This window comes from Lissotriton vulgaris, chromosome 1_1 (genome assembly GCF_964263255.1).
Source record: "Lissotriton vulgaris chromosome 1_1, aLisVul1.2, whole genome shotgun sequence".
Taxonomy (NCBI): Eukaryota; Metazoa; Chordata; class Amphibia; order Caudata; family Salamandridae; genus Lissotriton; species Lissotriton vulgaris.
The window spans coordinates 105632418-105776596 of NC_141685.1; the positions used below are offsets into that span (position 1 = coordinate 105632418).

General features: G+C 48.5%; 1 protein-coding gene across 4 annotated transcripts; it reads right to left on the reverse strand.

Moving 5' to 3' along the window:
• Window positions 1–10315: 10315 nt before the first annotated feature.
• On the reverse strand, window positions 10316–107125 carry LOC147737619 (uncharacterized). 4 transcript variants are annotated; one of them, XM_086937674.1, is made up of 7 exons: window positions 106992–107125; window positions 101795–101913; window positions 78186–78255; window positions 34080–34149; window positions 30961–31331; window positions 17255–20156; window positions 10316–17170 (listed from the first exon to the last, which is right to left on the reverse strand). In XM_086937674.1, the coding sequence occupies exons 6-7, from the start codon at window positions 18744–18746 to the stop codon at window positions 17031–17033; spliced, it is 1632 nt and encodes a 543-aa protein (XP_086793800.1). In that variant the 5' UTR covers window positions 18747–20156; window positions 30961–31331; window positions 34080–34149; window positions 78186–78255; window positions 101795–101913; window positions 106992–107125; the 3' UTR covers window positions 10316–17030. The 4 variants fall into 4 exon arrangements, with proteins under 4 accessions (XP_086793800.1, XP_086793724.1, XP_086793956.1 ...); XM_086937598.1 differs by having other exon boundaries at window positions 10316–20156; XM_086937830.1 differs by lacking the exons at window positions 30961–31331; window positions 34080–34149; window positions 78186–78255; window positions 101795–101913; window positions 106992–107125 and having other exon boundaries at window positions 10316–18399; window positions 18652–19257.
• Window positions 107126–144179: the final 37054 nt, after the last annotated feature.

The following is a 144179-nucleotide window of genomic DNA, read 5'->3' on the forward strand; positions in this document are numbered from 1 at the left end:
GGAAAGTACTCTTTGCCTTTTGATGGGGTGATTAAATCCCTTCACATTCCATGAAACAACTTTGAAGGTGAAAGCTTAATAAACTGTTCTAAATCAAGAATTGCAAAAGCATACTGTACAAGAAATAATGCGAACTGTATAGAAGTATTAACCATAAAAATCTTCAAAAAGGAAGAAGGAAGAACAGGTAGAAAAGGGAGAAGAAAAAAGAAAAGGGGATAGGAGAGGGATGGGAAAAAGGAAGGAAGATCAGAGGGGAAGGTAGAAGAAAGAAAAGATAGAATGCATAGAAGACAGTACAAATCCAGAAGGATGACTGTATTAAACATACCTGAAAGGGAAAAAATACACAAAGGGAAGGTGGGGAGGTGGTGATGCTTTACAAGACGTACGGACCAGGATCAGGAGGAGAACCACATCGAGACCGCACAAAAGGAACATGGAATGGGACAAAGTGTTGAGGGGAGTATCCGATACATATCCGTCTGGGGAGGAAAGAAAAGGGAAAAAATGTTAAAACATACCGAACATACTAACGTAACAGTAGAGGCACAGAAAGTAGAAACAGAAAATAGAGGGAAATGTAGAAGATGCCAGATACAGATGATTGAAAAAGGAGATATGAGAAGAGAGTGTAGAGAATGAGATGAGAAGTAAGGAGAATACATGAAGTCAAAGACAAGCCATTAGGAGGACAAACAGGTCAAATAATAAAAGTCCAATTTCAGCCACTAGTCGAGGCAGGAGAAGAGGCATCCATCCCTTCTTCACTGTGTAGAAGCAGAAAGTTCCGTAATTCTCCAGGTTCCTGAAACGACCAAGTCTTTTCTCTATAGGTGACTCTGAGAGTACAAGGGTGAAACAAGCCATATCGTGCTCCCAGGGCTCGCAAAGATGGACGCATAGACAGAAATTCTTTACGTCTAGAGGCAGTGACGTTCGATACATCCTGAGATAAATAGACTCGTTGACCTTGCCAAGAAACTTGTTTTATATTCCTCGCAGCTGAGAGAATCAATAGAAGATCTGTGTATTTTAGGAATAAAATAATGACTCCACGAGGTTTTGAGGAGGAGCCCGTTCTGGCGCCTAGTCTATGGGCTCGTTGGATACTGATGGAGGTGGAAGGTGGTAGGTCCAGAAGTTTCGGCAAGAAAGTGGTGAAGAAAGTCACTGGGTTGTCCCCCTCAAGATTTTCCGGCAGATTGTAAATACGGAGGTTATTCCTCCTATTTCTGTTTTCCAAATCCTCTGTATGCTTTTGGAGTGAGAGGACCGTTTTTTCTAATGAGTCAATGCGTTGTGAATTGGACTGAACGTCAGGAAGGTGTTGTTCAACTGTAGAAAGACGGGCGTCCATATTTTCCCATTTATCCTTTAAGAGCTGCATATCTGTACTCGTTTTTTCAATAAATGGGCGCAGCGCACGTAGTTCCTCGAGGATTTGGTCAGTGGAAGAATGCGAAGGATTGTCTTCTGGCGTAGGAGAGTTTTGTTTGAGGCGCTTGCCCGCCGGTGCGGGTGGGGAAGACTTACTGGTGTTAGTATGAGCCAATGATGATTTTGGAGTCGTCATTTTCGCAGATGCGGTGGCTCTATCTGTACCAGATGAAGAAGCAGCGCCAGAAGTATTCCCCGCTGGTGTGAAGACAAATTTAGGTTTACGTAAGTTGACCATAGAAAGAAATGAACGTGCGATAAACAGTCTCAAATCCCTGTGAGATAACTAAAGGCGCATGTGAAATGTTCCAGATAGATGACGAGCGAAGCACCTTGACGTAGCTCAACTGAAAAGGCAACAAGGAATATGAGCAGGATAGATAACGAGTACAGAAATGAAAGGATGACTAAAATGGAAGCACATGAAGGAGCATCCTGAAGTAGTTGAGGCGCAGGAGAACAGGTAGAAAGTCTCAAAGAACGTTGTTGTCAAAGCGCCATGAGGAGAAAAATTGAGGAGAAAAAATATTTCAGAGCACTGAGCATGGTTAGGGCGGGAAACATTCAGGTGTCAGGGGTGAAAAGCCGCAAAAACTGAGTAATAGGGCATTTCCTCAAATGTGGAAGATGAGAGAAAAAATGCAGGAAAAGCGTCTTGCACAATATATATAATTCTCACCCCTGAAATAGAGTCGGTGTCTGAAAAGTCGTTGGTCTCCAGTGACACGTCGTGAAGTGACAGCTCCTGTCAGTAGAGGGTTCGATGGTCGGAAGAGCTTCAAAATGGCGGCTCCGTGAGGGGCAGAAAATTCATCTCGGAGAAGGGCAAAAACGGCTCCACAAGCGGTGAAAAGCTGCTCCGCTGATGCCGGTAATGTTCCGCCAGCCCAATTAGTCGACGGTATTCAGTAGCGTCCCGGTTACATCAGGAAAAAGACTCCGTGAGGTTATCGATGCGGCGGAGCTCCGTACCTAGCCGGCCATCTTGCGCGGCATCCAAGCCACGCCCACCTTAATGACACCTTTTAACATTGGCAGGGTTTGTACAGTCTTCAGTGACTGCTCAAAAGTGTCTGAATGCATTGAAACACCATGGTATGTAGCTGCCCTATTTACCAACTGACTAAAACCAATATTGTCATCTGGGGAGATGGCTTTGTTGGGTATGCCTGGGTATGCCTGTTGTGTATGCCTGGGGATCAGGGAGGTCTGGAGGGTCGACCGGGTCATCATGATCGTCCCAGTCGTCCTGTGGTACGTCTGTTGGTATCAGGGTCTGTAAAAGGGTCATTGTTGCCTCCCCCATCCTCTAAATAATCCTCGACCTGTGGTAATGGTGAGTTTGGTGGAAGTATAGGAGAGTGTGGAGGAGAGATAGGATTGGTAGGAAGAAAAGGAGAAGAGGGTTGTATAGGTTTAGTAGCACCGTTTTTTTCCTCAACAGGCACCTCAGGAATGTGGAGTGTTTTTATTATTCGGATCGATAGGATCCGGTCGAAAAAGTTCTTCCTCTTCGGTAGACGCTTTCGGTGCCGATCTTTTCGGGTACAAGCGAGGTTTGGATTTCTGCTCCGGAGCCTTGGAAGGTATTTTTGAATTCTTCGGCTTCGATGTGGAGGTGGAAATCTTTTTCGGTTCTGAATGTGTGCATTTCGGATCAAATGCCTTTTCTTTCGGCGTCGGGTTGTCGATGCTAATTTCTTTCTGGGAGTAGGCTGTGCTCCTGACTTCGGTGGCGATGGAGTCTGTGGGACACTAACATGTGGCTTGCTCGGTCACGAGCTGCCTGAAGACTTGTCCTTTGTCTTTGGAGCCAGCCCGGGGGCGGGGCTTCTGAATATTGTTTTCGGTCAACAGGCAAAGTCTTGACCAGGGCCTTCTTTTTTGCAGGTGGGGTTGGGGTTGCGGCAGTGGTACTCACTCGTTGATCTGGAGGGATGGGGTGGTCTGCGTTGGAGTCGTCTGCTTCGGACACGATTTCCAGTTCCTCCGAATCTTCCTCCGGGACATCGGGCCTTCATCAAAAATGTCCACTGGTACCAGAGCTGCTTGCTGGGCAATGATGTGTCATCGGGCCCGGCAATCACAGGTGGTCTTTTTGGGTCGAAAGGAGGCGCAGGTATGGCAATTATTCTCGTCGTGCTCTGTCGAGAGACCCAGATTACAGACCTTGTGGTGGTCACTGGGTGGGGTCCTTTCCATGAGCCATAGGCCCGAATGGCGTCGATAGGCCCAGCGGCACGTGTCGACGACCGGAATGGGATATTTGAGGAGCGCGTCGAAGGTCACACGATCGAGAAACAATACCGTCGAATTTTATGATGGTTTGCGCGTCGAAAAGGTTTGAAGATATGGTGCTGAACCGGAGAGCAGAAGTTACATCCGAACCCGATGGCGGAAAAAAAACATCTGAGGATGGAGTCGATGCCCATGCACAGTATCGTCCAAGGGAGGAGTCACCTATCTCGTGACTACAAAAGACTTCTTCAAAGTCAACAGGGTGCAAGCATCCAAATCAAACACCAGATGGCGATCTATGCACAAAGTGTGAATTCTGCAGCTCATATGCCTCGAACAGTGGGTTTCTGTTGCAGTAACTTGGTGCAGAATAAAGTGAGTCGACATGCCCACAAACCACTGCCCTGGCATACATCAGTCACCTCTCTAGCTGGGTGCCCTATGCCAGTGGTGAGTGTACAGGTGCATGAGCCCTATATCCCTACAGTGCCCAAGTCTATTCCTGGGCATTGTAAGTGCAGTGCTGCCATTAAGTATATATGGTGCTGGGAGCTTGTCATTACGAACTCCACAGCACCATAATGGCTACACTGAAGACTGGGAAGTTTGGTCTCAAACTTCTCAGCACATTAAACCCACACTGATGCCAGAGTGGTATTTAATGTAAAATGCACAACAGAGGGCATCTTAGAGATGCCCCCTGAAACTCGAACAACTCCTAGTGACCTGACTGAGTGGCTGCTTAGGCTGCCACCACCAGACATGTTTCTGGACGCCTGGGTCGAGAGCTTGCTGCTCTCGGGGGCCTGAAACAATGCACATCCTGGGAAGAGGTGCCAAGCTTCCTCCCCCAGGATAGGCAGGGTTCAAGAAGGGGAAGCTTCACCTTTCTGAGACTCTCCAGACAATTTGCCGCTTTCAGCAATGGGTCCCCAGTGGTTCTACCCCCCACTTTGGGCGGGAGAACCGGCGGAAAAAACAAGTGCGGAAGAGAGGTGTGCCCACCTCTGCCAATTCCACCCCTAAGGTGGGGGAGGCGAGGTGAAGCACAACCTCCAGTCCCTACCATCTTGAGGATGGAGGGGAGCCAGCCAACCAGGGACAGGCTCCTGCCCCCCTTCCACTGGAGAGTGACAGAATAAGGGGTGTACCCACTCCAGGGAAGGGACCCATTGGTCCCTGCCCTTCACCTACCTATAACACCCCTAGATATAGTATTTAGTGGCAGCCTGAACCTTCCTTCCTGAGATCCAGCAACAACAAGAAAAGAAGAGAAGAAGGATGAGAAGCCGTGCAGAGTTAACAAGAGGACGAAGTCCACTGACTTGGCCCCAGCCCTGTCTCCCCTTGAACCTGCTCCTGCGAAACCCCGGCCTTTCCAGCAGCCAGCACCCTCACAGACCCCAGAGGACCTGCCTGCCTTCACTTTCAAGACTGTTTCTCGTGTGAACACCTGACGTATTTAAACTGCAGCTTCTGGTGCCAGCCAAAAACCGAGAATCCAGCCCACTCCACACCCGCCGAACCCGACCCAAGCTCGAGTGGAAAAACACCACAAGGAGGTCCCCCCGGCGATCCTGACCAAGATCCGGTGACCCATGACTTGCCTCAAGCCTCCAGAAGACGTCTGTAGCCTCAATCCAGAGGACTCCCTCTACCGTGACCGGAGCGGGTAAGAAAATGCGACGTCCAAAGGCACCCCTACATCCAACGCCCCACGGCCTTGTGTGCCCAACCCAGCGGTGCCTAACCAACCTACAAGATCCCAACTTACCACTCGAAGTGGTGGTCGCTCCTGGAAGATCCTCGTCCACAAGCCTGCAGTGTTTCTTTGTCCCGGAGAATCTCCATTGAAATCAACAGGGCACCCGACCTCAAAACAGCCTTAGTGCCGCTGAGGGTGCACCTTTGGTCCCCAACTTGCCCTGAGCTAAACCCTAGGAGCTTTGCTCCCACAATCCTGTGGCCTGCTTGCCAGCCGCCACCAAACGAAGCCCCCCTATCCTCCATAGGATAACATTGGGCCTCAACACCTGTCTGTCCTAGTGCCGCTGAGGGTGCAACAACAGTGCATCACTGACCCTGGGAGGCCCCTGAGTCTAACCCCAGAAACTTAACTCCGACAGTCAATTACTTACCTTAGATCCGTTAACCTGATTTCCCACCGTTGGATAACATGGACACTTTTTCTCCAAAATGTTTCGAAGTGTGGAGTTTTGAAATCTAAAAATATTTTTTTTAATTGCACAAATAACCAAAACATGTTTACTTACCTGTTTCAAGGGAATGTCCCAGTGCTGAATCTAGGTATCCAAAGCGATACAAAAGGGGATGATGGACGGAGCATTTGAGCAAATCAAACACTCATCCCCAGTCAACTGATCTGGGTTTAATCCATCACCATTCTTTAGCTCACTCCACCACCCCAGTTCAGACATGGCCATATGCAAATCAGTCTGACTCTGTGCCTCATGGGAACAGTCCAGCCCGAACTGCCAAGCCATGTCTTTCCTGGACCGGAAACAAGCATCCTGGGACCGGTTTCGGGTTCATAACTCTCATCAACGAGGCTATCTTGAATCAAGTGGCAAAGTGAGCAAGGGACTCACGTCTGAGCATACCCTGCCAACTTAGGGCAAACAAAGCAATACAAAAGGGGATGATGGACGGAATCTAGGTATCCAGCACGGAGTTAGAAAAGTAACACGAAAAGTAACTTACCTTCATTTCAATGTACTGCTCCAAAAAGTTTCCAAGTGTGGAGTTTTGAAAACTGGAAATATTCTTTAAAAATCATGCGAATAACCAAAACGTAATTACTTAGCTGTTTCTAGGAAATGTACCAGTGCTGAATCCAGGTATCCAGCACTGAGTTAGAAAAGTAAAGCAAAAAGTTATTAACAGCAATTTAGTGAAAAAGCCTATTCATATCAATGTACTGTATTTGCTAAGTGTTGCATACTACTGCTCCCCTGTAAATCAAACAAAGTAAAATTTCTACTGCATACTTGAACTGTGTTCATACAAGTAAATGATTACCGCAAAGTATTTGTCTGCTTACCTGTGCCAGGCTTGCTTGGTTCTAGAAATAAAACAACAATATATTTTTTTAATACAAAAACAATTGGCCTAGAGTTCAGTTCTTGAGTGTATGAATTCATTTTCTGACTGAGTGTGTACATCAAATGCTTAACACTGTCCTCTTATACTGCCTTACTGCTCGACCAAGCTAACACTTTAGAGAGTAAGGTTCTATCTAACTTTAACCTCTGCCGACCTCTGGAGACCCTTGGACTCTATACACACTGTACCTCACTTTGGTGCAGTATACAGACCTCTGGAGACCCTTGAACTCTATACACACTGTACCTCACTTTGGTGCAGTATACAGAGCCAGTTTCTTACAATACCTCACTGTATGTCTCTCTCAATTTACATGTGATGTTGTTGCCCAGTGGAAGGAGCAAGCTGCTCTGGTAACTTTTTCAACGCTGGAGTTACACACCCGGATGAGGGAAATATAACTCTGCTGGGGTCTGTACTTCAGCATAGCATCTTGAAAGGTCAGAGTTATCACTACATTTTTTTAACAGGGGATTTTAACACATGTGTAGGGACATCATGTAAGGAGTGGAAGCTATGGGCTGTGCACGACAAGCAGGCTTACACATGGAACATACTCCCAAGGGTGTTGAGCTTAACTCCATCTTGCTTGAATTTGATCTAACATCTGTAATAAATAAACTGTCTCTGGGGAAAACAGATATTACTCCCACCTTTATTGGGAGAGGATGTGAGGCCGTTAATGATTTCACCTTTGTATATACCCCCTTTTACTCTCTGGTTACCGATTTTTCTGTGTAGGCGAGTGAATGCAGTGACCACAACCCCATTTGTGTCTCAATTGGCTGGACCCGAACACTCTGACACACCAAGGTGGGCGGGGGGCTAGTGTCCCTTTTAAAGAGGTGGAAGCAGGAAGGAGCTTAAAGTGGGGGTGGATTTTCCCAGAGCTACTCCACGAGTCCCTTTTAACTCTGTGTCGCAGCGAGTTTGCCACCTGTCTCGACGATGAGGCAAGTGTTCCGGACATCATGGGTGCATTTGGATCCATGTCTACTGTCATAAGGAACTTTCTACGGGCCTGTTAGCAACCAGGTCCACGATGGTTTGACTCGGCGTGCTCCCAGGCTTCCAGGAACCTGAGACAGGCCTTGGGTGTTAAACCCCGAGACCCGGAGGTGGTCAAACGACTAAGAAGAGCATATAAGGCTGCTCTAGCAACTCGCGAGTCTGTCCTGAAGGAGGAGGCCTGGATCAATTTAGTGGAGGCTAGTACACTGCATAATAGCTCAAAGTTCTGGGGCATTATTAACAGCCTATTTCTATCTTGAAATAATGCTAATTTACTGGATGCCCAAATCACAGAGGACGGTTGGGTACATCATTTTGAGGGTATCTACCAGTCGGATACCCCTCCAATTGAGGGGCAGGAAAGGGTAAAAGGAAAGTCAGAACTTATTTTCACCACGCAAGAGGTGAGTGCCGGTATTCTGGGTCTATCTAAAAACAAGGCCCCACGCCAGATGGGATCCCACCAGATCTCTACATCGCCCACTTAAAAACCTGGGTGCCTGTCCTCACAGCTGTCATCAATACTGCAGTCCAGATTGGCTTTATCTATTATAGTCTCTGCATTTAAAAAGGGATAACGGGACAGTACCTATTGTTATAGGCCCATTTTTCTGCTGGACTCTGTGGTGAAGGTGGTGGCCCGCATGGTACTTGACACACTTGTATCATGGATAGAGGAAAACAACATTTTATCCGATATCCAAAACGGCATTCGCCCAGGTCGTTCCACTGTGGTTGTCCGCTATTCAAAGGACCTGAACGTGTCGTGTCAGCTTGACATCAAGAGAGGGGTGCATCAGGGGTGCATTTTAGCACCCTTTCTTTTTAACCTATATATTAATTCCTTCGAGAAGGCCCTTTTGGCCAAAAATGCGGATTGTCCCCAGGTAGGCAAGCGTAGCCTGCCAGTCCTCCTATACGCTGACGATGCAGTCCTCTTGGCGAGGACAGCTAGGGGCCTACAACTTCTTCTGAATTCTTTTGCCCTTGTAATGGAGGACTTGGATCTGTTGTTTCATCATGCCAGGTCGTTCATTATGCAGGTGGGACCTCGTAAAGCTAAGCAGTTCACTTTTAAACTCTGACTTTCATCAATACCGAAGACCAATGTTTTCTCCTATTTGGGAGTTGTGATTGACGATTCCTTGAGTTGGTGCCCTTTGCTTACTTGGAAGAAAGGGGATCTAGTGAAAGCTTTTGCAGCTGTTTTTAACTTTGCCAGCAGAGTGGGAGGGAAGCCAATAGGGGCTCTTTTGAAGACATATAAAGACAAATATATCTCAAAGGTTATTTATGGGAGTGAGATTTTGGGCCACATTGGGGTAGGAGCAGTGCAAAGTACTGAAAACTCTTTCCTCCGAAGGGCTCTTTCTGTCCCACAAAGCACTTTGTTTTATGTTGTGCACAAAGAGTTGGGAATGCCTTTCCTCTCATATGTACTGGCTTTCCGTCCCCTGGCTTTGTGGCTTAATATTTGGGCTAAGCAAGAAAATACACTTAGCAAAGACATCCTAAGGGAATGCCTTTCACTTGACCATGTCTCACGCATCCGATGGCTCCAGTATATAAGAGTTGGTCTCTCCAGGGTAGGTAGGAACTATTCGCTAACCCTGAGCGCAGATGTAAGAGTGACTTTTCTCTGGTCAAAGAGTGTTTTTTAGGAATGAGCCACTGTGATAGAGAGGGAAATGAGCTGTGTAAGCCTAGTGTGCGTATGTACATCGTGTTAAAAACCGTACCAACCAGCGAACCTTATCTTCTAGGGCTTAAAAGCATCCATAATCATTTTCAATGACCCGGTTTCAGCTCAACCTCTTCCATTACCTCATGGCACACACTTGCGGCTTCCACAGAGGCCAGTGCCTCATACCCTGTAGCTGCAATTGTGAGTCTCGTCAGGACATGATGCACTTTATAATGTTTTGTAGTTTTTATGATGTCCATAGAAAGTTATTTATTATTCCCATTGTCAAAAAAACAGGTTTTAGGAGGGTGAGACCAGCTCTTATCTTTTTACAACTCCTCTCTAAAGACACTGTTTTGCATACGCTTTACTTTTTACGGTTCGCTGTTAGACTCAGGTCAAGCTGCGATTAACTTCTGTACTGTAATTCATGAATTTTTCTTTTGTGTTTTGATTAACTTGTACATATTATATTTGTCAATCTGTAACTTGGAAAATGTTTTATCCTTTTATGTATGACTTTTATGGTTTTCTTTTATAAAACCGAATAAAGTTTGTTGATATTAATCACTAGGGGATTCATTTACAGGGTAGCATGGTATCACTCACAATAACTCCAGGAGTCACAGTCCACACAATGTACATGCGTTGTTCCTCCTACTTCCAACTTTACATGTATCCCCAATCACCTGCCCAAACCTCTCCCTCCTGATGCCAATGTGGTCCTCCGTCAACCCGCAGACCATATTTTTTGCCCCTTTGAAAGTGCCCATACAATAAAAATGCTGCAGTTGTAAATACATATGAACTACCATTTGTTGTGTTTGAAACATTTTATTGAATAATAAAACCTAATAAACATAAGCTGATTATTAAAGCAAAACAGAACATCAGTTGTCATACACATGAGACGAAAGTTGTACATAAAAATCAACAAACTGTAACACAGCAAAGTTATGTACAGCACAATTCTTAATTTCAGGCAATCTTTAAAGTTGAACAATAGAAACATACATAAAGAACAAGAAAGGAAAGAAAGAAGGTGGGATACAGTGGTTTCATTAATGTAATGCTTCCTAGATATAGAAAAACAAATACTAATTATTGTCCTTAAGCAATAAAGTCCTCATATTAAAATACTGAGAGAACTACATTGAACAATGAAAATTTCATGTGCAATTAGAATTCCATTTGAATATTTTAACCTCCTCAGCATTATTTGACTCATGATTACAACCTGAATGCTTTCTGGAAAGGAACCGCCTCACGGGGTTCAAAATCAAATCTTTTCCAACAATAGGATTACAATTATAAACTTGAATTTCAATTTGATTTATTGATTTAGGCCTTTTTGGAGATCAACAATTTTAAATATATACAAAATACATACACCTTTGTAAAATTGTCACCTAAACTTGAATTCAATCCACCTTTTGATTAAACACTTCCCATTCAAGCAAGCATCACAGGACCACTTGTTGTTATCTTCCCAATTAGTGATAATGTTTCAGATGGCAACAACAATAAATATGTTTAGAATTTTACCTCCGAAAGCAAAAACATGCCATTTCTGAATCATGGTGCACAATCAAATGTAGGAACAGAAAGGCATCTTTAGGTATAGCATTCATTAAGGTTTGACCAGGCTTGAAACTAGAATTCCTGAACTTTTGGACATTTAAATGTCATATTTTAAAACAGTTCTAACAGACCCAGCATGAGCTCCGTGAAAAATTGAAGATGAGTGAATTGTACTTAGATAACATATGCTGATTAGTAATCTATTGATGTAAAATACAGTGGTCAGGCAATGCTTGTGGATCTAATCTATTTAGATTTTAACTCCATAGTTTATTGAACAAATTAACTGAGCATAATACTTGAAGGTCCATCTCTCAGATCAGTTCTGTTACAGTTTTATTTGCGATAACACTAAAAGAGATCAATGATAAATAGGTTTTAAAAGCCATGGGTGGATTTGATCCTTCGTCTAAATCTAGATTATTGTCTGCAATAGAAACCAGTACAAACAGATCAAATCTAAAAGCATTGAATATGTTTATTATAGTGGTTTAGAGTAAACATAGATGACACACATTGTTCCTGAAACTCAGAAATTGTATCTAAAGATTATGATTACATCCTTTATTATGTCCAGAAACCGGTTTAGATGATTTCCTGTTTAAGTGACAACATTTGCAAATATATTTAACAAAACATTAAAGCTGGATGTCAGAAATTCTGTCTTTAAGCATTGTGTAAGAGTTATGTGTGATGGGTTTTATTTGATCTGAAGCAACACTAACACTAAATAGGTATGTGCACCGGTTATCATTCAACTAACATTATTAGCAACCCTAATTTGTAGGGAATTGAGAAAAATTGATTCATGTAACAAGGGTTTTTATTTTTCAAAAATCCACTGGTTCGGTAATTCACAGAGTTTGCAAATGCTAAACCCCTTTTTGAAATGTACTAAGCCCATTTAACAATTAAGAATTTGGAAGGGGAATGTTAATAGTGCCCCTTCTAAATACGTAATACATCCTTAAGGTATGTAATAAGCTTTGAAACTATATGTGGGCTGAAAAACAAGGGGATATTTGTGAATCTGAAAGTAAAATGGGGTGCATTAAAAATGGCTTTATTTAAAAGCCATCACAGACACAGTAGTGTGCTGACTCCACAAGCAACCACTTTTACCAAATGGATTATTAATACATGAACCTCAGTATTTCCTATATATTGCGGAAATGTAGTCTCTAATATTTTTGTCATGTGGTGTAAATATTTGTTTCTATTATTTTATTTCCAATTTCAATATTGTCATGAAATGTACCTATTCTTTTTGTCAAACATACTGAAATATCTTTATCACAATTTTTGGGGCATTCTAAAAAGTGTTTTCACTCTCTAACTTAAAGCTTCCTAAGGAAATACTGACGCCAGTTCCTGGTTTCTCCTAGATCATTTAGTTTTCTCACTAAACCAAGCACAATATTGATTTGAGAGAGATGGTTATTGTAGTCGTACGCACTGGGGTTAGCTTACAAAAGTCAAATATAGAACTTCCTTTATCTTTAGAAATAATACTTGCAAAAGTTTATGTCCAATAATTTCAGATAATTTACTGATAAAGATATCAGATAAAGATCCCCTAATTTCTTATACCTTGTGGTATCAAAAATCTGCTAGAATTAACAGACTTCTCTTCTAGATAAATCCAGGTATGAGAAGGTATTAAATGCAATTATCAACTTTGTTATTTTAACACATTTTCTCAGTGCACAGATTATTTTTCCTATATTGATCACAACATTTCAAGCAATAGCCTGTGCTTAAACGTACAATGAAGGGGTAAAAATGTATTTCTACCACAATCAAGAAACCCTTGGATCTATGAGGATTACTGTTGCAAATGAAGATCTAGCTAAGATTAAATATCCCTTTAAAGGGAAGATTTCCCTCACCCACCATAGTTGGCATGCTTCCTCATTCGGAATCTTCTCCCACCGTTATACCTAGTTACAGTACAGGGTAGAGCCCCATCACTGAGAGGGAGGAGTTCAGGCATGTTTTGTTATAGAGAATGGTATACGAAATACCACAAAAATGAGCTCAGGGTAGCGGGGGCAGCAGAGTGAAAGTTAATAAGAGGTCAACATGTTTCAGCCTATTAACCCTCCAAAGAGGTGTTTGCGGCTTTCTTCAGGACCTAATCAAAAGTGCTGCTGCTGATTGTACTCAATCAATAACAAGCATTGGCATAGCCAATAGGTCTCGCCTTTGGGACCTTATAAGTGTTTAGCCATGCAGATCCAGTAAGAATGTGAAATAATTTCTCTTAAAAAAGAAGACTATAAACTAACTAAGCTAGACGTGACTTTATAACTGGTTAATCAAATGTTTCTGGAGGTTTAGTATATATGAAGAACTCCTTTTTTCTATGGCGTGTCATATAAAATTGATGCTCTAAATTTTGGTAGGAGTACACAATGTCAAAAAATTCAATACTGCTTTTATATCAATTTACTTTTGAAAGCTTGAAGTGAAAGAGAATTCTAAATGTCATTTGCTTATGAGTTGGCGCTTATGACTATTTCCATATGACAATGTAGTTAACATTTTTTTGTAAAAGATGTGTTCGAAGTATGGGTAGGGAAAATGGCTATTTTGGCCAAAGGCTCCCCTTTCTTTATGCATGCTAGTTTTAATTTGTACACAGAATCACCATTTTTTATGTGGTACACTGTAATGTTAGATGAATCTGTTTTACCCCTTTGATAAGCAAGAGATGACGATGAACCGTTTTTTCGTCCCTGGTTTCAAATGGATTCGGGTTGGAACAGACAAGGTGTTGGTTGACTGCCTCAGAAAATAGTTGTTTCCCGCATGCTGCTTACATGCGACCTAAATCTCTTCAGTCGAAGAGACGGCTGCATGCCTGCAGATATGGCCAGATCAGTACTTGGCTGGTTCAGTTCACCAGTGGGGCTAGAATAGAAGCTTTTAAGGGCAGGGGCTTAGCTTCCTATTGGTGCAGCAGGTGCAGTGGCACCAGGTCCCAGACGCCTTAAAGGCCCACTGAACCCTGATAACTGCTGTTTGTCACAGTTCAAACAAAGGCCGGAAGGGCCCACAAAACAATGATTATTGCTGTTTTCCACAGTCCAAACAGAGGGCAGGTGTCACATTTCCTTTCTTGCCTTAGGGCCCAGGGCACACTGGCTAGGCCACTGGTTAAGGATGCATTGGGGAAGAGGTGGGGAGACAGGTGGATTATCTAAACAGCTCGACAATGACTTCATGCCTGGGTATTAAAGTATTCATTGTAATTAAGGACTGAAGCAGGAATAGATCTCATAATATAGGGAGGCCTATGTACAAATGCAGCTCGATAAGCGGCTGCCTTTTAACATCTCACTTATCACCTCTCCTAATTTACAGTTTTATTTTAGATGCAGACTTAAATAGTGACCTATGAATATGTTTCATCTATCTTTAGGTTCCAAATGGCCCATCTTTTCCATATGCAAGTATTAGACAGGTCGGGAACACCCTATGGCGTTGAACTTCATAAAGCCACATTAATCACTGGTCTTGAAATGCAAATGGCAGCATTAAGCACGCAGAGGTGTAATCTACGTAATCTCATTATGTTCAGGGTACGGGAGGGTGTTTAGGGCATAAAGACTTTGACAAAAACATTGCTGCCACCGTAGAAATTCAATCTTCCTTGTCGTACCTTAGTATACAAGTAGTACCACATCCTTTGTATACCTGAATTAAATAGGCACACAAAATAGTACCGTATTTAAAGGCCCAGTTCAGAATTTCAGGGAAGGTGCACTGTCCCAGACTACACAACGGTGCAGTCTTTAGCAGGTGCTGTCATGTCACACAGGGGAGTACACCAGATTATGCTGGAAAAAGCATGTGGTGCTCCAACGTAGGGGCAGTTGTAAACCACCAGTCTGCTTACAAAGCAAACCGTCTGGCAGCTATTAAACGAGGTGGCATGTTTCCCCTGCAGGTGGTTGGGGTCTGTCACCATCCTGTCAGGTGGGGGTATACAATCAGTGCGCCTCTTAACTGCTTGTTTGCTATTTCGTCCGTGTCAATAATACAGTGCAGTCGCAAGACAAAAGGTTTTCCCACATTTGAATGTGGCCATGCCCAATACAAAGGAAAGCAAGCCCGTTGAGAATCTCTCCTACGTGATCCACACTACATAAAGGGCTATGGAAGTGTCTGCAGCCTCTTCTGTAGAACAAAAGCCAAAATGTCCATGGGACACAGAAAGAGGGTGCAGCTTCATTATGTACGAGGACGTTTGGCGTTCGTCTGTACTAAGCGAGTGACAGAGTTACTGTCATCTGTTCACCTACATTATGCTTAATATAAATAGTGCACAATTTCAGCGTCTGTGTCTGCCTACAACGTGGACCTGATACAAATAGCAGTACCTACAAGTTGGATGGTACAATTCAACAAGAGTCTAGGATACTCCAACACAGATGACTTTGCATCAACATTACGGGGCATCAGTCTTGATGGCAAGCCAACTTTGTATACATTATTATCAGAGACTATACTTGCCTCTTGGATACAACTTTACAACAGAATTTTATGAATTTTCGTACAGTTGTATTTATATAATAAAACAACCTACCCAGAATAATTGATCTATCTATTTATCTTTTTGGGTTCTGGAGTAGCATGCCACTCGCTGAAAAGCACTGCAATACTTAATCAGGGGTAGCAAGCGCTATATAAATGTAAAACCTTCCCTCTTCTATCCCTTCACTCTCTTTTTCAATCCAACTAACAGACCAATATGTCCAGCTCTCAAATACATTTTATATTTCCCTACACTAATTCACCACTAATCATTTTTGGATCCTGGAGTAGCGTGCTACTCGCCGAAAAAGCGCTTCAAATTGACCCTAACGCACTCCGCTGCTCGCAGAACTCTGCGTTGAGCTGTTGAGTTTTTTTGACACTTTGCGGAGTTCTTCATTGCGGAACACCACCTAGGCCTAATCTTATCATGAAAATCTAGATTTCAGTCATATGTTAAGAAACAAGTGCGAGTAGAAACCTTTTGGGTGGAGAAAATTTAAGACATTAATATTGTGATTTTTTTGTTAATTAGTTGATGTTTGCAAGTACGAACACTTCTCTGTGTCAAGTAAAGACCTTGAGAGTTTTGTAACTTTCAGATACTCAAATTGTGGATTTTGTTACAATTAAAACATTTTCAAGGCCTGAAATTTCTTTGGAGGTTACATGCGGGCAGCCTAAGTTATCCTGCAAGAATTTCTTGAATCCTATTGCAACTACAATATGTGCTCTCTCATGTAAAGTCAGGTTGTTAGAAGCTTTTCTGCAACTCAAGATACACCTTACTTTTCACCTGGTGTGGGTGCATTTCTCATGTTAAGTGAGATCTCCTTTCTGAGTATAACGTTTCTGGCTTTCCCCTCCTGTATAAGGCTTTAGTCCAGTGTGAATTCTCTCATGTGAAATGACATTGTATTCATGAATAAACTTTATCTGACATTCCGAACACACATACAGCTTTTTTCTCCTGACAAGTGAGAAGTAATTTGTGACCAAAACTTTGCTTGCATTTCGAGCACTCATAAGGTTTTTCCCCAGAGTGGGATCTCTCATGAAGCATAACTCTGTCTTTCAGATTCAAGCGTTTATGGCATAAGGATTTTCTCCAGTGTGGAGTTTCTCATGGTGAGATAGCGTTTTTCCCTGCAGCTTTTCTGGCATTCAGAGCACTCACAAGGTTTTCATCAGTATGGAGTTGATTATGGTTAGTGAGGCTGTACCTATCAAAAAATAGGAATTTCTGGCATTCACAGCATTGGTAATATTTTTTCCCTGTGTGCGTCTGCTCATGTAGAGTGAGATTGCATTTAAAATTGATGCTTTTCTGGCACTTGGAGAACTGAAGTATTTTTGATGGTGTGTTTTCTTATGGTGCATGTAACCATCACTACCTCTGAATCTTTTCTGACATTTAGAGCACTGATAATGTTTTTCCCCCAGTGTGGATTCTCACATGTGCAGTGAGATCAGATTTACAGCTGAAACATTTTTGGCATTCGGAGCACTGATAAGGGTTTTCCCCAGTGTGGGTTCTTATATGGTGAGTGAGATGTCTTTTTTCACTGAAACATTTCTGGCATTCGGAGCACTGATAAGGTTTCTCCCCAGTGTGGGTTCTTATATGGTGAGTGAGTATTCTTTTTTCACTGAAACATTTCTGACATTCAATGCACTGATAAGGTTTTTCCCCAGTGTGGGTTCTTGTATGCCGAGTGAGTATTCTTTTTTCACTGAAACATTTCTGACATTCAATGCACTGATAAGGTTTTTCCCCAGTGTGGGTTCTTGTATGTGCAGTGAGTATTCTTTTTTCACTGAAACATTTCTGGCATTCAATGCACTGATAAGGTTTTTCCCCAGTGTGGCTTCTTATGTGCCGTGTGAGACTATATTTTATACTGAAACATTTCTGGCATTCAGAGCACTGATAAGGATGTTCCACAGAATGGGTTATTGAATGTTGAGAAAGACTTTGTTGGTTACAGAACCTTTCCTGGCTTTCAGAGCACTGATAAGGTTTTTCCCCAGTGTGGGTCTGTATATGCTGAGCGAGACTGAGTTTGTTTTTGAAACATTTCTGGCATTCAGAGCACTGATAAGGTTTTTCCCCAGTATGGGTTCTTATGTGCTGTGTGAGACTACTGTTTAAACTGAAACATTTCTGGCATTCAGAGCACTGATAAGGTTTTTCCCCAGTGTGGGTTAATACATGTTGAGAAAGACTTTGTTTTTTACAAAACCTTTTCTGGCATTCAGAGCACTGATAAGGTTTTTCCCCAGTGTGGATTCTTGTATGTTCAGTGAGTCTGATTTTTACACTGAAACATTTCTGGCATTCAGAGCACTGAAAAGGTTTCTCCCCAGTGTGGGTTCTTATATGATGAGTGAGACTTTGTTTGTCAATGAAACATTTCTGGCATTCCGAGCATTGACAAGGTTTCTCTCCAGTGTGAGTTCTTCTATGCCGAGTGAGACTGGTTTTGTCACTGAAACATTTCTGGCAATCCGTGCACTGATGAGGTTTTTCCCGAGTGTGGGTTAATATATGTTGAGAAAGATTTTGTTTTGTCCAAAACCTTTTCTGGCATTCAGAGCACTGATAAGGTTTTTCCCCAGTGTGGGTTAATACATGTTGAGAAAGACTTTGTTTTTTACAAAACCTTTTCTGGCATTCAGAGCACTGATAAGGTTTTTCCCCAGTGTGGGTCCTTGTATGTACAGTAAGGTCTCTTTTTTCACTGAAATATTTCTGGCATTCAGAGCATTGGTAAGGTTTTTCCACAGAGTGGATTAATACATGTCGAGAAAGACTTTGTTTGTTACAACACCTTCTCTGGCATTCAGAGCACTGATAAGTTTTGTCCCCAGTGTGGATTCTCATGTGTTCAGTGAGATAAGATTTACAGCTGAAACTTTTTGGGCATTCAGAGCACTGGTAAGGTTTTTCCACAGAGTGGGTTAATGCATGTCGATAAAGTTGCGGTTTGATACTAAACCTTTTTTGGCATTCAGAGCACTGGTAAGGTTTTTCCCCAGTGTGGATTCTCATATGCTCAGTGAGGTAATATTTACTGCTCAAACTTTTTTGGCACACTGAACACTGAGAGAGGTTTTTCCCAGTGCGCATTCTCTCAAATTCAGTGAGATAAGATTTATGGCTGAATCTTTTTTGGCACAGGTAACTTTTTTCCCCAACTTGGGTTACTTTGCTTTGATTGAGGCGGGTTTTAACACTGAATTTGTTCTAACAGCCCGTGTTTTTATAAAATGTATCCCGAGAGTTAATATCTCTACATTTAGTTTTCTCTTGCTTATATGCCACTGTAAGAGTGTACCCGATTTTAGAGTCGGGCTTGTTTAGATAATGTTCAGCATTTATCTCTAAAAGAAATTGTGTGTAATCTTCTTAACACTTGAATTGAGCAAAATATGTCTGGAAGCAGCCCTGTAACACCTGTTGAAATGTTTCTAGCAGATAACAGTCTTTTGGTTATAGCCTCTCCAGCAGCAACTTATTTTGTGACTGAAGTTTTTCTCAAAACTATTTGTATAGGATATATTTGTATAGCAATGCAGTGATAAGGTGTTAGTCTGATATTTAATGATTAAACTGATAAGTACCTTTTTGCACTGGCGTAATGGCAGTAACTGAGAACATTAGAACATGCACATCAATATTGTTTCTCACCAATCGCAGAACAGCAGTTTCTTTTACCCTTTCTATGTTTGGTGTAAGGTTAAGGATTGTAGTTCTGAAGACGAGGATTTATTTACATTAGCTATAGTGCAACGGTGCTCATTTAATCCATTTTTATATTTACAGTTTTACATATCACTCCTGCACAACAGATAATGTTGAGGCAAATTTACATAGAATTACAGAACAGCACACAATAAAAAGAAAACAATCTGAGATGGTCATGAACACAATAAAGTGGTCATTTTTTAAGGTTTTCGCAAGAGTGAGCAGAGTGGGTTGGGGTGTTGCTTCCAGAGGCAGATAGTCTCAAACTTGCGTAACTGGTTAAACACAGTTGTTGAACAAAGGTGATTTTCCAATCTTTTGGTGGTTAGCGTGTCAGCTTCGGAGTCTTCTTTCAGTGTCTTTTCTTTGATGGTTTGCAGAAGAAACTTTTTGTTATATCTTTCTTTTATGCAGTGAGTGCTTCCTCTCTGGAATTACATGATGCTTTAGATCATGCGTGCTTTAGATGAACGTTATTCTGTCATGCTGAGGCAATTTGTCTTTCTGATAATATTTCAGATGAGGATGTTGTGATTGGTGTTTCTGGCATTATTTCTGATGCTTTGTGGACAGATATGACTTTGCTCTAGGTTAATGAAATGCAAAATTAGAGACTTCACTTACATATATAGTACTTTCCTCAGCTCCCACTTCCTCGCCACACCTAGATTTTGGAAATTGTTTAAACTTAGAAGGCTGGATGTCCTTCGGTTTTTCAAAATAATCCTTATGGCACTAACATTCAGTTGGCTGGTGCTAAATCTTGCTTTCTTCGTCCGTAATTTCAATCACCTATAGTATTAAAATTAAATAGTTAATACATGTAAATATCCCCAAAATTTATTTACAAGCCATATCAATGCAGAGTTGCAGAATTTATATGTTGAGCTGTTCTTCAGACAGAGCAGAGTGTAGAATGGTAGCCTGAGAGTACTTGGATCTAGGAGTGAGGAGTTGTAGAATTTCCAACATTTTATTAAGTTCAGAAAGGATACATGTACCCTATGGACTTATAACATAGAATCCCAAAAGCAGACATTAAAGTCATATGGACTGGCACCAAAAAGATATTTAAAATAGAATACTATTAATTAATTTTAATGTAGATTTCTAGGATGGGACTTTCCCCTCCACGGACAACAGGCGTTTCCCCCTGCCCTGAGTTACCACCTACTTGTATCTGGTATCTTGACTTTTGAGCTCTGGCCTCTGCCGCACGCAAATCTATTGTGTGTTGCGAGGACTATGCCTAGACCTATCCCTCAACTGTGGTCCAGAGTATGAATCAAGGGCAATGAAATTAAGGAGTACTTTCAAGTGTTCATTTTATTCCACCTGATTATTAGTTGTTAAGCTTTTCTGCACAATGGATTTACCGGGTGCAGAAAAACAGGACACGATTTTTTTCCAGACAGAATTAGACTGAAAAGACCCACAAGACTCTGTGTACAGCAGAAGCAGCCAAGACTCATGCTGTTTTTTACTAACTGGGGGAAACACACAATTCTTTCCTCTGTTAGAAAATGCTTTCCTCTTCACCCATCTCCCCCCAACCAACCAGATGCATATATCTACCACCTGCTTAAAACAAGTGGTAAATAAAAGCAGAAAAAACACTATGAAATAGTGAATGGCATTTGGTTTGACAGGCAGAAGAATCTGTTCCTCATGGCAACTCCCAAAGTGCATGGCGTCAAACTTGTAACTGCACGTTACTGGGATAAATCTACCACAAAACAATTACATGAGATTTTTCTGCCACCCCAGAACTGTGCAACTTCTAACAAGGGACTATAAGAGATCTTGGACCGGTCCTGTGACCTGGAGGGTCACACCAAGTGTGCCCTCATTTAAGGCAGAGGGCTGTCATGGGTTTAACAGCTAGAGCGGTGGTGGCAATGCACCCTGTAGTAAGGATCAATAGCCTGATGAGATCTTTGCATCATGGTCAGTGGAGTGGCTTTCTACTGACACACCCATGTAATGCTCCATTTCTATACCTGTGCCCAGACTTTGCGATAACATCAAGTGCATGTTTAGGGTGTTGGTGCGCGTAGCATAAATGCAATGTGAGAGTGCGACAGAGTAAACTGCATCTCCTGCCTGCCAGTTGTGTATGCAAGTGGGACCATCTATCCCTCATTTAAACCCTAGTTCAAAGTCCTCTGTTACCAAGGAATAATGTGCTCTACAAAGTACTCAGGTGCCTGCTGTGACACCAGGGATGGTGTCAGCCTGAAAGTTTATCTAAGTTGAAGGGACATCACCTGCAGGCTGAATTACTTAATGGAGAAGCTGTGTACCTGTCCTGAAGAGCCTAGAAGTCTGCCTAGAAGCCTGCCTGTCTGGTAAGAAAGGGAAGGGAGTTTGACTATCCAGCAGGAGGACAAGGCTGTCCTGGAAAAATGTCCTGGAAAAAGCAAGGTCCGACACATCCCCGTTATCTGTAGGGCGGGCCTGAAAGCCATCCAGCAGGACCAGCTAGTCTGAGGGATGCCAAGACTCTCCCAACAGTTCAAAGCAGAAAATAAAACTATACGACAACATGATTGTTGAGGCCCAGTAGGACGATTGTGTGCTGCCAACAGGCCCATTCAAGGTTGCATTTGCCAAATTCCTAACACAACAAAGTCTGACTCTACTGACTTCCTGGAGAGCCTGTGTTGGGTTTTTAGCTGCTGAATTTCTGATAGAGTGAGGGCGATAGATAGATAGACAGATAGAGTGAGGGCGAAAGATAGAGTGAGTGAGGGCGAAAGAGAGAGTGATGGAGGGCGAAAGATAGAGTGAGTGAGGGCTAAAGAGAGTGAGTGAGGGCGAAAGATAGAGTGAGTGAGGATAAAAGATAGAGTGATTGAGGGCGAAAGATAGATAGATAGAGTGAGGGCGATAGATAGATAGAGTGAGGGCGATAGATAGATAGAGTGAGGGCGATAGGGTGATAGATAGATAGAGTGAGGGTGATAGATAGATAGAGTGAGGGCGATAGATAGATAGAGTGAGGGCGATAGATAGATAGAGTGAGGGCGATAGATAGATAGAGTGAGGGCGATAGATAGATAGAGTGAGGGCGATAGATAGATAGAGTGAGGGCGATAGATAGATGGAGTGAGGGCGATAGATAGAGTGAGGGCGATAGATAGATAGAGTGAGGGGGATAGATAGAGTGAGGGCGATAGATAGAGTGAGGGCGATAGATAGATAGAGTGAGGGCGATAGATAGATAGAGTGAGGGCGATAGATAGAGTGAGGGCGATAGATAGATAGAGGGAGGGCGATAGAGGGAGTGCGATAGACAGACAGATAGAGTGAGGGTGATAGATAGATAGATAGATAGATAGATAGATAGATAGATAGATAGATAGATAGATAGATAGAGTGAGGGTGATAGATAGAGGGAGGGCGATAGATAGATAGAGGGAGGGCGATAGATAGATAGATAGATAGATGGATAGATAGATAGAGTCAGGGCGATAGATAGACAGATAGAGTGAGTACGATAGATAGACAGATAGAGTGATGGCGATAGATAGAGTGAGTGCGATAGAGTGAGGGCGATAGATAGATAGAGTGAGGTCGATAGATAGATAGACAGATAGAGTGAGGGTGATAGATAGAGTGAGGGCGATAGAGTGAGGGCGATAGATAGATAGATAGATTGAGGGCGATAGATAGATGGAGTGAGGGCGAAAGATAGAGTGAGGGCGATAGATAGATAGAGTGAGGGCGATAGATAGATAGAGTGAGGGCGATAGATAGATAGAGTGAGGGCGATAGATAGATGGAGTGAGGGCGATAGATAGAGTGAGGGCGATAGATAGATAGAGTGAGGGGGATAGATAGAGTGAGGGCGATAGATAGAGTGAGGGCGATAGATAGATAGAGTGAGGGCGATAGATAGATAGAGTGAGGGCGATAGATAGAGTGAGGGCGATAGATAGATAGAGGGAGGGCGATAGAGGGAGTGCGATAGACAGACAGATAGAGTGAGGGTGATAGATAGATAGATAGATAGATAGATAGATAGATAGAGTGAGGGTGATAGATAGAGGGAGGGCGATAGATAGATAGAGGGAGGGCGATAGATAGATAGATAGATAGATGGATAGATAGATAGAGTCAGGGCAATAGATAGACAGATAGAGTGAGTACGATAGATAGACAGATAGAGTGATGGCGATAGATAGAGTGAGTGCGATAGAGTGAGGGCGATAGATAGATAGAGTGAGGTCGATAGATAGATAGACAGATAGAGTGAGGGTGATAGATAGAGTGAGGGCGATAGAGTGAGGGCGATAGATAGATAGATAGAGTGAGGGCAATAGATAGAGTGAGGGCGATAGATAGAGTGAGGGTGATAGATAGAGTGAGGGCGATAGATGGAGTGAGGGTGATAGATAGATAGAGTGAGGGTGATAGATAGATAGAGTGAAGGCGATAGATAGATAGATAGATAGATAGATAGATAGATAGATAGATAGATAGATAGATAGATAGATAGAGTGAGGGCGATAGATAGGTAGAGTGAGGGCGATAGATAGATAGAGTGAGGGTGATAGATAGATAGATTGAGGGCGATAGATAGATGGAGTGAGGGCGAAAGATAGAGTGAGGGCGATAGATAGATAGAGTGAGGGCGAAAGATAGAGTGAGGGCGATAGATGGAGTGAGGGCGATAGATAGATAGATAGATAGATAGATAGATAGATAGATAGATAGAGTGAGGGCGATAGATAGAGTGAGGGCGAAAGATAGAGTGAGGGCGATAGATAGATAGAGTGAGGGCGATAGATAGATAGAGTGAGGGCGATAGATAGAGTGAGGGCGATAGATAGATTGAGGGCGATAGATAGATAAGAGTGAGGGCGAAAGATAGATAGATAGATAGATAGATAGATAGATAGATAGATAGATAGATAGAGTGAGGGCGATAGATAGATAGAGTGAGGGCGATAGATAGATAGAGTGAGGGCGATAGATAGAGTGAGGGCGTTGATGGAGTGAGGGCGATAGATGGAGTGAGGGCGATAGATAGAGTGTGGGCGATAGATAGATAGATAGATAGATAGATAGATAGATAGATAGATAGATATATAGATAGATAGATACATAGATAGAGTGAGGGCGATAGATAGATAGAGTGAGGGCGATAGATAGAGTGAGGGCGATAGATAGATTGAGGGCGATAGATAGATGGAGTGAGGGCAAAAGATAGAGTGAGGGCGATAGATAGATAGAGTGAGGGCGAAAGATAGAGTGAGGGCGATAGATAGATAGAGTGAGGGCGATAGATAGATAGATAGACAGATAGAGTGAGGGCGATAGATAGATAGAGTGAGGGCGATAGATAGGTAGACAGATAGAGTGAGGGCAATAGATAGATAGACAGATAGAGTGATGGCGATAGATTGATAGAGGGCGATAGATAGATAGAGTGAGGGCGATAGATAGATAGAGTGAGGGCGATAGATAGAGTGAGGGCGATAGATAGATAGAGTGAGGGCGATAGATAGATAGAGTGAGGGCGATAGATAGATAGACAGATAGAGTGAGGGCGATAGATAGATAGACAGATAGATAGAGTGAGGGTGATAGATAGATAGACAGATAGAGTGAGGGCGATAGATAGATAGACAGATAGAGTGAGGGCGAAAGATAGAGTGAGTGAGGGCAAAAGAGAGAGTGATGGAGGACGAAAGATAGAGTGAGGGAGGGCGAAAGATAGAGTGAGTGAGGGCGAAAGAGAGTGAGGGCAAAAGATAGATAGATAGAGTGAGGGCGATAGATAGAGTGAGGGCGATAGATAGAGTGAGGGCGATAGATAGAGGGCGATAGATAGATAGAGTGAGGGCGATAGATAGATAGAGTGAGGGCAATAGATAGAGTGAGGGCGATAGATAGAGTGAGGGCGATAGATAGATAGAGTGAGGGCGATAGATAGATGGAGTGAGGGCGATAGATAGATAGAGTGAGGGCGATAGATAGATAGAGTGAGGGCGATAGATAGAGTGAGGGCGACAGATAGATAGATAGAGTGAGGGCGATAGATAGAGTGAGGGCGATAGATAGATAGAGTGAGGGCGATAGATAGATAGAGGGCGATAGATAGATAGAGTGAGGGCGATAGATAGATAGAGTGAGGGCAATAGATAGAGTGAGGGCGATAGATAGAGTGAGGGCGATAGATAGATAGAGTGAGGGCGATAGATAGATAGAGTCAGGGCGTTCGATAGAGTCAGGGCGATAGATAGAGTGAGGGCGATAGATAGATAGAGTGAGGGCGATAGATAGATAGATAGATAGATAGATAGATAGATAGATAGAGTGAGGGTGATAGATAGAGGGAGGGCGATAGATAGATAGAGGGAGGGCGATAGATAGATAGACAGATAGAGTGAGTGCGATAGATAGAGTGATGGCGATAGATAGAGTGAGTGCGATAGAGTGAGGGCGATAGATAGATAGAGTGAGGTCGATAGATAGATAGACAGATAGAGTGAGGGTGATAGATAGAGTGAGGGCGATAGAGTGAGGGCAATAGATAGATAGAGTGACGGCGATAGATAGATAGAGGGCGATAGATAGAGTGTGGGCGATAGATAGATAGATAGATAGAGTGAGGGCGATAGATAGATAGAGTGAGGGCGATAGATAGATAGAGTGAGGGTGATAAATAGAGTGAGGGCGATAGATGGAGTGAGGGCGATAGATGGAGTGAGGGCGATAGATAGAGTGTGAGCAATAGATAGATAGATAGATAGATAGATAGATAGATAGATAGAGTGAGGGCGATAGATAGGTAGAGTGAGGACGATAGATAGATAGAGTGAGGGCGAAAGATAGAGTGAGGGCGATAGATAGATAGAGTGAGGGCGATAGATAGATAGAGGGCGATAGATAGATAGAGTGAGGGCGATAGATAGATAGAGTGAGGGCGAAAGATAGAGTGAGGGCGATAGATAGGTAGAGTGAGGGCGATAGATAGGTAGAGTGAGGGCGATAGATAGATAGAGTGAGGGCGAAAGATAGAGTGAGGGCGATAGATAGATAGAGTGAGGGCGAAAGATAGAGTGAGGGCGATAGATAGATAGATAGATAGATAGATAGATAGATAGATAGATAGATAGATAGATAGATAGATAGATAGATCGATAGATATAGTGAGGGCGATAGATAGAGTGAGGGCGATAGATAGATTGAGGGCGATAGATAGATGGAGTGAGGGCGAAAGATAGAGTGAGGGCGATAGATAGATTGAGTGAGGGCGAAAGATAGAGTGAGGGCGATAGATAGATGGAGTGAGGGCGATAGATAGATAGACAGATAGAGTGAGGGCGATAGATAGATAGAGTGAGGGCGATAGATAGGTAGACAGATAGAGTGAGGGCAATAGATAGATCGACAGATAGAGTGATGGCGATAGATTGATAGAGGGCGATAGATAGATAGAGTGAGGGCGATAGATAGATAGAGTGAGGGCGATGGATAGAGTGAGGGCGATAGATAGATAGAGTGAGGGCGATAGATAGATAGACAGATAGAGTGAGGGCGATAGATAGATAGAGGGCGATAGATAGATAGAGTGAGGGCGATAGATAGAGTGAGGGCGATAGATAGATAGAGTGAGGGCGATAGATAGAGGGCGATTGATAGAGTGAGGGCGAAAGATAGAGTGAGGGCGATAGATGGAGTGAGGGCGATAGATAGATAGATAGATAGATAGATAGATAGATAGATAGATAGATAGATAGATAGATAGATAGAGTGAGGGCGATAGATAGAGTGAGGGCGAAAGATAGAGTGAGGGCGATAGATAGATAGAGTGAGGGCGATAGATAGATAGAGTGAGGGCGATATAGATAGAGTGAGGGCGATAGATAGATAGAGTGAGGGCGATAGATAGATTGAGGGCGATAGATAGATAAGAGTGAGGGCGAAAGATAGATAGATAGATAGATAGATAGATAGATAGATAGATAGATAGATAGATAGATAGATAGATAGATAGATAGATAGATAGATAGATAGATAGATAGTTAGATAGATAGAGTGAGGGCGATAGATAGATAGAGTGAGGGCGATAGATAGATAGAGTGAGGGCGATAGATAGAGTGAGGGCGATAGATGGAGTGAGGGCGATAGATGGAGTGAGGGCGATAGATAGAGTGTGGGCGATAGATAGATAGATAGATAGATAGATAGATAGATAGATAGATAGATAGATAGATAGATATAGTGAGGGCGATAGATAGATAGAGTGAGGGCGATAGATAGAGTGAGGGCGATAGATAGATTGAGGGCGATATATAGATGGAGTGAGGGCAAAAGATAGAGTGAGGGCGATAGATAGATAGAGTGAGGGCGAAAGATAGAGTGAGGGCGATAGATAGATAGAGTGAGGGCGATAGATAGATAGATAGACAGATAGAGTGAGGGCGATAGATAGATAGAGTGAGGGCGATAGATAGGTAGACAGATAGAGTGAGGGCAATAGATAGATAGACAGATAGAGTGATGGCGATAGATTGATAGAGGGCGATAGATAGATAGAGTGAGGGCGATAGATAGATAGAGTGAGGGCGATAGATAGAGTGAGGGCGATAGATAGATAGAGTGAGGGCGATGGATAGATAGAGTGAGGGCGATAGATAGATAGAGTGAGGGCGATAGATAGATAGACAGATAGAGTGAGGGCGATAGATAGATAGACAGATAGATAGAGTGAGGGCGATAGATAGATAGACAGATAGAGTGAGGGCGATAGATAGATAGACAGATAGAGTGAGGGCGAAAGATAGAGTGAGTGAGGGCAAAAGATAGAGTGAGTGAGGGCAAAAGAGAGAGTGATGGAGGACGAAAGATAGAGTGAGGGAGGGCGAAAGATAGAGTGAGTGAGGGCGAAAGAGAGTGAGGGCGAAAGATAGATAGATAGAGTGAGGGCGATAGATAGAGTGAGGGCGATAGATAGATAGAGTGAGGGCGATAGATAGATGGCGATAGATAGATAGAGTGAGGGCGATAGATAGATAGAGTGAGGGCAATAGATAGAGTGAGGGCGATAGATAGAGTGAGGGCGATAGATAGATAGAGTGAGGGCGATAGATAGATGGAGTGAGGGCGATAGATAGATAGAGTGAGGGCGATAGATAGATAGAGTGAGGGCGATAGATAGAGTGAGGGCGACAGATAGATAGATAGAGTGAGGGCGATAGATAGAGTGAGGGCGATAGATAGAGTGAGGGCGATAGATAGATAGAGTGAGGGCGATAGATAGATAGAGGGCGATAGATAGATAGAGTGAGGGCAAGAGATAGATAGAGTGAGGGCAATAGATAGAGTGAGGGCGATAGATAGAGTGAGGGCGATAGATAGATAGAGTGAGGGCGATAGATAGATGGAGTGAGGGCGATAGATAGATAGAGTGAGGGCGATAGATAGATAGAGTGAGGGCGATAGATAGAGTCAGGGCGATAGATAGAGTCAGGGCGATAGATAGATAGAGTGAGGGCGATAGATAGATAGAGTGAGGGCGATAGATAGATAGAGTGAGGGCGATAGATAGATAGATAGATAGATAGATAGATAGATAGATAGATAGATAGTGTGAGGGTGATAGATAGAGGGAGGGCGATAGATAGATAGAGGGAGGGCGATAGATAGATAGATAGATAGATAGATAGATAGATAGATAGATAGATAGATAGATAGATAGATAGAGTCAGGGCGATAGATAGATAGACAGATAGAGTGATGGCGATAGATAGAGTGAGTGCGATAGACTGAGGGCGATAGATAGATAGAGTGAGGTCGATAGATAGATAGACAGATAGAGTGAGGGTGATAGATAGAGTGAGGGCGATAGAGTGAGGGCAATAGATAGATAGAGTGACGGCGATAGATAGATAGAGGGCAATAGATAGAGTGTGGGCGATAGATAGATAGATAGAGTGAGGGCGATAGATAGATAGAGTGAGGGCGATAGATAGATAGAGTGAGGGTGATAGATAGAGTGAGGGCGATAGATGGAGTGAGGGCGATAGATAGAGTGTGAGCAATAGATAGATAGATAGATAGATAGATAGATAGATAGATAGATAGATAGATAGATAGATAGAGTGAGGGCGATAGATAGGTAGAGTGAGGGCGATAGATAGATAGAGTGAGGGCGATAGATAGATAGATTGAGGGCGAAAGATAGAGTGAGGGCGATAGATGGAGTGAGGGCGATAGATAGAGTGTGGGCGATAGATAGATAGATAGATAGATAGATAGATAGATAGATAGATAGATAGATAGATAGATAGATATAGTGAGGGCGATAGATAGATAGAGTGAGGGCGATAGATAGAGTGAGGGCGATAGATAGATTGAGGGCGATAGATAGATGGAGTGAGGGCGAAAGATAGAGTGAGGGCGATAGATAGATTGAGTGAGGGCGAAAGATAGAGTGAGGGCGATAGATAGATAGAGTGAGGGCGAAAGATAGAGTGAGGGCGATAGATGGAGTGAGGGCGATAGATAGAGTGTGGGCGATAGATAGATAGATAGATAGATAGATAGATAGATAGATAGATATAGTGAGGGCGATAGATAGATAGAGTGAGGGCGATAGAGTGAGGGCGATAGATAGATAGAGTGAGGGCGATAGATAGATAGAGTGAGGGCGTTAGAGTGAGGGTGATAGATAGAGTGAGGGCGATAGATAGAGTGAGGGCGTTAGATAGAATGAGGGTGATAGATAGAGTGAGGGCGATAGATAGATAAGAGTGAGGGCGAAAGATAGAGTGAGGGTGATAGATAGATAGAGTGAGGGCGCTAGAGTGAGGGCGATAGATAGATAGAGTGAGGGCGATAGATAGATAGAGTGAGGGCGTTAGATAGAATGAGGGCGATAGATAGAGTGAGGGCGATAGATAGATAGAGTGAGGGCGATAGATAGAATGAGGGCGATAGATAGATAGAGTGAGGGCGATAGATAAAGTGAGGGCGATAGATAGAGTGAGGGCGATAGATAGATAGAGGGCGATAGATAGATAGAGTGAGGGCGATAGATAGATAGAATGAGGGCGATAGATAGATAGAGTGAGGGCGATAGATAGATAGAGGGGGATAGATAGATAGATAGATAGAGTGAGGGCGACAGTCATGTCCAGGTCATTAGATATGTTCCAAACTCCAGCCAATCAGGCGACAGCACCCTCTGGAACCTTCTCCTCAGAGGCTCAGGCTCTCTGATTTTTTAGCATAAGTGTGGCATAAGAGCCAAGGAGAAGAGCGGAGCCTCTGAGGGGAGGTGGGTGGGTCACACGTGAATCTATGAAAGATATCAATACTGGAGAAGCACAGTTTTCAGGTAAGTAACTTATGTTCTTCTCCAGTATTGGGGTATCTTTCATAGATTCACAAGCTTGAATCAGAGTAGATAGCAGTAATTCGAGAACTGTAAATAGTAAGCCATAAGTACATTGTAAACAGAGTACGAGAGAATACATATACATATATTACAGTATAGCAGCAAACATGGGCACATCTGCAAAAGCAGAAATATATACATATATACAATGTGTGCAGGAGGAGGTAAGAAACAGAGGCTCACCTTACTTAAAAAGATTACGGAGCACCGCTTGCCCCACACCTGTGTCAGCATTGTTGGCAGCTTCCAGACAGTAGTGCTTGGTCGCAGCTCTTCAAATCTGATGAAGAGGCACACCAGCAAAGAGAGAAGTAGAAGAGGAGACTGCTCTAGTAGAGTGCGCTTTAATCGTTGCATGAAGTGTCTTGCCTGCTTGCTGATGGCAAAAGGAAATTGCCCTAGATATCCAACGTGCAATAGTCTGTTTAGCAACTAGAAGTTCTTTACGCATCCTGCCGTAGGTTATGAAGAGCTGATCAGTTTTACGGATACTGATTGTTCTTTGCAAATAAAATGTCAAACATCTCAGAATGTAAAGTCTTTTCTGCTGGCAACTGTGGATTAAGGAAAAAAAGTATTGAAGATGACAGGCTCATTCAGGTGAAATCAGATGGAACTTTAGGAATTAAGGCTGGATTAGTGCGGAGCGCCACAGCGTCTTTGGTGAATTGAAGAAAAGGTGGTTTGATAGTAAAAGCTTGTATCTCGCTGACTCGAAGTAAGAGCTAAAAGCAGTGATGAATTTAAGATCAACCCTACGAATGGGCTCAAATGGGGACTTCATGAGTTGTGCCAACACAATGTTCAGACGCCAAGGAGGAGGCGGGCGTCGAATTGGAGGGAACATCTGAAATAAGCCTTTGAAAAATTGTTGAATAATTCTTGAAGAATAAAGAGAATTGGAGCCAACCTGACGGAATCTGGAAATTGCAGCCAGAAAAACCTTCAGGGTAGAGTGGGAGAGGCCTGATTTTGCTAATTGTAAGAAAAAAGGCAGAAGCTTCTCTGGCGTAGAGTGAACAGGGTGAACATTTATTTATTTATTTAATTTATCATTATTTGTAAAGCGCAACTGACACCCTACGGGTAACCTGGCGCTGTGATACAGGCGACTAGCTTAGGGCCGAGAGACAGTGTCCCCTGCCAGGAAGGAGATAGCAGGATGCCAAGGAGCATACTCGAGGGTAGAGCCAGGTTTTTAACCTTTTTCTAAAGTGCAGGATGTTGTCTAATTGTCTTGTATCAAATGGAAGAGTATTCCAAAGGCGGGACGCAGCCGCACTGAAGGCCCTACCTCCTGATTTGACTTTCCTAACTCTGGGCACCCTCACCAGATTAGCCGATGAGCAGCGCAGTGCTCGTGGAGGGACATACCATGTCAGTTTCTCCTGCAAAGATTTGGGCCTGTGACCATGTGGAGCCTGCTTCAACACCCTCCGTATGCTCCGCAGGATCTTCAAATGGATTCCCCTCGACACGAGAAAAACCGTTACCCAGGCCCTCATCACCAACAGACTCGACTCGACTACGGGAACGCCCTCTACTCAGGAACTACAAACAAGCTCCTGAGACGACTCCAACGCATGCAGAACGCCTCGGCCCGACTCATCCTCGACGTCCCCCACCGCAGCCACATCACACTCCACCTGAGAGGCCTGCACTGGCTCCCCGTCAACAAAAGGATCACCTTCAAGCTCCTGATCCACGCACACAAAGCAGTGCACAACACCGGACCCACCTACCTCAACAACCGACTCCGCTTCCACACCCCCACCCGAAGCCTCCGCTCAGCCAACCTCACCCTCGCCACAGTCCCCCGCATCCGAAAAACCACTGCAGGCGGCAGATCCTTCTCCTACCTCGCCGCCAAGACCTGGAACACTCTCCCACCATCCTACGACAGAACCAGGACCTGCTGGCCTTCAGAAGACTCCTCAAGACCTGGCTCTTCGACCAGTAGCACCCCCCTCCCCAGCGCCTTGAGACCCTCTCGGGTATGTAGCGCGCTTTACAAATGCAGTGATTGATTGATTGATTGATCGAATGGTCATGTCTTGCCCAGATATACGCCTGCGCTGCAACACTGTGGGGGCTGATTTCTTACATTAACCATGGACCTGCGATGCAATACACTCCTTCTGGCAACTAGCTGTCGAAGAAATGGAGCATGCCACACAACTAAGTATTGAGCTGACAACCAAATACTGTTGATTAGGCCTCTTTAGATGCCAGAAGGGCGCAAGATAACCTATAAATTTGGTCAGTCTCCTATGGTACTGGCATGACGTAGAATTGCAATCACATGGCTACCCCAGCATGCCGCAACGATTGCGCTCTGGCTTAGAGATGCGCTCAACTGGGCCCTAGCTGAGGAGAAACATATGCGCCTTAGCAGAAAGGATGACAAATTTGAGGATACACTAAAGACTTGCCGTGCTCATACTCCTAGCTCCTGCTTCCCAAGTGACAACAGACACAGACTCTGACTCAGAAACTGATAAGGCAGAACACTACGACACTGGGGATGAGCAGGGAGGTGTCTCCACATGATAATTGTAAGGTACATTCCCAATTAGGGGAATGGGACACTTATTGATCACCTGGAGAATGGGAAAGCAGATTAGTGCATCTGTAATTATTGACTGCTTCTTGATTAACCTACTTACGAAGAACATATTGGTATTCTATGTCTCTGTATACTCTGACTGCCAGGTTGTATGTTGACAAAATTAAAACAAAGTTCTGAAAAAACAAAACAAAACAAAGCCATTACATTGTGGGTGGTAGAGGGTAGTGAACCGGTAATTCACGCCACACTCCTTCGACATGTGCTTCAAGTAGCCAGACATGAAGTTGGTACCTCTGTATGACACCACCTCCTTAGGGAAGCCCACCCTGGTAGAGATGCCTATGAGGGCCCTCGCCACTGCAGGGGCAGTGGTAGTCCTGAGGGGAATAGCCCCAGAATACCTGGAGGCATGAACTACTACCAGACCTCACTGAAGCACGTCGAGTCACCACGCCACGGCCCGGAGTGAAGTGGCTCTTCCAGGTGCGTGGGGGTCTACCGGGCTTTTGGAAAGGGGCTGAGTCAGAGAGGGACGGGAGGGGAGGCTGAGGGGTGAAAGGGATCCAGGGAAAAGGAAATAAGTGAGATGGAAAAGAAAGACAAGAGCAGAAATCATCGGCTACTCTTTTCTTTTGGTTGCTCCAACCTCTACCCCCTCCCTTGACATATATGCATAGCTATTATTTATCCCTCACATCCTCCCTTGACTAAACCATAAAGCAAAAACACTTACCTGAGTCTTTTCCTTCTGTCCGAGGGACGACGGAGGCCGAGGCTCACCTAAGTGACTGAAGTGGAAGACCCTGTGGGAAAGAAGAATATAAAAGAGACAATCAATCATTGTGATTTCCTGTAATACTAATAAAAAGTGCATACCAACAAATTATTCAATGCAGTGTGCTCCTTCTTGACCGACTTTTCTAGAGCGGGGAGCTACATACTCTCCCTACAGGGAATGGGAGACAGACACACAGACACACACAAGGGAAAGCACTGTAGGAAAAAGCTACATACAGTTGTTCTATGCTTGCATATGTACATTGTTTTAGAAAGATGGTGGAACTATTTATTCTGTTCAATGTGCTTATTTTGCTAATTACTTTTATCTGCTTCTATTATCATTGCAGTTAGGGCTGGACTGTACCCATGAGGCACAGGGTCAAGACTGATTTGCATATGGCCATGTCTGAACTGGGGTGGCATGGTGAGCAAAATAATGATGGATTTACCCAGATCCCTTGACTGGGGGTGAATGTTTTGATAAGTTCTGCATTCCGTCCATCAAGTGTGTGTCTTTTGCTCCATTATCATTGCAGCACATAAATTCTATACAAGAATTAGGATGGTTCAATTAATAATGAAAATGCTAATGGTATATTATTTTAATTTGAATTCATACATGAATTACCCCTAAGCAGAAACTACTTTAAGGAGAAATTTAGGATTGGTACGTAGAACCACTCAATCTTTGTGAAGTTGAAAGAAAGGCTCTTGCATAGTTAATGCCTGAAGTTAATCAACTCTTCTTAGTGAGGTTATCGTTATGAGGAAAGCAACTTTCCATGATAGGAATTGTAATGGACATTTGTGCATTGGTTCAAAAGGCGGGCCCATTAGTCTTGTGAGGACTATGTTTAAGTTCCACTCTGGAGCAGGGGGAATACTTGGCGGTATAACCCTTTTTAATCCTTCCATGAAGACTTTAATCACTGGTACTCTGAAGAGAGATAGGTCTATTTTGCAAGTATGCAGCTACGACTCCCAGGTGTAAACAAATGAATGTGTAAGCTAATCCACATTGCTGTATATGCAACAGTTAACAAATGATGTTCTGCACAAACGCATCAAGATGATTGATACTGTTGTTGTTACAATAGGAGACAAAACGTTTCCATTTGCTGCATAACATGCTCTAGTAGTAGGCTTTCTAGCTTCCTTGAGAATATTTATACAGTCTGGTTGTAGTTGTAAATATCCAAACTCTATGACTTCAGGTGCCAAATCGCTAAGTTGAGTTCTCTGGGAATTGGATGTCCGACTTCCCCATGGATCTGAGTGAGAAGTCAAGGTGTGAGATGTAGCTTCTGATGTGGAACCACTGAGAGTTCTAACAGGGTGGTGTACCAAGGTTGCGAGCCCATGTGGGGGCTATTAAGATCAGTGTGAGGGACGTTTGTCTGAGTTTACGAACAAGTAATGGAATTAGCAGGAGAGGCGGAAAAGCGTAAGCAGATATACCTGACCAAATCATCCAAAGGGCATTGCCTTTGGATGCTGGTTGTGGGAACCTGGATGTAAAGTTTGGGTATTTTAAGTTGTGTGAGAAAAGCTTTGAGTGCTAGGAACACTGCTATGTTTGTCCGACCACAGCCGTGAACTGTGTAATATTGAAATGGGCACCCCGACCTGTTAACGATGAGTCTGTTGTGAGTATAGTCTGCGGAATCAGGTCTATGGAAGGCCGTCCTTTTGCTAAGTTTTGAGGGTTCAACCACTGCAGAGAGCGATGGGTGCGACTGTCTACCGACACTAGATCGATTAATAGACCCTGTGATTGATTGCACTTACTCACTGGACAGTGCTGCAGAGGACACATGTGAAGCCTTGCAAGAGGAACGCAGGATGCCATCATTCCCAGCAGCGTGATACCAAAGGGGATGATGGACGGAGCGATTGAGCAAATCAAACACTCACCCTCAGTCAACTGATCTGGGTTTAATCCATCACCATTCTTTAGCTCACTTCACCACCCCAGTTCAGACATGGCCATATGCACATCAGCCTGACCCTGTGCCTCTTGGGAACAGTCCAGCCCGAACTGCCAACCCATGTCTTCCCTGGACCGGAAACAAGCATCCTGGGACCGGTTTCGGGTTCATAACCCTCATCAACGAGGCTATCTTGAATCAAGTGGCAAAGTGAGCAAGGGACCGACGTCTGGGCATACCCTGCCAACTTAGGGCGAACAAAGCGATACCAAAGGGGATGATGGACGGAGCGATTGAGCAAATCAAACACTCACCCCCAGTCAACTGATCTGGGTTTCATCCATCACCATTCTTTAGCTCACTCCACCACCCCAGTTCAGACATGGCCATATGCAAATCAGCCTGACCCTGTGCCTCATGGGAACAGTCCAGCCCGAACTGCCAAGCCATGTCTTCCCTGGACCGGAAACAAGCATCCTGGGACCGGTTTCAGATTCATAATCCTCTTCAGCCAAGTTGATGAAGGCTGATAGCCAGAAACCGGTCCTAGGATGCTTGATTCCGGTCCAGGGAAGACATGGCTTGGCAGTTCGGTCTGGACTGTTCCCATGAGGCACAGGGTCAAGACTGAATTGCATATGCCATTTCTGAACTGGGGTGGCTTGGTAAGCAAAATAACGATGGATTAAACCCAGATCTGTGACTGGGGGTGAATGTTTTGCCATTGTGCAACATTCCGTCCATCATCTTGTGTTGTAGCGATTTCCAGGCGATATCAAGGGAGAACAGGGCAATATCAAAGAGGCACTACAACTCCCAGAAAGCCCGGGGTCTTGGTGAAGAGAAACACGCCTTCAGGGAGTGTATAAATACACTCCGATCCCACTTCCGGGTGCTTGTCAATCCTTCCGGTTGCTGATCGTGTTGGAACAAAGCTTTCCTTGAGTTGTGAACTAGGTGTGCGCGGACGCTTTCTTTCCCGCTGAGGACGCCGAGTGTTGGGTGTGCGCGGACGCTTTCCTTCCCGCTGAGGACACCAAGACACTTTTTCCTTTCCCGTGAGTAGAAATCGGACACATGACATTTAGCACAGCCGTGCTATCATAGTGCAGTCTTCTACCTTCCCGTCGTATCCCGAACCCTGTGGATAGTTGAACTATTTAGACTCTGTGCGATACTTGCCACCGGTAGTGAATCTAACTACTCAGTGCTATATACTGAGACCTAATTTTCCTTGGATCGAGCTGTGAGTTAACAGCCCTCCTTCCACTTGAACTTGAGTCAGTGCCTTCTCCAGACTCCAGGCTGTACGAGCGGTGGTTAGCAGTAAGTGAATGCTCTGTTACAATATATATGCAACAACCAGGGCGTCTTAACCATTGTAGTGCTAAACAAGTGTTCTTGTGTTTCCAGAAATTGTTGTGCCTTGAAGTCATCCGAAGTCTTAGACCAGACCTAGAGGGGTGTCTTCACAACAACCTTCCCCAATCAACTATCCTTCCCCCTACCTGGAGGACTACCTGTCTCCGGTGTGTGTGTCACACGGGGAGGGTCAGTGCTATTGGGTATAGGGAAGACTATCGTCTCGCTGTGGTCCCCGCTGGCTAGATACCTCAGGTTAGTGGCTTGTGTGTTCTTTACTTGGCTTACTTGTCCGCTGCTAACCCTGACAGATTGACAAGCCCAAGGAAAAGAAGCCTAACCTGGACCATGGACACGAGTGCAGCTTTGGCCTCATTACTTGAGGGCTCTAGTGTACTTCAGCAGGAAGTGCATGCGTCCCGAGTTGAGAATCAGGAACTAAGAGAGGACATGAACACCATGCGTAGGGAAGTCGCTGGCATGTCACGAAAAACTCCAGGGGCAGGGTCCTATATTAGAGAAGCTACACTTCCCCCTCCCGGACAAACTGTATCGCAGCCTACAACCTCAATGGCAGCCCGGGGTGGGTTCTTTTCTCCCAATGCCATACCTTCGTCCTCCACCGACCACGCACCAACAGTACATGTCATTCAGAATACCGGAATCCCTCTAGCTCCTCCTGAACGGTTCTACGGTGATCCCAAAAAATTCGAGACTTTCTTGAACCAGTGCCGCCTCCACTTTTTGTGCAAACCAACTGTGTTCCAAGACGACGCGGCTAAGACCGCGTTCATGATGTCGTACATGGGCGGAAATGCTGCCAGCTGGACAATCCCTTTATTGAAAAAAAATGATCCCGTTCTTCATCAGTTCACCGATTTTTGTTCTGCCTTAAGAAAACTTTTTGATCGAAAGACTCACATGTTGTCCTTACATTGCGCCAGGGGTCACAGGACCTGTTGTCTTACATTACTTCTTTTAACCGGCTCTTAGCCGAAACCGATTGGCCACAAGAAAAACGGACCTCTTTGTTCTATCAAGGCTTAAGAAGCGAGTTGAAGGACGTATTATCACAGGTAGTCCAACTTCCGGCGACGTGTGAAGAACTCATTGACCTAACGGTGCAGTTAGACCATCGCCTGTTGGAGAGAAGAGGAGATCGGAGCAGGAGTGATGGCAGAGGATGGGATCCCAAACTGAAAATCCCGCAGGAAGACAGTGCCAAAAGTACGGATGGAACCGAACCCATGCAGATAGGGGGTATCCGAGGTCCTCTGTCTTCCGAGGAACGAGAGCGACGGCGTAAATTGAAACTATGTTTATACTGTGGCAAAGGAGGGCACTTCATCAGGGAGTGTAGGGCAAGGGCCCAACAATCTGAGAAAAATTCAGCGCATCGTAAACTTGCTGTTATGGGAACGAGAGAGACGTCGGAAAACTAGAACGTCCAAACCAGGCGGAGATCGCTGGGGTGGACATACGACAGACTATGATCTCCTCGCTTCTTGCAAACACTATGATGCCTGCTGTGGCCCATATCAACTTATCAGTGTCCTTGTGGACAACAGGGGACAAAGTCACGCAGATGGATGCTCTACTAGACTCTGGAGCAACGGGTAATTACATGGACATCGACTATGTCACCTCTCTAGGCATAGAATGGGAAAAGAAGGACGAACCTGAACATGTGAAGGCTGTGGATGGTTCCGCCTTGTCTTCTGGACCGGTCGTAAAGCACACAGTCCCTCTACGCATGCAGCATGAAGAACATTCGGAATATATCCAGTTCGATTTGATTGCGGCGCCTCAGTTTCGCGTCATTCTTGGCATGCCATGGTTAACACTACATGACCCTGTGGTGAGCTGGTCCGCACGCACAGTGTCATTTAACTCTTCCTACTGTATGGAACATTGTCACCGCCCTTCTTCTTTCACTCCTGAAGGTGAAGCGTGTCCTGGTGTTCGTCACCTGGCTATGGCGTGTACTGAGAAACACATATGCAGTACTACCAGTTTACCCGAGATTTACGAGGATTTTCGTTCCCTTTTCGACAAACAGAAGGCTACCAGGTTACCCCCGCATAGGGTTTACGATTGCTGCATTGAGTTACTCCCAGGGGCAGCTATTCCATGTAGTCGTGTTTACGCCCTTACCGAACATGAAAATGCGTATCTGCAGAATTACATCGAGGAGAATCTGGCGTCAGGGTTCATAAGCTATTCCACTTCGCCTGCTTCGTCACCCCTGTTTTTCATACCAAAGAAAGACTGTGCCGAGCTGAGACCGTGTATCGACTACAGGGCCTTGAATAACATCACGGTCAAGAATAGATATCCCCTTCCATTGATCCCGGTACTAATGGACCAGATCAAGGTGACACGCTATTTCACCAAGTTGGATCTCAGAGGGGCCTATCATCTGGTCCGAGTCAAGAAGGGCTATGAGTGGAAGACGGCTTTCCGAACTAAATTTGGCTTGTTCGAGTACAACGTCATGCCCTTTGGGCTATGCAACGCGCCTGCGGCCTTCCAATATTTCATGGACAAAGTGCTCAGGGGTCTACTGGATACCATATGCATGGTGTATATTGACGATATCCTCGTCTACTCACGGACTCTCAGGGAACACGAACAACATGTCACGGAAGTGTTGAGTCGTTTACAACAGCACAATCTGTACGCCAAACTGGAGAAGTGTCTCTTCCATGCAACTGAAGTCTCCTTTCTGGGATACGTGATAAACGCAAACGGCTTTCAGATGGAGAAGGGAAAAGTTGAGGCCTTCATCAATTGGAACACACCACAAGACGTCAAATCCGTACAGAGCTTTCTAGGCTTTGCGAACTATTATAGACGCTTCATCAAAGACTTCTCCAGGATTATTCAACCCATATCCAGTCTGTTAAAGAAAAACGTTCCTTTTGAGTGGGGGGAGGAAGCTGAACAATCTTTTCGGATCCTCAAGGAACGGTTCACTCAAGCTCCCATATTGCGCCACCCGGATGCCCAGCTTCCGTTCATTTTGGAAACCGACGCCTCACAGTTTGCATTGGGAGGGGTGCGATCGCAACGCCACCCTACAACGGGGCAAATCCACCCGGTGGCCTACTACTCTAAGAAACTTACTCCTAGCGAGGTCAATTATTCTATCACTGACAAGGAGTTGCTTGCCATCAAAAGGGGCTGTGAGGAGTGGCGACATTACCTGTTGGGAGCCCGGCATACCATTGAAATCTTCACAGATCACCGGAACTTTTTATTCCTGAAAACAGCAAAGGCTCTCACCCCCAGACAACTTAGATGGACTCTGTTTTTCTCAGATTATGATTTTGTGATAAAGTACCGTCCCGGCCCCCAAAACGGAAAGGCCGATGCCCTCTCGCGGAATCAAGACACCCAAGACACTCAGTCCATCCTCCCAGAAGACCCACCATCCATTCTGCATGAAAGATCATTCCCAGAAAGCACCATTGCCTTGCTAACATCCACGGATTTCATTGAGGACGTCAAGGTGGCGTTAACGGAGGTGGATGCACAGGCCTGGCTCCAAGATGAGCCTCAATGGCGGTCGCAAGTTGACGAACTCCTGTATTTTCGCCATGCCCTGTACGTACCTGACCCGGGTTTGCAAATGCAGGTACTGAATTGGGCTCATGATTCAGTGTTAGGAGGTCATTGGGGTGTGCATAAAACGATAGCCACCATTGAACGTTCTTTCTGGTGGGCTACCTTACGAAACAACGTCAAGAAATACGTCAGGAACTGCTCAGTATGCGCTCAGAGTAAAGCAAAACATACCAGACCTACAGGTCTACTCCGTCCTATTCCAGTACCCCCTAAACCGTGGCACACGGTCTCTATGGACTTCATAGTGGAGATGCCATTATGTCAAGGAAAAACAACGATCCTGGTGCTTCTTGATCACTTGACAAAAATGGCCCATTTCGTGCCATTGGAAGGACTACCCACGTCCGCGGAATTGGCCATGGTTATACTACAGCATCTCATCAGAGCACATGGCATTCCTAGGGCCTTCATAACCGACAGAGGAACACAATTCACTTCCCGGTTTTGGAAAGCTCTTTGTCAATCTTTAGCCATTGATGCCAGGCTTTCAACAAGTTACCATCCGCAGACAGACGGCAAAACGGAAAGGCTCAACCAAACCATAGAACAATACCTACGTTGTTTTACTTTACAAAACTCAACGGACTGGGTCACCCTCTTGTGGTTAGCAGAATTCACCTATAATAACTCTGACCATTCCACCTTGGGTTGCTCCCCTTTCTTCTGCCTTCTTGGGTATCACCCGAACATCCTCCCCTTCGACTGGCCTGTGTCTTCCAATCTGCCCAGCATCCAAGAACATCATGCACATCTTCAGGCTTTTCGGATGGATGCAATGCGTCATCTGACGGACGCTCAAGCTTCGCAGAAACGCAACGCCGACAAGAAACGCAGTCCTGAACCGGACTACAAGGTGGGGGACAAGGTATGGCTCTCCACCAAAAACATTCATCTCCGGGGTATTAACAAGTTAAAACCAAAATACATCAGTCCCTATAGTGTGGAGGAAATCATCAACCCTGTGGCATTAAAACTGGCTATCCCCCGTAACTGGCGGATCCACCCTGTATTTCATGTCTCACTACTCCTGCCCTGTTCCGTGGACACCAGATTGCCCGTACGTCCCCCCCCCCCCAGTGTTGGTAGAGGGGTTGGAAGAATATGAGGTTGAGGAATTGCTGGATTCTCGGATCCACCGGGGTAGGGTCCAGTACCTGGTCAGTTGGAAAGGTTTTGGGGCTGAGGAGAGAACTTGGGAACCAGTGCAGAACCTCAATTGCCCTGACTTAGTGACGCAGTTCCATCAGTTAAATCCCGGGAAGCCTGGTCGACCGCCGGGTCGGCGATCCTTGAGAGGGGGTTCTGTAGCGATTTACAGGCGATATCAAGGGAGAACAGGGCAATATCAAAGAGGCACTACAACTCCCAGAAAGCCCGGGGTCTTGGTGAAGAGAAACACGCCTTCAGGGAGTGTATAAATACACTCCTATCCCACTACCGGGTGCTTGTCAATCCTTCCGGTTGCTGATCGTGTTGGAACAAAGCTTTCCTTGAGTTGTGAACTAGGTGTGCGCGGACGCTTTCCTTCCCGCTGAGGACGCCGAGTGTTGGGTGTGCGCGGACGCTTTCCTTCCCGCTGAGGACACCAAGACACTTTTTCCTTTCCCGTGAGTAGAAATCAGACACATGACATTTAGCACGGCCGTGCTATCGTAGTGCAGTCTTCTACCTTCCCGTCGTATCCCGAACCCTGTGGATAGTTGAACTATTTAGACTCTGTGCGATACTTGCCACCGGTAGTGAATCTAACTACTCTGTGCTATATACTGAGACCTAATTTTCCTTGGAGCGAGCTGTGAGTTAACAGCCCTCCTTCCGCTTGAACTTGAGTCAGTGCCTTCTCCAGACTCCAGGCTGTACGAGCGGTGGTTAGCAGTAAGTGAATGCTCTGTTACAATATATATGCAACAACCAGGGCGTCTTAACCATTGTAGTGCTAAACAAGTGTTCTTGTGTTTCCAGAAATTGTTGTGCCTTGAAGTCATCCGAAGTGTTAGACCAGACCTAGAGGGGTGTCTTCAGAACAACCTTCCCTGATCAACTATCCTTCCCCCTACCTGGAGGACTACCTGTCTCCGGTGTGTGTGTCACACGGGGAGGGTCAGTGCTATTGGGTATAGGGAAGACTATCGTCTTGCTGTGGTCCCCGCTGGCTAGATACCTCAGGTTAGTGGCTTGTGTGTTCTTTACTTGGCTTACTTGTCCGCTGCTAACCCTGACATGTGTGTTTTGCTGTTCCCCCTATGTGGGAAGGGTATGCCCAGACGTGGGTCCCTTGCTCACTACGCCACTGGAGTCAAGCTATCCTGGCTGATGAAGGCTGATAGCCAGAAACCGGTCTGAGGATGCTTGATTGCGGTCCAGGGAAGACATGGCTTGGCAGTTCAGTCTGGACTGTTCCCATGAGGCACAGGGTCAAGACTGATTTGCATATGGCCATTTCTGAACTGGGGTGGCATGGTGAGCAAAATAACGATGGATTAGACCCAGATCTGTGACTGGGGGTGAATGTTTTGCCATTGTGCAACATTCTGTCCATCATCTTGTGTGTTTCATCATTCCCAGCAGCAGCATGAAGACTGACTGGTAATGATTGGTTGGGTTGAAATTGTAATAGTGTGACCTGGATATTGTGAATCCTGGCTATATTTGGAGTGGCTAGAGATTTGAGAGTGTTGATTGAAGCTCCCAGATAAGATTGCACTTGTGCCAGATACAGGTGAGATTTTTGTGCATTTATTGTAAAACCCAACTGGTGAAGTAGGTGTACTGTTGTCTGAGTGTGTAGTATACAGTTTTGGTAAGTGCTCGCTTCGATAAGCCAGTCGTCCAGGTAAGGGAAGACATGTAAACATTGTTTTCGGAGATGAGCAGCTACTACTGCGAGACATTTGGTGAACACTCTGGAGGCCGTGGTGACGCCGAATGAAAGTACCTTGTAATGGTAATGTTCGCCTGCTATCATAAACCTGAGATTATTTGCGATGAGCGGGATGAATTGGAATATGAAAGTAGGCGTCTTTTAGATCTAACCAACCAATTAGGGGACTTGTAAGCACGCTACTCACCCATGAAGGGTCTCAAGGTGCTGGAGGGGGGAGGGGGGGAGGGGGGTGAGGGGGGGGAGCAGCTCTCTTCAGTAGAAGAGCCAGGTCTTGAGTGTCTTCCTGAAGATGTTCACGGAGGGGGGGACGTCTGATGTCGATTGGAAGCTTGTTCCAGGTCTTTCTTGAAAGTAACTCTCTTCTCCATGGGGAGCCAGTGGCGGTTACGCAGGTGTTGGGTGATGTGTTCGTGTCGAGGGATGCAGAGGACGAGTCTGGCTACAGTGTTCTGTATGGTCAGGAGATTGTGGAGCAGAGATCTGTTGATCCCGGCGTACAGGGCGTTTCCATTGTCCAGTCCGCTGGTTATGAGTGTGTGGGTGACCGTCTTCCTTTTTTCGGCGGGTATCTGGTTGAAGGTCTTTCGGAGGATGCAGGGGGTGTTGAAGCAGCTAGAGGTGACGGCGTTGACCTGTCGGGTCATGGAGAGGGAGGAGTCGAGGGCGATGTCAAGGTTTCGGGCGTGGTCCATGGGGGTTGGAGGGCTGCCGAGGGCGGTGGGCCACCAGGTACTGTCCCATGCAGAGGGGGAGGGTCCAAGGACGAGGACCTCTGTCTTCTCCTAGTTGATCTTCAGCCAGCTGCTGCTCATTGAGGATGCAACGTCCATCATTCCTTCCTGGAAATGGAGCCTAGTGGTGACGGGCTCCTCGGTGAGGGAGAGGATGAGCTGGGTGTCGTCGGCGTAAGATACTATGCTGTTTGACGAAGGCGGCGAGGAGGGACATGAAGATGTTGAAGAGCATGGGGCTAAGCCACAATCCTTGGGGTATTCCGCAGTTGATTTCAGTAGGTTTGGAGAAGAAGGGTGTCAGTCTGATTCTTTGGGTTCTGCAGTGAGGAAGGAGCAGATCCAGTCGAGGGCGGTACCCTGTATGCCGGTGTTGTGGAGTCTGTTGGTTAGTGTGCGGTGGGAGACGGTGTCAAATGCAGCAGAGAGATCAAGTAGGATCAGAGCCGCGTGTGCCCTTGGTCGAGGAGGATGCGGATGTCGTCTGTGACTGCGCGTAGAGCGGTCTCGGTGCTGTGGTTGCTGCAGAATATGGATTGGGAGGGGGCGAGGATGGAGTTTTCTTCAATGAATTTTGTTAGCTGGGCATTGACGATCTTCTAAGTGACTTTGGCAGCAAAGGGGAGGAGGGAGATGGGTCGGTAGTTCTTGAGGTCAGTGGGGTCCGCAGAGGGCTTCATGAGCAGGGGTCTGACTTCTGCACGTTTCCAGTTGTTGGGGAAGGTGCCGGTCTTAAAGGCGGTGTTGATGGTGCGTCGTAGTTCTGGGGCGATGGCGGCTCTGTGGTAGATGTGTGGCAGGCAGGGGTTCGCGGGGGCTTCCCAGTGGATGCCTTTCATGGTCGAAGTGGTGTCTTCGGTGGTCACTGGGGTCCATGAGGAGACGGTAGGCTGTCTGGCATTGTTGGGGAGGGGGTGGTTGCGGCGTCAGGTGTCTGGTCATTGAAGTGGTCGTAGAGGCCAATGATTTTCAGATGGAAGTAGGATTCAAGCTTGTCGCAGAGGTCATGGGAGGAGGTGATGCCCGTGGTTTGCTGGGGTGTTTGGTGAATTCCTATATAGACTACTATTTGGTGCATTGATTGGTGGTTGCATCTGGTGTTTCTATTGGTTTAGAGTTAGTGTTCTCATTGGTTGGTTATTTGGGGGTTCTGATTAGGTCCTGGATCAGTGATTCTATTGATGTAGGGCTTAGGGTTAGTGATCTGATTGGTGGATAGGTTTAGGGTTTTGGATTGGTTCCTGGGGCTAGGCTTTTTATTGGACATAGGGCTTAGAGTTTTCTGTGCGATTGTTGTGTAGTCTAGGGTTAGGACTAGGGCTAATGTTAGGCTTTCTATTGGAAATAGGGCTCAGGGTTTCCTGTGTGATTGGTTACTAAATATAGGGTAGGGAAAGGCCTAGGGTTAGGTTTTCTATTGGAGATAGGGTTTAGGGTCTCCTGTATGATTGAAAGGGAACAGGGTTGGGACTGGGTTTGGGGTTAGGCTTTCTATTGGACGTAGGGCTTAGAGTTTTGACAGAGGGAGAAAAATTCACTGCATAGTTATCAAAGGACACTCTTATCACTAGCTAAGCATGAACCCTGCGTAGGCCCTGCTGCTTAGAAGTTATAGGCCTCAATTACATTGGCCTGAGCACTGCCATTTTCTTTCAGCTTAAACAGAAGCAGAAAGCAGGTCTGACCCAAGCTTCACCCAGCTCCACTTCTGCGAAGCTCAGCACTCCTGTTCGTAACCCCCACCCCACTGTATGTTAGGTTCACGAACATTAAAGTTCAAGTTCCTTCTTATTCTTGCAACACACCCCAAGCCCCCCACATAACAGCTGTGAACGGGGAAAAGGGAAGTTCCCACCGAAAGCTACTTCTCAAGCCTGTCTGATAAATGAGGATTAATGTGGCAAATCAGTATCACAGACTGGCACATAAACGCATGAATAGAATCCTTCAAAGCAATAATAACACATTTCTAATTAATGACAAACTTCCAGTCAGAATGGCAGGAACTCAGTCTAGGCTGGCATTTACGAGAAGGGGCCACATTTACACTTATAATGGGAAGGTACCAGGCAGGGGCGTGAGAGACGATGGAAGGATATGTGATACGAGATGGCATGATATGACGTGATTACAGTCTCATTGTTTGGTCACTATAAAAGGGTGGTCCGCAAGAATATCGTTGAACTACTCCTCGTCTGCACATGGGTGTCGGACAGGAGTTTTTCCCAGGGGTTACTCGAGATAGCCCTTGTTTCATGTACTTAGGTTCTGCTCCTCCATTGCATATTCTGCTGCTCTATTGTATATTCTGCTGCTGTAATGAAATGATTTTTCCGTTTTGCATTTAAAGTTATATTTCGTCATTTGAAATGTTATGTTTGCTCTGACCTTGTTTTATCTCCACTGCATTTAAGGTGTTTAACTTGCACTTGCAGGATATCTTACATACAGTGGTGAGTGTGCCCAATAATATGTGCTTAAACTTTTCTATGAAATCTGCCTCAAAGCTCTCAAGTGAACTTAAAGTATAGTCTCTCTCTCTCATAGCAGCTGTAAACTGTATTTTGTAAATTCAAACTGGTCCATGCGACTTTCAAGAGAATGCTAAGAGCTGGACCAAGTACTATGTGGTTTTCATGCTATTATTGAATATTTCTAGAAGCTGTGTCTTCTAATAAAACTTGTACAACTTTCAGAAACAGTCTCCAAGGCTCATTTATCCATTTTTTCCTGTCTTTAGAGCAAGAGTTCCAGGACTACCCCGGTGCAAATTAAGCTGTCCCATTTCCCTTAGTTCTCTCTCACGGTCTCCCTAGCGCGGCTTATGAGCTGCTGCGCCAGGCCCCCTGACCCCTCGTGCCCACAATGAATTTTCCCTCCAACAGTTTTGTGCCTGATTGAGTGCCTGGCCTGCTATTAGCCCTAAGGTTTAGGGGTTAGGGTTAGTGTTGCGATTGGATAGGGCTAGGGTTCCCATTGGCCGAAGGGGTCACCTGACTACTAGGGATATAAAAGGCCAAGGCTACAGGAGGGGATGTAGCCTTACGGCTAGAGCGGTTGACCTCGAAGCTGGAGAACCAGGTTTGAGTCTCGACAACAACGCACAACATCCTGTGATTCTGGGCAAATCGCCTAATCTCCCCTTGCCTAACAAAATGAATGTGTCCTTGTGTAACGAAACAGGTGCTCATGTAAAGCACTCTGATACCCGATATCTTCGGGTCTAGTTCGGGCTATATAAAAAAAAAAAGCTTAGGGTGTCTCACCTGTGCATCGAGGCTGAGGGCGGAGAGGACAATGGTGAGTGTATGTTTGAAGCTGGTCGGGACTAGGGCCAGAAATGCTGCCCATTTCCCCATTCATCAGCACACACCCAACCCCATCCACGACCAGAGTAACACACACACACACCAAATGTAATCCACTCATGGACTACAAACTAACCCTATGCACAATCCAATTTCTCAGCACGCACTACTAAACCACACCTTTATACCCTTCTATCCCAGCTACCACACATTTCTACCATCACCTGCGAACAGTACATAACTCTATCCTACACCACTAACCAATCCACTCATCACGAACTGTAGGAAAGTAGGAACTGCTTCTTATGGTTACCCCCACTTTTTGCTGATTGCACCCACTGTTTTTGACTAGTCTGGCTGGGATCCTGCTAATCAGGACCCCAGCCTATCTGCTTTTTCCTCCTAAACTGTAAAACATGTACTAGGTACACTCCAGATTGGACACTGGGGTACCCTTATCAGTCCCTAGTATATGGTACACATGTACCCAGGGCATAGGTACCCCCAGAGGCCTCCCATGGGCTGCAGCATGTATTATGACACCCATGAGAGTCCATGCAAAATGCAACTACAGGTCTGACATTGCAGCCTGTGTAAGCTGGTGCTTCACCACTTATGAAAGATATAGGTTTACTATATCTATAAGTCACCCCTATGGCAGGCCTTATCAATCCTGAAGGCAGGGTGCTGGGTTTTACGTTAGAGGGCGCCCCTGCATGAGCAGGGCTCCTGTAAATAATGAATGGGTGGTGATACAAGGAACTTCATTCTCACCAGATATGTGGAGGTTCTGCTGTGCCCTGACAGGCCGCTTAACTGCAAATTGCAACCTCCGCATCATCCATTTTAAATACTTGCACCAGTTATACTATACACCGCTGCAATTGAAGCGCTTTGGTCTGCGGGAGAATGCCTGCTTTGTTCGGTGTAGGCAGGGGGATGCAGAGTTTCTGCATCTTGCATGGCATTGAAAAGGAATCTATCAATTCTGGACCAAGGTCACAACTCTGCTTACTAATGTTGCCTCTGAATTCGTGATGTGTACTCCTGATGTCTGCCTGCTGGGCTGGGTAAAGAACCTCATACCCTGCAACCATCGTTTAGTCGCTGTCTCGAACTTGGTTGCTAAACGGGCGGTGGCACAATGCTGGGGGTCTAAAACTACTGCCACTCTGAAAAAGTGGGACCGGGACTTACTCTACTGTAAAGTACAACTTGAAATATATGCAGAGGAACTGCCCGAGTCTTCACGCCCTAAAGATTTCTTGGCCCCGTTGTCTGTGTATCTCCTGGGCAACCCTGATTTGCCTGTTTGTATATTATGCAAGCTGTTCAATAAACAGATTTAAAAAAAAAAACATCTTGGAATCATACCTCCACGCCGGTAACCGGTGTGGGAGGTATGAGTCCACCCTTCAGACGCAAGCTTCGTTATGTCCCTGGTCTTCCTTGTACCAGCCTTCTCGACCCAGACAGCACAAAAAGGTTGCTGTCAACCCAAGACACATTTCTGGCCTCCTGCAGCTGAGCCAAACTTGAGCAGGGAAAGGAAACCCAATAGGCATCCTGTCACAGGGAGGTGTGACCACCTCCCAGACAGGATTTAGTGTATTGGGGCTGGGTGGGTGCTCTGCCTCAGTGCCAGAAAGTCTGCACAAGAAGTCCAGTTCAAACCAGTTCTGTGAGTCGTTGGCTCAGGCTCTGGCACGAAACTGGACAAGAACATGGGAGTATCCTCCCCACTTTCCAGACCCTCTCCTGGGAGGGTACCCTGAATTTGTCCAACCCTCTCACGTGGATAACAAAGGGCTTACCTGGCTGAAGGACATTAGATTCGATGTGGACAAGATTCTGAACCAGAAACCACTGAACTTCGACCGTCTGGACACTCTGGACTTTGCTGGACTTCGACTGAGCGTGGCTTCGTCTCCCTCTCCGTCCAAAGCATCGTCTGTGGCCTTGCACCATACACCAGCAGTGGCATTTCCTTGAAGTCTCCCATTGAGAACGACAACGGTTTCCGACACCACTTCAGCCCTATGCACCCAGCTTCCCTGGGATAGGTAACTCTGGTACTACGGTATCCACAGCTCTCCAACATTCTAAGTTCCAAAGGGTTTCTTCGTAATCCACTGGGAAGGGTCCTTAATCTTTAAAACGTCAACCGCGACGCTCCCATAGAGTTGTACGGAGCACGCGTCCTCCGTGGGGTTACTACGTACTCAACTTGGGTGGTTCCTTGTGGTTGTGCGATTCTACACCTCCTAGACATTGTCTTGACTCAAGTCGTGGTTCTTATATCACTATTTTAGTATATGGTTTGGTCTTCCCCTGGAGCCCACTGTGTATTGTGCTACTTATGATTGTTTCTTTGCTAGTATTGCGTGCTGTGTGTTATATCCTCAAATAGAGGATACTAGAGAGTGTTATATTAATAAATACATATTTTTATAACTACTGTGTGGTTTACCTTTAATTCAACCAATACTATAAGGTTGCATTCTGGTAAAACAAGCTGCTTAACATTCCTTCAAGACTAAGCCCAACGGGTGCTCTCCACAGCTACCACTTGGATAGCTTTTTCAGGTTATCTTTAACCTAATCACCATAAGGGATGTTTGGACTGGTGCAAGGTGCCCACTTTAACTAGTGGACAGCATATACCAGACCAACTTCTCACATTGGTGTGCAGCCGTTGGGATTCAACCCTGCATTATTTTACCACATACATCTTTGTATTGATTAACTGGGAAACCACAAGTACTAGGTACATATAATACTAGCTTGAATAAATAAGTTCTACTGAACTTGGGGTTGAGTAGTCAAGGGTTTAGCACACCTTTCCCCAACCTAAGAGAGTTTAGTTTCCCATTAGGTTAGGTAGGTGCACACACCACTCCTTCAGTAGGTCTACTAAAGGAGAAACCAGTGGCTCTCTGCCCTCTAGATACAGGATTTGAAAGCCCCGTGTGCCTCTAGAAAGCTGAAGACAGGGCGAGCAGCCAACACTCAACGCCTGACTGAGGTGTTACTCATAAATGACCTTAGGAAGACCCCTGGGTCAGATGAGCTGGAGAGAGTGGGTGGGACAAGGAATGAGGACATGTCAGGACACCTTTTATGACTTAGACTCAAACCCAGCAGGAGGAACCTGAAGGTTCCCACCTGGACTATTCAGATATTCCAGAGGATCAGGGAGATGGCTCAGGGGAGCCAATCTTCACCCCTCCTGAAAGAGTGCAGAGTTTACCAAGGAGATCTAGATCTCCATCGGCAGAATCAGACCGCTCTGGGCATTCAGTACAGACCTCTGTATCGAGCTAAAGGGACCACTCTTTAGATAGGGAATACCAGTTGCATGAGCTTGAGAGGTTTAGAGTCAGGCAAGAGCTACTGGCCCTTGACAAAAAGTCCCTGGAAGTCCAGAGAGCTAGAAAAAAAGTTGGGACTAGAGTCCCATGGTGGCAGCAACAGTGTCCCTAGAGTTAAGAAACATTCATTTGACAATAGGAACCTGAGCAAGATTGTCCCTCTCTACCATGTTGGGGATGACATCCACAAATGGAGAACTGCTTTAGAGAGGGCATGTAAAGTACAGAGGGACCCTCAAGAGCAGTGGGCAGCTATTTTGTGGCTCAGTCTAACAAAGGTAAAGGCAAAAATAAACCTTGGTGCTAGTTATGTAAAGAAAAGACCCATTGGACAAAAGATGTCAATTGTCCAAAAGCCAAGGATTCAACTCCACCTACTACCACTGCCCCTAAGGCAACTTAGCACCCTAGCACAGGTACAAGTGGTGGTACAGGGAACAAGGGAATAGTAGGGTTAGCCTTGGGCTCCGAGGTGGGTTCTGTCTTAGCCAGAACTCCAGCTCGGGCTGTACTTGTCTGTGATGGTGGCAAGCCCGTCTGCGCCCATCCACGCCTGACCGGGGCCAGGGGCCAGGACCCCTGCTACTCGATGCACGGACCTGCGAGACTCGCAAACCTATTCCACAGATGTTCCTCACTGAGCTCAACAGGCATGGCCCCAAGCAACCACGCAGAATACTTTGAAGCTTCTCCTGAAAACATCAAAGGACCATTCACATGCTTAAAGAAGTGTGGCTCAATGGTTAGAGTGCCAGACCTTGATGCAGAGCTCTGGCCAGGGACCAGGGTTCGATTCCCACCTCAGCGGGTCTCGGGCTCTAAAATTCCTCTGACCTGATATTCTTGCCTCAGTGCCTATTTCAATCATGGGTCCCACGCTGCAACTCTGGGCAATAGCTTGCTTAATCTCCACAACGGCCCCAACAGCGCTAGGATGCCTGGCTTCACCCTGTGGGTGCCCAGGAGTGGACACTTCACAGGGAAAGCCAGGAAGGGTTCCACAGCGGTATGAGTAATAGCGCCACGAAACCGCTTGGTAGCAGTGCGCTCTACAAATACTTTACATTTACATTTACATTTAAAATGCAAATGCTGCAGCCTAGCACACATAGAATCCACACCCGAAATGGTGAATAACGGCCTAAGAACCAAATGCCTATAGTTCAGTGCTAGATCCCTCCCCAAACACTCCTTGGAGATCTGGGACATTATTAACGAAATGAACCCCGACTTAGTGTTTATAACTGAAACCTGGCTAGATGAGAACAACTGCCCTGATATAGCAAACACACTCCCCCCGAAATATAAAATCATACGTCAAGATAGAAAAGGGAAAAGAGGAGGGGGACTTGCAATAATATTTAGGGACAACCTCAACTACCTCCCAATCACAGTAGCGCAGCTTGATGAGCACAAATTACTAGCATTCCAAGTAGCTAAGGGTAATCACTCCCTATTAGGAGGAGCAGTGATATCTATTCCCCCCGGATATCATGGAGACTTCAGCGCGAAGCTGCTCACACAACTATTCCCGGTCTGTCTCAAATACAAAAACTTCCTGGTGATCGGAGATTTTAACACTCACTTCGACAAACCAGACAACTTAGCTGCCACCCATCTGTACAATGACAATCAAATTCTCCAATTTATACAATGGATCCACGGTCCCGCTCATAATGCAGGCCACACATTGGCCCTACTGTTCTCCAACATTGAAACTACCTCGATTGAGGAGATTCAACCCGTGACATGGACGGACCACTCCCTTGTCTCCTTCTCATTTGCTCAGCCTGCGTTACCCGCAGGACCTTCTCTACCTGCGCCCGACTATTACAGACCTTGGAAACTGGTAACTACAGAATCATTTAAACTCCACTGGCCAACAAACACCAACCTAGAACACCTAGGTACTCGCCTCACCAACAAAGACGCTCTGAATCTAGATACGGAGATCACCCACACTTTGAACTTATGTGCCCCCTTTATCAAATCTAAATCCATAAAAAGAACCACCTCTGAAAAATGGCAAACCCCAGAAATCAAAGCACTTAAAGGGAAATGCAAAATCAAGGAACACACCTGGAGAATGTCCCGACTAGATGCTGAAAAGTTAATCTACAAAACTGTTCTCAAAACTTACAATCATGCCATAAAAAAGGTAAAAAGGACACACTATGCACAAAGAATCGACGAAAATAGCAACTCAACCAAAGAGCTATATAAAATCATAAAAGAACTGTGTAAACCCGCCTGTACGTCCCAAACATTGCACCCTTCAACAGAAAACTGTGAAATGATCAGTAATTCTTTCACAGATATAGTAGAAAAAAATCTACTCAACATTGGACCTAAACACCCCAGTGGCCCCCACTAGCAGGGGAGAATCAGACCCCCCCTTGAATAATCACACCCAACTAAATAGCTTCACCCCAATTTCAGAAGCAGAAGTTGCCAGAACCATGAAGATATCAAATCTGGATCCCCCCTTGACCCCTGCCCACATTTTATTTTAAGACAGATCATACCCTCCCTCACCCCAGCTATCACGCAGCTTTTCAACAACTCCCTAGAAGCAGCAACTTTCCCGGAAACATGGAAACAAGCGATTGTGACCCCGCTGCTAAAAAAAGCAAGTAAAGATGTGACAAACCCGGTCAACTACAGACCCATATCTCAACTCCTGTATCTCTCCAAAGTGTTGGCGAAGCTGATTAATAGACAGCTATTCAAATACCTGGAAGACAACCACCTACTGGACCCCCTACTGGAAAAAGGAATAAATGGAAAAGCCCTTGAATGGCTCAGTTCTTTTCTGTGCAACAGAACCCAAACGGTCCAGCTAGGAGCCTTCTCATCTAACCGAAACAACTGAAATGCGGTCTCCCACAGGGAACATCCCTCAGCCACACGCTGTTCAATGCCTATGTCTCACCTCTGGCACTAATTGTGACCAAATCGGGCTTTGGGGTTTGCTCCTATGCGGATGATACACAACTTACAATCACCATAGAGAAGGGGCATGAAGACACCAAAACTAAACTTATTAGCTGCCTTACCGAAATGGCTGACTGGATGGCAGACCACTGCCTAAAGCTAAATGCAGACAAAAGCGAGATCCTGCTCCTCAGAGAAACCAAACACATCTGGGACTCTTCCTGGTGGCCCTCCATTTTAGGAGACGCCCCCACATCAAAGCACTGAGCCAAAAACCTGGGTGTAACTATTGACGACACACTATTTATGCAGGCCCACGTACGAACTCTATGTGGGAAAAGCTTCACCACCCTGAAACTCCTAAAAAGGTTATTCCTGTTGGTCCCCCTGGAAAGCAGGAAAACAGTCACACAGGCCCTGCGAAGAACCTACTTAACGCCACAAGACCTTTATCGAATGGTCTTGTCTTGCGCTGCAACACTGTGGGGGCTGATTTCTTACATTAACCATGGCCCTGCGATGCAATACACTCTTTCTGGCAACAAGCTGTTGAAGAAATGGTACATGCCACACAACTAAGTATTGAGCTGACACCCAAATGCTGTTTATTCGGCCTCTTTAGATGCCAGAAGGGAGCAAGATAACCTATAAATTTGGTCAGTCGCCTATGGTACTGGCATGACATAAAAATGCAATCACATGGCTGTCCCAGCATGCCACAACGATTGTGCTCTGGCATAGAGATGCGCTCGACTGGGCACTAGCTGAGGAGACACATATGCGCCTTAGCAGAAAGGATGACAAATTTGAGGATACACTAAACACTTGCCGTGCTCATACAGATAACTCCTAGCTCCTGCTTCCCGAGTGACAACAGACACAGTCTCTGGCTCTAAAACTGACGAGGCAAAACACTACGACACTGGGGACGAGCAGGGAGGTATCTCCACACGATAATTACAAGGTACATTCCCAATTAGGGAAATGGGACACTTATTGATCACCTAGAGAATGCGAAAGCAGATTAGTGCATGTGTAATTCTAGACTGCTTCTTGATTAACCTACTTACATAGAACATATTGGTATGATAGGTCTATGTATACTGACTGCAGGTTGTATGTTGACAAAATTAATATAAAGTTCTAAAAAAAAAACTAAAACAAAGCCATTACATTGTGGGTGGTAGAGGGTAGTGAACCGGTAATTCACGCCACACTCCTTCGACATGTGTTTCAAGTAGCCAGACATGAAGTTGGTACCTCTGTATGACACCACCTCCTTAGGGAAGCCCACCCTGGTAAAGATGCTAATGAGGGCCCTAGCCACTGCAGGGGCAGTGGTAGTCCTGAGGGGAAGCGCCTCAGAATACCTGGAGGCATGATCTACCAGCAGAACTGTTCCCTGATGCTGTAGGGGGTCAACGGGACCAACAATGTCAATCATTGCCCTTTCAAAGGGAACGCCAACAACTGGAAGCGAGATTAAGGGGGCCTTTGGGTGCCCACCTGTCGAGCCCCCGGCTTGACAGATGGGACGGAAGTTACAAATCTCCTTCACCTTCTGGTGCATCCCTGGCCTTTAGTTCCGGTCTGGTCAAGGTGTCCAGCTACGGGGATGTCATAACCGGGTCCTCTAGGAAAGATACAAACAAGTTTGCCCCACTGAAGGGAAGATGGCTTAACAAGAGCTTCTGAGAGTTACTTACCTTCAAGACTCTCATCCAGATATGCTTTGTGGCTGCTTTCACTGATCTTAAAGCAGATGTGGCTCCACAGACGCCAAACAATACGTCATATACAACTCTGACCCGAAGTTCTATCATGGAAAGCCGAGAAGCACAGTCCGTTCGTTGATAATCTCAAAGAGTCTGGACAGAATAAGTTGTATATGTGGCTGCTTATAATGCACAAATGGAGGCGCAGGAACTCCACAAACACCAGAGGCTCTCCCACTCTCCTAGTGGCACAAGGTTTGGGGTCTTTGGCCTCAGTGTAAAGGATTTCCTCCTCCCAATACGTCCCGTGGGCACCACTGCCATCACCTCCTTCCTGTGCTGCAGCTTGCAGTCACAGGTTATCAAGAGTGGGACAGGTTTTCTGTCCCTGGCACAGATCTTCCCTAGAGGGTCGCCCCAGGGCCAAAAGCTCATCCTGGTAAAACTTCAGCTCCTGAGGCTCAGTCGTATCTGGGGCTGACCCTTCTTCCTCCTGAGGAGAACGGTCTGGTGTCTGACTAGAAGCTGATTCCCCAGTTTTCCTGCCTTTTCTCTTGGAGGACTGGGGCATTATTCCAGACTTCAGCACCTCTTTTACACCTGGGCTCTGCTCTGTGCTATGGTTTTCACACTCACACCCAGTGTGAGATTTCAAGCATTTCTGCATGGATCCTCAGTTCTGCCTCAGCCAAGGCTAAGGGTTCCAAATCATTGCCAAGAAAACAATTAACTGGTATGGATGAAGAGACTACTACCCAGTTCTTAATTTGTGCTGGTGCTTTCCGGTGCTTAGCACCGACACTTATATCTCAGGGCCGCGTCTATACTCTAGCCGAGCCCACATGCAATTGATCAATAATTGACTGCGCATTATCGAAGTAGGTGCCACCATTTCAGCCTCTCCCCATCCCTGCGAAGAAATAAAACATCAATGCAAGCGGGCGTAAACTATTTCTAATCTGCTGCCTGCCTAAATGTGAGCCACATAGCTCACATTACCGCGAGAAACTGAAACTGCATGGGGCCTGGGCTGGGTCTCGACGTAGGTCACCAACACCGTCAAACCTCATTTCCTTTTTGCAGTCATTCATTGGTAGCGCGCAAGCGTAATGCACTACCAATACAAGATTGCAAAATATAACATTAGAAGTTTGTTCCCCAAATCGGACCAATCAGAAGTTGTTTTTACCCGCGGCCTGCCTAGCACACTGCGCCGCTGCAGCAGTTAATCATTATCACAGGACAGAAGCAATGAGCGTGTCAAGAAGCAGGCCTCCTCCGTCGCTGATTAATTTAAACTAAGACGGCTCTTCGCTTCCAGGTAAGTAATTAATGCCTTTGACCAGCGTTATATTTGTGTACAATTGAAGCTTTGAAATGTACGATCATGTTAAATAATAGTGTGGGGCCCATGGCTGCAGCTCTTCTTGTACTGCTGCTGGCTTGCAACTTTTGCAGAGAAATGTTTTTATTCAGTTAAAAGCCAGCAGCAGTGGTGGAAGAACTGCTGCCGTGGGCCTCACACAATACGATAAAGCGTGATTTTGCATAAGGAGCAATTTGAATGCTTGAATGCAATGTGTGGTGCAAGCTGCAGTGGCCTCCCATTGGGAGCCCCGGCACTTATTATTTTTTTACAAATTAAGCCCTGCTGCTACCTCTTCGTTGCCAGCAACTCCTCCCAAATCAAAAGACACCCTCGCCTGCGGGATGGATTTTTGTCACATTTTCAGCATTGATGACTTGAAAGGTCTTTCCAGGCAGATACTGTTCTAAGGAAACTATCTGCTCAGTCACCGTGGTGATGCTGGCACCAGTGCCTCTCAAGGCCTCCACCCTAACCCTATGTGCATGTTAGTGGGCCAGGCAGCTAAGATGGCTAAGGTCGCATTCCTACATGAGTCGCCTAAGAGAGCTCAATGGCCTGGCCATTGCTCTCCTGAGATCCCATCTGGAGATTGGCAGCTGCAGGTACTGCAGGTGGACCAGAGGTATATTTCTTGTTTTTACAGCCAGAGTCTCAAGGTCAGTGCCCAAGTGACCTACAGCCATGGCACCAAGCCCATCCTAGGATCCCAGTCCTTACCCTGGTACCCACCCTTTGGCTGTCAAGAGTCTCTGGGCCCACTCTCTTGAACAGGTTTTTGGGGGCCTGAAGTAGAATCTTTCTTTTTCGGGTTACCCCATTTCCCTAGGGTCGCTTTCTGGCCTCTTTCTTTTGGTCTCCCCCCACCAGCAGGAGTCTTGGTCACCCTTGTTTTGACCCAGTGGTCTGCCTTCTTCCCCAACTCTTGAGGAGAAAGTGGACCAAGGTCTACCAGGAATTGATGTAGCTTCCCTTGGTAACAATTACTTAACAGATGCTCCTTCATTAACAAATGATAAAGCCCTTCAAAGGCATGCACATTCTTACCTACTAACCAACCTCCCACTGATTTCAGTGAATAGTCTACAAAATCTACCCAGCCTGGCTTTGGGTTTTTCAAGCCTCCCTGAAACTGGTGCTATACTCCGTACTGAATCCAAAGCCCTCACTTAGGGTACCCTTCATGAGGTCATAGGATTCAGCCTCTTTCTCACCGAGTGTCAGGAGTCTATCCCTGCACTTTTCTGAGAACATTTCCCACAGGATAGCACTCCACAGCTTCCTGTGGACCTGCCTGCTGGGGCAGGCCCGCTCAAAAGCAATGAACCACTTGGTGATATTATCACATAAATAATCCCTTTGGGGTTTTTAGGGTCAAAGGAATCTACTTTCTCCTTATTTATGATTGTGATGCCACCAAAGATGGGTCCTCGGCCAAACTCCTTTCTCTCTCTTCTGTAGCTAGGAGTTGGGCTTCTAGAGCTGCCCTCCTGGCTAGTCTTAGCAGAGCAAGCTCTTCGTCTGAAGAGGCTTCTTTGTCTTGGGGTGTCACACTGTAACTCCTAGTGTCAGTATTTTCATCTGTAAGATCAGAGTCATCCTCTGGATGCTCTTTGTCATATTCCGCCAAAAGATCCGGGAGCATTGCTTTGAAAGGGTTTGACCCAGTCCTGAGCCTATAGGTTTTACCCAAGCCTCTGAGCTATTTTATATTTAAAGACATAAGGTGTGAGGTCGATTCCCTCCACCTGTATCAGCTTTTCTGAGTGACTACTTCTAGCACTCATTGTCTTTACAAAGTTGGGAACCTTTTTGCAGAGGAAAAATCCCTAATACTGGTTTCCTAACTACAGCAAGAGTTCGACTTTTGAAACAGCTGTACTCAAGGGGACCGAACCAGGGCCATGACATATTTCAAAATTTGGAAAAATAGTCAATTTGCAAAACTACAATTTAACGAAAGGCAATTTCTGGATTGAATCCTGTGGTCACTTATTGTCAGAGTGGACCAGCAAACGCAAAGCCGTGTACCCTACGGCTGCGCCACCAGTGGAGAAAGCTGGCTCTCTATATACTATACCAAAAAGATGTAGAGTGTGTCGTGTACCCTCCCGCTGCGCCACCAGTGTAGGAAGCTGGCTCTCTATATACTATACCAAAAAGAGGTAGAGTGTGCCGTGTACCCTACCGCTGCGCCACCAGTGTAGGAAGCTGGCTCTCTATATACTATACCAAAAAGAGGTAGAGTGTGTCGTGTACCCCACCGCTGCGCCACCAGTGTAGGAAGCTGGCTCTCTATATACTATACCAAAAAGAGGTAAAGTGTGTTGTGTACCCTCCCGCTGCCCCACCAGTGTAGGAAGCTGGCTCTCTATATACTATACCAAAAAGAGGTAGAGTGTGTCGTGTACCCTCCCGCTGCGCCACCAGTGTAGGAAGCTGGCTCTCTATATACTATACCAAAAAGAGGTAGAGTGTGTCGTGTACCCTCCCGCTGCGCCACCAGTGTAGGAAGCTGGCTCTCTATATACTATACCAAAAAGAGGTAGAGTGTGTCGTGTACCCTACTGCTGCGCCCCCAGTGTAGGAAGCTGGCTCTCTATATACTATACCAAAAAGAGGTAGAGTGTGTCGTGTACCCCACCTCTGCGCCACCAGTGTAGGAAGCTGGCTCTCTATATACTATACCAAAAAGAGTTAGAGTGTGTCGTGTACCCTACCGCTGCGCCACCAGTGTAGGAAGCTGGCTCTCTATATACTATACCAAAAAGAGGTAGAGTGTGTCGTGTACCCTCCCGCTGCTCCACCAGTGTAGGAAGCTGGCTCTCTATATACTATACCAAAAAGAGGTAAAGTGTGTTGTGTACCCTACCGCTGCGCCACCAGTGTAGGAAGCTGGCTCTCTATATACTATACCAAAAAGAGGTAGAGTGTGTTGTGTACCCTACCGCTGCGCCACCAGTGTAGGAAGCTGGCTCTCTATATACTATACCAAAAAGAGGTAGAGTGTGTCGTGTACCCCACCACTGCGTCACCAGTGTAGGAAGCGGGCTCTCTATATACTATACCAAAAAAGAGGTAGAGTGTGTTGTGTACCCTACCGCTGCGCCACCAGTGTAGGACGCTGGCTCTCTATATACTATACCAAAAAGAGGTAGAGTGTGTCGTGTACCCTCCCGCTGCGCCACCAGTGTAGGAAGCTGGCTCTCTATATACTATACCAAAAAGAGGTAGAGTGTGTCGTGTACCCTACCGCTGCGCCACCAGTGTAGGAAACTGGCTCTCTATATACTATACCAAAAAGAGGCAGAGTGTGTCGTGTACCCTACCGCTGCGCCACCAGTGTAGGAAGCTGGCTCCCTATATACTATACCAAAAAGAGGTAGAGTGTGTCGTGTACCCTACCGCTGCGCCACCAGTGTAGGAAGCTGGCTCTCTATATACTATACCAAAAAGAGGTAGAGTGTGTTGTGTACCCTACCGCTGCGCCACCAGTGTAGGAAGCTGGCTCTCTATATACTATACCAAAAAGAGGTAGAGTGTGTTGTGTACCCTACCGCTGCGCCACCAGTGTAGGAAGCTGGCTCTCTATATACTATACCAAAAAGAGGTAGAGTGTGTCGTGTACCCCACCGCTGCGTCACCAGTGTAGGAAGCGGGCTCTCTATATACTATACCAAAAAGAGGTAGAGTGTGTTGTGTACCCTACCGCTGCGCCACCAGTGTAGGACGCTGGCTCTCTATATACTATACCAAAAAGAGGTAGAGTGTGTCCTGTACCCTCCCGCTGCGCCACCAGTGTAGGAAGCTGGCTCTCTATATACTATACCAAAAAGAGGTAGAGTGTGTCGTGTACCCTACCGCTGCGCCACCAGTGTAGGAAACTGGCTCTCTATATACTATACCAAAAAGAGGCAGAGTGTGTCGTGTACCCTACCGCTGCGCCACCAGTGTAGGAAGCTGGCTCCCTATATACTATACCAAAAAGAGGTAGAGTGTGTCGTGTACCCTACCGCTGCGCCACCAGTGTAGGAAGCTGGCTCTCTATATACTATACCAAAAAGAGGTAGAGTGTGTCGTGTACCCTCCCGCTGCGCCACCAGTGTAGGAAGCTGGCTCTCTATATACTATACCAAAAAGAGGTAGAGTGTGTCGTGTACCCTACCGCTGCGCCACCAGTGTAGAAAGCTGGCTCTCTATATACTATACCAAAAAGAGGTAGAGTGTGTCGTGTACCCTCCCGCTGCACCACCAGTGTAGGAAGCTGGCTCTCTATATACTATACCAAAAAGAAGTAGAGTGTGTCGTGTACCCTACCGCTGCGCCACCAGTGTAGGAAGCTGGCTCTCTATATACAATACCAAAAAGAGGTAGAGTGTGTCGTGTACCCTACCGCTGCGCCACCAGTGTAGGAAGCTGGCTCTCTATATACAATACCAAAAAGAGGTAGAGTGTGTCGTGTACCCTACCGCTGCGCTACCAGTGTAGGAAGCTGGCTCTCTATATACTATACCAAAAAGAGGTAGAGTGTGTCGTGTACCCTAAAGCTGCGCCACCAGTGTAGGAAGCTGGCTCTCTATATACTATACTAAAAAGAGGTAGAGTGTGCCGTGTACCCTCCCGCTGCGCCACCAGTGTAGGAAGCTGGCTCTCTATATACTATACTAAAAAGAGGTAGAGTGTGCCGTGTACCCTCCCGCTGCCCCACCAGTGTAGGAAGCTGGCTCGCTATCTACTATACCAAAAAGAGGTAGAGTGTGTCGTGTACCCTACCGCTGCGCCACCAGTGTAGGAAGCTGGCTCTCTATATACTATACTAAAAAGAGGTAGAGTGTGTCGAGTACCCTCCCGCTACGTCACCAGTGTAGGAAGCTGGCTCTCTATCTACTATACCAAAAAGAGGTAGAGCGTGTCGTGTACCCTCCCGCTGCGCCACCAGGGTAGGAAGCTGGCTCTCTATATACTATACCAAAAAGAGGTAGAGTGTGTCGTGTACCCTACCGCTGCGCCACCAGTGTAGGAAGCTGGCTCTCTATATACTATACCAAAAAGAGGTAAAGTGTGTCGTGTACCCCACCGCTGCGCCACCAGTGTAGGAAGCTGGCTCTCTATAAACTATACCAAAAAGAGGTAGAGTGTGTTGTGTACCCCACCACTGCCTCACCAGTGTAGGAAGCTGGCTCTCTATATACTATACCAAAAAGAGGTAGAGTGTGTCGTGTACCTACCGCTGCGCCACCAGTGTAGGAAGCTGGCTCTCTATATACTATACCAAAAAGAGGTAGAGTGTGCCGTGTACCCTCCCGCTGCGCCACCAGTGTAGGAAGCTGTCTCTCTATATACTATACCAAAAAGAGGTAGAGTGTGCCGTGTACCCTACCGCTGCGCCACCAGTGCAGGAAGCTGGCTCTCTATATACTATACCAAAAAGAGGTAGAGTGTGTCGTGTACCCTACCGCTGCGCCGCCAGTGTAGGAAGCTGGCTCTCTATATACTATACCAAAAAGAGGTAGAGTGTGTCGTGTACCCTCCCGCTGCCCACCAGTGTAGGAAGCTGGCTCTCTATATACTATACCAAAAAGAGGTAGAGTGTGTCGTGTACCCTACCGCTGCGCCACCAGTGTAGAAAGCTGGCTCTCTATATACTATACCAAAAAGAGGTAGAGTGTGTCGTGTACCCTCCCGCTGCACCACCAGTGTAGGAAGCTGGCTCTCTATATACTATACCAAAAAGAAGTAGAGTGTGTCGTGTACCCTACCGCTGCGCCACCAGTGTAGGAAGCTGGCTCTCTATATACAATACCAAAAAGAGGTAGAGTGTGTTGTGTACCCTACCGCTGCGCCACCAGTGTAGGAAGCTGGCTCTCTATATACAATACCAAAAAGAGGTAGAGTGTGTCGTGTACCCTACCGCTGCGCCACCAGTGTAGGAAGCTGGCTCTCTATATACTATACCAAAAAGAGGTAGAGTGTGTCGTGTACCCTAAAGCTGCGCCACCAGTGTAGGAAGCTGGCTCTCTATATACTATACTAAAAAGAGGTAGAGTGTGCCGTGTACCCTCCCGCTGCGCCACCAATGTAGGAAGCTGGCTCTCTATATACTATACTAAAAAGAGGTAGAGTGTGCCGTGTACCCTCCCGCTGCCCCACCAGTGTAGGAAGCTGGCTCGCTATCTACTATACCAAAAAGAGGTAGAGTGTGTCGTGTACCCTACCGCTGCGCCACCAGTGTAGGAAGCTGGCTCTCTATATACTATACTAAAAAGAGGTAGAGTGTGTCGTGTACCCTCCCGCTACGTCACCAGTGTAGGAAGCTGGCTCTCTATCTACTATACCAAAAAGAGGTAGAGCGTGTCGTGTACCCTCCCGCTGCGCCACCAGTGTAGGAAGCTGGCTCTCTATATACTATACCAAAAAGAGGTAGAGTGTGTCGTGTACCCTACCGCTGCGCCACCAGTGTAGGAAGCTGGCTCTCTATATACTATACCAAAAAGAGGTAAAGTGTGTCGTGTACCCCACCGCTGCGCCACCAGTGTAGGAAGCTGGCTCTCTATAAACTATACCAAAAAGAGGTAGAGTGTGTCGTGTACCCCACCACTGCCTCACCAGTGTAGGAAGCTGGCTCTCTATATACTATACCAAAAAGAGGTAGAGTGTGTCGTGTACCTACCGCTGCGCCACCAGTGTAGGAAGCTGGCTCTCTATATACTATACCAAAAAGAGGTAGAGTGTGCCGTGTACCCTCCCGCTGCGCCACCAGTGTAGGAAGCTGGCTCTCTATATACTATACCAAAAAGAGGTAGAGTGTGCCGTGTACCCTACCGCTGCGCCACCAGTGCAGGAAGCTGGCTCTCTATATACTATACCAAAAAGAGGTAGAGTGTGTCGTGTACCCTACCGCTGTGCCGCCAGTGTAGGAAGCTGGCTCTCTATATACTATATCAAAAAGAGGTAGAGTGTGTCGTGTACCCACCCGCTGCGCCACCAGTGTAGGAAGCTGGCTCTCTATATACTATACCAAAAAGAGGTAGAGTGTGTCGTGTACCCTACCGCAGCGCCACCAGAGTAGGAAGCTGGCTCTCTATATACTATACCAAAAAGAGGTAGAGTGTGTTGTGTACCCTACCGCTGCGCCACCAGTGTAGGAAGCTGGCTCTCTATATACTATACCAAAAAGAGGTAGAGTGTGTCGTGTACCCTACCGCAGCGCCACCAGAGTAGGAAGCTGGCTCTCTATATACTATACCAAAAAGAGGTAGAGTGTGTCGTGTACCCTACCGCAGCGCAACCAGAGTAGGAAGCTGGCTCTCTATATACTATACCAAAAAGAGGTAGAGTGTGTCGTGTACCCTACCGCTGCGCCACCAGTGTAGGAAGCTGGCTCTCTATATACTATACCAAAAAGAGGTAGAGCGTGTCGTGTACCCTCCTGCTGAGCCACCAGTGTAGGAAGCTGGCTCTCTATATACTATACCAAAAAGAGGTAGAGTGTGTCGTGTACCCTCCCGCTGCACCACCAGTGTAGGAAGCTGGCTCTCTATATACTATACCAAAAAGAGGTAGAGTGTGTCGTGTACCCTACCGCTGCGCCACCAGTGTAGGAAGCTGGCTCTCTATATACTATACCAAAAAGAGGTAGAGTGTGTCGTGTACCCTACCGCTGCGCCACCAGTGTAGGATGGTGGCTCTCTATATACTATACCAAAAAGAGGTAGAGTGTGCCATGTACCCTACCGCTGCGCCACCAGTGTAGGAAGCTGGCTCTCTATATACTATACCAAAAAGCGGTAGAGTGTGTCGTGTACCCTACCGCTGCGCCCCCAGTATAGGAAGCTGGCTCTCTATATACTATACCAAAAAGAGGTAGAGTGTGTTGTGTACCCTACCGCTGCGCCACCAGTGTAGGAAGCTGGCTCTCTATATACTATACCAAAAAGAGGTAGAGCGTGTCGTGTACCCTACCGCTGCGCCACCAGTGTAGGAAGCTGGCTCTCTATATACTATACCAAAAAGAGGTAGAGCGTGTCGTGTACCCTCCCGCTGCCCCACCAGTGTAGGAAGCTGGCTCTCTATATACTATACCAAAAAGAGGTAGAGTGTGTCGTGTATCCTCCCGCTGCGCCACCAGTGTAGGACGCTGGCTCTCTATATACTATACCAAAAAGAGGTAGAGTGTGTCGTGTACCCTCCCGCTGCGCTACCAGTGTAGGAAGCTGGCTCTCTATATACTATACCAAAAAGAGGTAGAGTGTGTCGTGTACCCTACCGCTGCGCCACCAGTGTAGGAAGCTGGCTCTCTATATACTATACCAAAAAGAGGTAGAGCGTGTCGTGTACCCTAAAGCTGCGCCACCAGTGTAGGAAGCTGGCTCTCTATATACTATACCAAAAAGAGGTAGAGTGTGTCGTGTACCCTACCGCTGCGCCACCAGTGTAGGAAGCTGACTCTCTATATACTATACCAAAAAGAGGTAGAGTGTGTCGTGTACCCTCCCGCTGCGCCACCAGTGTAGGAAGCTGGCTCTCTATATACTATACCAAAAAGAGGTAGAGTCCAGTGGATCCCCAAAGGCTTTACAGAGGCTCAAGTAGATAATACTAATGCTCCCTTTTGTAGTAGTGTGAAAGAGCAGTTAGGCTTATCAGAGGGTAGTCGTAAGCATTTGTTGTACACACCGTGGCAATAAGAGACGCACACTCAATGATTAAATCTGAGACCAATTCATAAAAATTACACTTGGTTGGATTTATTTTGCAGAACTTTGTCTTAGGTAAATATTTTTCGCAATAGAAATGCATTTTCAATGTAAAAAGTGGACACACTGCAATTTTCAGACTTTGCAATGTTAAGCAATAGGAGGAAAAAACATTAAACATACGTATATGGAACATTCACTTACAAGACCAGTCTTCGGAAGTTAAGGTCAGTACAGGGCAAGGTTCAGTTCAGCACCAACAGTGCACCACAAGCGACAAAGGGGTGGGCAGGTACATGGTGCAAGTTCAAGGTCAGTCACCGAATACAAATAAAGGGGACTGGGGAAAGCGGACAGAGGGTGCTTACAGGTAAGAAGCAGCAGCTTGGAGGAACAGTCTCCGAGGCTGAGGCTAACACTGAGCAGGGGCCAAGGCAGCACCAATACTACAACACTAGCGGCACAGGGGCGGCTGGATGCACGGTGCCAACACAGCATCGGGTGCCCAAGGAAAAGCAATGGAGGATGGCCAAATCTGTAAAGGGCTGCAGGCTCCAGCAGGAGGCCGATCGAAAGAAACCAACAGCCATTGAGGTCATTTATGATGCCCAGAGACGTACGGACACCGTTTGTCCTCTTCACCAAGGTCCAGGATGGATGGGTGAAGGGGTGCCTTTTGGTGTCAGAAATGGCTAACCAGTGCAGGTTGTGGTTGAGGGGTCTTCTTGCAGAAGCTGCAGGCAACTTCTAGGAGTCCAGAAGAGGTCAGTTCATGGTGGAGTTGGGCTCTTGAGAGCAGGGGAACCTTGCTGAACCGGTGGGCCACTTGGACTCGGGCTGGTGGCATCGGGTGCAGAGGTAAAACCGGGGGGCAGGCTGCGCAGTTCTTCAGGTCACAGAGTCTTTACTTTGAAGAGGGTTGCTTTGTGAATAGGTCTGCTTTTCTCTGGAGACCTTGGTCTTTATTCGAAGTCAGGCAGTCATCCCAAGGTTCTTTAGGTCGCTGGGCTGCAAGACGAGTTGACTTTTGGTTCAGGATCATCCAGGGATGCAGACAGGCCAGTAGGGCTGGGACCATGTCCGGCTTTCGAGCTGGGTACTCGACAGAATCAGTGCTGCTTCTTGCCACTGAATCCATCAGGCAATTTGTGGATGCAGGTCAAACGGTGGCCTTGATCCTGTTGGATCTGAGTGCTGCCTGTACACTGTAGCCCATCACACGTTGGTACAGTGTCTGAGGAAGGGTGGGGTGTCTGGCAATGCCCTGAATGGCTAAATTCTTTCCTGTCGGGTCGCTGCTTCCAGGTGAGACAGGGCAAACACTACTCTAGGGTCATCAAGCTGAACCAGGGAGTGCTGCAGCCTGACCCTGAGCCCGACCCTGTTTAATCTCTATGTAGCTCCCGTTTCGGAGATTGCTGAGGGGTTCGGGATCAGGGTCGTAACCTATGCCGATGAAACGCAGCTGGTGGTCTCCCTGACCCAGGCACCGGAGTTGGCTGCCTCCAACTTCATGGCATGCATGCCAGAATTGGCTGCATGGATGGCTAAGAACCCTGAAGTTGAATGGCAACAAGACAGAGGTGCTTGTGGTGGGTAAGGCCCCGACTGTGTGGTCATTGGCATGGTGTCCCCAGGACTTAGGGGGTCACCTACGCCCTGTGTGCAGGCAAAGAACTTGGGAGTTTGGTTAGATCCGAGTCTTTCCTTCGACTATCAAACCAGACGGGTGGCCGGCGCCTGTTTTGGGATCCTGAAGGTCCTGCGTAAAACCTTGGACCTACTCCCTGTGGCGGCTAGGAAGACTCTGGTTCATGCCCTGGTGACGTCGCGCCTGGACTATGGTAACATCCTTTATCTAGGCGCGACAACCAAGTGTATGCTCCGTCTGCAGGGAGTGCAGAATGTGGCAGCCCGACCTTACTTTGAGGCGTCCGAGAAGAGCATCGGCTAGGGAAGCCCTGGCCGCGTTATACTGGCTCCCGATTAAAGAAAGAGTCACTTTCAAGGCACTTTGTGTCTGTCATCGGATCCTGCAGGGAAGGGCCCCTCAGTATCTGTCGGATCTCCTGACCCCCTATGTCCCCACACGTCAGCTGAGGTCAGGTGCGGTAGGGTTGGTGTGCATACCCGCCATTAAGAAAGCCAGGATGGCAGGTCGGTCCTTCCCCCTATTGGCGGCCAAGCAATGGAATGCTCTCCCGATGGAGCTCTGGATGGAGGCCCAGGAGAGATGCTTCAGGAAAAAACTAAAAACGTTTCTCTTTCCCCAAAAATAGTAGGGTGAGAGTAGTGGGCATCTGATTACTGGCTAACTCTACCGCAGCGCGGGGACACACTGGCATAAGTGTAACCATTGCGCTTTATAAATGGACCTATTATCATTATTATAGTTCTCTACAGAGCCTCGCCAGGAACTGAAATTCAGGGTCTGAGGATGCCACCTAAAATCTTGATTTAAGGGTGTTACAAGGGAGTAAAATGAGTGGCCAATGGGCCACTTTCCCGGGGTGTCTACACCCTCTTATCATGCCCACCTCCTGTGGGAAGGGGACATAGACCTAGCCCTGATTGAGTAAGTCCCACCATATTCAAGATGGTGGGTACTACAAAGTGTACTTCACCTCGCCTCCAGCACCTGAGGGGTGGAGTTGGCAGAGGGGACGGGGGGCATACATTCTATCTAAGGTTTTCCACCTGTCCTCGGCCAAAAAGGGGGTGAGGACAGGAAGATCGCTTGCTCCCTATTAGACCCTGCCACGTGGCGTGGCCCTCCCTGACCCGTAGCGACCCAACCCTGACCCGTACACCACACCAGGCCCCTGATTATCCCGGCCTACCCGGCCCACTTCCTCCATCACCCCCCAGACAACACTGGGCTTCCCCGTCCTCACCCCCAATCTTCCCGGTACCGGACGCACCCAAACCCCATCGGCCCCAACGGCCTCCGGTGACCATTTCCCTGCTCCTAAGATGGCCGCCCCCGACCTCGGCCCTAGACGCGCCATGCCCGGCTGGGGGTAGAGAGCTCCCCGTGAGCAAGAGAGGGAGGGGCAGTTTCTATCACACCTCCAAGCTCCCCTCGAGAGATGGGTTTCGATCGCCCCTCCAGCCTCCCTGAGGGCTGGCTCCACGCCTGCTGCGTGTCTGGGATTCCTCCAGACCCAACTTGAAAGGATCAAAGTACTGTGTGGCAGGAAACCCCGACAAACGACCCCCAGGTGCTAAGACCCCTGCCTGCGAGGACTCCGGACATCAAAGAGGAGCAGACCTATAACAAGGGGCGCTCTGAGACTATCGGCAGATTGAATCCTGGAACTAAGAGAGCCCTGCTGACGTGGTCGCGGCTCGACAAAACATCGAAGAGAAAACGACCTGAACCTTGGAACCTTGGTGAGCCCTGCTGACATTGTCGCTGCTCCCACCTGGCAGAGAATGACTTCTGCCTGAAACATCTGAACCCTGCAGGCGTGGTCGCGGCTCCCCTTGCAACCTTGAGAACACCTGAGCCCTGCTGATTGGATCGCGGCTCCCCAAAGATCGTAAGAACTTTGATATCCTTACTCGAGCCCTGCTGACTTGGTCGCAGCTCGGAGACTATTCTGGTCTGGCTGGACCCAAGATCGTATCGTATCCCCTGGCTCGAGGATTGAGAGCTGTGCGCCGGATACGCTCCTGCATTGGCCCTGAACCTTAAGACTGTCCCGCTACCCCTATCCTTGCCGAGACTTCCTGAGCCCTTGCTCTGTTTGTAAATACGAACCTTGCGGATCATAAAGATCCTGTTACCTTGCTAAGATAAAGAATACGTTCCTCAGAACCTACGGTGTGGTGTCCCTTTGTCGAGTGGTGCTAGCTCAGCGCGTGCGATCCTAGATACGAGACTCTTCCCCAGAAGGGTCTCCCGCCAGTGCTCAGCAGTATTCCTAGGAGAGGTGGGTCGCAGGGTGGTCAGGTACACATTCTGTCCTCCCCTGAGATCGCCCCTTCTAACACTCTCTCTGACAGGAGAGGCTAGGGTCGCATTACAAAGGTGGCAAGCCCTTTAAAAATCCATGCCACGGATTGCTCTTCCTGACCAGGGGAGGAGTGAACACCTCCAGCCAGGAAAGGCATTGTTCTCGACCTCAGCGTGCACAGGCACTCTACCCATGAGGCCAGAACACTGACTGGTGGTAGCAGGCTGGCTTAGGACAGTCGATGATCACACTAAGGATTGGTAGATCTTAGGGGCCCCTCTAAGGGGCACTCTGTGTGCAATTTTTAATCAATTGGACACTGCAATCGGCACAGGTTTATTATGCTGAGATGTTTAGTACCAAATATCCCATATTTCAATGAAACCTTCATGGAGCTGTGGAACTCGTAATGACAAGTGTGAAGCCAATGTACTTACTATAGAACTTCCCTGGTCACTAGCAATATCCCGGAATAGACGAGGATATTGCAGGGGCATATCGGCTCAGGCAGATAAGCCCTCACAGGAGATATCCCTAAAGCAGCGTGCACTATAAGGCCTGCTAGAGGGGTGTCTTACCGATATCTCAGACAGTCCCTATGGGCATCGCATACAGGGATGAGTGCCATGTCGACTCTTCAGTTTTGTCTGCACCAAGACACACTGCTACAGAGGCAGTATGTATGTGCTTGGTGAGGGGTCCCTTAGGGTGGCATAATGTGTGCTGCAGCCTTTAGAGACCCTCTTTAACAACAAGGCCCTTGGTACCAGAGGTATCTTTTACAAGGGACTTATAAGTGAGCTAATGCAGAGCCAATCGTGGAAACGACAGGTACACTTTAGGGATGGAGATCGGGCTCAGGGGACCTGGATGGCAGAGACCCTGTGCACTTACAGTAAATACTATATCATTTTCCGGGTAAAAAGAGAAGGCTAACCATGTCCAAAACAGACCCTTTCCTACATTGAGACATTTTTCCTAGGACAGCGAAAACTCTACATCAGGTCTTGCTCACAGTCCGTTTACTGTGACTGCCACTACTGAACATTAATCTTAAACTGTTAAAGCAGGGCCAGGATCTGGACAGGAGCCAATGAACAGGAGGGCAACTCACCAGATAATAGAAGTCTTCTGTCTTCACACTCACCTAGAGAACAATGCCATCCCATGTATTGCATGACAAAGAGACCACAACCCTGGGTTCGACCACCCACAGAGCCAGCATCTTGGACACTTCTGATTGAATGCAGGTCCGAACTCAATCGGGAACTCGGTAGGCCCGGTGCCGCACAGGCGGGCTGTCCCCGGTGTCGACATCGTGGACGCACCGCGGGGTGACTCTGGGGGTGGGAGAAAACAAGTCTGCAAATTGTCCCAACAGCTCTTGGCAGTCTCGGCGTTGTTCTGGGGTCAGGGCGGAGGAGAGGTTGACTCCCTCCACGGAGCCGTCTTTCTCGGAGGCGTTCAGGAGGTCCGGTAGGGGCTCCGAGTCGTCTTCGGCCCCACTGCCTGTAGCCATCAGGAGGCTAAGTTCCGATCGGACACAGTGAGGTTTGAGCCTGCTGGCGTGGAGGACCCGGAGGGGGTTCCTGGGGGACTCCATGTCCACCAGGTATGTGACGGGGCTCTTGCGCTCCACCACTTTGAAGGGCCCAGTCCACTTGTCCTGGAGGGCACAGGGTTTGACCGGGGACATGACCCATACCTGTTGGCCCGGCTCGAACTCAATGGAAGAGGCGTTTTGATCATACCAGCGTTTAATGTCTTCTTGGCTGGCCTCAAGGTTGTTTTTGGCAAGTTCCCGGAACCGCCGAGTCTGGTTTCGGAGGGTCAGGAGGTACCGGTATACGTCGGGGGGAGCATCTTGGGCGGTCACCTCCCAGCCTTCTTTGACCAGGCTTAGGGGACCCCGGACGGGGTGCCTGTACAATAGTTCGAAGGGGCTGAACCCCAGGGACATCTGAGGGGCTTCCCGATAGGCGAAGAGGAGGCAGGGCAGCAACACGTCCCATTGGCGTCGTAAGGGCTCTTCCAGGCCCATGATCATCCCCTTGAGGGTTCGATTGAAGCGTTCCACCAGTCATTTCCCTTGGGGGTGGTAGGGGGTCGTAAATTTGTACGTGACTCCGCATTGTTGCCACAGGGACTTCATGTAGCGGGAAATGAAGTTCGTACCCCGGTCACTGACGACTTCTCGGGGGAAGCCCACCCGGGAGAAGATCCCCATCAGCGCCCGGCCCACCACGAGAGCCGTCACGGTCCGGAGAGGGATGGCTTCGGGATAACGGGTGGCATGGTCCACCAGGACGAGGATGAAACGGTGACCTTGAGATGTTCGGGATTCCAGGGGTCCCACGATGTCGATCCCCACCCGCTCGAATGGAGTGTTGATGACTGGAAATGGTTTCAGGGGGACCTTGAGCTTTCCGCCGCTCTTCCCGCTGGCCTGGCAGGTGGGGCAAGTCCGGCAGTGATTGCTTACATCATTCCTCATCTTGGGCCAGTAGAAATGGGTCACCAGGCGGCTGTACGTCATGTCCTGCCCCAGGTGCCCCGCGAGGGGCACATCGTGTGCCAGATTCAAGAGGAAATCTCTGAACCGGATGGGGACCACCAGTACCCGGCTGGCCCCCAGCTCGGCAATCTTCTGCTCACTGTAGAGGAGATCGTTGTCCCAATAGACCCAGTGGGACCCCGAGGGGTCTCCGGTGCTTTGAGCGGCGGCTCGCTGTCGGATCCCCTCGAGGGAGGGACACGTTTTCTGTTCTTGTCGGAACTGCTCTTGTGTGGGGCCACCTTCTTGGCGCCATTGGGCCAGTTCCGGGAGGTCGCTGAGCGGGGCAATTTCTTCACGGCTGGGCCCCAGTGGACATGGATCAGGGTCGGTGTCTTCGGAGACGACGGGCGGTGGAGGCTCGGGCCACTCTGGTTCTTCCGTTAGTTTGGCGGCTCGGGCGGCCATGGATCGGGTTGTCGCGCAGACCTATTCAGGGAGGCCTAGCATCCCCAGATGCTCTCTCCGCTCGACGTCAGCCCAAGGGGAACTCTCCAGGTCGTTCCCGAGGAGGCAGTCTACGAGGCCACCGTCCCGGACGGTCACTTTCAGCATGCCCGACACTCCCCCCCACTCAAAGGGGATGCGGGCCATCTGGCACAGGCTCTCGGAATAGTCCACGACCGTACTGGGCACAGTACATTGGGTAAGATTTGGTCCGAGGTCACCAGGTGGCAACGGACGGCCGTCACGCTGGCTCCCGTGTCGCGGAGGGCTTCGGCCCGGTGTCCATTAATGGTGACCCACTGGCTGTACTTCTGAGTGTTGGCCGGGATCGGGACCCGGGGGACCATGTCTCTTTCGCCCAGACATACCAGGGACATGGCGGCGGGCTCCCACTCGGTCTGGTCTTTGTCATAGTTCTCTTCTTCGCCCCTTGCCTCTCCCAGGGAGGCGGCCGCGATCTGGCGGTTTGGAGGACCGGTGGTGCTGGATCGCTGGTTCATTGGGCAGTTGGGGTCATTGGCATAATGACCGGGTCGCTGGCATTTGTGGCAGATGACGTTCGAGCGGGGCCCCGGCCGTGCTGGGGGGGCCCCTCTTCTGGCCAGGGAGGGCGAAGTGTTGGTCGGGGGAGGCACCGCGGGGGCGTCCCTGTTCCAGCTCTGGCCTCCTCCGCCGCCTCGCTGATGGTGGGACCTCTGGTGAGCTCGGCCTTGGTCTCCCATCGAGTCCCGGGGGACCCGGGTGCTCTCCCATCGATCGGCTTCGATGGAGAGTTTACGTGGCTCGGTCAGTTTGCTGTCGAGGAGATGTTGCCTGAGTTCGACAAAACAGTTGTTGGAGAGGTGCTCCCATACAATGAGGTTGAACAGCTGCTCGTAGGTGGTGACTTGGCTGCCTTTGATCCACCCCTCTAAGGCTCTACTATAGAAGTTCACATACTCCACCCAGGTAGTACCGGGGATTCTCTTACAGTCTCGGAATCGCTGCCGGTACATCTCCGGGGTGAGTCCATAGCGAGTAAGGAGGGCGGCTTTCATGTGTTCGTAAGAGGTCATCTCGGCTTCGGGGAGCTGTAGCAGGGCGTCTCTCCCCTCGTTGACGAACCTCCCCCACAACCCGGCACCCCAGTCTTTTTACGGCACCCGGTGCGAGGTCATTGCTACCTCGTAGGCCTTAAACTATTGTTGGATGTTGTCGTTTTTATAGTACTCTCTGACGACGTCCTTGGGGATGTGGACCTTGGTGTCTGCAGGAGGAGGTGGGCCCCGGTTCCCGGAGGCACTGGCCTCCCCGTTTTTGGCCTTGATCTCAAGTTCTTTTAAACCACGCTCGTGCTCATACGCGAGCCTCTTCTCCTCTAAGTCCCTCTGCCTTCGTTTCTCCTCTAGGTCCCCTTGCAGCCGTAATTGCTCAAGGGCTATCTTTTTCTCGGCCAGCTGTAGTTCTCCATCCAGACGGAGTCGGGCCAGCTCCAATTCCTGGAGCCGGCTCTTTTCTCGCTCTCGGGCGTCTTCGTGGGAGAGGCCTGTGTTTAGGTTGGTATTTCTTTCCTCCGCTGGAGTTGTGATGGCTTCCGGGTGCATATCTGGGATCGTGATATCTTCGTTATGAGGTGGCATCGCTCCTGTGTTTACCCATGTTTGCAGGGCCTGCTTGAAATCGTCCTTGGTGTTTAACCCAGTGGTAGCGATGCCCAGGTCCTTGCAGAATTGTTTCAATTCTTTGTGGTTGTAGTCTTCCAACCGTTCCATCTGGAACTCGGCGGTCGGTCTGGTTTCCTTGGTAGTCATGGTCGTAGTGTTTCTCTGTCAGTAGTGCGCGAGTCACTCTCTGTACGATCTGCGTTGGCTTGGATCGCACCGCCTGCAACCAATGTTAGAAAGGCGATCTTAGGGGGGAGGCAGAGGCTGTCTGGCCGACCACCCCGAGACCCACCTCTCCCTCTAGAACTGGCCGAGCGCGGTCGAGAGGCCTCCTGGCGAGGTTCCTCTCCAAGGATCGTACAGGCGAGCACTCACACCACTACAAATGGACACCACACAAGGATAGGTCTTAACGTCTTTATCAGCAATCAAGGCAGGTTATCTCAGCAATACAGTACAAATGGATCGAGGGATCCTTAAGGTCTTTAGTAACTGCGGGAAGGGGGTAGCGGGACAGTCTTGGTTCCAGCCTGGTACAGGGATACCCTACGCTCAGCTCTCAATCCTCGAGCTGGGGGGTTCCTCAGGGTCGGGCCGCGGCAGCGCCAGCAGGGCTCCGAAGATGGTTTCAGCGAGGTTGGGCCGCGGCAGCGCCAGCAGGGCTCCGAAGATGGTTTCAGCGAGGTTGGGCCGTGGCAGCGCCAGCAGGGCTCCAAAGATGGTTTCAGTGAGGTCGGGCCGCGGCCACGCCAGCAGGGCTCCAAAGATGGTTTCAGCTAGGTTGGGCCGCGGCAGCGCCAGCAGGGCTCCAAGGATAGTTTCAGCGAGGTTGGGCCGCGGCAGCGCGAGCAGGGCTCCAAGGATGGTTTCAGTGAGGTTGGGCCGCGGCAGCACCAGCAGGGCTCCAAGGATGGTTTCAGCGAAGTTGGGCCGCGGCAGCACCAGTAGGGCTCCAAGAGGGTTTCAGGGTTCGAAGTAGGTGAATTCGTCTCGGGTCTCTCGACTCCAGGATACAACTACTGACCCATTCCAGGGCTGCCCCAGATGTAGGTCTGGAGTCCTTTGATGTCCGGACTCTCGCACCTGGGGGTCAGAGGGGCCGGAATGAGAGTGTCCAGACCCCCAGCAGGAGGGTGGAGCCAGCGCCCAGGGAGGCCGGAGGGCGATCGAAACCAGGCGTCCAGGGACGGCTGGAGGGCCATCGAAACTCCCCTCCTCCTAGATCCGTCAAGTGGCCGTTTTACCACCTGGTTGGATCTTGGTGCCTCGATGTCGGGGCTTTGTTGGGGCCGCGGCCGAGGTCGGCCGAGGCCACGGGGCCATGACGGGGAAGGCCCAAGATGGAGTCGGGCCTGAGAGGGTGGCCCGGGATAGGGATCGAACCAGCAGCATGGGGCGAGTAGGGGTCGCCATGTTCTGCTGGGGGAAGAGCCGGGGTCGCCAGGAGTGGCGGCTCTCGTGAAGGTTGGAGGGGGTATCTTCAGCCCGAAGGACAGGGGGCGATGTCGTCCAGGGCCCGCCATGCGGGAGGAGTGAGACCACGCCACGAGGCTGGTTCCAACACTAACCATGTCCAAAACAGGCCCTTTCCTACATTGAGACATTTTTCCTAGGACAGCGAAAACTCTACATCAGGTCTTGCTCACAGTACTTATACTGTGACAGCCACTACTGAACATTAATCTTAAACTGTTAAAGCAGGGCCAGGATCTGGACAGGAGCCAATGAACAGGAGGGCAACTCACCAGATAATAGAAGTCTTCTGTCTTCACACTCACCTAGAGAACAATGCCATCCCATGTATTGCATGACAAAGAGACCACAACCCTCAGTGAAACACTCACCTCTCAGATGTGATTCGTTAATAAGAATAAAATTAACATAATGCGTCCCTGGGGACCCCACAGATACACCGTTCCTACCAGTACTATAAATGCTTGAGGTCCCGCAGGTAAACCTAACAGTGCTACAAAGGGGCCCTACAGGTAAACCTTTCCAGTGCTATAAATGCTATGTGCTCACTGCAGCAGGACTGGGCGCTCTAGGGCAGCAATTAAGTTGCTTGGCATTCATCTACCCTTAGCTAAGCCACGAGATAAAGGCAGTAGATCAGGATGATTCTCCTCGATCAGAAGTAGCTCTCACTATCGAAAAGGTGGAGACCCTGGTATAACACAAACGGAGACATGCGGTTAAATTCTACCAGGACATGTAGTAAACTATTAATTTATGTATATGTAGGATTAGATTGCATTGCAAGTTAATTCATATGTCACTATTTTCCGCACACAACATACAACATAGATTCCTCACATGCATACCCAGATGAAGGGAGAGCCCCCAAAATGAATTGGGCAGACTGAATTTAAATTTACTTGCGGAACAGTGGATTTTGAAAGTGATTCTATGAGAATAAATATGCTTAAACTGGAATGCAAGTAGATTTGCTTCCAAGGGAAGGAAACATTGATGCACTTTTATGGGTACAAGCTGTGGAGCAGGAGACACAGACCTGATCTAGTCTGGCGCTATATAAACAACTGTAGCCAAATACATCTACCTTCTGGCACGCGATGAGTGGATTTCATAAATACTACAATAATGAATGAAAAATACACGGCATGCATAGACAAGGTTTGCTATGTAACATCTGGACTCCTGTAAACCTAAACGAACACCAGTAATCAGACACTAGAGACATCACCTGAAGCTCGTAAGATTTTCCTTTTGCTTGGTATCTTGTTTTTGGGAGGTGGGTTTTTAGGATAAGCTATTTTTGGGTGCATCTGGGGTTGGGGTGTGTCAGGTAGCCCATGTGGTAGACAATAGGATAGAGGATAAGGAGTGCCATGCCATCCCTTCATATATTTCTCCCCTCCTATATTCACAGTCCCCTCTTACCAGTTGTCCGCTTTGCTGTCATCAAGAAGTGGAGAGAGGGGAATCGGCAGGCTGCCCCTTTAAGCCGGAGCTGACGCCTGACATCAGAGGATACACACTTGAAGAAGGCGGGGGCAGAGAGCGCGTCAGGTTGGTCAGTAGTTGGTACAGTTACACGCGGAATGGGAACGCGAGGCGGAGAAACCAGAGGGGGAAGACCGGAAAGACAGAGAAGGACTAACAGCCTTACGAGAGAGAGAACCGAAGCCCAGGGGAGGTCACAGCTTGTCGGCAAGCAGAACACCCGAACCTGGCGGAGGAGGGAAGCCAAACCAGATGACCAGACCTCACTGAAGGACGCGGAGTCACCACACCTTGACCCCGGGGGGACGTGGCTCTTCCAGGTGCGTGGGCGTCTACGGGGTTTTTGAAAAGGGGCTGAGTAAGAGAGGGACGGGAAGGGAGGCTTAGGGGTGAAAGGGACCCAGGGAAAAGGAAATAAGTGAGACGGACACAAAGACAAGAGCAGAAATCATCGGCTACTCTTTTTCTTTTGGTTGCTCCAATCTCTACACCCTCCCTTCACATTTATTCATAGCTATTATTTATCCCTCACATCTTCCCTTGACTAAACCATAAAGCAAAAACACTTACCTGAGTCTTTTCCTTCTGTTCGAGGGACGACGGCGGCCGAGGCACACCTAAGGGACTGAAGAGGAAGACCCTGTGGGAAAGAAGAATAGAACAGAGACAATCAATCATTGTGATTTCCTGTAATACTAATAAAAAGTGCATACCAAGAAATTATTCAATGCAGTGTGCTCCCTCTTGACCGACTCTTCTAGAACGGGGAGCTACATACTTTCCCTACAGGGAAAGGGAGACAGAAACACAGAGACCAACAGACACATGCACACGGGAAAGCATAGTAGGAAAACGCTATATACCGTTTTTATATGCTAGCATATGTACATTGTTTTAGAAAGATGGTGGAACTATTTATTCTGTTCAATGTGCCTATTTTGCTAATTATTTTTATCTGCTTCTATTATCATTGCAGTTCGGGCTGGACTGTTCCCATGAGGCACAGGGTCAAGACTGATTTGCATATGGCCCGGTCTAAACTGGGGTGGCATGGTGAGCAAAATAATGATGGATTTAACCTAGATCTCTTGACTCGCGGTGAATGTTTTGATTTGTTCTGCATTCCGTCCATCAATTGTGTGTCTTTTGCTCTATTATCATTGCAGCACATAAATTCTATACAAGAATTACGATGGTTAAATTATTAATGAAAATGCTAATGACATGTTATTTTAATTTGATATTGCACATGAATTACCACTAAGCAGAAACTACTTTAAAGAGAAATTTAGGATTGGTACGTAGAACCACTCAATCTTTGTGAAGTTGAAAGAAAGGCTCTTGTATAGTTAATGCCTGAAGTTTATCAACTAAGTTCCACTCAGGTGCAGGGGGAATACTTGGCGGTATAACCCTTTTAATCCTTCCATGAAGACTTTAATCACTGGTACTCTGAAGAGAGATAGGTGTTGTCTATTTTGCAAGTGTGCAGCTACGACTCCCAGGTGTGAACAAATGGATGTGTAAGTGAATCCACATTGCTGTAAATGCAACAGATATCAAATGATATTCTGCACAAACGCATCAAGATGATTGATATTGTTGTTTTTACAATATGCAACAAAACGTTTCCATTTGCTGCATAACATGCTCTAGTAGTAGGCTTTCAGGCTTCCTTGAAAATATTCATACAGTCTGGTTGTAGTTGTAAATAACCAAACTCTATGACTTCAGGAGCCAAATCGCTAGGTTGATTTCACTGGGAATTGGATGCCTGATTTCTCCATGGCTTAGAGTGAGGAGACAAGATGTGATATGTAGCTTTTGATGTGGAACCACTCAGAGTTCTAAGGATGAGAGTACCAAGGTTGACAAGAACATGTGGGGGCTATTAAGATCAGTGAGGGACATTTGTCTGAGCTTCCGAACTATAAATGGAATTAGCAGGAGAGGCGGAAAAGCGTAAGCAAAAGCGTTTTCTCCATAGGAAATTTTGCGACAAGCTACAGCCCGAACTGCTGTACAGAATTACCCGAAATTTGGAAAAAAAGGTAGAGCTTGGTTCAGAACGCGACCTTTTTTAAAATGGTGTAAATCCGTTCAGTAGTTTTTGAGAAAATCAAAAAATAAGAGTAAAAAATCAATTTCCCATAGGAAAATTTGTGCAAGGCTACAGCCGAAACTACTGAACGGAATTACCCCAAATTTGGCAAAAAGGTAGTGCTTCGGTCAGAAAGCGACCTTTTTAGGTCTCACCTGAGCCAGCACATGCCCTGCACTGGCGAGACTTAAAGTAAGTAAGTGGGCTTCAGAAAATTCTACCACTGTGGCCTAGAGCTTGCAGTTACGCGTTCGGGCGCCCGCTCAAGAGCAGAGGAGCAATCTGGCTTTCCTCTCTCCTCAAGGGTCATCAGCTTTCAGAATACGAGAGCTTTCTTTCACATTCCTGAAGTTGATAGCTTCCTTTTCATTTGCCTATATATCCCTACCTCTCTTCTACCCCTCTACCTCTACTCTACCTCCCTACCTCTACTCTACCTCTCTTCTACCCCTCTACCTCTCTTCTACCCCTCTACTTCTCTTCTACCGCTCTACCTCTCTTCATTCCTCTACCTCTCTTCTATCCCGCTACCTCTCCTCTACCCCTCTGTCTCTCTTCTACCCCTCTACCTCTACTCTACCTCTCGTCTACCCCTCTACCTCTCTTCTATCCCTCTACCTCTCTTCTATCCCTCTCCTCTACCCCTCTACCTCTCTTCTACTCTTCTATCGCTCGAACTCTCTTCTAGCCCTCTACCTCTCCTCTACTCCTCTACCTTTCCTCTACCCTTCTACCTCTACTCTACCTCTCTTCTACCCCTCTAACCCTGTTCTACCCCTCTAACCCTCTTCTACCCCTCTACACCTCTACTACCCCTCTACCCCTCTAATATACCTCTTCAACCCCTCTACACCACTTGTACCCCTCTACTACCCCTCTACCCTACTACCCCTCTAACCTACTACCCCTCTAGCTCCCCTCTACCTCTCTTCTACCCCTCTACCTCTACTCTACCTCTCTTCCACCCCTCTACACCTCTACTACCCCTCTACCCCTCTAATATACCTCTTCAACCCCTCTACACCACGTGTACCCCTCTACGACCCCTCTACCCTACTACCCCTCTATTACCCCTTTACCTTCCCTCTACCTCTCTTCTACCCCTCTGCCTCTACTCTACCTCTCTTCTACCCCTCTACATTTACTCTACCTCTCTTCTACCCCTCTACCTCTCTTCTACCCCTCTACCTCTACTCTACCTCTCTTCTATCCCTCGACCTCTCTTCTACCCTTCTACCCCTCTACACCTCTATCCCTCTTATACCCCTCTACACTGCTACCCTTTTATACCCCTCTCCTCTACTACCCTTCTACCCCCTTCGACCCCTCTACCCCTCTTCTACAGCTCTACCCCTCTAACCCTATAATAACCCTCTACCCCTTTTCTACTCTTCTACCCCTCCTCTACCACTCTACTACCCCTCTTCTACCTCTACACTACCTCTCTTCTACCCCTCAATCTCTACTCTACCTCTCTTCTAACCCTCTACCTCTCTTCTACCCCTCTACCTCTCTTCAACCTATATACCTCTACTCTATCTTTTTTCTAACCCTCTACCCCTCTTCTACCCCTCTACCTCTCTTCTAACCCTCTACCCTTCTTCTACCCCTCTCCTACACCTCTACCCCTCTTATACCCCTCTACTATACCTCAACCCCTCTACCACCGCTCTCCTACCACTCTACCGCTCTACTACCCCTCTTCTCCTTTTCTACCCATCTACCCCATCGCTACCACTCTACTACACCTCTACCCCTCTACTACCTCCCACTTCCCCTCTACTACCCTGCAAACCCTCTACTACTGCTCTACAACCCTCTACTACCCCTCTGATACCCCTCTACCTCTCTTCTACCCCTCTACCCTCTACTACCCCTCTTCTATCCCTCTACCCCTCTTATGCCCCTCTACTATACATCAACCCCTCTATTACCCCTCTACCACTGCTCGCCTACCCTTGTACTACCTCTCTTCTACCGCTCTACCCCTTTTCTACCCCTGTACCACTCTTCTACCCCTGCACCCCTCTTATACGCCTCTACTACCCCTCTTTTACCCCTCTACTTCTCTTCTACCCCTCTACTTCTCTTCTTCCCCTCTTCTACCACACTACCTCTCTTCTACCCCTCTACCTCTCTTCTACCCGTCTACCTCTCTTCTATGCCTCTCCCTCTCTTCTACCCCTCTTACCTCTCTTCTACCTCTCTACCCCCTTCTATCCCCTACACCTCTACACCTCTACCCCTCTACTACCCCCTCAAACCTACTACCCCTGTAACCTACCCCCTCTAGTTGCCCCTCTACCTCTTCTACCACTCTTCCTCTATTCTACCTCTCTTCTACCACTCTACCTCTCTTCTATCCCTCTACCTCTCTTATATCCCTCTACCTCTCTTCTACCCCTCTACCTTTCTTCTATCCCTCTAGCGCTCTTCTATCCCTCAACATCTCTTCTACTCTTCTACCACTCTACCTCTTTTCTACCCCTCTACCACCCCTCTTCCCTTCTACTACCCCTCTTCTAACCTTCTAATCCTCTACTACCCTTCTACCTCTCTACCATCCCTCTTCTACCCCTCTACCACTCCACTACCCCTACCCCTCTTTTACCCCTCTACTTCTCTTTTACCACACTACCTCTCTTCTACCCCTCTACCTCTACTCTACCTCTCTTCTACCCCTCTACCTCTCTTATACACCTCTACCTCTCTTCTACCCCTCTACACTACCTCTCTTCTGCCCCTCTACCTCTCTTCTACCCCTCTTCTATACATTTACCCCTCTTCTACCCCTCTACAACCACTCTAACCCTCTTCTAACCCTCTACACCTCTTCCCTTTCTTCTACCTCTACCCCTCTATTACTCCTCTATTACTCCTCTACTACCCCTCTACTACCCCTCTACCTCTCTACAGCCCTTCAACTCCTCTTCTACTGGATTCTATTAGGGCCCAGAACCATTTTATTTAGTGATGTCCATCGGCACACTTTCCTGCATCTTGTAGTAAATTGAATATTGACAAACAGAAGTGTTATTTCCAGAAACAGTGAATTCTGCAGCTTGTCTGTGTATCTTTGATCTGCAGCTCACAGACTCCTCACATTCCTCTCGAGAGAAGATCCTGCCTCCTACTCATTAGTGTTGTTTCAGTAAACATTTGCAGAAACCAGCATTATATCATAGCAAAGAGCCGAACAGCAAAAACAAATCTATTTGAACCAAAAGAATCACCATAAGTCGCTATCCCAGGTCACGATCTTGTTATACATTTCATAAAAGAGAGTTGATCAGGTATAAAAGTACAAAAATCCCGTAGAAAAAGCCCCTGTAAACATTCACACAGTAAATAGATAAATAGACAATTGACGAGGTCTTAAATCTCATTCCCACCCTCCACTAAACAAACTGGCCACTACATCCTCACCCTCTGTTTTAATCGAATCTCGAACCCCATGTTTTATTAAATCTATTAAGTCCGCCATTTCTTGCTGCGAAGGTATATTCACTTTTCTTTACCCTTCTCATCTTATGCCCAAGGTTGACAGAATTAAGTCTGAGCGCCAATTTTGAAGGACCAGTGATCTTGCAACCGCCATAGCTATGTACAGAAATCTAGTCACTGAATCTGCAAAATGGAGATTCGGGTCAAAGCCAAAAAGAATTAACCTGTCATTTACTTCCAACTGTAAATTGCATTCTTTTTCGAGATACACAAATACCTCTACCCAGTACACATTAATCTTTGGACAGCGGAGCATAATATGTGACCAATTGGCAGCAGGAAAGTTCAAGCAATCGCCATAGCTATGTACAGAAATCTAGTCACTGAATCTGCAAAATGGAGATCCGGGTCAAAGCCAAAAGAATTAACCTGTCATTTACTTCCAACTGTAAATTGCATTCTTTTTCGAGATACACAAATACCTCTGCCCAGTACACATTAATCTTTGGACAGCGGAGCATAATATGTGACCAATTGGCAGCAGGAAAGTTCAAGCATCGGAAACATTGGGAAGACTGATTGGGGTACATTTTGCCAGGGCTGCTGGGGTTCGATACAGCAGCCATTTACTAAAAAATAGCATCCTGCGCCAATTTGCCCCTCTTAAGGAGCTGAAATTCAACCTGTTAATACTGGCCCAAATATAGGGGGAGATTTCACAGTTTTCCTGTTCTGACCACTTCCTTAAAGCTTTAGATTCAACATCCATCCCCCTTACCGAGGTCAAATATTTGTTCCAGGCACCAAGCTTCTTGTCTGATACCTTAACTAAAAGATCCTCCACCAACCGATTCTGAGCCAAAAAGGAAATAGCGCTAGTTTCGGCAAGATATTTAAATAAAGTGCCATAGGAATTCATTAAGATAAATTCATTGGTCAATGATTGGCGCATAGACACCCAGTTACCATCCCGTATAAAGTCAGAGATTTTAACAAACCCTGCTTCCGCCCATTTTACAGCCAGATATCTAGGTTGTCTAACACCTATGAAGGGGAGAATTTCTTCTAACAAGGAAGCAGTTGATTGTAGGTATGGAATATTTTTTAAAGAATGCCTGCCTTCTTTTAAAAAGCCACTGCAAGCTCTTGTAGCGGACCAGCTTTGGAGATCTGAACATTAACAGGGGAGAATGAATTTGGGTGTCCTGACACATAAGATTGATAAAAAAGTTGGTAAAACAATGTGCTTGTGGTGCGGGCTTAAACCTCAATAAATATTGTGCCAAATACGCATCACAGTAGCTTTTAAGATTGGGAAGTGCTAAACCACCCTGATCCAAGTCTTCATATAAAGTGCTAAGTGCAAGGCGTGGGACTTTCTTTGCCCATATAAAGGCTGTAAACATTGACTCAAACTGAGAAAAGAAGGAATTTGATAAAGTGCACGGAATTGAGGCAAACAAAAAATTAAATAGCGGTAAAACGGACATCTTAATCAGAGCCACTTGTCCCATAATAGACAAAGGAAGCAAATTCCATCGGGAGAACAGCCCTTTAACTTTCTTTATTAAGGGATCAAAGTTCAATTTATATAGTTCATCAATTAGATTTGAGAAAAATATTCCCAAATATCTCTTTGGATTCGAGTTAACAGAGCCCCGGATATCAGGGTGTAGATTTATAGCGTCACTCCCACACTGAATAACTTCCGTCTTGCCCTTATTAATGCGGTATCCCCCTAAAGCTTTAAAGTCCTCAAACAACTTGAAGACCTTGGATTGCACCTCAACTGTGGGCTTAATTAAGAGCATGATGTCAGCAGCATACAGCTTTATTTTGGGCATTGCTGTAATTGGAGGACAAATATCAACACAGTTACGAATAGCTGTTGCTAAGGGTTCAATAAAGAACGCGAATAGCACTGATGATAAAGGGCAACCTTGCCTCGTGCCTCACTTAATTTTAATAGATCCTACCACTTCCGAATTGATGATTATATTGGCCATCGCGTTCTCATATAGGGTCCGAATTAAAAGTATCAATGACCTTGGGATATTAAAAGAGTGTAAAATTAAAAATAATGTCTCCCAGACCACAAAGTCAAAGGCCTTTCTGCATCTAATAATAAGATGAGAGACAGAATCTTATGACCCTCAAAGTAATCCAGGGCTTCTGCGAGAAAGTGAGTGTTAGTAGACAATTGTCTACCAGCTAGAAACCCTACATTCCGGTCAGGGTGGATCAACTGTGCTGCAAATGTATTGAATCTACAAGATAAAAGTTTTGTAACGATTTTGTAGTCCGAGTTCAGCACCGTGATCGGACGATAAGAGCTAGGATCCATCTTATCGTAACCTTTCTTTGGGAAACTTACAATGATCCCCTGCCTAAAAGATTCCGGAACTGGCCCTCCTTATGATAAAGAATTAATCAGGAATAGGAAAAAATCTGAAAGTGCTCAAAAAAGACCTTAAAAAATTCTGCCGGTAGTCCATCTGGACCACAGGCCTTGCCATTCCCCAAACTTTTTAAGACTTCCTCCAGTTCTGACAAAGAGAAAGGGCTCGCCATAGATTGATTATCTATTTCAGACAGGGTTGAGGATGGATTTTCTTGAAGGAATTTAGCAAGCAGTTGGCCATCAACCCTTTGTGATTCACCATAGATAGAGTTGTAGTGGGCCATCATAATGTCCCCTATTATCCCTGGGTCTTCTGTGGGAGCTGCTGTCAGGGGGCATTTTAATGCTTTAATTTGATTTGCTGCGGCCTGCTCTTTGGCCTGCCACGCCAATAGCCTACCAGTGAAATTACTTTCCTCATAAACCTTCTGTTGAAAGCGTTGAAAAAAGATCTCACTTTGGATGTTATAGGCAGAGCAGAACTCACGTTTGGCCTGATCAAGACGTTTTTTATTAGAAACAGTAGGATCTTTCAAAAATATCTCGTTTAGGGCATGGATCTTATCTTCATGCTGTAACTTTTCCAGCCTAGCTTTCTTGGACATGGCTGCATCTTTGCCTATTAATAGCCCCCGCACAAATGCTTTAAGTGAATCCCAAACTATATGTGGTGCAGCAGACATAGTGTTCTGATTCAAAAATTGTCTAATCTCTAACTCCATGGACCTTACCCAGTCTTCATCATTTAAGTACTGCTTTTTGAAAGCCCACCGTTTTGGGAGTCTCAATCCTTCAGAGAATAAGTGTAAGGAGGGTCAATGTAGGGCTATATTTAATGACCAAGAACCACTCATGCCCTGAGAGAAACCGTCAACAAACAAAGAATGGCCTGGTCAGAAACCTGTAAGTGTGCCGCAACTGAGCTAGTGCCCCAAAACCATTAGTAGCACTAGAAGTGATAGCCCGGGTCTGTTAGGAAAATTCCCATCAGCCCACCCATGTGGTGGAATGTCGTCATGTGGGAGATGTCACCAATCCCAATCTCAAGCAGTGCACCTAGTCATGGTGCAGAGATGGATTACCATGGTGTAAATACAAACCACTGGGCTTCACTGGTGATGCTAATGGGGTGCAGTGCAAAAAACAAAAGTGAAGAACGTGAAGATAAAATTAACTCCAAGGGCCAAAATTAATTTTAATCAGTAAGGCACCTGGGTCAAGATTAAAAATATTGCCAGGATAGTTTGAAATAATAACTATATGTGGGCAAAGTGAGTGAAGGTCGACATGTTTCAGCTATTCTGACTATTGGTCTTAGCTTTCTTCAGGACCATTAAAGAAACTGCGACTGCAAAAGAAATTAAAGAATATAGTGATGCACGCTGATGTACATTGGATAGGTCCTACCAGTTCCTCTGAGCCCAGATGAATACTGTAGGAAGTCCAGAACTTTATGTATCTCCTAAAGAAGAGACATAAGCGTGAATCAGAAACCATGTAGTGCACAACAGATTTCAGGAGAACAAGCACAAGATGCTAGGCACACACAACAGGGCGATGGAGATAATCTCTCCCCGCTAATTTATACAGCTACGTTGCAATCAGTGTATAAAAATCACCAACATGTAAATGTATGTAGTAACTTACCCAGCATTATGTGGGAGTACGCCTCACCTCACCCGGAACCAACTCGGGAAAAAGGGAGGCCCGCTCTAGTTAAGGAGGGAAATGGACAGGAAAGTGCCTTTGAAAAATAGCAAAAGGGACTAAAAGCCACAATAGCTACCATTTCCAAGATTAGTCTTAACAATACCTAGCTTTTAGCAGAAAAAAGACTCAACCAAATACAAGAAAAATGACTAAAAGACTCTGCACAGGATTAATTCACAAAAGTTGGAGGGCAAGGCCACCCCTGGGAGGACTATGTTCAACGCTAAAAATTCACTAGAATAGGCACTGACACTATCAGTCACCAAGTCTAGGGCAAGTGTTAAAAGACTTATGGTCGATTGAGCCATTATGGGGCTCTCGTGCTGGTACTAAGATAACTCGCCCTCTAAAGACCACAAATTGGATATTTAGTACCCTACCTGTCCGTCGGTACCTCGATGCTGGCGTCCGAGAAGGAACGGAGGTACCGACGTGCAGGGCGCATGTATATTTATACCCTGTCTGATTGGTCTACTAGTAGCAGCTGTTACTATTTGCTAGCGCGTCCGCCTAGTTACCGGGATGTCCGCGCTCTAGAGCGCATGCGCTAGACATCCTGTAGCGCGACGCGCGAGTCTTGAAGTAAGAGCACACATGCGCACGGCACTGCGGCCGCAACGCGCATGCGCGGGCTCTGAGCCATGTGTGTCGAGCCGCGCATGCGCCAGATTGTAATGCGCATGCGCCGGGATTGAAACACATCAAGTGGCGGTTGTGCTGCCGATGTGAATCAACACAATTTAAAAGGGAGCATTATTATTGGCAAAAAGACAACCATATCTAACGCACCATAATTCATGATGGATCTAAGGGGATGTGTTCATTTTTAATCCCTACTACTAGTCTATTAAAATGTAAGTGTTTATGTAAATAAAGCCATAGTGAATGATTATACTCCTATTGACTGAAAGTCTAGAAACTCGAACTATACATATTATTTAACAATAGACAGTTACATGTGTGGAATACTGATAAAAGCGCTCATTCACTAAATATGGTCAGGGATGGAATCTTAATGACCTAAAAATATGGTGACAGGGTAAGTCAGAGTAGAAGGCAGATGACACAATCTGTGGACTGGTTGGATTACAGCGATGTCCACGGTATGTCATCATTCAAACCTTGCATATGACTTTTCAAAAGAAAAATCCATTTCTGCTCCTTCTTGAAAAGAAATTTGGCCACGTCACTAATGTGAGACGGAATGAATGGCCGTTCTAGAATGACCCATTTCATTTCATCAGCATTATGTCCTCGCTCCAGAAAGTGGTTGGTTAGTTTGGTAGACTGTTTGCGACACCTAATGGTGCTTTTGTGCTCCCCTATTCTTAATTTAATCTTACGGGTGGTATAGCCAACATATCTAAGGGAACAGGGACACGTTATCATATAGATAGCGTTGTCGGTGTTACAGTTGGTATGCTTCTTGAGCAACCATGTCCTCCCAGTCCCTATGTCAACTGTAGTGGTTTTCTCAGTCTGAGGGCAGACACTACATGACCCACAGGGGTAGTGGCCAGAAACCGGAGGAAGGTTCCATAGGGTTGTTGAGCCGTCAGTCTTGGTAGTTCTAGGTCTTGTATGAACAAGAGTGTCTCGAAGACTAGGTGCCCTTTTAAATGAGAACAGTGGTAATGGAAGGTTAGCTCCAGTACTATTCAGAATCGTCCAGTGTTTGCGTACCATTTTCTGGACAGAATTGGACATTGTACTGAACGTACTCACAAATGTTAGGCGTTCCATTGGTGGTTTGGATGGGCGTTTTTCAATCAGTGCCTCGCGGTTATTGTTCGAGGCACGTTTCCACGCTTTCTTCACAAGATGCTTGGGATAATAGCGTTCCTCTAGATGAGTGGCTAGTGTGGTTGCATGTTTGTTGAAAAGTTGTCTGGATGAACAATTCCTCCTGACCCGGAGGAACTGGCCCACCGGGAGGTTCTCCCTCAGGGAGCGTGGGTGATGACTGTCGAATGACAAGAGTGAATTTCTTGCCATAGGTTTGGTAAACAACTCACTACGGAGACTTCCATCCTCGGGGAAGATGGATAGATCTAGGAAGGGAAGTCTTATATGGCTGTACTCTAGCGTGAACTTGAGATGAGGATTACATCCATTGAGCCAAGTGTGGAAGGCCTGTACTTCAGGAATAGAGCCTCGCCACACTACCAGGACGTCATCTATATACCTCTTCCATAGCACCAGGTGTTTAGAAAAAGGGTTGCTATGGTTGAGGATGTGAGTTTGTTCCATTTGATGTACATAAAGATTTGCCAAACTAGGGGCAAAGACACTCCCCATGGAGGTCCCGGAGATCTGTAGAAACAGCTGGTCTTCAAATTTGAAGTAGTTTTGCCTCATTGCCAGTTCTGCAAGAGATAGGATAAAGTTAACCGGGGTTATGCTGTCCAGATCTTCCATTGACAGAAGACCTCTAACTGTATCCAAAGTGTCTTGTTGTGGAATACAGGTGTAGAGGGATTCTACATCAAAACTGACCATGAGGTCAGTCTCCACGTTGTACTCAATAGTTGGTAATAATCTGAGGACATCGGCTGTGTCCTCCAGATACGTGGGCATTTTCTTAACTAGAGGTCTGAGAAAGTGATCTACAAAGGTGGAGAGTGGTTCCAAAATGGAACCAATCCCTGAGATGATCGGACGGCCTGGTGGCGGTCTCGTGGCCTTGTGGATTTTGGGGAGACAGTAGAAACCAGGAATAGTGGGTTTCTCTGTTACAAGGAATCTAGCCTCGTGAGGTGTAATCCACCCCTCCATGGTCCCTTCGTCCACCAAAGTTTTGATTTCAGTGAGTAAACTCTGGGTGGGGTCTGAGGTGAGACGACGGTAGAATTTGTCGTTGTCCAGCTGTCTAAGGCATTCCTGACGGTACTGTTCCAAGTCCATAACAACAGTGGCTCCCCCTTTGTCCGCCGGTTTTATGATGATGGACGGATCAAGTGAGAGATTTTTTACCGCCTGCTGCTCAAGTTTAGAGAAATTGTGGAACGTACTCCGTTCGGTAGTTTGCAGCTGCGAAACATCGTGTCTAACCGCCTGTTCAAAGGTAGTTTTAAATTGTGTTGATTCACATCGGCAGCACAACCGCCACTTGATGTGTTTCAATCCCGGCGCATGCGCATTACAATCTGGCGCATGCGCGGCTCGACACACATGGCTCAGAGCCCGCGCATGCGCGTTGCGGCCGCAGTGCCGTGCGCATGTGTGCTCTTACTTCAAGACTCACGCGTCGCGCTACAGGATGTCTAGCGCATGCGCTCTAGAGCGCGGACATCCCGGTAACTAGGCGGACGCGCTAGCAAATAGTAACAGCTGCTACTAGTAGACCAATCAGACAGGGTATAAATATACATGCGCCCTGCACGTCGGTACCTCCGTTCTTTCTCGGACGCCGGCATCGAGGTACCGACGGACAGGTAGGGTACTAAATATCCAATTTGTGGTCTTTAGAGGGCGAGTTATCTTAGTACCAGCACGAGAGCCCCATAATGGCTCAATCGACCATAAGTCTTTTAACACTTGCCCTAGACTTGGTGACTGATAGTGTCAGTGCCTATTCTAGTGAATTTTTAGCGTTGAACATAGTCCTCCCAGGGGTGGCCTTGCCCTCCAACTTTTGTGAATTAATCCTGTGCAGAGTCTTTTAGTCATTTTTCTTGTATTTGGTTGAGTCTTTTTTCTGCTAAAAGCTAGGTATTGTTAAGACTAATCTTGGAAATGGTAGCTATTGTGGCTTTTAGTCCCTTTTGCTATTTTTCAAAGGCACTTTCCTGTCCATTTCCCTCCTTAACTAGAGCGGGGCCTCCCTTTTTCCCGAGTTGGTTCCGGGTGAGGTGAGGCGTACTCCCACATAATGCTGGGTAAGTTACTACATACATTTACATGTTGGTGATTTTTATACACTGATTGCAACGTAGCTGTATAAATTAGCGGGGAGAGATTATCTCCATCGCCCTGTTGTGTGTGCCTAGCATCTTGTGCTTGTTCTCCTGAAATCTGTTGTGCACTACATGGTTTCTGATTCACGCTTATGTCTCTTCTTTAGGAGATACATAAAGTTCTGGACTTCTTACAGTATTCATCTGGGCTCAGAGGAACTGGTAGGACCTATCCAATGTACATCAGCGTGCATCACTATATTCTTTAATTTCTTTTGCAGTCGCAGTTTCTTTAATGGTCCTGAAGAAAGCTAAGACCAATAGTCAGAATAGCTGAAACATGTCGACCTTCACTCACTTTGCCCACATATAGTTATTATTTCAAACTATCCTGGCAATATTTTTAATCTTGACCCAGGTGCCTTACTGATTAAAATTAATTTTGGCCCTTGGAGTTAATTTTATCTTCACGTTCTTCACTTTTGTTTTTTGCACTGCACCCCATTAGCATCACCAGTGAAGCCCAGTGGTTTGTATTTACACCATGGTAATCCATCTCTGCACCATGACTAGGTGCACTGCTTGAGATTGGGATTGGTGACATCTCCCACATGACGACATTCCACCACATGGGTGGGCTGATGGGAATTTTCCTAACAGACCCGGGCTATCACTTCTAGTGCTACTAATGGTTTTGGGGCACTAGCTCAGTTGCGGCACACTTACAGGTTTCTGACCAGGCCATTCTTTGTTTGTTGACAGTCTCAATCCTTCCCCCAGATGGATTTCCAATGTGAGCATTGCGTGATCTGAGAATGCATTAAAAAAAATTGTTGTGAAAACTCTAACCCCTGGGAGATCCTCCAGTGAATGAGTGGAAGTAATAGCTGATTACATCAGTTTTAGCAGTTAGGGAGGCAGCGCCTTGTGCTTCGTGGACTCTATTTCATTTTTAGTGCCTTTCGTACTGTATGTAATGTAGGACCTGACCATAGTTCTATAACACATATGCGCTGTAACCGATGGGAGTATCAAACACCACTCAGTATGAGTAAGCGGAAGGGGATTCCTGGGGTAGGGGCGGGGTTAAGGGGACCCTTGATGCATTTCTTCAAAGAGCAGATTCACTCTTAGTCAACGAAATTCAGCTCACAGAAAATAGATTGTCGCTAGATACACTGCTCGAACATAAGCGATCATCAATGGGCCCCATAGCAAGGTCTAAAACACCAAGTAAAAGTATCCTCCAAGGTCAATCAAAGCAAGATAGTGGCAGCATCACTAGTGCTATGGTTCATGTTCCCCATATGACACAGGAGGGTGGCTCACTTATGTACCCTGATGACCCACTTATAACGGATTCTGACCCTGACCGGTCTCACATTAGTATTAAAGAGGTGGAGAAGAATTCCAGCGCGTCCACTCCAGTGATAGACAGGCCAGAACAAGGGCCATCAGAGTTGGTAGCCTCTAGGGCCAACTCAGGTATAGGAACCATAGTAAGGGGGGGCGGAGAAGTGATCACAAGATCAAAAGGTGCAATAAAAGACACATCTACTACGCAGTTGGTATCACCTCTAGCTGACGCAAGGACCCGGGGCACACGATCGGGGGGAGGGGGCGATTGTTTCAAAGCCAAAATCAGAACAGAAGGGTGCAGTAAAGATCAGCAGACTGAACACTGCTGTGGGACCCATTTGTAGCACGCAATGTTCAAACTGTGGGAAGATGGGGAGCGGACAAGGAATGGAAGATCTATTAAGGTCAAACTTAGAGCTCCTTTTTCCACCCATTTGGGACCGGTGCTCGAGAGAATTAAGGTTATTGAGGAAAAACTATCTCGGCTATGCGATCAGGGAAATAGTGTGCCAGGTAAAATTAGGGGACCGGAGATGGGGGGAGCAGAAGCCTCATCATACTCAAAGCCCACAACTAGTTATGAGGGTCAAGGAGGGGGGCACCGCGAAGGCGGGCAGTTGAGCAAAGACAGTGAGAGCACCAACAAGAGTGCCTTGGCGGGTAAAACGAACGGGACTGCCCTAAGCATAAACAGAATGGGGCCACCTAATACGGTTTGTCCTGACACAGCCCAGAGGGGCTCGGAGGAGGAAAGAAGGGCAATAGTTAGTGATGAGGAGTTAACAATAGCGGACGCTGTGCAGAGCACTAATGGTTTACCGACATTGGATCTCCCCCCAGCCTCAAGCCCCTACACAGTGGTCCTTGTAGGGGTTCCTACTAACGGGGATGAGAGGGAGGAATCCCAGCGCACTCTAATTAACAAGACAGCACATTGGCTAGTCAAAAACACGGGTTTCAATATCACACAACACAGACATATTCTGATGGCAAGGAGGGTGGCTTGGATCGGAAGTAGCAGAAAGAGCTTTGCGGGTGATTGTGTGATTTTGAATTTCAGATATCCAGAGTTAGTCAATGAGCTCCTCCATAGTCAATCCAGGGGTCAATACCAAGGGGATGGAGGGTCCAGTATCAGACTGCTCCCCTTGGCTTTTTTCTAAAGGGATATGGCCCATAGGAATATGCAAGGTGACCATAGGAGGAATAGGATTGCATCAGACGGGGGGACCAGTTAGTTTTACTCATTAACCGATTTGCACCTCTCCACTGTGCTTCAGCCCTAAATGAAATAGATTGACTGGTGGGGGGGTTGAAAGACGAGAATAGCGCGAGGGGGGAGGAGTCACCCATAATAGGAGACAATGAAGGTCCAGGGCGCACACAGTCAGATGATTCCAATGCCAATGTGAGAGTTATAGAGCCCGGTGGGAGAAATGTGGAGAAAGATGCAGGGAATTTGGGTGAAGCTCCTGTAATGCCCACTAACCCTACAACTGGCACGGCAGGCAGTCAAATAGTGGGAGAGATTAAGATCATATCCTGGGATGTAGCGGGCTTAGCCTCAAAAATCACAACTGGCTAACGTATATTAAGAAACATCAAATAATCCTCCTACAAGAAACATGGGAGTACATAGTAACACCCAGGCAATAGAAGGCTACAAAATGTTTTTCGTCCTAGTAAGTAAGTCAGCGCCGGGGAGGGCAAAGGGGGTCTGACTATTTATGTAGATCTCAGACTCTCAGGAAGGTGGAGTGAACTTAGATGGGCCTCGGACTGCACACTGGGACTCACAGGACAAACTCTCCAAAGCCTAAATGAATTAGGGGCTCAGCTGGCAGACATGGAGGTGCAAGGGGCACTGTGCTCCCAGCTATTATTAGCAGGGGATTTCAATTGTCACCCATGCCCCTTCCTAAGAACGAACGAGGGGAACTGGTCGGCGTGCCCGATTGTAGAGGGGTGGCACCTGAATCACACAAGGGAAGGAGGAGCGCTGAATAAGATCCTGGGCAGGCATGCCCTAACATATACCATGGATTTGATTGGTGGGGAGGGCAATAGCACGGTCACCCCTGCTTTCAAAGGCAGGGCGAAGGGCACTATAATTGATTTTATTTTCGTTACACCCATGTTAAAGTGTCAGGTTACAAAGTTTGAGATAGAGGTTAGCATTTTCAGCGACCATAACCCGCTTCTCCTGTGCATCATAGATCCAAATGCGGTACTTCTATCACAACGTAGGGGGGTCAGAGGTTTGATGTAAGGCACTGACCAAGGTAGGGGACTAAGGTGGGTCAACACGGACAGTGAGGCATTTTACAGAATCTTACTGAGACAGGCCGAGTCCAACGTTTGGAAGTGTTTGGACTTGGGGGTTGAGGGGGCAGACCTGATCAAGGCATTTGAGGGAGCAGTCAAAGAAATAGATGGCTTACTTAGGGGCAGGAAGATCAACAAGGAACACAGTGCACCAAGGTGGTTCGATCATGACTGCACCCTCGCCTTGAGGGATCTGAAATCGGCTCTGAAATGCGTACCTAGGGACAGAGGGAAGGTATCAAGCTGCAGGGCTAGGTACAATAAAACACTAAGATGCCGCAGAACCACATTGCAGAACCAGGCATGGGAAAACTTGAGAGAAGCGGCCGAGACAAAGGAATCGAATGCTTTTTGGAGAGTTGTTAATGAACCATGCTTTCAGGATTCAAATAAACCCAAGCTGGCCTGCCACATCCTCCCAGAAACCTGGCTTGAACATTACAAGGGCCTGTATAACCATGGTAGCATTGAGAACTGGAAAGTGTGAACCCACCCCACATTACCTTTTCCTTGGGAGAAATAAAGGCGGGGATTGAGGGGCTAACCCGTAATAAGGCGCCAGGACCTGATGGGATTCCACCAGATCTCCTCTTAAGCCAGAAACAACTCTGGGTGCCCATACTCACCAGAGTAATAAATACCGCAGTGCAAACAATGATGCCAATATCCTGGTCTACGGCCACAATAGTCCCCATATTTAAAAAAGGGGACAGAAATAGCCCTCAATGCTATAGGCCTATTTCATTAATTGATGTTACCGTGAAAGTGCTAGGTAGGGCCATTCTTAACCGATTGATTGATTGGGCGGAGGAACATAAGATCATTACGGATACCCAGTATGGGTTTAGGTACGGCCGCTCCACCACAGATCAATGGCTTAATTTATATCTCCTGGCAGCAAAGTACACCGTAGCCAGTGAGGGGACGGTGTACATGGCTTTCATGGACCTCACCGCGGCATTTGATCGAGTAAATCGGAAGAAAATGTGGCGACTATTGGGGGCCTTGGGAGTTGACCCTGGTCTGGTAAATATATTACGGACACTGCATCAGAATACTTCTGCCCAGGTCAGATATGATAAGGAGGGAAAAGTCACAGACCACTTCCCATGCTCAAGGGGAGTGAGGCAGGGTTGTATTTTGGCCCCCTTCCTCTTTACTTTATATATAAATGGTTTGACCCAGGCGCTGGTAGCTCTAGGGGTGGACTGCTCGCAGATGGGTAGGAGAGGAATACCGGTGTTACTGTATGCAGATGACGCGGTACTCTTGGCCCGCACTGCGCGTGGACTGCAGCGCCTCATAGATGGTTTTGTCCATTTTATGGATAGCTTAGATTTGTCACCGAACCTCACCAAATCATATGTTATGGAGGTAAGGAAAGGAAAGGACCATCCAGCAAAACTAAGTATACAATATGCACACAGGGACTGGAAAAGGTCAAGTCATTTTCATATCTGGGGATCATGTTCGACAGTCGCCTTAGTTTTAAAGCCCTTGTGGAGGAGAAATGCAATAAACTAATTAATTTAACAGGGGCAATTATGAATTTTGCAAAGAGGCTAGGCCGATGGTCTCCGGAACAAATCCTGAACCTCTACAGTTCTGTAAGCTGTGCCAAAGTTTTATATGGGAGTGAGGTCTGAGGCTTTATAGGCCCGCTTAAGGTACAAATAGAAGGAAACAAACATTTGAGGCGGGTACTGAAAGTCCCACAAAGCATTTCCTCCTACATGGTTCATGAGGAACTGGGTATAAGACATCTGTGCAATAGGCTGCAATGGAAGCCCCTCGCATGCTGGATGAAGGTATAGACAAACCCAGAGGCGGCGTTAAGTCAACAAATAATATCAGACTGCACGGGCACGGGGTTACAATATTCCTTGGATTAGACACATCAGGGAAAACCTGTTAGCCATGTGTTGGGTTGAATATTTTACCCACCCGACCAAATTGCTATCTAAGGATAAGGGCTGACCTTAACTGACCGCGCTCTTGCTGGACAGCTTTTTACTGGTGCCTAGATATACTTGGGCATTTTTATTCTTAATTGCGCTGCTCGCGCTGCTTACTATCGCGCTGCCGCTTTTTGTCATCTAATTGCTTGGCGCTTGTTACTGCAGCTACCAGGGACATCTGTAGGCTCACTTGCACTATAATTGTGTCCTCACTCGCATTTTGCGGGATTTTAGGATTGTGATCGTGGTGCTCCGTCCGCCATCTTGGGTGAGTGTAGAAGCTTGGGACACTCTTATGCGCCATTTTGCTCGGGTGTGGAGGCTCTAGCAGCCGGAAGCCCGCGCATTGGAGAGCTTATTTAAGCTTCACAGAAAGTTCCCCCTTCAGACCTTAACTGACCGCGCTCTTGCTGGACAGCTTTTTACTGGTGCCTAGATATACTTGGGCATTTTTATTCTTAATTGCGCTGCTCGCGCTGCTTACTATTGCGCTGCCGCTTTTTGTCATCTAATTGCTTGGCGCTTGTTACTGCAGCTACCAGGGACATCTGTAGGCTCACCTGCACTATAATTGTGTCCTCACTCGCATTTTGCGGGATTTTAGGATTGTGATCGTGGTGCTCCGTCCGCCATCTTGGGTGAGTGTAGAAGCTTGGGACACTCTTAGGCGCCATTTTGCTCGGGTGTGGAGGCTCTAGCAGCCGGAAGCCCGCGCGGCGTAGTACTATATAGAGGTATGGCGGAACAAGCGCGCAGCGAGTGCGCGCAGCGGACGCGCCGTAGACGCGCCGGAGGTGCGCCAGAGGTAAGCCCGTTTGCGCCCGTTCGCGCAACGGGCGCGCCTAGGGCCGCTGCCTCTGGCCCCTCACACACTCCTCGCCTGGTATATTCCCGGGCTGCTCTACTCGAACTTAGACCGACTCGTACGCCGGTGCCTAAGAAGACCTCTGGCTCCCCTCCATCTCTGTCCCTGTCTTGTGGGTTGCTGAATGTGCGGTCACTGTGTAAGCACCATACAGAGATTGCATTTCTGATCGATTCATCAGGGCTGGACGTGTTGTTTCTTACTGAAACATGGACTCGGGAGGACTGCCTAGTTGAGTTGGGACTTGCATGTCCCCCAGGATTTAAAATTATTCACACCCCTCGGCTGAAGAACAGAGGTGGTGGAATTGGTATCATCTATAGAGAAAAGCTTGGTATTTTCCAGCTCAAAATCAGGGAGGTGTTGGGATTCGAGTTGATGGGGTTTTCCATTAGAGGTCTGGAGGGAACGCTGCTCTCAGGCGTGCTTTGCTATCGGCCACCGGGCTCGGCTCCCTCTCTATGAGACTTTCTTGACCTAATCTATGACCTTTCCAACACCCACTCTAAGTTGTTGGTCCTGGGTGACTTCAATCTATGGCAGGGGGGTCCTTTGGAAGGGGCGTTCACGACACTCTGCCAGGCCCTTGGTGACATCCAGCTGCAACAACTGGTCTGCTCTGCGACCCATAGGGGAGGCCATATTCTTGACCTGATTTTTGCTGACGCTCAATCGGCTGCGGTCACCGACATCCTGTGCCAATGCTGGACGGACCATGCACTTGTGGCCTTCTCCCTTTATATAGGTGACTACTCCTCTGAGACCTCGGGGTAGGAGTGGCAAAACTGGGCAGACCTTGGTCTCGATTACTCAACCGCTCTCCGCTGCCTTCCCTACTACCAGACAATTTCTGTCTGAGTGAATCTGTGGAGGAAAGCTACTCTACTCTCTGCCAATCGATTACCAACACGCTGGACAAGGTGGCCCCATTTCGTAAGTCCCGTGGGAGAGTGAATCGGCCTTCCCCCTGGTATACGGAAGAGCTTCGACAACTGAAGCTGAGCTCTAGGCGTGCAGAGAGGGCCTGGAGGAAGCAATATCTACTATCAGCAAAGGCCTCGTTCAGGCTTACACTGCAGGAGTATAAAGCGCAGATTAAACTTGCTAAGGCGACCTTTCTGGAATCTACCTTGAATCAGGCGCCTAATAAATCGCAAGCTCTGTTTAAAATCGTCAGGGACATGTCTCACCCTATAGGTGCCGCCAACACGGTCCCAGCATCGCAGGCCCTGTGCGATTCCCTGGCGGGGGCTTTTTAAGAAAAAATTGCCAAGATCTTAGAGGGCCTAAAACATCCCGTGCCCAGTACTGTCGATCTGGGAGCTCCGGTTAGCCCGTTCAGTCGACCCTGGCCAGTTGACTTTTGTCCTGACCCGGAAACTCCGAATGGGTTATCCAGTCGACCCCAGTCGTTCGGACCGTGCCTGCCAACTGCAACTCCTGTCCTGGGAACTCCGGGTGACTTGTCCAGTCGACCCCAGACAGATGTCTTCGACTCTGGTCTGGGAGCTCCGGGCAACTCACCCAGTCGACCCCAGTTGAGCACTCCTGCTTTTAGTTTGGGAGCTCCGGTCTCTCCTTCCAGTCGACCCCAACTAAAATCCTTTCCTCGTCCCTCTTTCGAGGAATTCTGCAGTCTGGCTAACACGGTATCCTCTGGCTCTCCGTGGGATCCGTTGCCTCCCAAATTTTGGAAGGCGTTTCAGGCGGAACTTTTTCAACCATTGCATTCCATCTGCCTTCAGTCTCTGGAGTTGGCATCCGTCCCTGAGTGCTGGAAGTTAGCAGTACTATCTCCTCTGCTTAAGAAGCCAACGCTGGACCCGTCTTGTCTGTCCAACTATCGGCCAATCTCCTTGCTCCCCTTTCCTATTAAAATCATGGAAAAATGGGTGACCCGCGCGCTCTCAGGCTTCTTGGAGAACATCGGGTGGTTCGATGAGGCACAGTTTGGTTTCCGCCCCGGGCACGCGACGGAGACGGCGCTGGTAACCGTATTGAACAATCTTCGTTCGCGTGTCGACAGTGGTCGGGCAGCCTTTTTAGTGCTGCTCGACATGTCGGCCGCGTTCGATACGGTGTGCCATTTAACCCTCATCAAGAGACTTGAAGAGTGTGGGGTCACAGAGGAGGCAAGAGACTGGCTTAGATCTTACCTTGACAGTCGGCAACAGCTGGTATCGTTTCCTCTATTCTGCTCCGAACCAAGGAAAGTAGGGCAGGGGGTGCCACAGGGCTCGGCCATCAGCCCTATACTTTTCAACCTGTACCTCCGCCCCCTGGTCCAGCTTATTAAATCTTTTGGTGTCTCGGCATTTAATTATGCCGATGATACCCAGCTGGTCTTTTCCTTGGAGGGTGATACGGCGGTCTCGCTGGAGACATTCCATCGCTGCATGGCAGCCACAGCGGACTGGTTACGGGCCAACTCCCTACAATTTAACAGTGCGAAGACTGAGGTTCTTTACTGTTCCACCGACCGGATCTCACGGACATTGCCAGAGAACTTTTGGCCAGCTTCCTTCCCCGAGCCAGTCTCGGCTGCACCATCTGCCCGCAACTTGGGGGTGATCTTCGGCCCTAATTTACAGCTCGATCTGCACGTTAATAAAACCACGTCCACGTGCATGATGCTGTTACGCATGCTGCGTAAAGTTCTGCCCCTTCTCCCCGCCCATGCCAGGTCGGAAGTGGTTCGCGGCACTATTCTGAGCCGTTTAGATTATTGTAACGCGCTGCTTCTGGAGGCCCCGAAAAATCTGGTGGTGAAGTTACAACGCGTGCAGAACATGGCCGCCAAGTTGGCCCTCTCATGGCCTAGGTCTAGTTCTTCTACCTTGGCTTTGAGAGAGTTACACTGGCTCCCGGTACATCCGAGGGTGCTGTACAAAGCTGCGTGTTTAGTGTTTAAAGCTGTACACCATCAGGGTCCGATCCCTTTGCAGAACATGTTCTCTTGGTACTCTGCCTCGCGACCTCTACGTTCCTCTTCTGCGCAGCTGTTGGTAGTTCCGAGGTTTCAGAGAGTCAGGATGGGCGGCCGTTCATTCAGTGTGGCTGCTGCCAAGCTGTGGAACTCCCTGCCTCTCTCTCTGAGAAGCCACAGCAACTACCTGCCATTTCGGAAAGCCCTAAAAACGCACCTATTTCCAAAAAACGCTGCTTAAGTGATAGTGCTGCTGTTTAAGTTCAAAGCGCCAGGATGCCCTCTGGGTGACAGGCTTGCGCTTTATAAGTATACTAAATAAATAAATAAATAATAAATCAATAAATAAATTAAGTCAGAATTTTTAAACAGTGCCAAGTCAAATAGGGAAGCAAGAGAGCTGACTAAGCCATCAGTAAGAACTCATCAGTTAACAAAGTCGTGCCTAGGCATGGAACCTTATTTGTGTCTTATTTACAATCCTCAAGACAGATTTCTCATGACCCGTTTCAGGCTAGATTTGTTACACCATACTTTGGCGGTTCCAGCAGGGTATACAAAGCATTTGGAGAGTAAGGGCTCCTGTGGCTGCGACCAACGGTCTCCACAGGATACGCTCCATTTGGTCCTACTATGCCCATTTTACGCTTACCCTAGGCGACTATTTTTAAAAGGTATTTTAAGGAAGGCCAAGTTCAAACAAGTTAAGGTGGTCCTACTGTTTCTGAAATTGTCAGTAGAACCTTTAAAAACTTTTCTGTGTAGTACATTTTCTAAGATTAGCGATGAAACTCAGAACCAGTAGAGGGGAGGAATAATGGTCCTGTGTGTTCAATATTTGCTCTGATTTGCACTATACTATGGATGAAACATTTTTAACCGGGTACCTCCTTGTCATTTCTATAAGATGATCCCTGTGCCGAATCATTTATATTTTATGTATTGTTGTTAAACAGGTTTTTAGTATGGTTTTTATAATGTATGAGAATTTTTTTTTTAACACTGTACTTTTATGGTATTGCTTTTTACCGAATAAAGTATATTTTGAATTGAATTGATTGTGTTTTATTTTAACGAATGTACATAGCAGATATTGGTGCTTGCTTGATTCACAAAAATGATCAGATACCTGCTCGGAGCGCACTTCTTACAGACGAGTATGGGGTTATCATGTTGCTGCTACAAGCTCCTTACCTGTGTGAGTTATCGGGAATGATGCAGGGGGCAGACCCAAACCAGCCACACATTGAGATCAATGACAAATACTGAAGAATTAACTGAGCTTCCAAGCTGGTGACCATTACTTAATTGACCTTGAAAATAAAAGACACGTTTTTAGTATCCTGGTGACTCATGACCATAAAAAACAAGCATTTACAATGCAATGGTCTCAGCATTATTAAAGGTGGAGCTATTGGCATTGCTCATGACATTTCTTTTTTTTCTTTAAATAATAAATAAATGGCATTGTCATTTACATTGCCAATACACAGCACTCTGCACTCAACAGCACACACCACTCTGCACTCAACAGCACACACCACTCTGCACTCAACAGCACACACCACTCTGCACACAACAGCACACACCACTATGCACCTGCACTCACTGCTCTGCACACTCACTCTGCACTCACTACTCTGCATTCCGCACTCACTACTCACTACTCTACGCACTCACTACTCTACGCACTCACTACTCTACGCACTCACCACTCTACGCACTCACTACTCTGCACTCACTACTCTGCACTCACTACTCTGCACTCACTACTCTGTACTCACTACTCTGCACTCTGCACTCACTACTCTGCACTCTCTACTCTGCACTCACTACTCTGCACTCACTACTCTGCACTCACTACTCACTACTCTGCACTCACTACTCACTACTCTGCACTCACTACTCACTACTCTGCACTCACTACTCTGCACTCACTACTCACTACTCTGCACTCACTACTCACTACTCTGCACTCACTACTCACTACTCTGCACTCACTACTCACTACTCTGCACTCACACGCTGCACTCACTACTCTGCACTCACTACTCTGCACTCACTACTCACTACTCTGCACTTACTACTCACTACTCTGCACTCACTACTCTGCACTCACTACTCTGCACTCACTACTCACTACTCTGCACTCACTACTCACTACTCACTACTCTGCACTCACACTCTGCACTCACTACTCTGCACTTACTACTCACTACTTTGCACTCACTACTCTGCACTCACTACTCTGCACTCACTACTCACTACTCTGCACTCACTACTCACTACTCTGCACTCACTACTCACTACTCTGCACTCGCTACTCACTACTCTGCACTCACTACTCACTACTCTGCACTCACTACTCACTACTCTGCACTCACTACTCACTACTCTGCACTCACTACTCTGCACTCACTACTCACTACTCTGCACTCACTACTCTGCACTCACTACTCTGCACTCACTACTCTGCACTCACTACTCTGCAATCTGCACTCACTACTCTGCACTCACTACTCTGCACTCACTACTCACTCACACATTCAGTTCTAATAGAAGTCACTATATCTGCAGTGGTTCATTAAATGTTTTCTATTTGATTGTAATAGTCTATAATAATTTATGGAACGTGCATTGTGTTTTGAATTAAATAGTACCCCCAAATTTGACAGCGAAAAGCCTGGCGCTGTCTCTACTCCATAGACGGTCGAGTCGCGGCCATCTTGGAATTGTTATGTGTGGTGTTCTCTTAAAGAAAATCCTGTTTCTAATTGTGAATAAGTTCAATAAATACATCATACGTTTATTGTTTTAATTATTATATCCAACAATGTTGAGGAATTGTATCTGTTCAAAACGTATAGTTAATTTACGCATATTTTCCTCGAATTGTGAACTGTTTATTACATAATAGAAAATGACAAAAATAGTCTATATTACTAGGCAAAGAAACAAATCTGGTATTGTCTCTGGGCTTCAGAATAAGCAGCAAAACTGTCGTAGCAAGTTACCTTTGCTATCGTTGTCTCCTTTCTACACATATCATTTTCACTGTGTGTGGCTTTCAGGGTGCTTGATTGCTTTAGTCTGTTCCATTTTTGCTTCTGCAACGCCGAAGTTTGCTATACTGCTGGACAAAGTTTTGGGCTAGGCTGGGCTCTCCGAGCAATCGAGCACACTGGTGGACGTGGAGTGTAGGTCCTGCAGTTGGAGTGGGTGGATTGTGCGTTCCGTGGAGTCTGTCTATCGAAGGCGCTAGGCTGGTGTAGAGTGTAGAATGCTCATGGTGATTCTTGGGCACAGACAGGGTATCTTGGAGTTTGACTGACCGTTCCTTTACTGCAGTGTCAGTGCTTCACTGGGACACCGGGACAGTCAGGGCTAACAGTTGTGTTAATGAGGTACATTCCGTGCTGTACAGGAAGTGGTACTGTTGGGGTGCTGAAGGAAAGTCAGTGTTCTTCATGTACACAGAGGTGGGGGTCCTTAGTCGCATGAAGAGTTGTTCCTTCAATCAAAAAAAAGTTGCCAGAGGAGCACTTATGATTTGGGCTGGTAGGGCAAAAGGGGAAGATTTTCTTTTAGTTAAACACGCTGCTACGGAAGAAAAGCCGTCTCCGGCAATGAGGAGCAGAGAGTTGAAAAGCGGTGCTCTGCAGGACAGCACCTACTTCCGGTTTGGCCGTCAATGCTTCCGGGTCGCCGCAGGCAGCGCGGCGGCCCGCCCTGCACGGGGAAGGGAGGCAGCTTTCGAGGAGGACAGCACCTGGCCGCGAGCGCGTTCTCGTGCGTGTGGCCTTAACTAATCGCCGCGCGCGGCCAGTGCTGTCCTCCTGGGAAGCTGAGCCGCTACCAATAAGGTCTCTGGCGAGAGCGAGCTTCGCTCGCTTCTAGCCGAGACCTAACAAAGATTATAAATTCAATATTGTGTCAAATACTTAAAAAATGGAACTGGATGTGCTGAATCCGATGTTGTCCTAGGTCATGCGTGACACCTTACACCACTATTGCTTATGGGACTTGGAGTTTTGTTTTCCTCATTAAAAGGATGGGCTCTAAAGTCCCAGTGTTCTAAGCGATGTTGGTTAAAATCAGAGGCCTGAAAAAGGGTGAAGCTTGACATGGCTCTGCTTAGCAGTGAGATGAATGACAGTTCCCCAGCCCTTCCATTCTTTGACAGACAGAGGCTCATTGGCTGTTCATATTTTTTTGCAATGACAAAGAAACTTTTATTGTAGCTTCTGTCAACTGAAGAGATAAAACCCCTTGGCATGTTTAATTAACTACTGCCAAACATGAACAATCAAGAACATGAGTTTCTGGAAAACTATCAAGCACCCAATCAGAATCAGACGCCCTTCACACCCAGGAATTCTTGAGGCTTGGCTTTGGAGAGGATGAATTGCACGTGGTATAAGCAGTGGCGGTTGGTGCATAGGGGCGAATGGGGCGTTGCCTCACTAGCCTCGGGAGTCGGGACGGGGAGGAAGACAAGAGAGACACGTACCACACGCATGCAATGCAGCAGCGTCAAATCAATGAACTGCTCACTGCCCTGTGTGTCGCAAATTAAATTCAGTCAGTCTGACTCTGACTGTTTTGTTTTTTTTTGTCAAGGGATGGACGATGACGAGGGCACAGCAGGTCAGAGACCTCCTGCGCATGTGCTGGCCGGGGCGAGGAATATTGCTCGCCCCGGAAGCACATGCGGAAAGAGTGATGTCACCATGAAGGGAGTGGCGTAATAAAGGGGAAAATGCCTGGTTTCAAATGGGTACAAAAGGGGGTGGTGATGGACGGAGCATCTGAACCAATCAAACACTCACACCCAGTCAACAGATCTGGGTTTAATCCATCACCGTTCTTTAGCCCACTCTGCCACCCCAGTTCAGACATGGCCATATGCAAATCAGTCTGACCCTGTGCCTCATGGGAACAGTACAGCCCGAACTGCCAAGCCATGCCTTCCCTGGACCGGAAACAAGCTTCCTAGGACCGGTTTCTTGCATTTCAGCTGAACAAAGCGGTCCATCACCACCCCCTTTTGTACCGCTTTGTTCGCCATAAGTTGGCAGGGTATGCTCGGATGTGAGTCCCTTGCTCACTTTGCCACTGGATTCCAGCAAGCCTGGCTGAAGACGGCTGAAATGCCAGAAACCGGTTCTAGGAAGCTTGTATCTGGAGCGGAGACACCCGCGAGCAGCAGGTTAACAGCAGCAGCATGTGCGCACTTCTCTTCTGCTGCATTGTTTTCCTGCCCCGAGGAAAGGGATGGCTTACTTAATTTAACTACAGTAGATGCGGCTTCATTTTGCATACGTTATGCCACTTGATTGGTAAAAGAAAGAAATGAAATACCGCTATTTCAAATGTTGGCAGGTGTAGCTGTGACGTTAAATGGGAGTTGTGTTGACGTGTCTGACTGTTTTTGTATCAATACATCTGTCTCCCATTCCATGTTTGCATTGAGTAAAAGGCAGCCTGTTTCTGTTTACCAATCTATGTACAAGCATTTGTAATGCAATAGGTCTCACAGTTACACGAGTTTAAGCTGTTTGTATTGTAAATGATAATGCCTTTTATTTATATTTTAAAAACGAATAAAAAATAAAAGGCATTGTTATTTGTAATGTCAATAGCTCAATGCATTGCAAATGATTGTTTTATAAAAGCGTCCCATACTGCTCTTTCACTTTAATGGCAACCCACCCCTTTCTTTAGACACGGCTCGTCTAAGAAAAGGGGCCCGGACAACATTAAAGTTAATGCGCTGCATGGGCGCATTTACAAACCGGCATTTGCAATGCAATAGGTGTCGCATTTACAAAACTCTGGTAAACACGAGACCTATTGCATTGCAAATGCTAGTTTCAATTTACCATGAGCAATATCGACCTTTTTAAAACAAACTCTTTTCCATGTGCACCTTTTGCATTTTCGTGCTAAAGCAATACATATATTTTTGATAAAACAAAGAGGGTGGCACATAACTCAGCAGGCCACAGGTTGGTCATTTAGACTCAAATGTGCAAATGGCCGTCAATACACATGTCCAGCGCTTACAAATCCAAGGGCGTGAACACACATCTTTCTCTGGGTTGGGGCAATGCACCAGTGAGAAAAGACCAGGTAGAATGTACTACTTTTCACAGTTCTCCCATTAGAATCTAAATAATGTTGATAACTCTGCAGTGTAAGCATCTTGTAGAGTTAAGCACTTAAAGGAAATAGGCCCCAGAGCTGTGAACACTTCACAACTAATGTGCTTGCACCATTTGCTTTGTGGAAACATCGAGCTGTTAGAAATAACACTAGAATCAGTTCCTATTGTAAACATTTTGTGACATTGAGCAGAAAAAATGAGAAGACAGAATGCACTCCACTATACCTCGAACAAGAAGCCAGGGGCTTTGAAGTTCCGTTTATCAGTATCCACTCTTCAAACACCCGCCATGGGGCCCCTGAGGAACTAGAAACTAAGACACCTTGTCCTAGACCCACCTGGACACCCAGTGACCTGTCAATGGCTCCTGTGCCAAACAACCTATCAGCGCGGGCTAGAGGCTTTGCATTAACTGCGCATGCGCTGGGGACAGACACCTTGTCCCAGAACCACCTGGACACCCAGTGACCTGTCAATGGCGCCTGTGCCAAACAACCTATCAGCGCGGGTTAGAGGCTTTGCATTAACTGCGCGTGCGCTGGGGACAGACACAGCTGAAGATTGCCTATTGATTAACAACTGCGCCTGCGTGAAGGACTGACACTATATTCCCACTGCGCAGCACCCGAGCGAGGGTTACTGGGGGGAGGGGGTCTGTTGGATGAACAACTGCGCATGCGCAGCGGACAGATAGAGCTCTCTGGCCTAGTTTTAACAGCGGCGCATGCGCGGAGGACAGACACTGCCCCTGCACCGGAGCACGAGAAGTCATCGAATAAAGCGCATTGGAAGAAATACATATCAGAAAGTTCTATATTTTGAGCAACGAGAAGCTCTAAACATATTTTGAAAATAATGGGAAACTACTGTAATGAAAGGTCACTAACCTACAACCTCTTTGTAATATAACTACATTTTTAAACTAATTGCGGCAAAGAAGACACATGAGAAGGAAGTTTGATGGGGCTGAGAGACACTTGCTTAGCTTGACAAGACCTCACGCGTGGATCAACACTGTGCAGCAGACAAAAAAGAAGTTTTAGAGGCCAGTGCGTCAAGAAATATAGACGGGCCAGTTAGTCTGAATCACTTTTGCAAATGTGCGCTCCATACAATTATACAATTCTCAATCTCAGCTGCACAGAGAGTGTTATTATTGGTGCAGGAAAGAGTGATGCTTCATTTCAACCGCGCTATTCTAAAACACGGACTCTTATTTCCTCTGCAAACTGCGTAATAATTAATTGCCCGTCAATTGTCAAGGTACGAAATTGTGGCTACCATGAGGCTTTACCAAAAATGACATTGACATGAAGTATATGCTAAGTAGGGGGTTTTTGCACATAGGTCATGTGGGCTAAGGGATTTCCTGACGCTTTAAATCACAGACGGGCAAAGTTAGTTCATGCGATTATTATTTACGAGTGGGAGGCCAAGGGGGGAGGGGAGTCAGAAGCACTTCTGCTGTGTGACTGTGTGTAAGTGTCTAAGTAGAGTAAGTGAGAAGGGAGCGTGCTGGATGCAGAGGGCCGGGCGGCAGCGTTTAAACAGCAATCACGTAACTGCCTCCAGATGCTATTGTTTGTGAAATAATTTTTTCTGTTTATGATCAGACTTGTGCCGCTCCACAGCTGTACTCATACAAAAGTACAATAATAAACTGACTGTACAGTTCTAAGTCATTCACGGCTCTGCTTGACGCGCAGCACTTTGCCCGTTGGGCTGATGTAACTTAAGTAACACTTACTTGGACTAGACGAGTTCAGACTGCTGTCTCTTCCCGGTCCGTGACCGTCTGGTCAGCAGTGCACCCAGACTAGTTATGCCACACGATGGATATGAAGGTCAGGTTGCCGATGAGGCCCACGGCGAAGATGATCGATGAGAGCAGCATCACGGCATAAGCGCTATACGAGTTCTCCGTCATGGGGTAGAGTGGGCTCTGGACTTGCGGGCGCTTCTGGTCGGTCGTGGTTCGGTTCCCCAGGGTTCCCGCTCTCAACCCTGTCTGTCTCCGAGGCCCCGCCATGCCTGACTTTGGACAGGTCTGTGATTGATGTGAGTAGTGGCTTGGTAGGCCTCAGGTGGCTCATACTGCTGCAAGGCCTTACATCGAAGTCCCAGGTCTTTACAGGTATAAATGCTTGTTTGTGTGAAATGTATTCACTGCTGGAGGCGGCGGTTCCGTCAGTGGCCACTAGAGGGTGCTCCTCGCCTGCTGATGAAACCCACTGAGCTGCACATTGGATGAAAGGGAGAAGGCCTGCTCATCCGGGTCAGCGGCGGCAGAGACAACACCAGCAGCGGTGCTGACATCACTCCCGGCCTCTCCTGGTGTGTTCAGCATGCTGCAGAGGAGGAAGGAGCCGTGTCTGGTGAGCAGTTACCTTCATCTTTCGACCCTCACAGACTCCCCTCCAAGACACCAGATCTGCCCAGCCCCAGGGAGAGGAGAGAACCTGGACATATCTGTGCAGGTCTCTGCTCAGGTAGGAGATTGTCTGCACCTTGTAAATGTAAATTGATACTTGTATATGTTATGTTATGTTATGTTATCCGGATTTGTAGAGCGCACAGATGCCCCAGCAAAGGGGCGTCCTGGTGCTAACAGGACAGAAAACCGGACCAAAGCAATACCAGGTACAAAAACACAACAACACTAGGAATCCAAAGGAAAGAGGAAAGTTTTAATAGCCTTCCTGAAAGCCAAGAGTCCGTAAATCGCACGGATATGAGAGTTCCATAGCCTAGCAGCAAGCACTCTAAAGGAGCGGCCGCCGGGCCTAGACCTCTTGAAGCGCGGGACTGAAGTCAGGTGTAATCCTGAGGACCTCAGAGACCGCGTAGGCGCATATGGAGAGATGAGATGCTCCAGAATCGGAGGAGAAGAGTGTTTCAGGATTTTAAACGAGAGGAAAAGAGACTTAAACTTAATTCTCTGAGCAACAGGAAGCCAATGGAGCTTATGAATAGTTTTTTTGGCTGAACAGAATCTTGGTAAGCCTACCAGAGCCCTGGCGGCAGCGTTCTGAACGCGTTGAAGTCTAGAAATTTCAGCCTGATTAGCTCCAAGCAAAAGAGAGCTCGCGTAATCCAACCTAGACAAAATCGTGGCTATAAGCTGTCTGGTAGGAGCATCAAAGAATTTAAAAATGGATCTGAGCTTGCGAAGAGTCCCGAAACACGTAGCGGCAACTTTTTTAGTATGAGTGACAAAACTAAGTTTAGAATTAAGCCAGACCCCTAGATTTTGTAACCTCGGTAGCAGGGAAGGGAATCGGACCGAGCCCTGATGGCCACCAATTGTCACCCCAGAGATGACTCTGCTTTCCAACGATGAGCACCTCGGTTTTTTTGGCGTTCAATTGAAGGTAGTTATCTGTCATCCAGCAGGCCACTGGGATAAATCCCTCACGGAACTTAGCTGCCTCAAGGTCGGAGGCCCCACTTATTGCAACCGCCAGCTGCGTGTCGTCAGCGTAGGATACCATAGTCAGGTTCCAAAGCTTGGCGACAGCAGCCAGCGGCTGCACATAGAGGTTGAATAATGTGGAGCTAAGAGCCGAGCCCTGCGGAACTCCCTGGGCAATAGGATAAGGTTTAGATTCAAAAGGTGGAGTGGCAACCTTGAAGGTACGACCGAATAGAAAAGATCGAAACCATTCAAGTGCCACGTTGTCGACACCTGCGTCAACCAAACGCTGTAATAAAATAGCGTGGGAGACCGTGTTGAACGCGGCACTGAGATCAAGAAGGACCAGTGCCGCAGTATGACCAGAATCTACCAATGTTCGTAGATGTTCAACCATTGAGAGTAACGCAGTCTCGGTACTGTGGCCAGGCCGAAACCCATTCTGCGAAGGATCTAATATATTGGCAGAGTGGAGATGATTAGATAAGATGGTATTGACATGGGCCTCGGTCAGTTTAGCTACCCACGGGAGAAGGGAGATGGGACGATAATTCTCCAATTTCAGTGGGTCCAGGGCAGGTTTTTTAAGATGGGAATCACCTGAGCCTGTTTCCAGGCACCCGGGACAGAGCCTGAAGACAAAGATAGATTAATAAGGTCACGTAAAGGAGGGAGGCAGAAAGGAGCAGATTCTCTGAATTGGGCAGGTCGTAGAGGATCCATTGAAGAACCTGATTTAACTTTCACTACAAGTTTGTTAAATTCCTCCATCGAAAGCTCTGGGAGATAAGTCAAGGACATGGTTGCTTTCGAAGCAGATTCCTGGTTCTCCAATGACACGGTAAAATCGGGAAAGGAGCGGTAAATGGCCTCCACCTTTTCAACAAAAAAAGCGGCCAAATCCTCACAATGGGAGGAGGAGCAGATCTCAGCAACTGGGGCTCTACTGGCTGTGAGATCCTTAAGCACCTTGAATATTAGTTTAGTCGGGTTAGTGCTGGTACTAAATTCAAAAGAGAAGTAGGCAGCACGTGCCTTACAGATCGCTCTATGGTACTTCTTAATCATAGAAAGGTACTGAGTTTTCCTTTCAGGCTGATATGACTTATGCCAGGCTCTTTCAGCTTGTTTACAAGATTTTTTTAGGAGCCGAAGCGGGTCATCGTACAAGGGGCTGGATTCGGCGCGCCGATGCTTACTTTCAGCAATAGGAATCAACCTGTCTAGGGCTTTAATCAGCCAATTACAAAAGAGATTGTAGCCAGACTCCACATCAGTAAAGGGGCCCAGAGGATAAAGACTAAGAAGGTGATGAAAATCGGCCAATTTCAGTTTTTTCCAAGGACGTCTGAGAGTGGCGGGAATAGGGGCTCTAAGGGGGGAATCATTAAGCGTAAGGTGCAGCTCTATTAAATGGTGATCAGTCCAGGCCATAGGCCTCGGGGGCAACACCTTAGCCATAGTTAGGTTTGTAAAAATCGGGTCCGAATATGACCACCAACATGGGTGGGGTGATTAACTAGTTGGAATAGCTGGAGAGCCTCCAAATCGGCGAGAGTACTACTAGTCACAGGGGAGCGGGGGTAATCAAAGTGGAGATTTAAATCACCCACAATACTAAAATTGGCAGCTCTTAAAGCCAGTGAGCTGACTGCATCAGGAAGAGCTGCCCTAAAGGCAGCGTCCGGACCCGGAGGCCGGTAGATAAGCAGGCCAGAGAAGGTGAAATGGTGGCTAACAGAGACACAGAAATGGGCGCTTTCGCAACCAACTATGTCCATAGCCTTCCATAAACATGGGTAGCAAGATTTAACAGCAGCCGCAATGCCACCACCTCTAGAGTTACGGTTGAGAGCGAATATCGAGTACTCAGAAGGGAGTGCCAAATTAACTGCCGCCAAATCTTCCTCGTGTAACCATGTCTCTGACATAAAAAGAATGTCAGGAGTCTCCTCCGTTAGTAGATTATAGATGTCCAGATAGTGCTTAACCATTGATCTCACATTGAGATGGCACACCTTGAAGTTATAAAGGCCCTGAGAATTCACCTGAGGGGAACCAGTAGTATCTGGAGCTCACTATAGCGCACTACTCACCCGCAAGGGTCTCAAGGCGCTTGTATGAATACCGCTGCGGAACTCATCCTGGCTTTCCCTGTGAGGTGTCCACTCCTGGGCACCCTCAAGGTGGAGATTAAGCAAACTATTGCCCAGAGTTGCAGAGTGGGACTCCATGATTGGAATAGGCACCGAGGCGAGAATTATCAGGTCCGTGGAATTTTTTGAGCCCAAGACCCGCCGAGGCGGGGAATTGAACCCTGGTCCCGGGCTAGACCTCTGCATCAGGGTCTGCCGCTCTAACCGTTGAGCCACACCTTCTGCTGTGTTTGTAGAAATAGACTGAATAATCCTGGAGGGATTCTCTGCAGGTTTGCTTTGTGTGACATTTTCATAATTTTAGTGTAATTGTGGGTGACATTTCAAGGACTAAGAGTGACACTTGCTCGCGAGCAAAAATCAAGAAATTAAACATATAGGGAAACATAATATTAGAAATTTCACCCATTTGACCAACAAGAAACCCTTGCAAGGGTTTAAACCTACTGCAAAGCACCAGAAATTGAAAAATGTGTGTGCCCTTGTAACCACCAGATCATAGTGTTAAACGAATGAGTAACCATGATATTAAACACGTTTTTCAGAAGCAGTTATGTATTAAAGTTCTGTGCACATACGGTAGACATACACCAAGGTTGGGCAGGAAAACATTGAAGCTGGGCTGCTAGAGCCTGGTTGGAATGATTGATGTGTTGCCAGACAGATCAACAGAAAAGCCAATTACCAACAGATTGCCATAGCCAGGCTTTGCCGACTAGGCCCCTGACTCCTCCCTGGCTATTAATGGTGCGCAGTTGCAGACCATCACAGTGTGGACTCCAGGGCCTCTCTGTCCCACGTGGGACCCGGCCCAAACAGGATGCAAGGCCCCAACAAAATTCCCATCTCAGCCCTCAGTAGTGTTGCAGGTTGGGCAGAAGAAAAACAACTTGATTCCTCCCTCAGCCAGCCTTTGCCCACTGGGCACCCACTGGATACCCTCAGGGAATCTATCACATGCAATAGGTCTTGTCTATGAGGCTTATTGGCTCTACCAATCCATCATGCTGTACTCTTTACAGCACCAGCACAAAGAGGGAATAAAGGCGTGATAGAGCATACGTGATCTTATATATGAACAAAGCCTCGCCAGACGCTAGCAGCGCCTCCAGTTATCGTTTCAACCGGAAAAGATGACGATGAGTAGAACCCAATCTGGTGCCAGAACAAAGGTGCCTTTATTTGTGCATAATTCTGCTCAGCATACCGCCATGACGCGTTTCGACTGTCTCCACAGTCTTGATCACATGATGTGATCTTATATATGAGCCATCATGCAAGGGCCTTGTGCATGACCATGTTTCCAAATTGACTCAAGAGCCTCTTTTTGACATTTTGTTACGAGAGGAATCGGTAAATCGCTATGTTTTTAAAGCGCTTTCCCCGAATTTTTTATTTGAAGTATAAAATTAAAAAGCAGTAATATAAATACATAGGACTAAGGTGGGGGCGGAGGGGGGAGCAGCACTCAAGGGAGAGGAATACTGTGGGATCGGGAGGAGCATTCAAACGAACGACAGCAAGAGGGAGCCTGGGTGAGAAAGAGCAACATGGATCCGCTTCCATGCTACAGATTATCAATGCACGCTGCACAACTGTGATTCTTCCTGTTCTATGGGAATGGCTCCAAAACATGTTGCATCACTTCTATTTGCATGTCACTAGTATGCATGACTAAGCAAGGCTTAGTCATGCATACTAGTGACATTGGTGGGTCACAGCTGAGTCGGCAGCCAGGAAGTGTAGTTATTTATAAAAACTATGACTACTCTCTCGGGCCAAAACGAAATAAATCATTACCCCAAAGTGGATACTTTCCTAGGCCCGCACGCAATGCCGCCAGCAGCACAGATGTGCTTGGGTCTCAGCAACGTATCTTATAACATAGAATCAACACCCAAAAGTCAGTACCAAACACGCTAACTCGACAGCAGCACCTCCGGGGATTAATTAGGCAAGCCTAATGCTGAGGCACCGCAACAGGCGCTGTAATTGTTATTACAAGACGTGTTGGACGGCTCATCGCTTAAATTACACAGCCAAGTCTTCCCTCTCAACCCGCACACCTGACCCACACCTAACAGCATCACCCCTGGCCGCTGTTCTCCCACACCCTGCTCTCCCCCAAACCCTGCTCTCCCTGTCCCCACTCTACCTGTAGTTGAGCCCAGCATTTTCAAGATGCATGGACTCACACCCTGCTCTCCCCCAAACCCTGCTCCCCTGTCCCCACTCTACCTGTAGCTGAGCCCAGCATTTTCAAGATGCAAGGACTCACACCCTGCTCTCCCCCAAACCCTGCTCTCCCCCAAACCCTGCTCTCCCTGTCCCCACTCTACCTGTAGTTGAGCCCACCATTTCCAAGACACACCCTGCTCTCCCCCTAACCCTGCTCTCCCTGTCCCCACTCTACCAGTAGCTGAGCCCAGCATTTTCAAGATGCATGGACTCACACCCTGCTCTCCCCCAAACCCTGCTCTCCCTGTCCCCACTCTACCTGTAGCTGAGCCCACCATTTCCAAGATGCAATGACTCACACCCTGCTCTCCCCCAAACCCTGCTCCCCTGTCCCCACTCTACCTGTAGCCGAGCCCAGCATTTCCAAGATGCAAGGACTCACACCCTGCTCTCCCCCAAACCCTGCTCCCCCTGTCCCCACTCTACCTGTAGTTGACCCCAGCATTTTCAAGATGCATGGACTCACACCCTGCTCTCCCCCAAACCCTGCTCCCCCTGTCCCCACTCTACCTGTAGCCAAACCCAGCATTTCCAAGATGCAAGGACTCACACCCTACTCTCCCCCAAACCCTGCTCCCCCTGTCCCCACTCTACCTGTGGCTGAGCCCAGCATTTCCAAGATGCAAGGACTCACACCCTGCTCTCCCCCAAACCCTGCTCCCCTGTCCCCACTCTACCTGTAGCTGAGCCCACCATTTCCAAGATGCAAGGACTCACACCCTGCTCTCCCCCAAACCCTGCTCCCCCTGTCCCCACTCTACCTGTAGCTGAGCCCAGCATTTCCAAGATGCAAGGACTCACACCCTGCTCTCCCCCAAACCCTGCTCCCCCTGTCCGCACTCTACCTGTAGCTTAGCCCAGCATTTCCAAGATGCAAGGACTCACACCCTGCTCTCCCCCAAACCCTGCTCCCCCGGTCCCCACTCTACCTGTATCTGAGCCTAGCATTTCCAAGATGCAAGGACTCACACCCTGCTCTCCCCCAAACCCTGCTCTCCCTGTCCCCACTCTACCTGTAGCTGAGCCCACCATTTCCAAGATGCAAGGACTCACACCCTGCTCTCCCCCAAAGCCTGCTCCCCCTGTCCCCACTCTACCTGTAGCTGAGCCCAGCATTTCCAAGATGCAAGGACTCACACCCTGCTCTCCCCAAACCCTGCTCCCCCTGTCCCCACTCTACCTGTGGCTGAGCCCAGCATTTCCAAGATGCAAGGACTCAGTCCCCAGATGTCTTGGTTCAGTGTGCGGCTCTCAAGGCTGGTCGCTGGGTCGTTCCTGCCATTAATAACCGCAAATGCGGGGAAGAGCAGAGGCCAGGCATGGGGAACACCATTGTACGAGCGCCGGTATCCGCTGACCACTGCACCGTGGCTTAGCAAGGAGCCTTGAGATGGCCTGTGTCGGCTGTTAAGCACAATACTTAAGCGCGAGGTGCACGGACATGGGGATCAACACAGGGGGGTGAAGGAGGAAGGCAGGGATCATAAAAACCCAGATCGGTTGAAGTAGGAAGGCAGGTTGCGGCAAGCGCTTTATAACAGTGAAAGCATATTTATAATGAAGCAGAGTAAAGAGAGTTCACTCTCCAGGCTACACTCACTTTGCCCTCGCCGTGGCTTCAACGACTCCACCCTCGGAGGTTCAGCAGCTGCGTGGAGAGACTGTGTGCTCCTATGTGCTGAACAACTCCTGCGCTACGCCCTGCCACGGGCGGATAGGTCACTCACTCCTGCGCTACGCCCTGCCACGGGCGGACAGGTCACTCAACTCCTGCGCTACGCCCTGCCACGGGCGGACAGGTCACTCAACTCCTGCGCTACGACCTGCCACGGGCGTACAGGTCACTCAACTCCTGCGCTACGCCCTGCCACGGGCGGACAGGTCACTCAACTCCTGCGCTACGCGCTGCCACGGGCGGACAGGTCACTCAGCTGCTGGCGTGCCCTGCCATGGGCGGACAGGTCACTCAACTCCTGCGCTACACCCTGCTACGGGCGGACAGGTCACTCAACTCCTGCACTACGCCCTGCCACGGGCGGACCGGTCACTCAACTCCTGCGCTACACCCTGCCACGGGCAGACAGGTCACTTGACTCCTGCGCTACGCCCTGCCACGGGTGGACAGGTCACTCAACTCCTGTGCTACGCCCTGCCATGGGCGGACAGGTCACTCAACTCCTGCGCTACACCCTGCCACGGGCGGACCGGTCACTCAACTCCTGCGCTACACCCTGCCACGGGCAGACAGGTCACTCAACTCCTGCGCTACGCCCTGCCACGGGCGGATAGGTCACTCACTCCTGCGCTACGCCCTGCCACGGGCAGACAGGTCACTCAACTCCTGCGCTACGGGCGGACAGGTCACTCAACTCCTGCGCTACACCCTGCCACGGGCGTACAGGTCACTTAACTCCTGCGCTACGCCCTGCCACGGGCGGACAGGTCACTCAACTCCTGCGCTACGCCCTGCCACGGGCGGACAGGTCACTCAACTCCTGTGCTACGCCCGGACAGGTCACTCAACTCCTGCGCTACACCCTGCCACGGGCAGACATGTCACTCAACTCCTGCGCTAGGCCCTGCCACGGGCGGACAGGTCACTCAACTCCTGCGCTAGGCCCTGCCACGGGCGGACAGGTCACTCAACTCCTGCGCTAGGCCCTGCCATGGGCGGACAGGTCACTCAACTCCTCCGCTACCCCCTGCCACGGGCAGACAGGTCACTCAACTCCTGCGCTACGCTCTGCCTCGGGCGGACAGGTCACTCAACTCCTGTGCTCCGCCCTGTTAGACGGACCGGGAGGGTCGGCCGAGGTTACGGGGAGAGGTCTCCAGGGAGAGCCGTCTCCAACGACTGTACAGATAAGTAACTTCCCCCCCACAGACGGACACCACACAAGATTGAAGGTTAACGAGACTTTATATGCAATTCTTAGGTTACGTCAATATGATACAAGGAGGTCTGGACTCAGGGGTCCCCTCGGTTCTGATCTCTGGTTGAGGAAAAGGGTAGCGGGACAGTCTTAGTTACCAATGAGTTCAATAGCTCTCAATCCTCGAGCTCGGCGGGTTTGCTGATCGGGCCGTGGAGGAGCCAAGCAGGTCCCGAGATGGATGAAGGATGGTCGACGGGCCGTGGAGAAGCCAAGCAGGTCCCGATGCAGATGACGGTTACAACGGTCCGCGGCCTCGCCAGCAGATCCGGACGACGATGAAGGATAAAGGTTACGACGGCTGTGGCAGCGCCAACAGGCAGGATGATGGTGCACAGGACAGAGCTACGGCAGCGCCAGTAGTCCGTCCAGGATGAGTTCTTCTTTCGTCTCTCGACTCCAAGATACAACTCCTTCCTGCTCTGGAGCTGCCCCAGTTATAGGGCTGGCGTGCTTTGATGTCCGGACCCTCGCACTTGGAGGTCGGGAGGTCCGGGATGAGGGAGTCCAGACACCCAGCAGGGGGGTGGAGCCAGCGCCCGGGGAGGCGATGGGCGAGCGGCACTGGCCGGGGGAGAACCATCGACACCTCTTCCTCCCATTGACTGGCCAAGTAGCTCGCTCACCTCCTGGGTGGAGGGTGGTGCCGGAATGTCTGAGGCCGGGCTAGGCCCAGGGTTGAGGTCGATCGGGGGCCAGGCTGCCTCGTGGCGAAGTGTCCAAGATGGCGGCCCCGGCTGGGCGCATGGGTCGGCAGTGGATCGGACCCACGAGGTTATCATGCTCGAGGGCAGGTGTCCCTGAGGGGACGTAGGACGTGCAATGGTGGTGTGTGGTGCTTGCGGGACTGGCTCGGGCCTGGTCGAGCCGGGGGAGAGCGGCCCGTCATGTGGCCTGTCCAACATGCGTCCCCCCCAGCTGAAGGCGGGGAGAGTTACCCATCCTCTTGGGGACTCTCTTCGTCGAGGCGGAAAAACCGGGACAGGCCATCCGCGTTGGCGTGGTCGGACCCAGGCCGGTGTTCAACGGTAAAGTCCATACCTTGCAAGGAGATGGACCAGCGTAGCAGCTTTGGGTTTTCCCCCCGCATATGCATCAACCACTGCAGGGGTCGGTGGTCAGTCTGCACCCGAAAGTGGGTGCCAAAAAGGTAGGGTCGGAGCTTCTTGAGGGCCCATACCACAGCGAAGGCTTCCCTCTCTATGGTGCTCCAGCGTTGTTCCCGTGGCAGGAGTCTCCGGCTGATGAAGGCCACCGGTTGATCAAGGCCTTCGGTGTTCACCTGGGACAGGACCGCCCCAATGCCCTGGTCGGAGGCGTCCGTCTGGACGACGAACTCTCGGCTGTAGTCTGGGGCCTGGAGCACAGGAGCGGAACACATGGCGGCCTTTTAGCTGTTCGAATGCCGCTTGACACTCTGGGGTCCAGTTCACCTTCTTGGGCTGATTTTTTGACGTGAGTTCGGTGAGAGGCCCCACGATGGTACCATAGTCTTTCACGAACCTTCGGTAGTAGCCCGTGAGGCCCAGGAAGGCTCGTATTTCAGTTTGAGTGATAGGGGGTTGCCAGTTCTGGATGGCGGCAATTTTCAGTTGTAGAGGGGCCACTAGACCGCTTCCCACCTGGTGTCCGAGGTAGGTCACCGACCCTTGTCCAATTTGACATTTGCTGGCCTTGATCGTGAGGCCAGCTCGCTGAAGGGCTTGCAACACTGCTTGGAGGTGGTGGAGGTGCTCGGTCCAATGGTGGCTGTACACAGCGATGTCGTCCAGGTAGGCGGCGCTGAACTCTTCGAGCCCCGCCAGGACCTGATTGACGAGCCGTTGGAAAGTCGCTGGGGCATTTTTCATGCCGAAGGGCATGACCGTGAAATGATAGTGGCCATCGGGGGTGGAGAAGGCAGAACGTTCTTGTGCTCGGGGTGTGAGGCCGATCTGCCAATAGCCCGCCGTTAGGTCGAAGATGCTGAGGTAGCGGGCAGCGCCCATTCGGTCGACCAGTTCATCTGCCCGGGGGATGGGGTGTGCGTCCGTTCTGGTGACTTCATTCAGGCCCCGGTAGTCGACACAGAACCGGAGTTCGGGTGTGGTTCCGGGGGCGGCTGCTTTGGGGACCAGTACGACCGGGCTGGCCCATGGACTGTCGGAGGGCTCGATGACCCCGAGCGTGAGCATCTTGGCTACTTCCGCCTGGATGCAGGCCCGTACCCGATCAGGTACGCGGTAGGCCCGGTGGCGGATAGGAGGGCTGTCTCCGGTGTCCACATCGTGCACACACCAGGAAGTGACACCTGGGGTGAGGGAGAACAGGCTGGCAAATCGTGATAGGAGGGCTTGGCACTCTTGGCGTTGTTCCTGGGTGAGGGTCTCCGAGAGTCGGACCCCATCCACGGAGCCGTCTTGCTCCTGGGTCCGCAAGAGGTCAGGGAGAGGCTCGGAGTCGTCCTCAACCCCGTTGTCTGTGGCCATCAAGAGGCTGAGTTCTGTTCGTGCAAAGTGGGGTTTCAGTCTGTTGGTGTGGAGGACTCGGAGCGGATTCCGGGCGGACTCCATATCGATCAGATAGGTGGCAGGACCCTTGCGCTCGATTACCTTGAAGGGTCCCGTCCATTTGTCTTGGAGAGCGCACGGTTCTGCGGGGGACATTACCCAGACCTGTTGCCCCGGCTCGAATTCAATAGATGAGGCGTTCTGGTCATACCATTTCTTCATGTCCTCTTGACTGGCCTCTAGGTTGGCTTTTGCTAGGTCTCTGAACCGCTGAGACTGGTTGCGGAGGGTGAGGAGGTACCGGAAGACATCTGGAGGACTCTTGGCCGGAGGCATCTCCCAGCCTTCTTTGATCAGGCTGAGTGGTCCCCGTACTGGGTGCCCATAGAGCAGCTCGAATGGGCTGAAGCCTAGGGACTTCTGTGGGACCTCCCGGTAGGCGAAGAGGAGGCACGGCAGCAGCACGTCCCACTGGCGACGGAGGGGTTCTTCCAATCCCCCGATCATCCCTTTTAGTGTGCGATTGAACCGCTCAACAAGTCCGTTTCCTTGGGGGTGATAGGGGGTCGTGAAGCGGTAGGTGACCCCACACTGTTGCCAGAGGGACTTCATATATTTGGAAATAAAGTTCGTGCCTCTGTCACTGACGACTTCTCGGGGGAACCCCACACGGGAGAAGATCCCCATCAGGGCCCTGCCGACCACTGGGGCTGTCACGGTCCGGAGAGGAATAGCCTCAGGGTAGCGGGTGGCGTGGTCCACTAGTACTAGGATGAAACGATGGCCTTGTCTTGTACGCGGGTCTAGGGGTCCCACAATGTCTATTCCGACCCTCTCAAATGGGGTCGTGACTACGGGAAAGGGTTGCAGGGGGGCCTTTAACTTGCGGCCGCTCTTCCCACTAGCTTGGCACGTGGGGCAAGATCGGCAATGCTGGTGCACATCGTTTCTCATTTTTGGCCAGAAGAAGTGGGTCACTAGGCGGCTGTAGGTTTTATCTTGTCCCAGGTGCCCTGCCAGGGGGACATCGTGGGCCAGATTTAGCAGGAAGTCTCTGAAGCGGAGGGGCACCACTAGTACTCGGTTGGCCCCCAGCTCGGCGATTCGTTGCTCGCTGTACAATAGGTCATTGTCCCAGTAGACCCAATGAGTTCCGGAGGTATCCCCTGCGCTTTGGGCGAGCGCTTGTTGTCGGAGTCCCTCAAGGGAGGGACAGGTCTTCTGCTCCTGACGAAATTGTTCTTGTGTGGGTCCCCCTTCTTGAGCCCACTGGTCAAGATTAGCAAGGTCGGAAGGTTGAGCAGGTTCGAGGGGGATGTCCTGGTCGGGGGTCTCGGCGGGGGCGACCGGAGGCGGAGGCGCCGGCCATTCTGGTTCTTCCGGGTGATGGTTGGCACGGGCGGCCATGGACCGGGTGGTGACACACGCCCAGTCTGGGACGCCCAACATCCCCAAGTGTTCTTTTCGCTCCACGGCTGCCCACGGGGAGCTTTCCAGGTCATTTCCGAGGAGGCAGTCCACGGGGGCGTCGTCTCGGACCGTTACTTTCAACATGCCGGAGACCCCTCCCCACTCAAAGGGGACGCAGGCCATCCGACACAGACTCTCCGAGTTGTCGGCTGATCGCACAGGGCAGAGAATGTTCGGTAGATATTGTTCTGGGGTCACCAGGTGGCAGCGGACGGCTGTCACACTAGCCCCGGTGTCTCGAAGGGCTTCGGCCCGCTGTCCATTGATGCTCACCCATTGGCTGTACTTCTGGGTGTTAGCGGGTAGGGGGACCCGCGGGACCATGTCTCTTCCCCCTAAGCACGCGAGAGTCATGGCGGCTGGCTCCCACTCTTGATACTCTTGCTCGCCTGTTTCTTGTTCCTCGGAGATCTGTTCTTCCCCTAGTGCCGCGGCGGCCACCTGGCGGGGTCTTGGACTCTGATACTGCGGGCAGCTTGGGTCGTTTGCATAGTGGCCGACTCGTTGGCATCGGTGACATGTAACATTGGCTCTGTATCCCGGTCGCGCCGGGGTGCTGCCCCGGTTGGCCGGGGGGGTGGTGCTGGTAGCGGGGGCGGCCGGAGTATTGTCTCTTCCTCGTCCTTGGCCCCCTCCTCCTCCTCTGGGTCGGTAGTGACCATTGTTGTTCCTGTTCTGCTCGTAGGACCCATTCCGGCCCACTCGGGTGATCTCCCACCGGTCAGCTTCAGCTGCGAGCTGCCGGGGATCGGTTAGCTTGCTGTCGAGGAGGTGTTGGCGTAGTTCAATGAAGCAATTGTTGGACAGATGCTCCCATACCATCAGATTGAACAACTGCTCGTAGGTCGTGACGTTGTTCCCTCTGATCCAGCCTTCGAAGGCTCGGCTAAAGTACGTTACATAGTCCACCCAAGTTGTACCTGGAATGCGTGTGCAGTCTCGGAACCTCTGACGGTACATCTCGGGCGTGAGGCCATAGCGAGTGAGGAGGGCCGCTTTCATATGGTCGTAGGAGGTCATCTGGTGGTCTGGGAGCTGTAACAGAGTATCGCGGCCCTCATTGAGGAATTTGCCCCATAGGCCGGCTCCCCAGTCGGCTCTATCGATCCGGTGCGCAGTCATCGCGATTTCATATGCCTTAAACCATTGCTGGATGTCGTCTTCTCGAAAATATTCTCGGACCACATCCTTGGGGATGTGCACTTTTTTGTCCGTGGTCCCTGGGGTGGACGGTCTGTCGGGCACCCCTAATTCTTTATTCTGTTTGCGCAGGTTGATCTCGGCTAGGTTCCGCTCGTGCTCGTACGTTAGTCTTTTTTCCTCGAGCTCCCTTTGCCTCTGTTTCTCCTCTCTTTCTTCTCGGAGGCGAAGGTGCTCTAAGTTTATTTTTTGCTCGGCCAATTTGAGTTCTACGTCCATCTTGAGTCGGGCCATTTCGAGTTCGTGTAGTCGGGCTTTTTCTCTTTCTTGGATCTCGTCTTGCGAGAGACCCGTTCTTTGCTCTTCAGGGGCCGTGTTGGTCTTTTTCGCGGTGCTTTGCTCAGGGGTTTCGACATCCCCGGTTTCTGCCCAAGATTCTAGGGCATGCTTAAAATCGTCCTTGGTGCTTAGTCCGGTGGTAGCGATACCTAGTTCGATGCAGAACTGCTTTAGTTCACGATGGCTGTATTCCTCTAGTTTTTCCATTTGGAACTTCTCAGTTGCTCCGCTCTCTTTAGTCGACATTGTTGTTCGTTGTGGGGTGAGCTACTCTCTGTACGTTATGCGGTGATTCGGATCGCGCCGCTGGCCACCAATGTTAGACGGACCGGGAGGGTCGGCCGAGGTTACGGGGAGAGGTCTCCAGGGAGAGCCGTCTCCAACGACTGTACAGATAAGTAACTTCCCCCCCACAGACGGACACCACACAAGATTGAAGGTTAACGAGACTTTATATGCAATTCTTAGGTTACGTCAATATGATACAAGGAGGTCTGGACTCAGGGGTCCCCTCGGTTCTGATCTCTGGTTGAGGAAAAGGGTAGCGGGACAGTCTTAGTTACCAATGAGTTCAATAGCTCTCAATCCTCGAGCTCGGCGGGTTTGCTGATCGGGCCGTGGAGGAGCCAAGCAGGTCCCGAGATGGATGAAGGATGGTCGACGGGCCGTGGAGAAGCCAAGCAGGTCCCGATGCAGATGACGGTTACAACGGTCCGCGGCCTCGCCAGCAGATCCGGACGACGATGAAGGATAAAGGTTACGACGGCTGTGGCAGCGCCAACAGGCAGGATGATGGTGCACAGGACAGAGCTACGGCAGCGCCAGTAGTCCGTCCAGGATGAGTTCTTCTTTCGTCTCTCGACTCCAAGATACAACTCCTTCCTGCTCTGGAGCTGCCCCAGTTATAGGGCTGGCGTGCTTTGATGTCCGGACCCTCGCACTTGGAGGTCGGGAGGTCCGGGATGAGGGAGTCCAGACACCCAGCAGGGGGGTGGAGCCAGCGCCCGGGGAGGCGATGGGCGAGCGGCACTGGCCGGGGGAGAACCATCGACACCTCTTCCTCCCATTGACTGGCCAAGTAGCTCGCTCACCTCCTGGGTGGAGGGTGGTGCCGGAATGTCTGAGGCCGGGCTAGGCCCAGGGTTGAGGTCGATCGGGGGCCAGGCTGCCTCGTGGCGAAGTGTCCAAGATGGCGGCCCCGGCTGGGCGCATGGGTCGGCAGTGGATCGGACCCACGAGGTTATCATGCTCGAGGGCAGGTGTCCCTGAGGGGACGTAGGACGTGCAATGGTGGTGTGTGGTGCTTGCGGGACTGGCTCGGGCCTGGTCGAGCCGGGGGAGAGCGGCCCGTCATGTGGCCTGTCCAACACGCCCGGACAGGTCATTCAACTCCTGCGCTACACCCTGCCACGGGCGGACAGGTCACTCAACTCCTGCGCTAGGCCCTGCCACGGGCGGGCAGGTCACTCAACTCCTGCGCTAGGCCCAGCCACAGGCGGACAGGTCACTCAACTCCTGCGCTAGGCCCTGCCACGGGCAGACAGGTCACTCAACTCCTGCGCTAGGCCCTGCCATGGGCGGACAGGTCACTCAACTCCTGCGCTAGGCCCTGCCACGGGCGGACAGGTCACTCAACTCCTGCGCTAGGCCCTGCCATGGGCGGACAGGTCACTCAACTCCTGCGCTAGGCCCTGCCACGGGCGGACAGGTCACTCAACTCCTGCGCTAGGCCCTGCCACGGGCGGACAGGTCACTCAACTCCTGCTCTACGCCCTGCCACGGGCGGACAGGTCACTCAACTCTTGCGCTACGCCCTGCCACGGGCGGACAGGTCACTCAACTCTTGTGCTACGCCCTGCCACGGGCGGACAGGTCACTCAACTCCTGCGCTACGCCCTGCTACGGGCGGACAGGTCACTCAGCTGCTGGCGTGCCCTGCCACGGGCGGACAGGTCACTCAACTCCTGCGCTACGCCCTGCCACGGGCGGACAGGTCACTCAGCTCCTGCGCTACGCCCTGCCACGGGCAGACAGGTCACTCAACTCCTGCGCTACCCCTTGCCACGGGCGGACAGGTCACTCAACTCCTGCGCTAGGCCCTGCCACGGGCGGACAGGTCACTCAACTCCTGCGCTAGGCCCTGCCACAGGCGGACAGGTCACTCAACTCCTGCGCTACGGCCTGCCACAGGCGGACAGGTCACTCAACTCCTGCGCTACGACCTGCCACGGGCGTACAGGACACTCAACTCCTGTGCTACGCCCTTCCACGGGCGGACAGGTCACTCAACTCCTGCGCTACGCCCTGCCACGGGCGGACAGGTCACTCAACTCCTGCCCTACGCCCTGCTATGGGCGAACAGGTCACTCAACTCCTGCGCTACGCCCTGCCACGGGCGGGCTGGTCACTCAACTCCTGCGCTACGCCCTGCCACGAGCGAACAGGTCACTCAACTGCTGGCGCGCCCTGCCACGGGCGGACAGGTCACTCAACTCCTGCACTACGCCCTGCCACGGGCGGACAGGTCACTCAACTCCTGCGCTACGCCCTGCCACGGGCGGACAGGTCACTCAACTGCTGGCGCGGTGGGTCGGCTCCCTCCAGTGCGTGATTAATTAATTTAAATTAACCGTGGTGCCAGCATGCTGAAACTTTCACTCCAGCCACTGGCGGCAGCAGGAGGTGTGTGCTACAACAATACTTTTCCTAACCTCCTGACTTTGAGTCACGGAAGCATCAATGTAACAAATTGCGCTGCCGGCGGCAAATCTTCGGGTACATCATTCATGTTAAATGGTAACAGTTTCAATACTGCTCAGTGGTGTATGATTACTAGGGCTCCTGCGTGACAACTCAGGAGGCGCTATTATGAGCGACAATGCATTTCAGTGTGATGATGCAGACCACCACACTGAAATGTGTTAGTCTAACGCCTGATGCGTGATACTTGGCAGGACCGGGCTGAGCTGGACTCTTCTATCCCGGGGCCCTGGGGCTGAGCTGGGCTCTTCTATCCGGGAAACCTGGGGGCTGAGCTGGGCTCTTCTATCCGGGGGCCCCTGGGGCTGAGCTGGGCTCTTCTATCCGGGGGCCTTTGGGCTGAGCTGGGCTCTTCTGTCCGGGGGCCCTGGGGCTGAGCTGGGCTCTTCTGTCCGGGGGCCCTGGGGCTGAGCTGGGGTCTTCTATCCGGGGGCCCCTGGGGCTGAGCTGGGCTCTTCTATCCGGGAAACCTGGGGGCTGAGCTGGGCTCTTCTATCCGGGGGCCCCTGGGGCTGAGCTGGGCTCTTCTATCCGGGGGCCCCTGGGGCTGAGCTGGGCTCTTCTATCCAGGGACCCCTGGGGCTGAGCTGGGCTCTTCTATCTGGGGGGCCCTGGGGGGCTTTCCTTCCGCCCTGGGGGTGCGTTGGGCATCATTTGTGTTAAAGACGGGATCTGTGCACTGCATCTTACTGCACTCGTGAGGAGTATGTGCACACTGCCCTTCATCTTACTGCACTGTGAGAAGTCGGCATCTGTGCATTGCATCTTACTGCACTATGAGGAGTCTATGCACACTATTCTGCATATTACTGCACTGTGAGGAATCCTTGCACACTGTACGGCAGTTTACAACACTTTGAGAATAACTGTGTGAACTGCATTTCTGTTCACTATCCTACGAGAAGTCCGTGCACCCTCCAGGGATTTTTACTACACTCTGAAAAATCAGTGCACACTTCACTGGCATTTACTACACTAATCATTATTATTATTATAATTCATTTCTAAAGCTCTATTGCCTGAAAAAGGCACAGGGTGCTGAAGGTCATTCCTCCTGCCAACACTTACAGAGTAAGCAAGCAGGTTTATAGCAACCTCCTAAACTGTCCAAGGTCCGCGGACAGGCAAACTGTCCCAGAGATGCACCCCATGCACCACGAATGCCCTCCCCCACCCCAGGAGAGTCTGAAGACTAGCTTCTGCACACCACAGCAGACCACCAGCGCGGCACTAGAGGACTTTTTGCACAAATACTCTGGACCTCTGACTTTCTGGTCGGAGTCACTGCTCTCCCCCCGCGCAGCTCCACCGTTAGGGCACTGCCCTTGGCGCCAATGACCAACCAACTTGCTTGCAACCCTCCTCGCGCAGCTCGAAACCCTCACGGGTGAGTACTGCACTCTCAAAAAACCCTGATTGATTGATCGATTTACATACCTTATAATCGGCCCAGTGCCCAATACAGAGAGATTTAAAAGGGATTCTATAGGCACCGGTAATCAGTGCAGTGTTTTTTTATGCAGACGAGGACGATGAATTTGTGTGAACTGCAATGGTTTTTACTGAAATCTGTGCACACTGCACTGCTGGGTGCTGCACTGCAGGAAATCTGTGCACACCACACTGCTGAGTGCTGCACTGCAAGAAATCTGTGCACACCGCACTGCTGGGTGCTGCAGTGCAGGAAATCTGTGCACACCGCACTGCTGGGTGCTGCAGTGCAGGAAATCTGTGCACACCGCACTGCTGGGTGCTGCACTGCAGGAAATCTGTGCACACCGCACTGCTGGGTGCTGCACTGCAAGAAATCTGTGCGCACTGCACTGCTGGGTGCTGCACTGCAAGAAATCTGTGCACAGTGCACTGCTGGGTGCTGCACTGCAAGAAATATGTGCACACTGCACTGCTGGGTGCTGCACTGCAGGAAATCTGTGCACACCGCACTGCTGGGTGCTGCACTGCAAGACATCTGTGCACACTGCACTGCAGGAAATCTGCACACTGCACTGCTGGGTGCTGCACTGCAGGAAATCTGGACACACTGCAGTGCTGGGTGCTGCACTGCAAAACATCTGTGCACACTGCACTGCAAGAAATCTGTGCACACTGCACTGCTGGGTTCTGCACTGCAGGAAATCTGGGCACACTGCACTGCTGGGTGCTGCTCTGCAGGAAATCTGGGCACACTGCACTGCTGGGTGCTGCGCTGCAGGAAATCTGTACACACCGCACTGCTGGGTGCTGCGCTGCAGGAAATCTGTACACACCGCACTGCTGGGTGCTGCACTGCAGGAAATCTGTGCACACCGCACTGCTGGGTGCTGCACTGCAAGACATCTGTGCACACTGCACTGCTGGGTGCTGCACTGCAGGAAATCTGGGCACACTGCACTGCAGGGTGCTGCACTGCAGGACATCTGGGCACAATGCAGTGCTGGGTGCTGCACTGCAAGACATCTATGCACACTGCACTGCTGGGTGCTGCACTGCAAGAAATCTGTGCACAATGCACTGATGGGTGCTGCACTGCAGGACATCTGGGCACACTGCACTGCTGGGTGCTGCACTGCAGTAAATCTGGGCACACTGCGGTGCTGGGTGCTGCACTTCAAGACATCTGTGCACACTGCACTGCTGGGTGCTGCACTGCAAGAAATCTGTGCACACTGCACTGCAAGACATCTGTGCACACTGCACTGCTGGGTGCTGCACTGCAAGAAATCTGTGCAACCTGCAGTGCTTTTTACTGCACAGAACTGTGGGAACTGCACTGCGTCTAACTACAGTGAGAAAGGTATGCAAACTGCACTGCTTTTGAGTAAACTACGAAGGGTATTTACAGCCTAAAGAGAAAATTAAAGCACTTTGCACTGCTTTTTACCACGGTACTGGAACAAAGTCTGCTGCCCCGTCCATCAATACACGTTTATTAAGTACACATGTCCAAGTATGTGTGTCTGTGTGCTCCACTTATCTTCTTAAGACTGGAGGAAGCATGGTGTGTGCATGCATGAGTGTCTGCATGCTCCACTCGTCTTCTTCAGACTGTAGGAAGGATGGTGTGTGCATGCATGAGTGGCAGCATGCTCCACTTGTCTTCTTAAGACTGTAGGAATGATGGTGTGTGCATGCATGAGTGTCTGCATGCTCCACTCGTCTTCTTCAGACTGTAGGAAGGATGGTGTGTGCATGCATGAGTGTCTGCATGCTCCACTTGTCTTCTTAAGACTGGAGGAAGGGTGGTGTGTGCATGCATGAGTGTCTGCATGCTCCACTTGTCTTCTTAGGCTGTATGAAGGATGGTGTGTGCATGCATGAGTGTCTGCATGCTCCACTTGTCTTCTCAAGACTGTAGGAAGGGTGGTGTGTGCATGCATGAGTGTCTGCATGCTCCACTTGTCTTCCTAAGACTGTAGGAAGGATGGTGTGTGCATGGATGAGTGGCAGCATGCTCCAGTTGTCTTCTTAAGACTGTATGAAGGATGGTGTGTGCATGGATGAGTGGCAGCATGATCCACTTGTCTTCTTCAGACTGTAGGAAGGATGGTGTGTGCATGGATGAGTGGCAGCATGCTCCACTTGTCTTCTTCAGACTGGAGGAAGGATGGTGTGTGCATGCATGAGTGTCTGCATGCTCCACTTGTCTTCTTAAGACTGTAGGAAGGATGGTGTGTGCATGCATGAGTGTCTGCATGCTCCACTTGTCTTCTTCAGACTGTAGGAAGGATGGTGTGTGCATGGATGAGTGGCAGCATGCTCCACTTGTCTTCTTCAGACTGTAGGAAGGATGGTGTGTGCATGGATGAGTGGCAGCATGCTCCACTTGTCTTCTTCAGACTGGAGGAAGGATGGTGTGTGCATGCATGAGTGTCTGCATGCTCCACTTGTCTTCTTAAGACTGTATGAAGGATGGTGTGTGCATGCATGAGTGTCTGCATGCTCCACTCGTCTTCTTCAGACTGTAGGAAGGATGGTGTGTGCATGCATGAGTGTCTGCATGCTACACTTGTCTTCTTAAGACTGTAGGAAGGATGGTGTCTGCATGCATGAGTGTCTGCATGCTCCACCTGTCTTCTTCAGACTGTAGGAAGGATGGTGTGTGCATGCATGAGTGTCTGCATGCTCCACTTGTCTTCTTCAGACTGGAGGAAGGATGGTGTGTGCATGCATGAGTGTCTGCATGCTCCACTTGTCTTCTTCAGACTGGAGGAAGGATGGTGTGTGCATGCATGAGTGTCTGCATGCTCCACTTGTCTTCTTCAGACTGTAGGAAGGATGGTGTGTGCATGCATGAGTGTGCATGCTCCACTTGTCTTCTTAAGACTGTAGGGAGGGTGGTGTGTGCATGGATGAGTGTGCATGCTCCACTTGTCTTCTTCAGACTGGAGGAAGGATGGTGTGTGCATGCATGAGTGTCTGCATGCTCCACTTGTCTTCTTAAGACTGGAGGAAGGATGATGTGTGCATGGATGAGTGGCAGCATGCTCCACTTGTCTTCTTCAGACTATAGGAAGGGTGGTGTGTGCATGCATGAGTGTCTGCATGCTCCACTTGCCTTCTTAAGACTGGAGGAAGGATGGTGTGTGCATGCATGAGTGTCTGCATGCTCCACCTGTCTTCTTCAGACTGTAGGAAGGATGGTGTGTGCATGCATGAGTGTCTGCATGCTCCACTTGTCTTCTTCAGACTGGAGGAAGGATGGTGTGTGCATGCATGAGTGTCTGCATGCTCCACTTGTCTTCTTCAGACTGGAGGAAGGATGGTGTGTGCATGCATGAGTGTCTGCATGCTCCACTTGTCTTCTTCAGACTGGAGGAAGGATGGTGTGTGCATGCATGAGTGTCTGCCTGCTCCACTTGTCTTCTTCCGACTGGAGGAAGGATGGTGTGTGCATGCATGAGTGTCTGCATGCTCCACTTGTCTTCTTCATACTGTAGGAAGGATGATGTGTGCATGCATGAGTGTCTGCATGCTCCACTTCTCTTCTTAAGACTGTAGGAAGGGTGGCGTGTGCATGAATGAGTGTCTGCATGCTCCACTTGTCTTCTTCAGGCTGTAGGAAGGATGGTGTGTGCATGGATGAGTGTCTGCATGCTCCGCTTGTCTTCTTCAGACTGTAGGAAGGATGGTGTGTGCATGCATGAGTGGCAGCATGCTTCACTTGTCTTCTTAAGACTGTAGAAAGGATGGTGTGTGCATGGATGAGTGGCAGCATGCTCCACTTGTCTTCTTAAGACTGGAGGAAGGATGGTGTGTGCATGCATGAGTGTGCATGCTCCACTTGTCTTCTTCAGACTGGAGGAAGGATGGTGTGTTTATGGATGAGTGTCTGCATGCTCCGCTTGTCTTCTTCAGACTGTAGGAAGGATGGTGTGTGCATGCATGAGTGGCAGCATGCTTCACTTGTCTTCTTAAGACTGTAGGAAGGATGGTGTGTGCATGGATGAGTGGCAGCATACTCCACTTGTCTTCTTAAGACTGGAGGAAGGATGGTGTGTGCATGCATGAGTGTGCATGCTCCACTTGTCTTCTTCAGACTGGAGGAAGGATGGTGTGTGCATGCATGAGTGTCTGCATGCTCCACTTGTCTTCTTAAGACTGTAGGAAGGATGGTGTGTGCATGCATGAGTGTCTGCATGCTCCACTTGTCTTCTTCAGACTGTAGGAAGGATGGTGTGTGCATGCATGAGTGGCAGCATGCTCCACTTGTCTTCCTCAGACTGTAGGAAGGATGGTGTGTGCATGCATGAGTGGCAGCATGCTCCACCTGTCTTCTTAAGACTGTAGGATGCATGGTGTGTGCATGCATTAGTGTGCATGCTCTACTTGTCTTCTTAAGACTGTAGGAAGGATGGTGTGTGCATGCATGAGTGGCAGCATGCTCCACTTGTCTTCTTAAGATTGTAGGAAGGATGGTGTGTGCATGCATGAGTGGCAGCATGCTCCACTTGTCTTCTTAAGACTGTAGGAAGGATGGTGTGTGCATGCATGAGTGTGCATGCTCCACTTGTCTTCTTCAGACTGTAGGAAGGGTGGTGCGTGCATGCATGAGTGTCTGCATGCTCCACTTCTCTTCTTAAGGCTGTAGGAAGGATGGTGTGTGCATGCATGAGTGTCTGCATGCTCCACTTGTCTTCTTCAGACTGTAGGAAGGATGGTGTGTGCATGCATGAGTGTCTGCATGCTCCACTTCTCTTCTTAAGGCTGTAGGAAGGATGGTGTGTGCATGCATGAGTGTCTGCATGCTCCATTTGTCTTCTTAAGACTGTAGGAAGGATGGTGTGTGCCTGCATGAGTGTCTGCATGCTCCACTTGTTTTCTTCAGACTGTAGGAAGGATGGTGTGTGCATCCATGAGTGTGCATGCTCCACTTGTCTTCTTCAGACTGTAGGAAGGACGGTGTGTGCATCCATGAGTGTGCATGCTCCACTTGTCTTCTTCAGACTGTAGGAAGGATGGTGTGTACATGCATGAGTGGCAGCATGCTCCACTTGTCTTCTTAAGACTGTAGGAAGGATGGTGTGTGCATGCATGAGTGTCTGCATGCTCCACTTGTCTTCTTATGACTGGAGGAAGGATGGTGCGTGCATGCATGAGTGGCAGCATGCTCCACTTCTCTTCTTAAGACTGTAGGAAGGATGGTGTGTACATGCATGAGTGTGCATGCTCCACTTGTCTTCTTCAGGCTGGAGGAAGAATGGTGTGTGCATGCATGAGTGGCAGCGTGCTCCACTTGTCTTCTTAAGACTGGAGGAAGGATGGTGTGTGCATGCATAAGTGTCTGCATGCTCCACTTGTCTTCTTCAGACTGGAGGAAGGATGGTGTGTGCATGCATGAGTGGCAGCATGCTCCACTTGTCTTCTAAACGCTGTAGGAAGGATGGTGTGTGCATGCATGAGTGTGCATGCTCCACTTGTCTTCTTCAGACTGGAGGAAGGATGGCGTGTGCATGCATGAATGGCAGCATGCTCCACTTGTCTTCTTAAGACTGGAGGAAGGATGGTGTGTGCATGGATGAGTGGCAGCATGCTCCACTTTTCTTCTTCAGACTGGAGGAAGGATGGTGTGTGCATGCATGAGTGGCAGCATGCTCCACTTGTCTTCTTAAGACTGGAGGAAGGATGGTGTATGCATGCATGAGTGTCTGCATGCTCCACTTGTCTTCTTAAGACTGGAGGAAGGATGGTGTGTGCATGCATGAGTGGCAGCATGCTCCACTTGTCTTCTTAAGACTGTAGGATGGACGGTGTGTTCATGCATGAGTGGCAGCATGCTCCACTTGTCTTCTTCAGGCTGTAGTAAGGATGGTGTGTGCATGCATGAGTGTCTGCATGCTCCACTTGTCTTCTTAAGACTGTAGGAAGGATGGTTTGTGCATGCATGAGTGGCAGCATGCTCCACTTCTCTTCTTAAGACTGTAGGAAGGATGGTGTGTACATGCATGAGTGTGCATGCTCCACTTGTCTTCTTCAGACTGGAGGAAGGATGGTGTGTGCATGCATGAGTGTCTGCATGCTCCACTTGTCTTCTTAAGACTGTAGGAAGGGTGGTGTGTGCATGCATGAGTGGCAGCATGCTCCACTTGTCTTCTTAAGACTGGAGGAAGGATGGTGTGTGCATGCATGAGTGTGCATGCTCCACGTGTCTTCTTAAGACTGTAGGAAGGATGGTGTGTGCAAGCATGAGTGTCTGCATGCTCCACCTGTCTTCTTGAGACTGTAGGAAGGATGGTGTGTGCATGCATGAGTGGCAGCATGATCCACTTGTCTTCTTCAGACTGGAGGAAGGGTGGTGTGTGCATGCATGAGTGGCAGCATGCTCCACTTGTCTTCTTAAGACTGGAGGAAGGATGGTGTGTGCATGCATGAGTGTCTGCATGCTCCACTTGTCTTCTTCAGACTGGAGGAAGGATGGTGTGTGCATGCATGAGTGTCTGCATGCTCCACTTGTCTTCTTCAGACTGTAGGAAGGATGGTGTGTGCATCCATGAGTGGCAGCATGCTCCACTTCTCTTCTTAAGACTCGAGAAAGGATGGTGAGTGCAAGCATGAGTGTCTGCATGCTCCACTTGTCTTCTTCAGACTGGAGGAAGGATGGTGTGTGCATGCATGAGTGTGCATGCTCCACTTGTCTTCTTCAGACTGGAGGAAGGATGGTGTGTGTGCATGCATGAGTGGCAGCATGCTCCACTTGTCTTCTTATGACTGTAGGAAGGATGGTGCGTGCATGGATGAGTGGCAGCATGCTCCACTTGTCTTCTTCAGACTGGAGGAAGGATGGTGTGTGCATGCATGAGTGTCTGCATGCTCCACTTGTCTTCTTAAGACTGGAGGAAGGATGATGTGTGCATGGATGAGTGGCAGCATGCTCCACTTGTCTTCTTCAGACTATAGGAAGGGTGGTGTGTGCATGCATGAGTGTCTGCATGCTCCACTTGCCTTCTTAAGACTGGAGGAAGGATGGTGTGTGCATGCATGAGTGTCTGCATGCTCCACTTGTCTACTTCAGACTGTAGGAAGGATGGTGTGTGCATGCATGAGTGTCTGCATGCTCCACTTGTCTTCTTCAGACTGGAGGAAGGATGGTGTGTGCATGCATGAGTGTCTGCATGCTCCACTTGTCTTCTTCAGACTGGAGGAAGGATGGTGTGTGCATGCATGAGTGTCTGCATGCTCCACTTGTTTTCTTCAGACTGTAGGAAGGATGGTGTGTGCATCCATGAGTGTGCATGCTCCACTTGTCTTCTTCAGACTGTAGGAAGGACGGTGTGTGCATCCATGAGTGTGCATGCTCCACTTGTCTTCTTCAGACTGTAGGAAGGATGGTGTGTACATGCATGAGTGGCAGCATGCTCCACTTGTCTTCTTAAGACTGTAGGAAGGATGGTGTGTGCATGCATGAGTGTCTGCATGCTCCACTTGTCTTCTTATGACTGGAGGAAGGATGGTGCGTGCATGCATGAGTGGCAGCATGCTCCACTTCTCTTCTTAAGACTGTAGGAAGGATGGTGTGTACATGCATGAGTGTGCATGCTCCACTTGTCTTCTTCAGGCTGGAGGAAGAATGGTGTGTGCATGCATGAGTGGCAGCGTGCTCCACTTGTCTTCTTAAGACTGGAGGAAGGATGGTGTGTGCATGCATAAGTGTCTGCATGCTCCACTTGTCTTCTTCAGACTGGAGGAAGGATGGTGTGTGCATGCATGAGTGGCAGCATGCTCCACTTGTCTTCTAAACGCTGTAGGAAGGATGGTGTGTGCATGCATGAGTGTGCATGCTCCACTTGTCTTCTTCAGACTGGAGGAAGGATGGCGTGTGCATGCATGAATGGCAGCATGCTCCACTTGTCTTCTTAAGACTGGAGGAAGGATGGTGTGTGCATGGATGAGTGGCAGCATGCTCCACTTGTCTTCTTCAGACTGGAGGAAGGATGGTGTGTGCATGCATGAGTGGCAGCATGCTCCACTTGTCTTCTTAAGACTGGAGGAAGGATGGTGTATGCATGCATGAGTGTCTGCATGCTCCACTTGTCTTCTTAAGACTGGAGGAAGGATGGTGTGTGCATGCATGAGTGGCAGCATGCTCCACTTGTCTTCTTAAGACTGTAGGATGGACGGTGTGTTCATGCATGAGTGGCAGCATGCTCCACTTGTCTTCTTCAGGCTGTAGTAAGGATGGTGTGTGCATGCATGAGTGTCTGCATGCTCCACTTGTCTTCTTAAGACTGTAGGAAGGATGGTTTGTGCATGCATGAGTGGCAGCATGCTCCACTTCTCTTCTTAAGACTGTAGGAAGGATGGTGTGTACATGCATGAGTGTGCATGCTCCACTTGTCTTCTTCAGACTGGAGGAAGGATGGTGTGTGCATGCATGAGTGTCTGCATGCTCCACTTGTCTTCTTAAGACTGTAGGAAGGGTGGTGTGTGCATGCATGAGTGGCAGCATGCTCCACTTGTCTTCTTAAGACTGGAGGAAGGATGGTGTGTGCATGCATGAGTGTGCATGCTCCACGTGTCTTCTTAAGACTGTAGGAAGGATGGTGTGTGCAAGCATGAGTGTCTGCATGCTCCACCTGTCTTCTTGAGACTGTAGGAAGGATGGTGTGTGCATGCATGAGTGGCAGCATGATCCACTTGTCTTCTTCAGACTGGAGGAAGGGTGGTGTGTGCATGCATGAGTGGCAGCATGCTCCACTTGTCTTCTTAAGACTGGAGGAAGGATGGTGTGTGCATGCATGAGTGTCTGCATGCTCCACTTGTCTTCTTCAGACTGGAGGAAGGATGGTGTGTGCATGCATGAGTGTCTGCATGCTCCACTTGTCTTCTTCAGACTGTAGGAAGGATGGTGTGTGCATCCATGAGTGGCAGCATGCTCCACTTATCTTCTTAAGACTCGAGAAAGGATGGTGAGTGCAAGCATGAGTGTCTGTATGCTCCACTTGTCTTCTTCAGACTGGAGGAAGGATGGTGTGTGCATGCATGAGTGTGCATGCTCCACTTGTCTTCTTCAGACTGGAGGAAGGATGGTGTGTGTGCATGCATGAGTGGCAGCATGCTCCACTTGTCTTCTTATGACTGTAGGAAGGATGGTGCGTGCATGGATGAGTGGCAGCATGCTCCACTTGTCTTCTTCAGACTGGAGGAAGGATGGTGTGTGCATGCATGAGTGTCTGCATGCTCCACTTGTCTTCTTAAGACTGGAGGAAGGATGATGTGTGCATGGATGAGTGGCAGCATGCTCCACTTGTCTTCTTCAGACTATAGGAAGGGTGGTGTGTGCATGCATGAGTGTCTGCATGCTCCACTTGCCTTCTTAAGACTGGAGGAAGGATGGTGTGTGCATGCATGAGTGTCTGCATGCTCCACTTGTCTACTTCAGACTGTAGGAAGGATGGTGTGTGCATGCATGAGTGTCTGCATGCTCCACTTGTCTTCTTCAGACTGGAGGAAGGATGGTGTGTGCATGCATGAGTGTCTGCATGCTCCACTTGTCTTCTTCAGACTGGAGGAAGGATGGTGTGTGCATGCATGAGTGTCTGCATGCTCCACTTGTTTTCTTCAGACTGTAGGAAGGATGGTGTGTGCATCCATGAGTGTGCATGCTCCACTTGTCTTCTTCAGACTGTAGGAAGGACGGTGTGTGCATCCATGAGTGTGCATGCTCCACTTGTCTTCTTCAGACTGTAGGAAGGATGGTGTGTACATGCATGAGTGGCAGCATGCTCCACTTGTCTTCTTAAGACTGTAGGAAGGATGGTGTGTGCATGCATGAGTGTCTGCATGCTCCACTTGTCTTCTTATGACTGGAGGAAGGATGGTGCGTGCATGCATGAGTGGCAGCATGCTCCACTTCTCTTCTTAAGACTGTAGGAAGGATGGTGTGTACATGCATGAGTGTGCATGCTCCACTTGTCTTCTTAAGACTGGAGGAAGGATGGTGTGTGCATGGATGAGTGGCAGCATGCTCCACTTGTCTTCTTCAGACTGGAGGAAGGATGGTGTGTGCATGCATGAGTGGCAGCATGCTCCACTTGTCTTCTTAAGACTGGAGGAAGGATGGTGTATGCATGCATGAGTGTCTGCATGCTCCACTTGTCTTCTTCAGACTGGAGGAAGGATGGTGTGTGCATGCATGAGTGGCAGCATGCTCCACTTGTCTTCTAAACGCTGTAGGAAGGATGGTGTGTGCATGCATGAGTGTGCATGCTCCACTTGTCTTCTTCAGACTGGAGGAAGGATGGCGTGTGCATGCATGAATGGCAGCATGCTCCACTTGTCTTCTTAAGACTGGAGGAAGGATGGTGTGTGCATGGATGAGTGGCAGCATGCTCCACTTGTCTTCTTCAGACTGGAGGAAGGATGGTGTGTGCATGCATGAGTGGCAGCATGCTCCACTTGTCTTCTTAAGACTGGAGGAAGGATGGTGTATGCATGCATGAGTGTCTGCATGCTCCACTTGTCTTCTTAAGACTGGAGGAAGGATGGTGTGTGCATGCATGAGTGGCAGCATGCTCCACTTGTCTTCTTAAGACTGTAGGAAGGACGGTGTGTTCATGCATGAGTGGCAGCATGCTCCACTTGTCTTCTTCAGGCTGTAGGAAGGATGGTGTGTGCATGCATGAGTGTCTGCATGCTCCACTTGTCTTCTTAAGACTGTAGGAAGGATGGTTTGTGCATGCATGAGTGGCAGCATGCTCCACTTCTCTTCTTAAGACTGTAGGAAGGATGGTGTGTACATGCATGAGTGTGCATGCTCCACTTGTCTTCTTCAGACTGGAGGAAGGATGGTGTGTGCATGCATGAGTGTCTGCATGCTCCAATTGTCTTCTTAAGACTGTAGGAAGGGTGGTGTGTGCATGCATGAGTGGCAGCATGCTCCACTTGTCTTCTTAGGACTGGAGGAAGGATGGTGTGTGCATGCATGAGTGTCTGCATGCTCCACCTGTCTTCTTGAGACTGTAGGGAGGATGGTGTGTGCATGCATGAGTGGCAGCATGATCCACTTGTCTTCTTCAGACTGGAGGAAGGGTGGTGTGTGCATGCATGAGTGGCAGCATGCTCCACTTGTCTTCTTAAGACTGGAGGAAGGATGGTGTGTGCATGCATGAGTGTCTGCATGCTCCACTTGTCTTCTTCAGACTGGAGGAAGGATGGTGTGTGCATGCATGAGTGTCTGCATGCTCCACTTGTCTCCTTCAGAGTGTAGGAAGGATGATGTGTGCATCCATGAGTGGCAGCATGCTCCACTTATCTTCTTAAGACTGGAGAAAGGATGGTGAGTGCAAGCATGAGTGTCTGCATGCTCCACTTGTCTTCTTCAGACTGGAGGAAGGATGGTGTGTGCATGCATGAGTGTGCATGCTCCACTTGTCTTCTTCAGACTGGAGGAAGGATGGTGTGTGCATGCATGAGTGGCAGCATGCTCCACTTGTCTTCTTATGACTGTAGGAAGGATGGTGCGTGCATGGATGAGTGGCAGCATGCTCCACTTGTCTTCTTCAGACTGGAGGAAGGATGGTGTGTGCATGCATGAGTGTCTGCATGCTCCACTTGTCTTCTTAAGACTGGAGGAAGGATGATGTGTGCATGGATGAGTGGCAGCATGCTCCACTTGTCTTCTTCAGACTATAGGAAGGGTGGTGTGTGCATGCATGAGTGTCTGCATGCTCCACTTGCCTTCTTAAGACTGGAGGAAGGATGGTGTGTGCATGCATGAGTGTCTGCATGCTCCACTTGTCTTCTTCAGACTGTAGGAAGGATGGTGTGTGCATGCATGAGTGTCTGCATGCTCCACTTGTCTTCTTCAGACTGGAGGAAGGATGGCGTGTGCATGCATGAGTGTCTGCATGCTCCACTTGTCTTCTTCAGACTGGAGGAAGGATGGTGTGTGCATGCATGAGTGTCTGCATGCTCCACTTGTCTTCTTCATACTGTAGGAAGGATGATGTGTGCATGCATGAGTGTCTGCATGCTCCACTTCTCTTCTTAAGACTGTAGGAAGGGTGGTGTGTGCATGAATGAGTGTCTGCATGCTCCACTTGTCTTCTTCAGGCTGTAGGAAGGATGGTGTGTGCATGGATGAGTGTCTGCATGCTCCGCTTGTCTTCTTCAGACTGTAGGAAGGATGGTGTGTGCATTCATGAGTGGCAGCATGCTTCACTTGTCTTCTTAAGACTGTAGGAAGGATGGTGTGTGCATGGATGAGTGGCAGCATGCTCCACTTGTCTTCTTAAGACTGTAGGAAGGATGGTGTGTGCATGCATGAGTGTGCATGCTCCACTTGTCTTCTTCAGACTGGAGGAAGGATGGTGTGTTTATGGATGAGTGTCTGCATGCTCCGCTTGTCTTCTTCAGACTGTAGGAAGGATGGTGTGTGCATGCATGAGTGGCAGCATGCTTCACTTGTCTTCTTAAGACTGTAGGAAGGATGGTGTGTGCATGGATGAGTGGCAGCATGCTCCACTTGTCTTCTTAAGACTGGAGGAAGGATGGTGTGTGCATGCATGAGTGTGCATGCTCCACTTGTCTTCTTCAGACTGGAGGAAGGATGGTGTGTGCATGCATGAGTGTCTGCATGCTCCACTTGTCTTCTTAAGACTGTAGGAAGGATGGTGTGTGCATGCATGAGTGTCTGCATGCTCCACTTGTCTTCTTCAGACTGTAGGAAGGATGGTGTGTGCATGCATGAGTGGCAGCATGCTCCACTTGTCTTCCTCAGACTGTAGGAAGGATGGTGTGTGCATGCATGAGTGGCAGCATGCTCCACCTGTCTTCTTAAGACTGTAGGATGCATGGTGTGTGCATGCATTAGTGTGCATGCTCTACTTGTCTTCTTAAGACTGTAGGAAGGATTGTGTGTGCATGCATGAGTGGCAGCATGCTCCACTTGTCTTCCTAAGATTGTAGGAAGGATGGTGTGTGCATGCATGAGTGGCAGCATGCTCCACTTGTCTTCTTAAGACTGTAGGAAGGATGGTGTGTGCATGCATGAGTGTGCATGCTCCACTTGTCTTCTTCAGACTGTAGGAAGGGTGGTGCGTGCATGCATGAGTGTCTGCATGCTCCACTTCTCTTCTTAAGGCTGTAGGAAGGATGGTGTGTGCATGCATGAGTGTCTGCATGCTCCACTTGTCTTCTTCAGACTGTAGGAAGGATGGTGTGTGCATGCATGAGTGTCTGCATGCTCCACTTCTCTTCTTAAGGCTGTAGGAAGGATGGTGTGTGCATGCATGAGTGTCTGCATGCTCCATTTGTCTTCTTAAGACTGTAGGAAGGATGGTGTGTGCATGCATGAGTGTCTGCATGCTCCACTTGTTTTCTTCAGACTGTAGGAAGGATGGTGTGTGCATCCATGAGTGTGCATGCTCCACTTGTCTTCTTCAGACTGTAGGAAGGACGGTGTGTGCATCCATGAGTGTGCATGCTCCACTTGTCTTCTTCAGACTGTAGGAAGGATGGTGTGTACATGCATGAGTGGCAGCATGCTCCACTTGTCTTCTTAAGACTGTAGGAAGGATGGTGTGTGCATGCATGAGTGTCTGCATGCTCCACTTGTCTTCTTATGACTGGAGGAAGGATGGTGCGTGCATGCATGAGTGGCAGCATGCTCCACTTCTCTTCTTAAGACTGTAGGAAGGATGGTGTGTACATGCATGAGTTGCATGCTCCACTTGTCTTCTTCAGGCTGGAGGAAGAATGGTGTGTGCATGCATGAGTGGCAGCGTGCTCCACTTGTCTTCTTAAGACTGGAGTAAGGATGGTGTGTGCATGCATGAGTGTCTGCATGCTCCACTTGTCTTCTTCAGACTGGAGGAAGGATGATGTGTACATGCATGAGTGTGCATGCTCCACTTGTCTTCTTCAGGCTGGAGGAAGAATGGTGTGTGCATGCATGAGTGGCAGCATGCTCCACTTGTCTTCTAAACGCTGTAGGAAGGATGGTGTGTGCATGCATGAGTGTGCATGCTCCACTTGTCTTCTTCAGACTGGAGGAAGGATGGCGTATGCATGCATGAATGGCAGCATGCTCCACTTGTCTTCTTAAGACTGGAGGAAGGATGGTGTGTGCATGGATGAGTGGCAGCATGCTCCACTTGTCTTCTTCAGACTGGAGGAAGGATGGTGTGTGCATGCATGAGTGGCAGCATGCTCCACTTGTCTTCTTAAGACTGGAGGAAGGATGGTGTATGCATGCATGAGTTTCTGCATGCTCCACTTGTCTTCTTAAGACTGGAGGAAGGATGGTGTGTGCATGCATGAGTGGCAGCATGCTCCACTTGTCTTCTTAAGACTGTAGGAAGGACGGTGTGTTCATGCATGAGTGGCAGCATGCTCCACTTGTCTTCTTCAGGCTGTAGGAAGGATGGTGTGTGCATGCATGAGTGTCTGCATGCTCCACTTGTCTTCTTAAGACTGTAGGAAGGATGGTTTGTGCATGCATGAGTGGCAGCATGCTCCACTTCTCTTCTTAAGACTGTAGGAAGGATGGTGTGTACATGCATGAGTGTGCATGCTCCACTTGTCTTCTTCAGACTGGAGGAAGGATGGTGTGTGCATGCATGAGTGTCTGCATGCTCCACTTGTCTTCTTAAGACTGTAGGAAGGGTGGTGTGTGCATGCATGAGTGTCTGCATGCTCCACTTGTCTTCTTCAGACTGTAGGAAGGGTGGTGTGTGCATGCATGAGTGTCTGCATGCTCCACTTGTCTTCTTTAGACTGTAGGAAGGGTGGTGTGTGCATGCATGAGTGTCTGCATGCTCCACTTGTCTTCGTAAGACTGTAGGAAGGATGGTGTGTGCATGCATGAGTGTCTGCATGCTCCACTTGTCTTCTTAAGACTGTAGGAAGGGTGGTGTGTGCATGCATGAGTGTCTGCATGCTCCACTTGTCTTCTTAAGACTGTAGGAAGGGTGGTGTGTGCATGCATGAGTGTCTGCATGCTCCACTTGTCTTCTTAAGACTGGAGGAAGGATGGTGTGTGCATGCATGAGTGTCTGCATGCTCCACTTGTCTTCTTCAGACTGTAGGAAGGGTGGTGTGTGCATGCATGAGTGTCTGCATGCTCCACTTGTCTTCTTCAGACTGGAGGAAGGATGGTGTGTGCATGCATGAGTGGCAGCATGCTCCACTTGTCTTCTTCAGACTGGAGGAAGGATGGTGTGTGCATGCATGAGTGGCAGCATGCTCCACTTGTCTTCTTAAGACTGGAGGAAGGATGGTGTGTGCATGCATGAGTGTCTGCATGCTCCACCTGTCTTCTTGAGACTGTATGAAGGATGGTATGTGCATGCATGAGTGGCAGAATGATCCACTTGTCTTCTTCAGACTGGAGGAAGGGTGGTGTGTGCATGCATGAGTGGCAGCATGCTCCACTTGTCTTCTTAAGACTGGAGGAAGGATGGTGTGTGCATGCATGAGTGGCAGCATGCTCCACTTGTCTTCTTATGACTGTAGGAAGGATGGTGTGTGCATGCATGAGCGTCTGCATGCTCCACTTGTCTTCTTAAGACTGGAGGAAGGATGATGTGTGCATGGATGAGTGGCAGCATGCTCCACTTGTCTTCTTCAGACTGTAGGAAGGGTGGTGTGTGCATGCATGAGTGGCAGCATGCTCCACTTGTCTTCTTAAGACTGGAGGAAGGATGGTGTGTGCATGCATGAGTGGCAGCATGCTCCACTTGTCTTCTTATGACTGTAGGAAGGATGGTGCGTGCATGGATGAGTGGCAGCATGCTCCACTTGTCTTCTTCAGACTGGAGGAAGGATGGTGTGTGCATGCATGAGTGTCTGCATGCTCCACTTGTCTTCTTAAGACTGGAGGAAGGATGATGTGTGCATGGATGAGTGGCAGCATGCTCCACTTGTCTTCTTCAGACTGTAGGAAGGGTGGTGTGTGCATGCATGAGTGTCTGCATGCTCCACTTGCCTTCTTAAGACTGGAGGAAGGATGGTGTGTGCATGCATGAGTGTCTGCATGCTCCACTTGTCTTCTTCAGACTGTAGGAAGGATGGTGTGTGCATGCATGAGTGTCTGCATGCTCCACTTGTCTTCTTCAGACTGGAGGAAGGATGGTGTGTGCATGCATGAGTGTCTGCATGCTCCACTTGTCTTCTTCAGACTGGAGGAAGGATGGTGTGTGCATGCATGCGTGTCTGCATGCTCTGGTTGTCTTCTTCATACTGTAGGAAGGATGATGTGTGCATGCATGAGTGTCTGCATGCTCCACTTCTCTTCTTAAGACTGTAGGAAGGATGGTGTGTGCATGCATGAGTGTCTGCATGCTCCACTTGTCTTCTTAAGACTGTAGGAAGGATGGTGTGTGCATGCATGAGTGTCTGCATGCTCCACATGTCTTCTTCAGACTGTAGGAAGGATGGTGTGTGCATGCATGAGTGTCTGCATGCTCCACTTGTCTTCTTAAGACTGTAGGAAGGATGGTGTGTGCATGCATGAGTGTCTGCATGCTCCACTTGTCTTCTTATGACTGTAGGAAGGATGGTGCGTGCATGCATGAGTGGCAGCATGCTCCACTTGTCTTCTTCAGACTGGAGGAAGGATGGTGTGTGCATGCATGAGTGGCAGCATGCTCCACTTGTCTTCTTCAGACTGGAGGAAGGATGGTGTGTACATGGATGAGTGTGCATGCTCCACTTGTCTTCGTAAGACTGTAGGAAGGATGGTGTGTGCATGCATGAGTGTCTGCATGCTCCACTTGTCTTCTTAAGACTGGAGGAAGGATGATGTGTGCATGGATGAGTGGCAGCATGCTCCACTTGTCTTCTTCAGACTGTAGGAAGGGTGGTGTGTGCATGCATGAGTGTCTGCATGCTCCACTTGTCTTCTTATGACTGTAGGAAGGATGGTGCGTGCATGGATGAGTGGCAGCATGCTCCACTTGTCTTCTGCAGACTGGAGGAAGGATGGTGTGTGCATGCATGAGTGTCTGCATGCTCCACTTATCTTCTTAAGACTGTAGGAA

What these genes read in the sequence shown, in the direction of transcription:
- LOC147737619 (XM_086937598.1), bottom strand. Translation starts at nt 18,746, where the DNA reads ATGCGCACTGGGAAAAACCTCTCTCAGTGTTCAGTGTGCCAAAAAAGT.